General features: G+C 51.8%; 1 protein-coding gene across 4 annotated transcripts; it reads left to right on the top strand.

The window, feature by feature from the left end:
* The first annotated feature begins 48,015 nt into the window (after positions 1 to 48,015).
* On the top strand, positions 48,016 to 137,192 carry UNC5B (unc-5 netrin receptor B). 4 transcript variants are annotated; one of them, XM_038009095.2, is made up of 17 exons: positions 48,017 to 48,554; positions 116,071 to 116,295; positions 120,761 to 120,904; positions 121,367 to 121,470; positions 122,745 to 122,925; positions 123,663 to 123,830; positions 124,643 to 124,807; positions 125,033 to 125,065; positions 127,006 to 127,200; positions 127,509 to 127,898; positions 128,542 to 128,629; positions 129,483 to 129,651; positions 129,778 to 130,011; positions 131,830 to 131,979; positions 132,594 to 132,758; positions 133,828 to 134,009; positions 135,004 to 137,192. In XM_038009095.2, exons 1-17 carry the CDS (start codon positions 48,476 to 48,478, stop codon positions 135,167 to 135,169), a joined length of 2,838 nt encoding a protein of 945 aa, XP_037865023.2. In that variant the 5' UTR covers positions 48,017 to 48,475; the 3' UTR covers positions 135,170 to 137,192. The 4 variants fall into 4 exon arrangements, with proteins under 4 accessions (XP_007961334.3, XP_037865023.2, XP_037865024.2 ...); XM_007963143.3 differs by lacking the exon at positions 132,594 to 132,758 and having other exon boundaries at positions 48,016 to 48,554; XM_038009096.2 differs by lacking the exon at positions 125,033 to 125,065.
* The last annotated feature ends 5,007 nt before the right edge of the window (positions 137,193 to 142,199 follow it).

Here is a 142,199-nt window from a genome sequence, read left to right as displayed (position 1 = left end):
AGAATCAATATCATTAAAATGGCCATATCACCCAAAGCAGTTCATAGATTCAGTACTATTCCTATTAGACTACCACTGAGATTTCACAGAACTAGAAAAAACTATTTTAAAATTCACATGGAACCAAGAGAGCCTGAATAGCCAAGGCAATTCTAAGCAAAAAGAAAGCTGGTGGCATCACGCTACCCAATTTCAAACTGTACTACAGGGCTACAGTAACCAAAACAGCATGGTACTGGTATAAAAGACACATACAGCAGTGGAACAGAACAGAGAACCCAGAAATAAGGCTTCACACCTACAACTATCTGATCTTTAACCGGACAAAACAAGCAGCAGGGAAAGGATTCCCTATTCAATAAATGGTGCTGGGATAATTGGTGGCTAGCCATATATAGAAGATTGAAACTGGACCCCTTCCTTGTACCATATACAAAAATCAACTCAACATAGAGAATTAAGTGTAAAACCAGGAACTATGAGAACCCTGGAAGACAACCTAGGCAATGCCATTCTGGACATAGGAACAGGCACATGTCTCATAATAAAGATGCCAAAAGCAACTACAACAAAAACAAAAACTGGTAAGTGGGATCTAACTAAAGAGCTTCTGCATGGCAAAAATCTGTCAGAGTAAACAGACAACCTACAGAATTGGAGAAGATATTTGCAAACTATGCATCTGACAAAGATCTAATATCCAGCATCTATAAGGAACTTACACTTACATGAAAAACCCCATTAAAAAGTGGGCAAAGGGCTGGGTGCAGGGGCTCACACCTGTGATCCCAGCACTTTGGGAGGCTGAGGTGGGTGAATCACCTGAGGTCAGGAGTTCAAGACTAGCCTGGCCAACATGGTGAAACCCCGTCTCTACTAAAAATACAAAAAATTAGCCTGGTGTGGCAGCAGGCACCTGTAATCCCAGCTACTCGGGAGGCTGAGGCAGGAGAATTGCTTGAACTCGGGTGGCAGAGGTTGTAGTGAGCCAAGATCGCACCATTGCACCCCAGCCTGGGTGACAAGAGCAGGACTCCACCTCAAAAAAGAAAAAAAAAGTAGGCAAAGGACAAGAACAGATACCTTTCAAAAGTAGATGTACATGTGGCCAACAAGCATATGAAAAAGCTCAACATCACTGATCATTAGAGAAATGCAAATCAAAACCACAATGAGATGCTATCTCATACCAGTCAGAATAGCTATTAAAAAGTTAAAAAGATAGCAGATGCTGGTGAGGTTGTGGAGAAAAAGAATGCTTATACACTGTTGGAAGTGTGAATTAGTTCAGCCATTGTGGAAGACAGTGGTGATTCCTCAAAGGTCTAAAGACAAATGCTATTCAACCCAGCAATCCCATTACCAGGTAGAGACCCAGAGACATACAAGTAATTCTATCAAAGACACATGCACACATATGTTCACTGCTGCACTCTTCACAACAGCAAAGACATGAAATCCACTTAAATGACCAATGATAGACTGGATAAAGAATATGGTACATATACACCATGGAATACTAGGCAGCCACAAAAGAATGAGACCATGCCCTTTGCAGTAACATGGATGAGCTGGAGGCCATTATTCTTAGAAAACTAATTCAGCAATAGAAGACCAAATACTGCATATTCACTTACAGTGGGAGCTAAATGAGGACACATGGACACAGGTGAACACCACATACTGGAGCCTAATAGAGGGTGGGAGGTAGGAGAGGATCAGATAAAAATAACTAATGGGTAGTAGAGTTAATGCCTGGGTGACAAAATCTATATAAACCCCCATGACCCAAGTTTACCTATGTAACAAACCTGCACGTGTACCCCTGAACTTAAAGTGTTAATAAGTTGTCTATACTCCGTTTCATTACTTTAGTCAAGTTTGCTTTTACTATTAAAAGCTAAGGACACCAATTTACCAGTTATTTGGTTCCTGAAAATGGGACAGATGCTTCCATTCTATGTTTGCCTTACTAAGCCCTTCAAGGATTGACTCTTGAAGCTCCTCTTTGATTGCTTTATCATCGCAATCTCTTGCTTCTCAGTCCCCCTTTGCCTATGTTTCTGCCCAGTCATTAAGTGTTAGGGCACTTCAGGGTACCCCATTGTCACACAGGCAGTTACTGAAGTTATTTGATAGCTATATCTTTCCTAGCCAGTGGATTCCAAGTCTATTTTCCTGGCACTGGTCTTGTTCTTGGGAGCCCAAGTTTATTCTCCTAATTACCTGTTTGATGCTTATATCAGAGGCGGTGCAGACCAAGCTTACCCAAGTCCGGATAATTTTTCCCATGAATCCCAACTGATACTCTTCTAATGTTCTCTAACTCATATAACAATGCATTTGTATACTTAGTTGTGACTGCCAGATACTTAGGCTTATTTGTTCCTTTTCTCCGTGACCTGGTTACCAAGTCCTGTCATTTCTACCAAAGTCTTAAACTCATGTACGGTCTAGTCTCCATTGTTAATCACCATTTTTGGTTAACTGGCTTAACTTGTGTTTACTCCTACAGTGGTTTTTTGTTCGTTTTTGTTTTTGCCACTAGAGTGACCTTCAAGAAGTCTGACATCTACTTGTTTAAATAGCTATGTATTTCTAACATGGCCTTAAGACTTAGGATCCCTAGATCCTAACACCTAGATCTCCTAAGAACAGGCAATTACAAGTTTATCTGGCTTCCAAGAATGATTGCCAGAGTAGCACCATAGAACTTGCCCACCAGAGGAGCTGATACCTTTGTTATGACTTAGGATATGGGGAAGCAGGAAGCCTTGCCACAACTTTGATTCCAAAGCTAGTGCTGAATAGTAGAACACCTGAAAACAAGAGACCATCCCCATTACTGGCTTGCCATTAGATGGTAGCTTCAAGCACATCTAGTTTGGCAGAATCTAATTGCATCTAATCTTAGCTATAAGAATGTAGGAAGGTAAGTCTGGAAAATAAGTCTTCCATCAGTAGGGGAAGGCGGCATGGTCAACAAGGAAGGTGATCTCCCATACTTACTACATGGTCTGACATTGTCCCTATCTGCATTTTAGCTTTACTTGTGCTTCTTGTAAGATTCTACTTTCTAGAGCTACTACCACTACTCCCAACATAGGCACTCCTAGTGTCTTTATACCTGAGACAAAAGTTAAATTGGCTTTTGAACTCTCAAAGTCAGTGACTGGACTGGAAGATTGGAAGTAGGGGTGTCTGAGACGTCCCAAATATCCTTAATATTTATCAGCAAGGCTAGGTCAAAGACCAGAGTGTCCTATTATATCTATACTGGTCTTTTAGATCCTAGCAGTCCAATAGTTGTTCCATGGCCCAGCATAGTTATGGTTTTGCTACTCTTTGGGGTACAAGATCTAAAGATCTCACCCTGATGGTCAGAGATACCCAGATGCTTTCTAATTATAGCAGTTTTGTTTCTAATTATAACAGTACCTAAGATAGTAACTATCTGGCTCTTTGTAGTCAAGGCTTGCTGACCTCTATTTTAAGAGGCAGGGAAAGACCTATAAAACTCCCAGCCTGTTTTATTATAGCAGTGTATTTCTTTAAATTTATGTTATCTAATTTTACTTTCTCCAAATGAAAGTAGTATAAGATCTCACCCAACCTCAGGCAGGCAGGATGTTGTGTAGAGTCATATCTTCAAATGCAAATCTAGATAGTCTGCCTTTCAGTTTAACTGCTAAGAAGCAAAAACTGGATGAAAGCTAATTTAGGCTGGAAGGAGTTACATGCCCAGACATCACACTTAACTGATTCAGTGGCCTTCATTTGCTTTTCAAGTGGTCTCTTGTGACTTCTCTAAACTGTTCCTCAAGCACTTCCAAAGTGAAAGAAGGATTCAGTCATTAAACAGGTTATGGATTATTGCATGTGAACAAGCAGACAGGCAGGGGAGGTACCACATCATAGCCCCTGACTGTATCTTAAGTTTATGTGCTTATTTCAAAGGCTCACTACTACTGGCTACTTACAGGGTTAGCTCACTTGAGCTGGCAGAACAGGCCAAGTGGTGGGAGATATAGGACAGTTTAGTGTATTCACTTTCAATCGCTAGGTACACCTAGAAGAAAACTAAACTTTCATGGGGTTTGATATTTTGTCTTGATACTTATGGCATGGGTAGCCTGAAGATTGAGCTGTTTACCTTTCTGGTCACTCTAGACTGAAGAGGTTTATAACCTACTTCATTCATAGAAATTGATTAAAGAATAAGGACGTAAGCCTGTTTTTACTACAGGAGACCCGATTTTTTAGACCTTTGGATAGTCTAGTCTCCAACACTAAGCTTTTTGAAGAATCAGATCTGTGTGTTCTTTACTGCAGATGGAGTGCATCCAAGTCCTATATCATGTTACCTCATAGAAATCTAACTCTTACACAGGTCTAAGATGCCTAAATAAGTTCCTAAGGCTCAAAGAAAAACATAGCCCAAAGACATTTTAGATAAACTAAGTCCATGTTTCCGTGACCTATTTGAAATGGATCATACTTACAGACAGGCAAACTCTGGAAACATCTGTAAGATACTAGATACAGATCTCACTGTAAGCAAGATGAGAAGGCCAGCGTTCAGCTGGAGCGTTTGGGATGTTATAGTCAGAAACTAATAGAGGATCTTTCCATCCTAATAACTAAGTTCTAGGGAAAGCTGGAACCATAGCTAAGGCAAATAGCATGACTAAACTCCTGACTGGCCAAGCAGGAAATGCAGCCCTCTCACCAGCTGAACTGAGAAGCTGAGAAGGTACCTCAGTCACCACTGATCCAAAGGCAGAGCTGGAAGCCCTGTTTAGTTTGATTTGATTATTTCACCCAGAAGTTGCTGGCATCAAGAATCTGTTTATAATTCAAGGTAGTGTTTGGTTCAAGAACTGTCAAGTTAGATGAAAAGTGAGAGAAAATAAGGCTTCAAGCCCAAGCCTACTCAGCTAAATGCAAGCCATGGCACCCCAACATGCTGGAGGCCCTGTTCTCCCAAGGCCTTTGGATCCATAGCATACCTCTGCCTGGCTGCTCAGGAGCCCACATTGTCAGCCTAGGCTGGACTTCTCAAATGGAGGAGTCAGAACTCAAAAGGCTGGTAGCCAGTCTCTGCTTTGTCCTTAGGTCCAAGTCATAGAAGCCTACACGTGCTTTGAAAAGGAGGCAAGTTCCAATACCTTCAAATGCCTTTGTAGTCAATTGCTAGCTACTGAGCTATGTAGTCCTGCCCCTGGCCCAGTCCTGGGCTTGTCTGGTGAGGCCTATTGATGAGGGCTGTAGCACAGGAACAAGGTAGGAATTACAGAAGAGCCTTCAGACTGTTAATCCCAAGGGACTTCAAGACAATAACTCTGGGTTTCCCAGAATTTACAGAGGATCTTTTCTCTCACCCTTGTTTTCCTTTTGGGTGTGGCTTCTAAACCCAAGTTTATGGGTTACAGACATTCTGGTTCTCCCTGATGGAAAAAAGTGCTACAGATTCTGTTCAAAAAGGCTCTGGTTTGAACAGAATCTGACATTTTCCCCCAAAGGGAATAAAAACCACATGATATTCACATAGAAGCTTGGAAGCTAGCTTTTGCTCCTAAGAGTTAGGATTTCAGAAGCTAGAATGTTCTACTTTTATACGTGTTTGAAGTTTCCATATGGGGAAGTTCAGGCTACTAGTTTGACCCTGAGGTTAAGAAATTCAACACTAAAATCATGAGACGAGGGAATAAAACGATAGAACAAGGGTTTAGGTCTGTTCCCTTCCAGTCATATCAGAATTTGATTGGAAGATATGTCAGATAACACAGAAGGCAGGCAGAATCTAGAAGACATAGGGAATACCTACAGAGACATTAAAATGCCAGTAACATTAAGTATATTAACAAGTAGTTCAGAAAAGAGACAAGTGACTTACAAGTGAAGTATATGTTGTTCTACCAATCAGAACCACAGGTTTGTGGTCATGATTTAACTTATCAAGTTAGGAAGTCTAGGTTCTAGTGGAGATGTGGAAGATATATGAACACCTTCAGCTTGGAGCTGTGCTTAGTGACCTTGAGTATGCCTGTGCCCCAGCGATCCCAAAGTGCTGAGCACTTTGCCTGGTGTGAGCGCTGTGCCTGGCCCATAGGGGAAAGGATGTCAGCTCTTCACACCATAGCCAGACAAGCACATGTATCTGTACCAAATGCCACGCTCTACTGTAAGTGGTTGCCTAGACTTATGTAGCAGCAGTGTGGCTAAGTCTCAGAAGTGCTTAACTAGAAGTGATAGGAATGTGCCATTTACAAAGATGAGCACACTAACAACCAACCACTCCACAGTATAAGCATGGCAGAACACAGTGCTCAAGGGAACAGGGTGAATGGAGAAGGAAGACGTTGGGAAAAAGGCAAGGGAGTATTGGAAGGGCCCTGTTACAGTCAGTCATTTTGCTATGTGCCAGATAGATTCAAGGTTTTCACATTCTACTGCAGGGTACAGGCCAGGAAGCATATTGGACACTGATAGGCTTCTAGATCCTTCCTCAGGAGTAGGGCTTACCCCAGCCATCAGTATAAAGGTCTAGTGTCAGTCACCCTTGGGAACTGCCTTCGAGGAGAGCCACCACACCCATAATTATAGAAGGATCCACATGACATTAGAAAAGCCTAATCCTTTTGCCCCAAGTTGGAACAGGTCTGAAGATGGGTGCTCTACTTTCAGAGCACCCCAGCAAGGTGGCTGAGGCTTCCATTGAGACCACATCCCAAGTCAGCTTTCCTGCCCAATCCTGCATCACTTTTCTTCAATAGGCATTAAGTCCAAGAACATGTCCTAATAAACCTTATTCATGTTGATCTCCATCTGAGTCTGCTTGCTAGGGAACTCAACCCACAGCAGGTAGATTGGAAACCAGCCACGCCACCTCAGCCTTATAAGAGCAGGGAAAGCTCCACCTTTAGTCCAGAGAACTCTTCCCAGCAGAGATTTCATCACTCCCTACCACCCCACAACCCATGAGTTTCTAGTACCCCCCAGGAATAACAGAATGGGGCAGCAATCCCTGACTGCTCCAAGGTATTAAGGAGATATCTCAGCAGTCCTTTTGCTAGGGTAGCCTATGACCAAACCTGACCAGCCCTTTTCATTGAACCTGGAGGAAAACCCACTGAGGCTCAGAGCCCAAGCTTTATAGACCCAGGCCCAGCTTTCTAGGACCACAGTGTCTAAAATTCATTGTCTGGTATTTGAGGTTCTCATGATGGCCATACATTCCTGACATTTCTATAGGAGTCAAGAATAACTTTAGTTTTAATGAAATAGCCAGATTCATCTAGACCATACCAGTTGGACCCTAGAATCCAGAATCTCAAAAGTGAATCCACATATGGCATGAGCAAGAGATGGCCCCATACCCATTTACAAATTCACCTGCTGTCAAACAACTCACTAAGTACTTGAAGTTGGTTTGATGTCATGTTGCTTGGTGCCTCACCCAGAGCACAGGAAGAGGTGGGATCGGCAGGGAACACCAGATCCTCTGAAGACACTAAGCTGAGGAGGCCAACTCCATCCAATCTAGAAACCATTCTCGCCTTCACTGACCTGGGAGGTTCTGATCCCAGATTTAAAATCATAGATAACCTATCCAAAGGCATCTCAGGATGTTTGACAGGGACAGCAACAGCATCTGATCATCTTAGCTTAGGTTTCCTGGCATGGAACCTCTACTTCATGAATGGGCCAAGTGAGTACTGCCATGGCCCCAGTATTGTCAGCATGCTACACCCAAGACTGGGCCTGTCTTATGCCACGGGTTAGGTGGGAGGCAAGAATACCTCTTGCTGTACTAGCTTCTGCAACAGGTCTACAGATGACTAAGCTATGGCTTTGTCTCAGACTTAAAAGGAAGGCCCCCCACTCCCAAGAAGCCCAAAGTCAGCCTGGACAGCTGACAGTCCTCCTGCTATATGAGGCCTAAGCAGTTCATGGTGGGAAACACTGCAGGGATGTTCTGTGACCAGCTGAACAGAGAAAGGCTTAGATGGAAACTAGCCCCAATGTGCTGAGAGCTTTGGGGTCACTCCCTTCCCAATAAGAACACTGAACAAGAAATTTCTCTCAGGACATACTGCCACCCAGAAATAGACAGGCAAATATGTGGACTTTCAACCAAGATTAACTTCTGTAGGAGCTGCTGAAGCCAGCTTACAAAAGACACTTGAATCGTAACTGACTGGTTGTTGGAGGTGGGGTTTCTGAACCAGCTTGAGTGAGGAACTCCAGGGGCCATAATGGTAGAAGGCTTATAAATTTGTGGGTTCTACCTCCGGGAGCCCTATCAGGTTCTTATGGTGAGGGTTAGAGGAAATCCTTATTTCAGATCTTCAGGGTTGTGGGCCAGGATGGGTAGTAACCATTTTAAAATGTGTTCAGACCACTCTCCATTATGAAGACATTTTCTGAGGAAGCCGATATTACTGGAGCCTTCTGCCCTGGGAGAAGGTTACTTAGCTTCAACCCCCTCCAGCCTTCCTGTTTCACAAGGGAAAGAGGGCGTGGGCCGAGGTTTGCACAGAAGAGTACAGTGTCTTTCCTCCCCTACCCCCAACCACCTCAACAGGGCTCTAGTGTACCAGTGGATTACAAGTGAGCCCCAAGATACAGATCGTACTTCAGGGGTTCCTAGGAAGATTCAGACAGGACAGAGGAAGCTAGTCTCTTACCTCTACAGCTAACATTTAACCCAGCTCATAGAATGTTACAGCATGTGCTGAGACATGAGAAAAGCATTACAAGACTCAGGACAGACCTTGAAATTATCAGATAAGGAATTTAAAATAGGGAGGCAACATACAAGGGAAGATGGACAGTATAAACAGATGAAAGCTGTGAGAAAGGACTGAGGAAATGCTAGAAGTCAGATACTTAGACTGAAAAATGCTTTTGATGGGATCAGTAGACTGGACACCTCCAAGGGAAGAAGTAGTGAGCTTGAAACTACAGCAGTAGAAGATTCCCAAAGTAAAGGGCACAGAGAAATTAAAATCTGACCAGGGTTTCTGACAGGCGGGCTTGGCTTCCCAAGCTCTAGCAGGTGTTTTGGGTTAGTCTTTCACCCACCCCCCCCACCATGTACTTAGCGTTCCTGGACCACCTGCATATTAGGTTCTTCTTCATCCGAGGCATTGCCAAGTCCTGTCCACTGCCCAGAGGCAGAATTCTAGAGCCTTCTCATTTTCCACACATCACTGTCTCTCCTGCCATACCTGGGAACCAGCTTGGTTTCCCTGCCAAGCCCTGGTCTCCCACTTTGGCCAGGGCTGGGCTATTTTATGCCAGCCTTTTCTTCCAAAGGAGGAACAGAGACCTTTGTAAGGTCTTCTACTCTGAGGCAAGTTCAGAACTGCCACCTAAGCCTTCTCAGCCCAGTGAGTCATCCTCCCCTGAGATGATATCAGGAAGGCTTAAGTGCCTTCCAAGGCCATTGAAGTTACCTCTAAGTATACCTGTTACTCTACCTCAAATCCTGCCCTGGTTCTTGCTGAGCCTGTCTCCTTGACAGGCTGAATGATGGGCAGCCTCTCTATAAGTCATGCTCCGGCTGTAATACTAGGGCCAGCTTGGGGCCACTGTGAAACTTGGCCTGAGGCCCAGAGACACCTCACACTATTTCCCAGAGCCCCTCTCAAAGCAAGGGAGGGCCAGATGGCCAGGAGTCACCAAGAATGGTGCCATAAGTCTCAGCTGAGACTTCAACATGGCCCCCTTCCCTAGTAGACCCTTGTGCTTTGCAACAGGAATCTGCCCTTCTTGTCAGTAAGGCAGCATCTCAGACACCTATGATCTGACTTTAAAAGTTAGAAATTCTTAAGGTGGAAGATTCAAGATAAACAAGGTAAGAATTAGGAAGTATCAGCGCCTTTGGAGATTAAGCCCAGTCTTTTTAGGTAAGAAAGTCTTCCTCTGGCTATTAAGAGCAAGAAACAGTATATCAATGGTATGAGGAGGGCTAATCCTTGACAAAACCTGAGCTAGGCGACCTTGGGGTGGGACCATCTTCTATGTCTGGTATAGATACCCCTGGGTAGGGACTAGGGACATTCATGAGTAGAGATACACCCTGAATTGATCCAGAGACTTCTGATCTCAGTCACAGATGCCATAATCTGACTCCTTCCCTAAAAATGCCCAGGAAGAAGCCCATGAGGTCTAGCTGAGCCAGTGCTAACCCTTTTTCCCTTCCTTGAAAGGCTGGGTCCCACCAGGCATACAGGACTTCTGTTCTACCCTACCTGTTCTCTAGAAAAACCAAGACAAGCAGATAAGTGAGCCACTTCCCATTGTCTCCAGAGGCACTGGACCCGGGCCTAGACCTTGTGTTCCCCTCCATGCCTTCCCAGTCAGAGGCACCTCCCGGGTCAACAGTCCCATCCAGGTGCCAGAGCAGCTCTGAGTGCAAAGCTGAGTTTTGCAGTGGCCCCAAGCTTGCCCTAGCATCACAGCCAAAGCGTGGCTCAGGGAGAGGCTAGCCATCTTTCATCCTCACGGAGACAGGCTCAGCAAGAACCAGGGTCAGAGGCTGCCTTCTCCATGCCTGCACTAACTTTTCACAAGCTACTGCTCTGCACCAGAAGGTTCATAGCAGATAGCCTAGTTAGTAGAGTCCGACTCAAAAGGAGGAAAGGGTGAGACAAAAGTTAGAAGGGAGTGACCAAGAGTTTTCCAACTAAGACACAAACCCAGAGACTCAAGAGGTTCAAATCTCAAGCCAAGTAGATTAATAAAAGATAGGCCATGTCAGCTTGGATAACCACCGAGATAAAAATCCCAGGAACAGCCAGGAAGACACTATGGATCATGTTTAATCTCAAACCCACAAGAAGCCAGAAGACAGTAACCATCTGAACAGTGCCGAGGGAGAGCTCCCAGAACTCTATATCTAACAACAAAAAATCCCCTTTAGAAGTTGATGTGAGATACAGACAGGCAAAAGCTTAGGATGTTACCAGCAGAGTCACACTTAATACTGAGGGAAATTCTTTAGTGAGAAGGCAGGTCATTCCAGATGGAATTGCAGGTCAACCGGCAGGAATCAAGGACACAGGAAAGGTGAAAGTCAGAAGAAATGAGTTGAGATTCAGAGGAAATGTTTGCACAAAACCAAGGTGGAAAGAAGCCTTGCTTGAGCACAGCAGTCCCTAGTTAAGGCTGACAAGCTGCATATTCAATAGCTGGTTACTAGAATCACTTCCCAGCCCAGGAATGGGAGCAGCTGTGACAGGTCAACAGATCTGACAGGAGACTCTAGGAGGCTTGCAACAGGAAACGCCGCTTTTAAGTACTCTGGATCTTGCAAATGTCTTGGCATCTTTCCTAAGAGGGCTGGGCCTGGTGGCACAGGTGAGTTTCTGCAGTATAGCCCTTTCTGGTCTGTACATTGGCCCAATACCCGTCAGCAAGTCTTTATATCTGGCAGATGATCCCAGGAGTGGGTCTCGATGAACTCACAGCTCTTCCAGAGAGGGTGACTTAGGAAGACATTGGAAGAGAAAGTAAACCAAGCAAGGAAAGACTGGAGGATGACCAAGAATAGACGGCCTTGGCAACAAGGCAGGGAAGGCAAGGGCTTTGAAGAACACATAGCCTGAAAGAACAGTTTTGAGAGCAGCATGGATTCAGGAGTTTCATCGTGGCCTTCCTGGGTCCATTTTTGAGTACTCTGTTTCTATTCACTATGACTACCAAAAAATGAAATCAGTCCAAAGTTGTAACCTATGAGTACTTTAAAGCTTTGGAAAGCAAGGAGATTGGATCCACTCCTAGCTCTAAGGAGATTGACCCCAGTTGCTAACTCCCTCCACCAGGATCAAGCTGAGAGTGAGGAGGACAACAAACCCGAGGAAAAAGACCAAAAGTCTCCAGCATAGGGGCAGCTTTGACCTGATGCTAGGGACTGGCTCTGTCCTGGGGCAGAAAGCAGCCTGGCATAGCTGTGGAAGATTAGGGGCCAGGGTATTTGAGTTCTGCTCCCACTTCTCCCATTACACTGGGACAGGGCCTGATACCTGCAGGAATCCACCTCTGGGCTAGGTGTCTTCAGGACTAAAATCAGGACCAGGCAAAGAGTCCTGAGCTTCATTCTCTATGCAAGTTCTCAAGAGGGGGAAAAAAACCCTGAGCTAAGAAGTCACAGATGGGGAGCTGCTTTCCAGTCCCCAGGCAAGGAAACCTCCCACCTTTGCCACTCTCTCCCCGGGGCTGGAGAGTCACAGGCTGATGCTTCCTGTCACTGCTTCTGCCCAGTAGGCAAAGCAGAGGGGGAGTCATTTTGTGGGGTAGAGAGCAGTATTAACGCTCTTGCTGGCACCCCCAGGTGCTCTACACTATGGCTCATTTTTCACCACCACACCCCCATCCCACTCATCCTCACTGTGGTCAGGAGTCCTTCAAGGACTGAGGTCTGGCCTTCCTCCATAGGCATCACTAGACAGTGGACAACACCGCCAGAAGAGGGAGTACAAGCCAGACACCAGGACTGTAACTAGTTCCCGTTATTTACCTCATCAGATTCCAGAGGCACAAATATTAAAACAGGCCAAGGGTATTAAGGATATTGGCAACACTAGATTCGGCATGAGTAGCTAGGATCCAGCTGCTGTGAGAACAGGACTGATCTAACCAAGGAACGGGGTAGCTCACCAAGATCGGGATCAAGGAAATCTCCCAGGAGAGGGCAGAGATCATGCAAGGACAGCTGAGGCAGAGGATGGGCATCCAGAGGAGAGGAGTCTCAGAAGAGACATCTGAGGGGGACATCCCAAGGCTTAGGGAGACTGAAGGTGGAGTGGAAAGACCCAGAGGGGAAAGAAGGGAAACCCCATTCCCTAGGAGAGTTGGCTCCGACCTTCTTACACTTTTTCTGTGAAGAGAAAGAAGTTGAAGGCAGGCGGACAACAGGCAAAGGAACAAAAAGACCACTGAGATCAGTGGTCCTGGGTAGAGGGCTGAGGCTCTTTGGAGAAAGTAGCCTTTCAGAGGCCAGAGCCAGGAGGTGCTGCTCTCGGGGTACACAGAGGTGCCCCTGCCTGGGGACGCTGCCTCCAGAGGGAGCAGCAGAGACAAGAACAGGATCCCAAGGCCCAGTAGAGACAGGACCCATCACAGGGACAGATTCTTATGGAGGAGGTGTCCTGGGACAGGACAGGAGTACCCCAGTCCTCCCATAATGGCTGCAGCAGTGGGGACAGTAGTTTGGGCAGAGCTATCTGGCCCACAAAGCTCAGCTGTCGGATGTGGGCGGGGAGCCAGGTCAGCCCACATAAAGGCTCCTCCATAGCCACTTAACCAGCTGCTGCCACTTAATTGGTGCCAGCCCCACTCCAGCCCCTCGTTCTCTATACCTGGCCCACCCCTCCTCCCTCCTTAGACAGCCTGGGTCCAGTCTTCATCACAGCCCCGCTTCTTTCCATGGCAAGGGAGACATTAATATCCTCACTGCTTCCCACCTGCAGCCCATGCTTCTACTACCCACCTCCCCACTGCTCAGTATGCCTTCTTTCCCCCTCAGCGCTGGGCCAGTGTCTGTTCTCTCCTCTTTCCCTCCACCCCTGCTAGACTAGAGGTCTTAAGCTGAGTAGGACCCCATCCTAGTCATCTTTGTCTTAGGAGGCCCTGCCCCAGGAAGTCACTGTGGGGTGATGAAGGATGATTAACCTGTCTCCAGCTCCTAGGTGTTCTCCCCGCAGTCTCATCCCCCCTATGACTTCCTGCACTCAGGGAGGCCTTCAAGGACTGGGCTCTGGCCTCTCCCATAGGCACCATGGGACAGTAGACAACATCCCCAAGTAGGGCAAGTTCAAGCCAAAGAGATTAGGAGCGCACCAAGCTCGTATTGTCTACACAGGCACTTGGAGCTTTTGCCTACTAGCTCCTTCCTGAGCCAGCAGCCCAAGCCAGACTCCGATCCCGAGGAGTCAGGTTCTGCAGAGGCTGCCAGGGGATTTCATAGCACCTGACCACTGGCTTGGCTGCCAGGGGATTTCATAGCACCTGGCCACTGGCTTCCCAGCCAGCCAAGCTGCTGCTTAAAGACTCTGGTCTCCTTTCCAGAACCCAGCCCTGCTCAAAGAAAGCCCTCAGTTCTGCAACCAGGCCCAAAGTACATGAGCCCAGGTCTAGCAGTGACTTCTTCTAGGATCCTGCCTGCTACACTGCCCAAACAGCGGGGGCAGCAGCCAGGGGCAGCCCTCCCAGGCGCTGGAGGCAGGGCCTAGGGGCCTCATTGCTATGAGCAAGGCCAAGACCTTGCCTCTTTTCCTAGCCAACCTCCGAACCATCCAAAATCCACCCAGCTCAGGAACCCAGACAGGCCCAGTACCCAGAGCCCAGGGTTGAACAAAGACAGTCGTGCTCACCTCTGGGGTTCCCTTTTCATCACATACTCCACAGCCAATACCAGGTTTCTTTCTAGCCCAGACCAGAGGCTCCCCAAGCACCAGCTCCCCATTCTCTCCCACTTCATCCTCTATCAAGTAATGGGGGTTCTAAGCTGCACTCTAGAACATGTCTCATCCCCAATCCTTTCTCCCTAGTGGCTACCTGGCTGAGCACCACATCCACCCCATCTTCCCCAAGCAGAGGTGCCTCAATTTCCTCCTCTCGGGGAGGCTGCCAAGACCCACAAACCCTCAGGACCTGTGGGGAACCAGCAAGCAGCCACCTCCCCCAAGACCTAGCCCCTAGATAACCCCATGCTGAGGGCAGGCTGGTCCTCAGAGCTTCCACACAGTCCTTATCCCAGGCCCAAGTCAAGAGCATTGCAGTCACTGGGCCAGCTGACTTCACCCCATCCAGAGTGAGGGTGTCACTTGGAGAAGCAGCCCTAGGCCCAGCCCCTCCTACCAGAGCACCAGGCTTGGTGGACAGAGCCTTCAGTCAGAGCTTCATCCCCATCAGCCAGCAGTACGCATGATGGTGGAACCTCACAGTTCTCCTGGAGACAGGGGTCCTCTGCAGATGCAGCAGGTATAGCCATCCTCCCAAGCCAGTTTGTTCCTGCCAGTGGGCCTCAGCCTAAGAACCTAACTGGTTTCACCCAGACACAGACCATATCAGCCCTTCCTTGGAGACTCGTCTTGACCTAGAGTTTGGACAGCTGAGGATGTATCTTGGGCAAGCAGCCCCTGCATCCATCTGCCCAGCCAGGGTACTTGCTGCATGAAGGTTTTTATAGGGCCCAGATCCTGCGCCTTCTTCTAGATCAGGTGTTTCACACCTTTGGCGTGCATCAGAATACCCTGGAGGCTTGTTAAAAAAGATTGCTGGGCCTCATCCCCAGAGTTTCTGAATCAGTAAGTATGGGCTAGACCTGGAGAATTTTCAGTTCAAACACGCTCCCAGGTGGTTCCAACATTGCTAGTCTGCAGCCCACACATTGAGAACCACTGTTCTGGAGCCTCCAGAGATGGAAAGGGCCAGTGCCGCCCCTTTAATGAAGGCACAGGTGGAGCTGGGCTCATGGGAATAGCTTTAGTACTTTAGGGTTGATTCCTTGGGATTGGCTGATGAGAGTGACCCAACTTGGTTTTGAAGGTCTTTGGGGTCCCTAGGGCCTCAGCAAATCCCAGGGAGTCCTGCTGTCTCTTCGGAATGGGAAGGCAGTGCTGGTTGTTTGATTCTTGGATTAGGGTCCAGGCAGGTGGGAGAAAGAAGGCAGAAGAGGCTGTAGGAGTGTGGAGCACATCCTGGAAATCCAGGAGCTGGGGTCTAGGCTCAGCTTTGCCACCAACACTTTGGGGACACTGTCAGTCACTTGCCTTCCTTGAATCTTGTCTTGCCTCAGACAGAGTGCTGAGACTGGACCATATTTTTTATGAGTTCAGGCAACATTTATTATTGAGTGCCATTTGAGTGTCAAGCACTGTGCTTGGTGCTGAGAGAGAGAGGTAAAAGATGGAGCCCTTTGCTCTGAAGAGTTTGCAGCCTATTGGGGACGTGACAGGGAAGCAGTGATCAGGAACCATGCGAAGGGCGGACAGTGCACTGGTGAGGGCCCTGGGGAGACTCTCCTGTGGCCCCCTGGGGTTCTTTCCAGCCCCAGACCTGGTGTGGGGCAAGGGGTCTCCCCAGCTCTGGAAAACACCCACACCAGCTTTCACAGGGACAGCGGGATATATATTTTTTTGACTTAAAAAAAAATGTTCTGTACATGAAAAAAATAAAAAATGTGATTATGAATCAAGCCCTGGAACAGATGAAGACAAAAGTGGATGAGTGAGTGATATAAACTTCCATTCTGTTTCGAATTTTAAGTTTGAGAGACTTGCTAATGAATCTCCTTTAGGTTGTTTTCCTTTTCATTGTTTTTGGTTTGTTTTATGTTTGTCCTTTTTTTTCTTAATGTGGATTTCATTGAGTTGATCTTTTGATAATCTGCAATGTAGATAATTTGTACTGCTAAAGTTTTAATAAACTTGAAATGAGAAAAAAATGTTCATGGGTACATAGCAGGTATATATATGTATGTGGCCTATGAGATATTTTGATATGGGGTAATATTTAAATGAGATACAAAATCAAGCTTTTAAAACTCTCTGCTACCCCGGGGAGGCTCAATCTAAGGCAGACTGAGCCTGTGAGAGCTGGGTCTGTTTTCATCATTTATCTGTTTATCGGCTACCAAGTGTCACGGGTCAAGATGCTGATGCCCAGGCTCCAGCCCAAGGCAATTAAAGCAGAATCAAGGGGTTCTCTGTGCAGAATCCTTGGTTGGCTGGAGAACCATTGATCTCGATTGGGAGGAAAAAGACTTCCAAAAGCCCAGAAGAGGCGGTGCAATTCCGGCAGGGGTCCGAGGAAGGTAAAGCGCCCCTTTCGACTGCTGGAGATGGGGGAGGAGTGAGAGGCGGGTGGGAAGGTGGCTTGAGCCAGTTTCCCCAAGGACCTTCTTTACAAAACTGAGGTGCTAGGCTTTTTTTCATGGTTAACAGGGAGCCATTGAAGGTCCCCAAGGAAGGACATGATGTGTTCAAAGCTGAGTACCAGCCATGGCAGCCTCTGCTTCCTCCTGCCTCTTCCCTCACTCCTCAATTCTACTTCCACCATGTGACAAAAAGAGCTTGGGCCTTGCAACCCCTTCTGTTAGAAAATGCAGGTTTTAGGTGTATATTGGTGGACCAGCGAGAAAGGAAGGGGGCCCCAGACTTCCGCCCCTTCACAACCATTGACAATTCCTGCGGGGCCTTGGGCAAGTAGGTCAGCATCTCTCAGCCCCAGTGGCCAAATTCCTGCCTGCCCAGGAATATACAATGTACAGAAGCGCGCTTTGAAAAGGTGAGAGCTGGACTCAGAAGCAAGGTCAACGTAAAAGGAAGAGGCTGAAGCACAAAATGTGATTTCAAGAGTTTACTTGAGCCAAAGTGAGGACAGCTGCCTGCAAGACAGCCCCAAGGAAGCTTGGTTACGAGCTCCATTTCGCCTTTCTTACAGGCAGGTTTTTAAAGGCAAAAAAAATAAGAGGACAGGGAATGGGCTGATACAAAGTTGTCAGGAATTCTCACTGGTTTACTTGAAATAACTTGATTAGCAATTGGCTGTACATTAAGCTGTAGGGTGTGGGACGTAGTATCCAGTGAGGCCTTTTTAGGTTAATTCATAGTTACTTGGGTCAACAGCAAGCAGTTTCAACAGATGAACACATAGCTGAAAACAGGGGAAGTAGGGCGTGGTTGCTGTCTCATTTTAGTGCCTCTCTGTGCCTAATAATTTGTTGGGTTTCTTTTTTTTTTTTTTTGAGACTGAGTCTCACTCTCGCCCAGGCTGGAGTGCAGTGGCGTGATCTCAATTCACTGCAATCTCTGCCTCCCAGGTTCAAGCAATTCCCCTGTCTCAGCCTCCAAAGTAGCTGGGACTACAGGCTCACACCACCACACCTGGCTAATTTTTGTATTTTTAGTAGAAACGGGGTTTCACCATATTGGTCAGGCTGGTCTCAAACACCTGATGTCAAGTGATCCACCTGCCACGTGAGCCACGGCGCCCGGTCCTGTGCCTAATAATTTGAAAAGGCTCACATTCCCCAGGTAATCGTTGTTTTCGTTCCTTAGCATCCTTTGATAAGCCCAGCTCGACAGGCAGGGCTAAGGGACCAAGGAATCAAGTGACTGGAAAAACATTTGAACAAGATCACTTCCTGTTGAGTCCCAAACCTGGGCAAAGTGTAAGGACAGGCAGGGTCAGCACATCTATTTTTCATGATCCCAAGCTCGAATGTGAGGAGGTAGCAGGGGTGATGTGAAATAGAAAACAGATGAAACATTGAAAAGAGCCAGATAATGATTGCAGGAGGGGCCCAGCCACAGATGTGGAGAGGGGCGGCCAGACCCTCGGGGGCCCCTCCCAGATGAGGCCTATCTGGAAAGATGCAATTGCATACGTTTTAAGGGGAATTGCCTGAGAACTGGAATGGGGGGTATGGAGTCGAGGGTTATGAGGAGTTTCTTCTGAATTCAAGTCCCAATTTTGCTGTGTGACCTGGGCACATGCTGACACCTCTCTGGGCCTCATTAGTGCTAATTCACCTGTTCCCCCTAATTAGGTAAGAACTGGACCCTTGCTAGGGTCATGAACTCATTGCTCTGATAAAATTGGTGGTGCAAAGTGGTGAGATGAACCTAAGATGAGTGATGAGAAATGAAGCAGCAATTTAACAAGCATCCTTCAAAGTGATTCCTGGCTCCCAGCCCCATCTCAGCCTCAGGCCCTGAGCCTCTGACCTGCCCTGCTCCGCCCAGGTGCTCAGCTCCAGGGCAGCCCAGCTGCTGGTCCCATCCTACCCGCCCACCTCTAGCTCCTGGTTTGGGACAAGTGCACCCTTTAAGCCCTAACTTTAGGGACCGGCTTTCCCCAGGTGAAATTATTGTCCCTAAGGATGGGCCCACTGGTGACTACGGAGTCAAGGAGTGCAGGTAAGTCTGTCAGGCCCCGGTCCCACACTCCAGCCTCCCATGCTCCACTTCCCTATGTCCACACCTTCAATTCTGCTGGTGGTCCAGAACCACAGCCTCAACTTGGCTTCTTTTCTTTTTTAAATTTGGTCACAACAACGATCTACAGTAGCATCAGGTAGTGCAGGCCATGGTAATGTAGCAACTGCAATGCCCCTGTCCCCTAACCAAGATAGCAGGGAAATGGCATGATGATTAAGATGTTTGTCTTCTATTTTCTTCACACGCATACTCACATGCTCAAGAGGAGCCAGGCGCTTCCATGATGCCCTCTGCCTACACTCACCCCATAGCCCAGCAAAAGAGGCACACCTGAGGTTCTGGGCCCGCGATCTGGAGTTGTAGAAGGGCAGAGCCAGGATCCCCACTCTGGGCTGTGCTTTTCCCCACAGTCCATGGCTTTGCCACCTGCAGGACTGACCTCCTCTCTCGCCTCAAGTTCCCCCCAGATAATGCGTGTACTTTGCACGCTCGGCCTTCATCAGGGTGGTCAGGAGGGGTGACCTGAGAACCCCACCAAGTTCCTTGTGGCGTATCCCAGCTTTGCAGACAGCAGCAGGCAAGCTTCATTCCACAGCTCCCTCCCCTCTGCAGCCATGGGAGCAAGTACCACTCCAGATTTCATGAAAGTCACATGACAGGAACCTTCTAAAACCCACTTTGGTGCCAGGCACAGTGGCTTATGCCCGCAATCCCAGCATTTTGGGAGGCCAAGGCTGATGGATCACCTGAGGTCAGGAGTTTGAGACCAGCCTTGCCAAAATGGTGAAACCCCGTCTCTACTAAAAATACAAAAATTAGCCGGGTGTGGTGGAGCATGCCTGTAATCCCAGCTACTCGGAAGCTGAGACAGGAGAATCGCTTGAATCCGGGAGGCTGAGGTTGCAGTGAGCTGGGATTGTGCCACTGCACTCCAGCCTGGACAACAGAGCCAGACTCCATCTCAAAATAATAATGCCCCCTTTGGAGCAGAGGAGTATAGTGTGGGATTGAGATTTGGAGTTTCATACACTTAAATTTGAATTATGGCTTCCACATTCATTGTCTCTGTGACCTTGGGCAAGTTGCTTAACCTCTCTGAGCCTTAGCTTTTTTTTTTTTTTTTTTTTAATCTCTTATGCAGGGATAATGCTACCTCACAGGGATGTTGTGAGGCTTCAACATGATAGTGAAATAACAAGCTCAACAGGTGGCAGTCCCTCCACTGGCATTAGTGTTGGCAGCATCAATTTGCCATAGACAAAGTCTAGCCATGGAGAGCTTGGCTTAGACGCTACCCAGGTGGCCTCACTACCAAAGACCAAAGCGGCTCTGCACCCAGGTGGTCCACTGATGAGACACTATTAAAGAGTGAGCCCGTGGGCTGTGTCCTACAGACCCTGGGGAAGCCTGTGCTTGTGGCCCTGCCCTTTAGGGGCACCCCTAAGCCTTTCCTTCCACCATCCCAACACCCCAAACTGCCCAACCTGTGATGCCTGCTGAAAGCCAAGCCCCTAGACGTCAGCCGCGTTGTCTGGAACTAGGAATAATATCAACGTATTCCCACACTAGCCCTAGAGCTGGGAAGAGCTCATGAACCATCTAGTCTAGCACTCCTATTTTACAGAGGAGGAAACGAGACACAGAAGGAAGCCACACAACTCACACAGCTGAGGCTCCCTGACTCCCCACCCAAAGCTCCTTCCATCACTCTCTGCTGCTAGGATTGTTCTTTTCCTGCAAAAGGAGAAAACAACCAGTTTGAAGGCTGGCCTGAATGATCCACTGGTAGATTTGCTTTGCCAGTAAATCAATATTTTAAATTTTCAACCCATGTTTAAAAATTAAGAGATTTTTGCATAAACATCCCCATTCTCAGTTCTCCTTGATAGGGAAGTAAATGTGGCAATACTAGACCCATGAACCCACATGGTATTGTTGTCTGCTGTTGTCTAATAGTCAGCACCTATTTTAGATAGGAGCTGCATCTCCACTTCTCCACAGTCCCCACCACTCCCTACAGCCTCACAGTAACCTGCCTGTCCCCTACAGCAAGTCCTTTGAGAGCAAAGTCTGTGTTTCTGTATCCCCACTCTGCTTCTGTCCAGTCCCCAAAATGTCTGGCGCAGGTGCTGCCCAGATGGCAATAATCGCCACCGCCAGCCATCGGTCCCGACAGTGCCGGCTTGCAAAGTGCTGCTTTCCAAGCCAGCATGAAGTCAGGAGAGGGGGTTAGCCGTCCCATTACAGATGAGGAAACTGTTAGCAAGTGAGGTGGTGGAATTAGAACTAAATAAACTGGCAGCTACTCATTGGGTGGGCTTTGGGGCACCCCCTGCCTCCTGGTTTGACTATTAGAACCAAGAGGCAGGAAAAAATGGCCCTTCCTGGGGGACCATGCAACCTGGCCTCTCCCCAGGGCTTGGAGGAGGCAGTTCCGTGAGGAGGGACACAGCTGGCCACCCCGCCTGACACTGTCCCCCTGGGCCAGCCCCGCTCTTCTCTTGAGCCACTGGGGGTCCTTCCGGGGAAGGAACGGTGAGCAGGCTTGGAGTCAGGACCCAGCCCCGCATACATTAGGAATAACATGATTGTGCAGAGAGCTGCAGAGCATTATTGTCTGTGCATTATTGATAGTGAACCCTTCAGGCAATAAATTAGCGACAGGACAGAGAGAGTGGCGAGGCTGTGGCCTGGGCTGAGGGGGCTGGGGCCAGATCCTGCACTGTGCCTGTGAGGGTGGCTGTGGTGGGTTTGGGCAGGTGGACCTGAGGTGCAGGAAGGAGTCTGCATGTGCTCGCCCCTGGGAAAGAGGGTATATGAAAGTGTTTCTCTCTTGCTGCTCGCTCTTTCCTCGACTTGCCCTTTCCTGGGTGCCAAGATCTCTTCCCCACTCTTCTCCTCTCCCTCTCTGGCTCATTTTCCTTCTTTGTCCTTCTCCTCTGCTTCCTCCCAGACCTGGAAGACTTCTGGTGGGTGGGGTTGACATCCAAAGAAGGTGTCAAGGTCAAACTTGAGTGCCCGGACATCCAGGCACTGGGGGTACCATTTTCTAAGAGAGGAGAAAGCTCAAGGGCATAATTTTGGGCAGATAATGGGTGGAGTCAAAGTCCTGTTACAGCTAGGCTGTTTGAGAACACTGGCCAGGTACAGTGGCTCACACCTGTAATCCCAGCACTTAGGGAGACCGAGGCAGGCAGATCACGAGGTCAGGATTTCTAGACCAGTTTGGCTAACCTGGTGAAACCCCGTCTCTACCAAAAATTAGCCAGGGATGGTGGCAGGTGCCTGTAATCTCAGCTACTCTGGAGGTTGAGGCAGGGGAATCCTTGAACCTGGGAGATGGAGTTTGCAGTGAAGCGAGATTGCACCACTGCACTCCAGCTTGGGTGACGGAGTGACTGTGTATCAAACAAAACAAAAAAATTTTGAGAAAACTGTCGGCCATCAGGTGGAGGTGGAGAGGGAGTTCATTATCATAATCATGGCTAACACTTGAGCCAAGAACTTCAGCTATCTCACTTAGTCCCCACAGCAATGCCAGGAGAGAGATGCTATTACTATTCTCGGAAGTACAGGAGGTTAAGGCACTTGTCCAAGGTCACACAACTAGTTAGTGGCAGAACTGGGATTCAAGCCAGTATTCAGGCCCTGAGCCTATGTTCTTAACCATCACATTGGATATATGAGTGGCTGGCCCTGAACGGGGAGATTACGAGGGGGTTTTATTTGCTTTTTGTGCTTATCTCTATTTTCCAAATTTTCTACAATGAATATGCATTGCTTTTGTAATCAGAAAAAACACATGTAACAAATTATATTTGTAATAGCATCTCCCCTCCTCCCAAGTCCCTAGATGCTTCTAACCTATCCCCTCTCCAATTCCTTGGCAACCCCAGGGCCATCCTCGCAGCAGAGGGGAGGAGGAAAAAGAAGGCCACCGACCCGATATTTACTCTCTTCCTATGGAATGGGGGGAGTGGGAGGGATGTCACCATGGTGCGATCTCCTCTGTCCACCTAGACCAAGTCCAGAGTGGTAGCTGCGGGCATTGACTGTGGGACTCCCCCCCAAGCTTCTCTGCCAGGCCTGGCATCTTCTCCTTCGGTTCCTTAGGGACTGGGGGTCAGTCCAAGTCACCCCACAAGCTCAGCTCTATCTGCCCACAGCAGCTGGGCTGGTAGTTGGGCCAGGGCCAGACTAGTACCACAGAAGGGACCATCATAAGCCATTCCCAGCACTCCCTCTGACTTCTGGAAGGCCATCTCCCTCTCTTGGTACCAGGTTTCCCTGGATTAATTCATCTTCCCAGACAGGGACCACACAAGAATGCTACTTTAATTTCATCCTCAAGCTCCAGGTAAGAGATTTCCTATGCCTGCCCACTCGTGGTTCTCTCCTAGAAAGATTAGGGTGAGGAGGGCAGGAGGGGGCCAGCACCGATGACAGGAGATAGAGTCTCAAGGGGGAAGGCTGCGGTCTACCACCACTCTGCACACTGCCTGCCACCTCCCCAGCAGTGGGAAGAAGGCATTGCCTCCTCCACAGTCTCATTATTCAGGCCTCCAACCCCCTGGGGATTTACAACAAAGCTGGTGGCAGGGGCACCAAGTGCAGCTAAGAGATGGCATTTGTCCTAAAGCCACCTGACCTAGATGGCCTTGAGGCATTGTTTATGTTCATACCCATACTCCACGCCTAAAAACAACTCAAACGCCCATTGGTAGATGACTGGCTGGGCAAATTATGGTGCCTCCAATTCTATAAACTACCATGTAGGCATTGAAAAGAGGACGGAGATTATTGCATGTTGATTTAGAATAGCATCAGTGTTACAGTAAGTGCAAAAGCAAGTCGTACACCAACGTAAAACAAATACTTCAACCTGAGAAAGCTGGTTGCAAAAAAAAAAAAAAAAAATCCATATACCTATTTATTTATTTATTTATTGAAAAACAGTCTCGCTCTGTCACCCAGGCTGGAGTGCAATTGTGGGATCTTGGCTCACTGCAACCTCCATCTCCCCGGTTCAACTGATTCTCCTGCCTCAGCCTCCCAAGTAGCTGAGACTACAAGCGCCTGCCACCACACCTGGCTAATTTTTGTATTTTTAGTAGAGACGGAGTTTCACCATGTTGGCCAAGCTGATGTCAAACTCCTGACCTCAGCTGATCTGCCTGCCTTGGCCTCCCAAAGTGCTGGGATTACAGGCGTGAGCCACTGCACCTGGCCTCATACACTTATTTTTGTTTTAAAAAATAGATATTTTCATTATGTTGACAGAAATTGACCTGTCTCTATAATCTTAGGACATGATTGAGAAACATTCCCCTGAACTGTTAACAGAGGCTACGAATTTGGTTATCTGCAGTGACTGGGTAAGAACTGGCCAGGAGGACATTAACTCATCTTGTTTTACATAATCCCAAAAGGAGGTGATGAGATTATGGGTTATTTTCCTACCCATAATAAGTAAAACTTCAAAATGTTAGCACTGTGGGAGTCTGAGGAGGGCGGATCACTTGAGTCCAGGAGTTCGAGACCAGCCTGGGCAACATGGCAAAACCCTGTCTCTACCAAAAATACAAAAATTAGCTGGGTGTGGTGGCATACGTTCGTAGTACCAACTACTCGGGGCGACAAGGTGGGAGAATTGCTTGAGCTGGGGAGGCAGAGGTTGTAGTCTCAAGGGGAAGGCTGGGGTCTACCACCAGTGGTGCTGAGACTGTGCCACTGAACTTCAGCCTGGGGAACAGAGCAAGACTCTGCCTCAAAAAAAAAAAAAAAGGAGGAAAAAAAAAAGAACTAAACATGGTGGGCACCTCCATGCTTCCAGACTTTCACAGCAACTGTGCATCAGATGTGGAACACTCCTGTGGCCCTTCCTGCCCTGGGACAGTGTCCTTCTCCTAGCAGTATCAGGCATACCCTTGGCAACTGCCGGTCAGTGGTCACCATGGACCAGTGCCCAGGGCTTCTTTGCAGAACTATCCCTGTCTTTGGGAAGATTTGATCATTCATTCAACAATTATATCAGGGCCAAGTATGTTGGTTCACGCCTGTAATCCCAGCACTTTGGGAGGCCAAGGCAGGTGGATGACCTGAGGCCAAAAGTTCGAGAACAGCCTGGCCAACATGGCGAAACCCTGTCTCTACTAAAATTACAAAAATTAGCAGGGTATGGTGGTGCATGCCTGTAATCCCAGCTACTCGGGAGGCCGCGGCACAAGAATCGCTTCAACCTGGGAGGCGGAGGTGGCAGTGAGCTCAGAGCGTGCCACTGCACCCCAGCCTGGGCAACAGAGAGAGACTCTGTCTCAAAAACAACAACAACTACAACAAACAATTATGTCAGATACCTTTAAATGCTCACCTCCCTTTCTGGATCCTTCTGTCACATTTCCACTCTGTGCGCTAAAGGACCTACACTGAAGAGAGGGCCCTCTGCCCTACTCCTCGTCCATGCCTTCTTGGACAGCTCAAGCCCCTGGTGTGTGCCAGGCACTCTGCTGGGTGTCTCTGTTTCCTCATCTTGATGCAGGTATGTAACTCTTTTCTGAGAGGAAGGAATGTGACAGACATAGGACTATACCTGGAATGGGATAGACCTGTCCAATTTGGAAATGCACATGTAACGTATCTATTGTTTTTGCAATGCAAACTGCAGAAAGATAAGTTTGAGGAGATATTGGCTGGCAGGAGCCACAGAAGATGGAGAGTGAGTTTTCTGAAAGGAGATGGAAACATCATTCCATTCAATGATTGAATTCATAGGACAGAATGGGGCAAAAAGTCTCCCAAGGGGAAGAAACCAAGGAACAGAGACAACTAGCCCTTCTTTTGTGAGGAATTGGCAGGAGAGGAGCAGGTGGTGATGTGGGGTCCTTATGAGGCTAGGACACCACAGAGCCCTGCTGGATGGAACTCGGCATCTAGAACACGTGCCAGGGCATGGCTGAGCAAGTGTTCCAGGGGTTAACAGAGGCAGTCCAGGAGTGTGTTAAATATGGCAAGCTCACCCTGCTGTCCTCTCAAAGGTCACCATCTTTGAAGAATTAGGAGATCTCATTGGGCAGATGGGAAAACTGAGACTCAGAGTGCTTGGGAGGCTCAGGGTTTGAGTCGAGGCAGGGTCTCTCCTGGAGCAGTTACCATTCCTGCTCTGGGCAAGCTCTGGTGGACTTGACCCATCCTCCTGTGACTCCCTGGCAGCTCCTTTTCTGCTCCTGAGTTCAGCTCTCTGAAGAGGAGGAACAAGGCTGTGGGCCCGTCCACCTCCCATGGCAAAGCCTGAAAAGTCCCAGAGAAGGGAGTCAGGAAGGGCAATGGCGTCAGTGCTCAGAGCATCATGACTGTATCTGCCTCCCTGAATGCCTTGGCATAGCGCCAGGAGGGTGAGGGGCAGGATGGCATGGGAAGAGATCTGGAAAAGGGAAGGGAGGGTCTTGCCCCTGCTCTGCTGCCAACTTCCCATGCGGCAACAGACTGTCCTCACAGGCTATAGGGTCAGGAAGTGACAGAGGCCCAGTGAGAGGCAGGGACTGTCAGGGTGGGGATGCCCAGCTACTCCAGCCCCCTCCTGTATGGATGAAAAGCTGGCTCAGAGATGGGAGTGGGGGTGGGAGCCCCTTCTGTGGTCCTTTAAGAGAAGGATTCCTGCAAGAGGTGGGGTCTGAGAAGGGGCGGGGCCTAGAGGTGCAGATGAGGACAGGGCATCCTGGGGAATGGTCTGTGAAGAGACAGGAAGGCGGTGACCAGGGAGCTGCAGAGAGGCAGGAGGAAAGGGGACCAGTGAGCGTGCAGCTGGAGGCAAAGTTAAGATCCTGGTGATGTCTGCACTGTCCAGTGCAGTAGCTGGGGCCAACAGTAACTAGTGGCTGTTGAGCCCTTGCCATGTGGCTAGTCACTGAGGGCCTGAAATTTTACCTTTGTTTAATTTTAATTTAAGTTTTAAAACTGATAACTGAGTCAGTTACTAGAAAACTTTTGAATATGTTTGGAACGATGTGCATGCTATTTTTTGCTATAAATTTTATGAAATCTAAACACTCATCAAGCATTTCTAATGAAAACTTAGCATCCAGCCAGACGTGGTGGCTCATGCCTGTGATTCTAGCACTTTGGGAGGCCAAGGCAGGAGGCGTGTTTGAGTCCAGGAGTTTGAGACCAGCCTAGGCAGCATAGCGAGACCTGTCTCTACAAAAATTTTTTTAAAAATTAGCTGGGCATGGTGGTGTGTGCCTGTGGTCCCAGCTACTCTAGGGGGCTGAGGTGGGAGGATCTCTTGAGCACAGGAGTTTGAGGCTGCAGTGAGCCATGATCACACCACTGCACTCCAGCCTCGGCAACAGAGAGAGATCTTAAAAAAAAAAAAAAGTTAAGAAAATTTAGCCTCCAAATTGAGATGTGCCCTAAGTGTAAAAATATACATGCAATTTCGAAGACTTAGTATAAAAAGAACATTATAATGATGAATAATGTTTATATCGATTACACATTGAAATATTAATATGTGGACCATATTGAGTTAAATATACCAAAATTATTTCCACCTTAACTCTTTTTGCTTTTTTAATGTAGCCACTAGAAAATTTAATGTTACATGTCTGATAATACCTCTTTAAATTCTAACTTTGGTGGTATGTGTTCTCTTTTTTGCTGAGTATAGTTATGTGTTTATTCAATTGATATTTCCTTTTGACTTTGTGAATTTTCTGTTTCGTTTATCTGGTTCTGATTTTGTTTGGTTCTACCCTTTATTATTTTACACCTTCTTTTTAACTTAGGTTTACTTTGTTCATCTTTTCCTAAGGCTTCACATGTATGCTTATAATTAAGATTCATCCATGAATTTTCTTTCTCCTATTGTCCTTGACAGATTTTGTGGTCAATCTCCCGCTGGCCTGATAAAATGTGTGCCGAGCGCTCATGTCTTCTTTATGCTTCAGAAGATTTGTCACGTACTGAAACTATTTCCTCATTAAAGTATGTATTAATACCTTCAGATTAAAAACATCACATATGTGACTTGCATTATGTTCCTACTGACAGTGAGGAAGGTCTTGAATGCTGGCCTGAATTTAGCATTAGAATCTGTACGAGCCCCTAAGTGACTCAGATGTAAGTGCCCTGGGAGGTCTTCCTGCTCCCCAAGAGTAAATAGGACTCCTTCTGTGTGCTCCCGGAGTACCCTAGGTTCACCTCAACGTTAGAAAAAAAGGTGCTATGATTCTAAGTCTTTAAGTCTATTTTATTCAAGATGCCTAGAGTCTGTGACTAAGATGTGTGAGCTGGAGTTCTGTTTCTAGGCTGCGGTATCCCCCACCCCTAGCCTATGGTGCCCAGAGAAGTCCTGGTCCAGCCAGGCATGAAAAGCAGACATTGCCCACCCTTCCCACCTCCCTTCCCCTGGCCTAATCTCAGCTCAGGCAGGCCCAGGGCAGGCGTCATGGGCCCAGGCCTCTATAAGCTTCCTGTGGCTGGTGCTGGCAGGGGGCACCCAGGGGAGCACAAAGCTGGGGATAGCTCCTCAAAGGTGACACCCATCAGACCTGTCAGCTCTGATGCCACAGAAGGAAGACACAGGCCAGTAAAATATGATCCTAGTTCCTGTCTCAAAATGTCTGGACTTGGCTACCTGCACGTAGAGCCCACCTCAGGCTCCCAGCTTTGCTCAAAACTCCCCAGCCCAACACAGATTTGCCCAAGGGAAGAGGAAGCTAGGGCCACATCCCCCTTCCCCAGGTCTAGGGAGGAACTAGATCAGCTTCCCTGGCCTGTTACATTTCTCTCTGTCCCCAGTTTCTGTGGATCCTTTCCATGGCACAGGATTTTAATCAGTCCTTGAAATCATCTTTGACCTGGTCCTTGTCACAAGGAGAGAATCTAAAGGGTGAAATTCTAAGCAAGGTAGTTTCTAGGGGCTGGAGAGCTGGACTGGAATTGCTGGGTGGCCTTGGGAGAGTCACTTGGCTTCTCCGTGCCTGCTTTACCAAGTAGGAAAACTCTCCTGGAATCTGCTCTCATGTCCCACACCTTTACAGAGGGAAAGCAAGCTGGAGGGCGGCGGGGCGGTGGGGGGAAGTCCTGAGTGTGCAAGCATGCAGAGGTAGGAGCTCTCAGCACCTGGCAGCTGGATCCCAGACCCAGTAAGAAAATGGCTGTCCTGGCCAGGCAATGTGGCTCATGCCTGTAATGCCAGCACTTTGGGAAGCCAAGGTGGGTAGATCACCTGAGGTCAGGAGTTTGAGACCAGCCTGTCCAACATGGTGAAACCCCATCTCCACTAAAAATACAAAAGTTAGCCAGGCATGGTGGTGCACATCTGTAGTCCCAGCTACTCAGGAGGCTGAGGCAGGAGAATTGCTTGAACCTGGGAGGTGGAGGTTGTAGTGAGCCAAGATCACGCCACTGCACTCCAGCCTGGGAAACAGAGCAAGACTCTGTCTCAAAAAAAAAAAAAAAAAGAAAAGAAAAGAAAAGGAAAGAAAATGGCTGTCCTGTGGCAAGCTGGGTTTGCAAATCAAGATGGTAAGGGAACGTTGCTAACAATCTGCTTCCCATTTCTCTTCAAAGACTCCATTCTCTTTGAACACTTGGGGCACCTTATCTGTCTCTCTATAGGAAGAGACCTATCTTGCTAATATATTCAGTCAAAAACATCTATGATGAAAAACGCAATTTTTCAAAGTTTTACAATTCCTAAAGCACATTCTCATTTTTTCTCTACACCAGATTCTGAGCATACTCTTCCTCTATAGACCAAGGTCTTCCCTGAGATGTCACCCACTAAATATTCCCTCTCTGGACCAAACCATCTCAGGGATGCTACAGCCTCACAAAGAGACCAGCCTCCTGCACCTTTCCAAAGTCCCCACCCATGCACTCCCCTTACCCAGGCTCACTGTAGTTTCCAAACATTTAGTAATGGAACCCTTTCTTTAAACGGATCCCAATGTATAAACCAGCTCTCTGAAGGAGGAAGGTGGGGTGTCTAGAATCCTCCTACTCAATACTCCTCCCCCGAGCCCTCTCTGGGCAGCACAGATTGAAAAACAACTGAGGCGCAGAAGTGACTGGGAGCCAGAAGGATTGGGCCAAATAGCATAGGCCATTGTCTTGCCATTGACTTCAGGCAAGTCACTCCCCTCTCTGGGCTTTAGGACCATTTTGGTCAAATGAGAAGGTCAGGATGGGTGGGTCTGAATGTCAGGTAGCTGTCCCCATCTGGAGTGAGTCACTGCACACCTGGAGGGCTTTGAGAACCTGCTTACACACTAATTGCCCCAAAATATGTTTCCCGTCGTGTTTCACAATGTCTGAAATCCCATTAGCACTTCCCTTTGGATCCTCAGTACTTTATGCTCCCCTTGGATCTTGTTAAACTACCGATGTGTATCTGTAAGAGGCAGAGAAAGTTAATCAGATAAGACCTTAGTGAGCAGGAGCTGCCATCTGGCAGACATGGTATTGGGATGCCACCCTAGAGAGTCAACAGCCTAAGAATCAAAGACCAACTTTACCAACTTCATAACTTTCTGCAACTGACACGGGCAAGATTCACCCAGTGCAGCCAAGCTTCCCCTACAAACTCATCTCCCACCCCTGCCCCATCCCTGCCTCCTAACCCAGCCAGCATGCTGTTCCAGTTCAACTCTAACAACAATGACTGACCAAGCACCTACTATGTGTGGGTGCTATTCTCTGGGCTGGGGATTCATCCATGAGAGGACAGAGAAAGCCTCCACCCCCAGACAAAGACACACCATCAACAAGGAGACAAGTGGGGGAGACAATTCAAGCCCTTCTGGTGCTCTTCATCATACTTTTATATAAGCTTGAGAAAAAAATGCCAGTTGTCCATATCAAGCAGTATTATTTTGGGTGATGGCTTTGGTGAAGGGCAGGTAATTATGGGGGAATTAAAGCCCCATACAGGGCCCCCTTTTGGTGTTGCCACTGGCAAGAGATGGGCCTAAGGCAGCCCCTCCATAATAGAGGAGTACTCTGACCTCAGAGGACTGGATGACCCACCATTTAATGGGAGGCTACTGCGTGTCAGTGCTGTGGTGAACCCCTGTTAGCCTCAACAGGGAAGGTACAAGGTTTGAGAGTTGGAAGAAGAGACGTGGAGCCAGCAAAGAGGCATGGGGCTTTATTAGGGGCCTATATACAGAGAGGCCAGAGGTGGTGGACTGGACAGGGGAACCACCTTACATAAACAGTTTAGCAGCGGCAGGCTGGAAAAGAGATCCACCTTCCCACAGCCCTGTGGCAGCAGGCTGGGACAACGTAGCTGCACAGCCCAGCAGCAGCTGGACAGGAAAAGTGCAACAGCTTGCACACAGCATGCAGTTTACATCACATTTTCACTTAACACCTTCCCCCTTAACAGCCTCCACCTGGTAACCTTCATTTATCCCAAAACTCAGGGCCTCAATCTCCCGTGTGGCCACGGGACAGGCCAGGGGCTCAGATGTTCCTCCTAGACAAGGAACCAATCTCCTAGTTGGCCACGTTGAGATCCCCTAGCTCGGAACACACATTCAGGTGCTTCTGCCATACAGGATCATTCTAAGGGTATGCTTGTTATTGCTGTCAGGGGTGTTTACCCTACAGCCAGGTGCTGTGCTAGTCACATCACAGTGCTTGGCTCATTTCCTCCTCACAGCAACCCCACCAGGCAGGCATCACCCTCATTTCCCACATGGGAAACTGAGGCTGGGACAAGCTGTGTCTTGTTGAAAGTCACACAACTGCCAAAGAGAGGAGTTTGGATCCCAGTCCAAGCAGTCTGACTCCACAGCCTCTTAGTTTCACCACCCTGCCTTTGAGAGAGAGACAGCGAGAATGAATGAATAAATCACAGGGTGCTAGGCATGCTTCTAGGACTTGAATTCTAAGGGAAGCCAAAAGATCATCTGAAACTGCAGCCAAACCCTTCCCCAGTTGACACAACAAGATCAAAAAGCTGCTCATGGCCCTTGAGGTTGGTTAAGCACAGGTGAACTCAGTCTAATTAAAACTGAAGCCCAGAACAAATCAACTCAACCCAAGAAGAATCTGGTTGATCTGCCCCTCAGCCTAACCACCTGATATAGTTAGGCTCTGTGTCTCCACCCAAATCTCATCTTGAATTATAATCCCCATAAATCCTCATATGTCAAGGGAGAGACCAGGTGGAGATCATTTAATCATGGGGGCGGTTCCCCCATGCTGCTCTCGTGATAGTGAGTTTGCACAAGAGCTGATGGTTTTATAAGGGGCTCTTCCTTCCCCTTCACTTGGCATTTCTCCTTCCTGCCTGCCTTGTGAAGAAGGTGTCTGTCTTCCCCTTTGCCTTCTGCCATGATTGTAAGTTTTCTGAAGCCTCCCCAGCCATTCCAAAGTGTGAGTCAGTTAAACCTCTTTCCTTTATAAATACCCAGTCTCAGGCAGTTCTTTATAGCAGTATGAAAACAGACTAAAATATCACCTAACAGAGAAAAATGCTTATGTGCTATGAAAGAAACAAGCAAATAAAGGAAAAATTATTTTTTTATAGACTATATTCAAATAAAGTTTTTAAAAGTATTCACATCTATGAGGAAGTAGGAAAATACGTAGTTGTGTGCTGGAGCCACTTCTGTTCACAAAAGCCAATTGTGCATATCTTTCTTAATTGCCTGTTCTGTCATGCTACATTGTGCTGGCAGCCTGAACTCAGCTATACTGAGAATATTTATACAATGATAATTTGCAAATGCTACAAATCAGGGCTGCTACATTGTTGCCTTGCTGCTGCTGCCTCTTCAGAGAGCTGATTGTTAAACATTTATAACATACCAATGAAAATATGACCTATAATCAAGAGAAAAAACAGTCACTAGAAGCAGATCAATAGATAGCCTAGTTATTTAAGCAGAAAGGGACTTTAAAGTAGCTATTATAAATATTTTAGGGAATATACAGAAAAATATGGGCACAAAGGGTGAAGAGATGGAGTTTTTCAGAAGAGAAATAGTAACTCTAAAGTGAACTAAGTGGATATAATAGAAATCAAAATTATCTGAAATAATTCATTTATGGTCTTAGACACTACAGAAGAAAGGATGAGTGAAACTTGAAGCTAGATCAATGCCAATTATGCAAACAAAAGCAGATAAAGAAAAATAATTGAGAAATCATAAATAGAGCATCAGCAACCTGTGGATTAATACTAAACTATCCAATGTGTACAGCCTTTGGAGTCCCAGAAGGAAAGGATAATGTGGCAGAAAAAAACATATTTGAAGAAATAATGTTGCATAAAGAGAAATATTAACTTATAGATCTAAGATGTTCAGTGAACTCTAAGCAGGATAAGTCAAAAACAGACAAAACATCCTAGGCATATCATAGTCAACATGATAAAAAAAAAAAAAATGAAGAGCATGGTGGTTTTATAACATATCTACAAATTATTTGATACCTATCCTTTCAAGAGGTGATGCCTAATTTGTCCCCCATGAGTGTAGATCTAACTTAGTGACTTCCTTCTGGTAAAGTGGGTGGCAAAAGAGACAGTGTGTAAGTTAAGACAAGGTCACAAAAGGTGCTGTGGCTGCCTCTGTGCTCACCCTTAGATTACTCACTCTAGGGGAAGTCAGATGTCATATAGTGAGGAGACTCGAGCAGACCCATGGAGAGGTCCACATAGTAAAAGAAAACAATGAGGGTTCTTGCCAACAATTAGCAAAGAACTAATGCCGCCTCCTGCCAATGGCGTTTTGAGTGAGCCATCTAGAGGTGGATCTTTCAATCTCAATTCAACCTTTAGATGATGGTAGTTCCAGCCAACATCTTGATTACAGTCTCATGAAAGATCCTAAGCAAGTACCATGAAACTAAGCTGCTCCCAAATTCCTAACCCACAGATACTGTAAAATAGTTGTTTAATTTGTAAATCACTAAGTTTGGGGGATAATTTGTTACATAGCAATAGATACCTAATGCAAAGAGAAAACCTGAAAGCAAATAGGGGAAAATGACACATTATATTCGGAGGAACAACAGTAAGAAATAACATTACTTCCAAAAAGAAACAATGCAAACTAGAAGATAATGAAATAAGATTTTTACCATGGTTTAAAAAAAACCAAAAACCTGTCAACTTATAATTCTATATGCAGCAAAGTGATGTTATATTCTATATAATATGCAGATGTTATATTCTATATAACATCAAAATGAAGCATTTTTCTGATAAGTAGACTATGAAAGAATTTATTGCCATTATAGTCACAGTAAAAGACATGATAGAGGATGCTCTTCAGACTAATGGGAAATTATGGCTGAAGGAAACTCACATCTATGGAAAGGAATGAAGATAGCTATAACTATAAAATACTCTTCTTTTTAAATAAATTGAGAAATTTGTAAATTCTGTAACTTTGTAATTTTTTTTTTTTTTTTTTTTTGAGACGGAGTCTTGCACTATAGCCCAGGCTGGAGTACAGTGGTGCGATCTCGCTCACTGCTACCTCTGCCTCCTGGGTCCCAGTGCAAGCAATTCTCCTGCCTCAGCCTCCGGAGTAGCTGGAATTACAGGCACATGTCACCATGCCCAGCTAATTTTTGTATTTTTAGTAGAGATGGGGTTTCACCATGTTGGCCAGGCAGGTCTTGAACTCCTGACCTTGTGATCCACCCCCCACGGCCTCCCAAAATGCTGGGATTACAGGCGTGAGCCACTGCGCCTGGCCTTGTAAATTTGTAAATTTCTAATAAGAGAAAATAAATTCTGCTTTTAGACAAGATGCAGTAACAGGGGCTGCATATACCCTCCCACATGAAACAGTAACAAAAAATGACAAAATATATGAAATATGCTTTTCAAGACACTGGGCATCAAAAAGTGAAGAACAGTGATTCCTGAGATATGGGAACAAATGAGGGAGACCTATGATTGCCCCAGCATACTGTTTGAGTTTCCAGGGTACTGGGGTAAGGGGGGTTTCAGGTAGACCCTGGTAGACACCCTGAGTTGAGGAGATAGAGATGAGAGTCCAGGGAGACTGAGGCATCTAGAGTTTGCAAGACAGAGCACTAGAGAGGAGAAGATGGCACAGAGGAGAGATGAGAGATCTGCAGAGATCACCCATAGACTGCCCAGCAGGGTACTGATCAGCAAGGAACAACTCGAGACGATTCAAGGGAACAGTGCCTGCTTCCACCAGCCAGACTGGAAAATCTCACAGTTATAGGACATTGGGTAAAGCACTGAGAAAAGTCTTACCCTAGTGACAGGAAATAACTAGTTGTCAACTAAACCCTGCTGGTTCTGTCTAAAAACATCTTAAAAGCAAGACCTGAGTAACTTTCGAAGTAACTTAATTGTGTCCCAAAACAAAGTTCAAGAATATTTATAGAGGCCGGGCGCGGTGGCTCAAGCCTGTAATCCCAGCACTTTGGGAGGCCGAGATGGGCGGATCATGAGGTCAGGAGATCGAGACCATCCTGGCTAACACGGTGAAACCCCATCTCTACTAAAAAAAAAAATACAAAAAAACTAGCCGGGCGAGGTAGCGGGCGCCTGTAGTCCCAGCTACTCGGGAGGCTGAGGCAGGAGAATGGCGTGAACCCGGGAGGCGGAGCTTGCAGTGAGCTGAGATCCCACCACTGCACTCCAGCCTGGGCGACAGAGCAAGACTCCGTTTCAAAAAAAAAAAAAAAAAAAAAAAAAAAGAATATTTATAGAAATACAAAAATTTTCAGCACCCTAAAAGGATAATTCATAATGTCTGCTAGACAATCAAATTACCATGCTGAAGAGAAGTGGGTAATACGATTTATGAAGTAATCAGTTAATAAACAATTTACCATTTTTTATATTGTTAAACAGTTCTTATAAATGTATTCTGTTTGTTAAAAAGTCAGAGACAGTAAAGACGTTAAAAAGACCCTAATTGAACTTGGAAAGATGAAGATGAAAAGTACACAGTAGCCTCCACTTCACAGTTTTAATGTCCACAGTTTCAGTTACCTGGAGTCCAAAAATATTAAATGAAAAATTCCAGGCCGGGCACGATGGCTCAAGCCTGTAATCCCAGCACTTCGGGAGGCCAAGGCGGGTGGATCACGAGGTCAGGAGATAGACACCATGGTGAAAACCTGTCTCTACTAAAAATACAAAAAATTAGCTGGGTGTGGTGGTGGGTGCCTGTAATCCCAGTAATCCCAGCCACTCAGGAGGCTGAGGCAGGAGAATGGCATGAACCCGGGAGGCAGAGTTTGCAGTGAGCTGAGATCGCACAACTGCACTCCAGCCTGGGTGACAGAGCGAGACTCCGTCTCAAAAAAAAAAAAAAAAAAAAAAAATTCCAGGCTGGGCACAGTGGTTCATGCCTGTAATCTCAGAGCTTTGGGAGGCCAAGGGGGGAGGATCACTTGAGATCAGGAGATAGACCAGCCTGACCAACATTGCAAAACCTCATCTCTACTAAAAATACAAAGATTAACTGGGCATGGTGGCACACACCTGTAATCCCAGCTACTAGGAAGGCTGAGGCAGGAGAATTGCTTGAACCCAGGAGGCAGAGGTTGCAATGAGTTCATATGGCGCCACTGCACTCCAGCCTGGGAGACAGAGCAAGACTGTCTCGAAAAAGAAAAAAATTCCAGAAATAAACAACCAGCAAGTTTTAAATTGCACACATGCCTTTCCAAGTAGTGTAATGAAATCTCAGTTGTCCACTTGTCCAGCATACCCATCCTATATATGTGACAAACCCATTACTAACTTCATAGCCATATTGGTTATCAGATCCACTGTACTGCATTGAAGTGCATAGGTTCAAGCAGCCCTTCTCTGACTTAATGGCCCCAAGACACAGGAGCAGTGATGCTGGCATGTTGTTATCATTGTTCCATCTTATTATTTGTTGTTGTTAATGTCTTACTGTCCCTAGTTTATAAATTAAACTATCGTAGATATGTATCTTTAGGAAAAAACATAGTACAGTTGTCTCTTGGTATTCTCAGAGGATTGGTTCCAGGACACCCCCCTCCCCAGCCCCCATGGATACCAAAATCTATGGTTGTTCAAGTCCCTTACATAAAATGGCATAGTATTTGCATACATAGACTAAAAATAAAATCCTGAATCCCCTACCAACTGAATGGACTCCCTCTTGCCCAAGGGGACCCCAGAAAAGCCTTAAAAACAGTTCCTGGAAATGACAGGAGGTCAAACACCCCTCACTATATCTCCTCCCTTTTAGAGTTGAGACACAACAACTGACCAGCATTGATGTTAAAACAGACTGTAAGACTGACAGAACAGACTCTTTGTGGCAATAAGATAACAAATTATAAACGGGACCTCAGGCCATGCCAAGCAAGGGTTAAGTTGCATACCCCCTACACTTAAAGGAGAAGCTATGTTCTAACTGCCACAAGGCTTTTCTTTCTAGCAGCTAAACAAGCACTGGCCTGGAGATAAGCAAGATTAACACAATTTGTAGCTCCATCAGATGCTGGGTAGCTGACCCCAGCCCCTGTTCCACCAAAGCTTATAGCTTTGATTGGACAAGAGGCGATTCCAATAACCTTCTCCTGATTATGGAGACCACTCACCGTGGACTGGTTCTCGCCGAGTTACAGAGGCCATGTGTTGAGTGCCTTTGTGTCCCTGCCTCCCTTTTGACTTATAGGGCCTTATTGTAATACATTTAAATATGAAGATGCCACCCTAAGGTGAACATGGGTTGTATGTTATATGCATGTTTGTTCTATATATCTGCATTCAGGACTACCTTCATGAATATTTATAATTTCCCCTGTAACCTGTTGAATATGTATATTTAGCCAATCCTTTCGGCACAAAGTTGCTACCCCAACCCCTCCTCCTTCGAAGGACCTGGCTCTGGTCTTTGCCTGAGGCTATGCGTTCCAACCTGCAGGATGGCCGCCTTGCAGGCTGTAACTTCTACAGGAAAAAAAGTCGCCTTTTCTACATTTATAGGTCTCATGATTTTTAAAGTTAACACATATAACCTATGCATATCCTCCCATATACTTTAAACATCTCTATATTATTTATAATACCCAATACAATGTACATGCTATGTAGTTAGACTGTAGTTTTAAAATTTGTAGTTTTTGATTGTAATTTTCTATTACTTTTTAAAAGAAAATGCTTTTGATCTGCAGATGGTTGAATCCATGGATTAGGAACCCACAGATACAGGGGGCCAACTATACATAGAGGGCTTGATACTATCCAATTTCAGGTATCCACGGGGGGCCATGGAATACATCTCCAGTAGATAAGGTAGGACTACTGTACGTATTATCTGTTTCCATTTATGTGACGTTTTGGAATTAGCAAAACTCATCTATGATGTTAGAAATCAGAAGAGTGGCTGCCTCTGCAGGATGATGATTACCTGGGATGGAGCTCAAGGGAATTTTCTGAGATGATGGAAATGATCCTATCTTGGTTAGGATTGTGGTTACTAGATGTCTTTACTTGCCAAATTTCATAGAATTTTACACTTTAGGCCGGGCATGGTGGCTCACACCTGTAATCCCAGCACTTTGGGAGGCCAAGGCGGGTGGATCACAAGGTCAGGAGATCAAGACCATCCTGGCTACCACGGTGAAACCCCGTCTCTACTAAAAATACAAAAAAATTAGCCGGGCATGGTGGTGGGCGCCTGTAGTCCCAGCTACTCGGGAGGCTGAGGCAGGAGAATGGCATGAACCTGGGAGGCGGAGCTTGCAGGAACCAAGATCGCGCCACTGCACTCCAGCCTGGGCGACAGAGCAGGAAAAAAAAAAAAAAAAAAAAGAATTTTACACTTTAGACCTGTGTATTTCATTGTATATAGATCACACCTCACTCAACTTTTTAAAAAGAGAAGAGGAAGCACAGAGCAGGAACATGGATATGCTGGTTCTTTAACTTTCCTGTCCCTGACCTTCTCTACCACTGAGTTCCCCTCATTCCAACAGTCAACACTCCCCAGCCAGCATCAGCCTAGGTCCTGTTTCCTACATGTCCTTGGGTGACAATGTTCTGAGTAACAATCATAGAATTTTTCACAGCTTTCTCAATTTGGAGCAGAAGTTGTCACTTGTTTAAAAATAACTCAACATACAACTTACAAAATTAATTTAAAGAAAACAAAAATTTCTTGAAAAGTTTCACCATATTAAGAGAGAACTCGTATCTCTGCAAACACCACATGGTAGTCCTCTGACTTAACCTGGAGTCTACATTCCTAGGCCCTAGTAGATGCCTGAAACCTTGGATAGTCCCAAACCCTATTATATACTGTTGTTTCCTATACATACACACCTATAATGAAGTTTAGTTTATAAATTAGGCACAGTAAGAGATGAATAATAATAATGAATAATAGAGCAATTATACCAATTAGCCAGCATTGCTACTCTTGTATTTTGGGGCTATTATTATGTCAAATAACAGTTACTTGAACACAAGCATTAAGATACCACCACAGTGGATCTGATAACAGAGATGGCTACAAGTTACTAACAGGCAGGTAAGGTAGGCAATGTCCATATACTAGGCAAATGGATGATTCACGTCCCAGGTGGGACAGAGTGGGATGGCGTGAAATTTCATCACTCTACTCAGAAAGTCATAGTTTAAGACTCTGAAAGCCAGGTGCGGTGGCTCATGCCTGTAATCCCAGCACTGTGGGAGGTTGAGGCAGGAGCATTGCTTGAGTCTAGGAGCTCCAGACCAGCTTGGGCAACATGGTGAAACCATGTCACTACAAAAAAATGTGAAAATTGCCAGGTGTGGTGGCATATGCCTTGGTCTCAGCTACTCAGGAGGCCTGGCTGAGATGGGAGGATCACTTGAGCCCAGGAGGTCGAAGCTGCAGTGAGCCTTGTTCATGCAACTGCATTCCAGCCTGGGTGACACAGCGAGACGCTATCTCAAAAACAAAAGACATGAATTGTTTGTTTCTGGAATTTTCCATTTAATATTTTTGGACTTCAGCTGACTGTGGGTACGTGAAACCTTGGATAAGAGGGGACTTCTGCACATAGTGACAGCTTTGAGTCCTGCTTACACGATGCCAGCAATGATGAAGAGTCATCAGGAACAGAAGATCTAGAAGAAACTAATAAAAAGCTAACCAGATCCAACTTTTAGTTCAGAAGAAATCGATTTGATAACAAAAGAGTTGAACAAAGAGAAATCTAAATATTCCAAACCAGAGGTTGGGTGCTGAAATTTCAAGAAGGATGGGATATCTGACAAGCGGCACTCCCCATACGGCCATTCATCAAGGAGTCAGAAGTCAACAGAAAAGAGTTTTTCACCTATCTCTCCTCCCATACAGGCACACACTCCACTTTGCTATAGGGTTTCTTTCCTCTGCCTCTTCCTTCAATAAAGATCTTTATAGCCAGTGTATCCAGGAGGGCAGTTCACAGCACAGGGACCTCCTCTTCCTCCTGGTCTTTCAGAAAGCCTCTGTGAATCACCTTCAGCGTACTTGCCACTGGAAGATATCTTTGGCACTTATCCTGAAAATACTAGTGAATTATCTTCAATGCTGACTCAGCTTTCAAAAGAGCCTGCTACTGAAAATCCAGAACCACAACAAGAAACGTGGGAATTTTGTCTGTCTTCCAAATTTATTTTTAATTATCTCTCATTTTTAGTTTAAGGAAGTGCTGTACCTTCAGTGATTACACTTCTGCCTAAATGAAAGCTTCACAGTATTATAATTCTTGAGCTAGTGTTTTGTAAATAAAGCTGATTTGCATATTAATCCCATTGAGTGAATTATTTACTTTATCTTGTACTCTCTGGATAGTATAAATATTGTGTTTAATTTGATTAATGGTCCATGACACATGAACAATACTGGAAGTATCACATGCACAGTGCTGAAATTGAACATATTTGAAATGGCAAAAGACATTTTTATACGTCAAAAGGTATATCACTGTAGTTTTAAGACAAATGTGAAGTGGCCTGATGTTTTTATTAGACAAAGTAACTTGATGTTTACCTGAATATATTTAAATTGGAATGTTTAAAACAATAGAGAGTGAGAAAGTTTAATAGGACTATCTCGTTATTTTAAGCCCTGTTAGACTATATGTAGCCTCTCCCCTTCTTTATTCCCCTACACAGATAACTCCCTATCCATAAGTCCAGGCAGAACCTAGAGAAGGTTGGTAATGTGGACTAATCATAAGAATGTGTGTTTAAAAGCTCAGGGCCAGTACTTAGCAGCTGACCTTAGACAAGTCATTTTCCCTTTTGGAGCTGTGGTTTCCTTTGTCATGGGCCATGATTAACACCAACCTCTAGGAACAATTGAGATGATCAGTGGGAAATCACATCATTAAAAGAACTACACACAGGATTTAGAGAGGCAGCATCTTGTGTTTAACATACAGGCTTAGAAGCCACTGCCTAGGTTTGACTCTAGCCTCAGTTTCTAGTTAAGCAGGGAAACCAAGTCTATTCTCACATTTTTAAAAGGGATGGACAAAGGGATGATTTCATCACTCAGAAAGTCACAGAATTTAAGACTTATGAATTGTTTTGTTTTTGGAATTTTTCATTTAACATTTTTGGACTTCAGTTGACTGTGGATAACTGAAACCATGGAAAGCGAAACCACAGAAAAGGGTGGGGAACTTCTGTACATACTAACGGCTTCAAGTCCTGCCTAAAAGATACCAGCAATAATAACTATTTTTTAAAGGAGACAATCATAACATCTCCTCATAGGTAATCATGGAGAACGAAAGAGCTAACTCAGACGGAGCTCTTGGCGGGTATCTGACTTGCTACAGTTGCCCAGTGTGATGGTTAATATTAGGTGCCAACTTGATTGGATTGAGGGATGCCTAGAAGACTGACATAGCATTGTTTCTGGGGGTGTCTGTGAGGGTGCTGCCAGAAGAGATTAACATTTAATACAGTGGACTGGGAGAGGAAGACCCACTCTCAATGTGGGTGAGCACCATCCAATCAGCTGCCAGTGCGGCCAAAACAAAGCAGGAGGAAGGGGAGGTGGGTTAACCTTGTTTGCTGGGTCTTCTAGCTTCCTTCTTTTTCCCCTGTGCTGGATGCTCACCTCTGTTCCTGGTGCCCTTGGACATCAGACTCCAGATTCTTCAGTCTTTGGACTGTGGGACTTGTACCAGTGGCTTGCCGGGGCCTCTCAGGCCTTTGACCACAGACTGAAGGCTGCACCATCTGCTTCCCTGGTTTTGAGGCTTTCGGACTCAGACTGAGCCACTACCAGCTTCTCCCTTCCCCAGCTTGCAGACAGCCTATCGTGGGAATTCGTCTTGTGAGCATGTGAGCCTATTCTCCCTATATACACACATATATCCTACAGGTTCCATCCATCCAGAGAACCCTGACTAATATACCCAGCATAGATTAGCATGCTTATTTCTTGAGATACTGACCACTCCTGTAGCATCAGTCAGTCCTGTGTTCACTGCTACGTGCTGGGAAGTCCACAGGGAACTTTAACTCACCAAATGCAAACCCAAATCCACCATCCTTTCCCCAGCCCAGCCATCCTCCTCCTTTCGTCACATCTCCCCTTGCAACCTCTGCCACTCTACCCAGCACCCCTCCCTTCCTCCATCCCTAAGTCCCCACCCTCCCTCAGACACCAAATCTGGGGAACTCTTTCTCCCTCTGCAGAGTCCACAGTTTCTGCCACCTGAATCCCTGGGCCAAGGCCCCATTGTTCCAGGACCATGCAGTGGCCACCTTGCTGACACCTGCTCAGTCTGCCCTGACACCCAGCCGCAAGGAGGCTCCCATGGCACAGCTCCAGTGTGGCCTCTCTCCAGCTCAGTCAGCACCCATGACTCCTGTTTCTTACAGAACAAATCTCATCTCTAGCACAGCAAGTCTTGCCCTTGTGGAGAGATTTTTCCCTTCTTGGCCCTGTGGTGTGCTGTTTGAGGGGCAGGATGAGGATGTGGCCACCTCCTGACCATACCATCACATACCTGACTCTAGGCCTTTGCTCACGTGGTTTGCTCTCCCATGTTTAAGGTCTCCTCCTCACTCCTAGGTCTAGCTTCCAGCATCCCCCATTCAGGGCACTGAGCCCCCCCCAACCCCCATTGCCACCCTACCGCCCGGCAATGCCAGGGCATGCTAGCCACAGCCTGCTGCATGTGCCAGCTCCAGCTCAACCTGCTTTTTCTCTGCCCCATAAAGCATAAGCAGGACTGGATACATAATCTCCAGGGCCCAGTGTAAAGTGGAAATCAGGGTCCCTTGTTCCAAATTATTAAGAATTATGAAATACATAAATCCTAATTGAAGGACATTCTACAAAATACCCAACGAATAATCCTCAAAACTGTCAAGGTCATCAAAAACAAGGAAAGACTGAGAAACTGGCACAGCCAAGAGGAGCCTGAGGAGTCACAATGACTGTATGCCATGTGGGATCCTGAATGGGATCCTGGAACAGAAAACAGAAGGACATTAGGTAAAAACTAAGGAGATCTGAATGAACTTTAGCACATAATAATGTATCAATGGTTCATTAATTGTAGTAAAGGTACCATGCTAATATAAGATGTTAATAATTAAGGAGACTGGTTGACGGGCATATGGGAACTTTCTCTACTATATTTGCAATTTTTCTGTAAAACTAAAACTTCTAAAATGAAAAGATGGCCTTTTAAAAATTCACAATAAAAGAATTTTGAGAAGGTGACAGCAGAGGCAATAAATATAACTTATGTATTCATTAATGTCCAAGACAGAATCGAGATTTGAATCCGGATCTGCCTGAGCCCAAGGCTTTTGTGGCTAACTGCTTACACTGCCTGAAGAGCGGTGAGAAGACCTAGGAGGGGTTGGCGGAGAAGACTGGGGAAGCTGGATGGAAGAAGAAGGTTGTCACAGTACTTAGTAGAGGTTAAGAGTCCAAGTTTAAGGACCCAGGCCACATACAGTATGATTCCACTTATATGAAATGTCCAGAAAAGGCAAATTCATGCAGAAAGTAGATTAGTGGGTGCCAGGGGCTGGGGGAGGGGAGAATGGGGTTAATGGTATGGGGTTTCTTTTGGAGGTGATAAAAATGGTCTCCAATTAGGTAGGGGTGATGGCTGCAAAATATTGGGAATATACTAAAAACCACTGGATTGTGCACTTTAAAATGTTTAAAATGGTACTTTTTAAAAATTTTTTTGAGACAGCATCACTCTGTCGCCCAGGCTGGAGTGCAGTGGCACAATCTCGGCTCACTGCAACCTCCGCCTTCTGGGTTCAAGTGATTCTCGTGCCTCAGCCTCCCAAGTAGCTGGGATTACACAGTGCGACACCATGCCCGGTTAATTATTGTATTGCTAGTAGAGATGGGGTTTCCCCATGTTGGCCAGGTTGGTCTTGAACTCCTGACCTCAAGTGACCCGCCCGCCTCCGCCTCCCAAAATTCTGGGATTACAGGCGTGAGCCACCGCACCCAGCCTAAGAGATTTAGAATCCTACCTGGCACATAGTAAGCACTCAACCTTAGCTCTGATAATATTATTACAAAGAGATGGTAAAGCATTAAGGACTTCAGGCTTAGGCGCTTCCCTTCTCCAGGGTCCAGGTTTTTGGGGTCCGTTCTGGACCGAACGTCTCAGGGAAGACATGGTGAACTCATTCCCAAGCCTTCCCACTCAAGATCCTGCAAACGGAGTCGTCTGAGAGCCCTCTACCCTGATGACCCGGGGCAAGGACCCTGTCGGGGCGGCCCCAGGTGGGATGGGGCCAAGGCAATTCTCCCACTGCCGGAGGAGGAAGACTGGCGGCCGCCGGGAAGCGTAAGCGGCAGCGCGCCGCCTGGTGGCACCTTCGCGCACACGGTCCCGGAGGAGCGGGAGGCGTCCACCCCAAGCCGCCAGCTACTCCTGCCAGGAGCCCCTACAGCTGCTTTTAAATCGTAATTGTTATCAAATAGTGAGTTTTTATACAGTCAGATTATTGGCCTTATTATTCTTAATCCTGTGAGGTAGTCATTATTCCTGTTTTACAATTGAGGAAACTGATGCTTGGAAAGTTTCAGTAACTGGCTTAAGATCCCCCAGCAGGTAAGAACAGCCCCCAGGTCTAGGGCCACAGCTGTCCAGATCCAGAACTCTTTCCTACACACTCCTGTGGTTTTAGAGAAGTGAGGGTAGCCAGTGGAAGCATCTGCAGTCCCCACTAAGGGTCAGAACTGGCTCTGGGACTGATTTCAAAGCAGATCTATGCCACAAAGCCTGCTCCACTTCCAGCCTCAGAACCCCCAGACCCAGGAAAGGTGGGTCTCACATAGCAACTCTGTAGGCCCTTTGACCATCAACCCCTTTCTCCCCAGCCTTATTAATGTACCCACTCAACCAACATTGCTTGCATCCCTGCTATGTCAGAAACTGTCTTCAGTGCTAGATATATCGTGGGGAACAGGGAACACAGGGTCCCTGACTTCAAGCAACTCACTACCTCGTCCTCATGCTTAACCCTAGCAGGACGCCTTTGCTGTGAGGCCCACGGCACTGGGTTTGGGAACACCCTAGCAAATCTTAATCCTGCCATCTTAATGTGTCATCCCATGGGCAGGGACCCTGCACATTCTTCACCCATCCCAGGGAAAGTTATGGCTCAGGGGGAGTCTGACTCCGTCTGAAGCCCCCACCCTGGCCTCAGCTGAGAGCCTGCATTCTCGAGATGCCAGGGCTGGAGAGGAACCACATCTGCAACCGCTCAGCTGCAGGTGGCTGGAGAAGGGTCAGAGACTTGGTACAGGAGCAGGGGCACAGAGCAGTTACAGAGAGATTCCCAACATGCAAAGTCCCCTACCCTGATGCTGGAGTCCTGGAGGGAGAGCAGGGCCCAGGACCTCCCATGAGTGTATTTCAAGAATTGAGAGAGTGGTTAGGCTGAGAAGGGAAGTGGGGCAGGGACTGGCAGGAGAGGGGGTAATGCCCTCCTTTTGCTTGCCCCCTATCCTCAGTCTCCCTTCTCTGCAGCCAGGAATTAAACAAAGACATGAAACCTGATACTTGGACTGGAAAGGCCTGCTGGGTACACTTTACCACCTAAACAGCAAAGTTCCAAAGACTGGAACTTTTTAGAAAAATCTCCAATACCCCACAGGCCTGAAGGAGAGAGAGAGAGAACATGCTGTGGTCTCTGCATGCCGCCCCTCTCTGCTGAGGTCCCTGCTGAGCTCTCCAGCATAGGCACAACCTTGACCATGTGCCCGCATCCAGGGGATGACAGATGTGGGTCTTGGTACAGGCGTGTCTGTATGTTCCTGGCAGTAGTTAAGTATCTAAATATCTATTTGTCTTGGCAGTCATCTGCCTATTCATGTTTTTAGCTGTGTGCGCCTGTGTGTTTGCTTTTTTAGGCATACATCTTTGGTATGTGGGTATCTTTGGAGTGGGGTGCCTATTTGTAGGTGTGATGTTTCTGGAAGGTGAAACATCGCACCTGTGTCTTTGTCGTATGTTTTCGTGTGTGTACCTTTGCAGGTGTGTATGGGTGGGTAGGTGTGTGTGTGCATGTGTATTTGCAAGGTGGAGTTGTTTGGCTGTGCTGAGCTGTTGACTCTCATCCACTGCCCTTGCTTGGGCTGTCAGAGGCCAAGCTAAGCAACCTACCTTTGCCCCACAGCAGCCTTTCTCAATTGATGGAAGTCCTTCCCCCAGGGAGTCCAGGTCCACCTGTTGCCACCCTCCTGATGCTGGGTGCCCAGTTAGGGAGATGTGCTGATGGCATGCACGACCTCCCCCAGATACTCCAGACCCGGAATTGTGAGGGGAGTGTGTGTGGAGAGGGTACTGGGTAGCCCTGCCTTCACCTCACCTCTGAGGAAACAGCTAGGACAGTCCCCTTCGCACAGCCCAATCCATCCCCAGGGAAGGTGTTCGAGGGAGGCTCCCCCGTTTAAAGGGTTTCTTTCCAATCCCATCTCCCCTGTCCCCTTTGCTCAGTCACTCATTCACTCCAAGCAGTGTGATCTCTGGCAGGTGGCTTTACACCTCTGTGCGAAGTCCTCATCTGTAAAATGGGATGTAAATGGTGCTTACTTCAGAGGATTGTGAGAATTAACTGACATGATGCATACAGAGTGCTTAGCCCTGTGCCTGGCACAGGGAAGGTCTTTGCCTATGTTAGCTGATCCCCTTATTCTGACCTCTCTGGGTTTCAATCACAAGACACTGCCCATCCTTCAAACCTCACCTGTCCCCACGTGCTCCTCGGACCACCCTTGGCTGGTTAGGACTTTCCCCCTGGAATCAGACTGGCTGGGAGGGGAGAATCTTGGAAAGAGATTATTGATATTGCACTGCAATTTCCACACAATTTAAAAAATTTAATTATATACCCCCTTATGAAATAGTTATCCTTTTCCTCCATTTTACAGATGGATGAAGGCAGCATCCGAATTGTTAAGAAACTTGTTCAAGGTCACACAGTAAGAAAGGGGCAGAGTCCAAGTTTACACTGAGGCAAAAATGGCTGTCCCACTATCACGTAGGAGGCTGGTTTACAGCAACCCAGGATCAGAGTGCTGGAGAGTTTCCAGGAGTCTGGTTAACAGTTCTGCCGAAGATCATACAGACAAGCAGAGCCAGCCAGGAAAATCCTAATCTATACCCAGCTTCACATTGCTGTAAGCCCCAGCGTAACCAGGACTTGGGTGTTCTCATCTTGGGAGCTTTTTTTGGAAAGATCCCCACATGTGGAAGGCAGAGCGCATACTACAGACAGGAGAGTCAAAAGTGAGAGTCCTACATTCAATCAGAGGAGAAAGCTGACATGGCCAAGCCAAATGAAGGCTCAAAGCCAGATTTCCTTAATTTGGGCAAGCGAAAATTGGGCCGCCTCCACGTCCAGTCATTCTCCAGCGGCCGGGTTTTTCAAAGCTCTGCGCCCGCCCAGTGTCTCGAGAGGAACCTCCCCCGGGGTACCCCAGCTCTGTCGCGGCCGCGCCCAGATGGCCGTCGGGTCTCCCCTCAAGGCCCCCCTACCGACTCCGCCCTCTGCCGGCCAGGCCCCGCCCGGCCGCTCGCGGTCCCCTCGGCTGGCGAACTCACTCCTGCGAGCGAGCGGCGGCGCTCAGCATTGTGGCGGGCGGCTGGGGCCGGCTGGGGCGCCGGAGCCGCAGGCATCCGCGGGGCTCCGAGAGGCGCGCACAAGGGCTGGGACTGCGCGGCGCCGCCGCTGCGAGCGCCACTGAGCGGTCGCGCAACTTCGGAGCCACAGCGCCGGAGCTAGGCGAGCGCTCGGAGACCCGGAGCCAGAGGGGCGCGCCGGAGCCTGGTTCGAGAGCCGGCGCCAGGCACCCACCGCGCTCCGAGTGCCAGGGGGCCCTCCGCGCAGCGTGGCTGCCGCTGCCCCCACGGAAGGCACGGGCTGGCGCGGCCGGGCGCCGGGGAGGACGGCGAGGAGGAGGCGGCGGCGGCGAAGACGGCGGCGGCGAGGCTGGGGCCAGGGAGACAGCCCCGGGGGAGAAGCGCCCGAACCGGGCCGCGGGAGCATGTGGACCCGGAGCGGAGCTCGGGGCGCGCTGCTGCTGGCACTGCTGCTCTGCTGGGACCCGAGGCTGAGTCAAGCAGGTAGGAAGCGATCGGGCCTGGGGGCACGGGGCTAGGGGACCCTTGCGCCTCACTCTACCCTGAAGTTGAGGTGGTCTTTCGTCGCATCGATGCGCGCAGGGAAAGCGGCAAGGGCGCCCAAGTTAGAATGTAGATTTTACTGCCTCCCAAAGTGGGCAATGGCGCATCCACATAGCGGGAGGGGGGCGCAGGGAAGGGGGTTCACAGTAAACTGAAAGCTCCCTGCTCGCTCCTGAAAGGGATCCCTTCTTCTCCCTGGAAGGGGTGTCGGAGTCAGGGTCTGAGTCTCCGGGAGGATCCGCCTCTTGGGGACCTCCGGCTCTCCGCGCGCCTGGCGTCCGCCCTGAAAAAAATCTGTGGCTACATAAGCAAGGTGTGCGCTCGCTGCCTTACGCCGGTAACTTACTAGTCTGGTCCCGGCTCGCCTAGGCTCTTACACGCTATAGGGACACGAATCCGCAGACCAGAGGGAGAGAGCGAAAGACCTGCTGAACACGGGAAGGGCTCCGGCAGCCGGGGGAGGCTGGCTTGCAGGGCTCCTGACGCGGGGAGGGCTAAGTCCTGCACACATAGCTTTCCCCGAGATCGCTGGGCCCGCAGGTCTGGATTTTTTTTTTTTTTTTTTTTCTGAATGTTGGGGTGTGTGTGTGTGTGTGTGTGTGTGTGTGTGTGTGTGTGTTGGATGCGGGCGGGGGTTCCTAGGGATCCTGCGGAGTTTCCTTTTAAATGGGTCACTGACATTCTCGCTGTCCAGGGAACAGACTAGGTGCGCTCTCCTTGGTACAGCGCCCGCTCTGGACCCACAAAGATGACTTCAGCGGACTGGTGGGCTCCTGAAATAAAGTCCCTAATCCGCCTCTCTCGCCGTGGATGAATACGTTTCTCGCTCGTCCTGTAACTGGACCCGGCGTCGCTGGCTGGGCTGCGTTTTCCCGGGTAGGCTGTGGACTGACTGGAGCCAGCCTCTGTCTGGTACCTGAACCCAAGCAAGTGGGCTAGCCACGGCCGCCGGGCGCCTCGGCTCCGGAGCCGGGTAGGGACGGGGACTCCTGCACGAAGTCCTCTCTGAGTTGAGGCTGAGAATGGAGCAGGAAAACTGGAGCAGAAAGTGGACGAGATGACGCAGCCCTCCCCACCTCCTACCTCCTGCTGCGATGTTGACATCCGCCCTTCCCCCCTCCATAGCCAAAGATTCCTCATTCTGGAATTAGTGATTCCCACGGCCAGGAGTGAGAGCTTGGCTTTAGCACATTCCCCACTTTTTTTTTTTTTTTTTCCTGGTGCAAGTCCTGTGCAGTAGAGTTACAACACTCAACCATTTGATCCAACTTAATTATGATTTGGGCAGACTCTGGTATTTAAAGCAGTGTTTTGAAGTTGGAAGGTAATGATGGGGATGGGGGAAGGCAGGCTGCTGAATGTCCAACCTTGTTTTAAAGGGTGCAGTTAGACGTGGGAGGTGCTTGGTTGGGTTGTTGGTTTCTGGTTGGAGGGGGGTTGAGCAGATGATTGAAGGGTAGGGTGAAGTCTCTGTAAATGGCACATGGGTAGGGTTGTGTCTTGGGAAGCTGCTTTTGTACCAGCAGGACAGTGGGATCAGGAATAAATACTTAGGTTACCAGGAATGAGGGGCTGCAGTAGGAGAAAGACAAGACTGGTTGGCCTCTAGTTCTCTGGGTGGGTGGGCTTGGCCAGGAAGGCTGGGGGTGGCCTGCATTTCCTGCTTAACAAAGCATCCAGCCCCCACCTTCCCCAGAAGAAACCCCAGGCCCAGGGCTTTGATGGATTTGGGCACGAATGGTGCCCAGTCAGAAATGGCCTCTAATACCCGGCTTTGATTTCTCACCAGCGAGCAGAAGCGGTGCTGGAATTGTGCTCATTACTTAGCGCGGCAGGAGCTGCCTGCCCACCAGCCTGGAGAGGGGCCAGCTGGTGGGGTCTGCCTGCAGCCTTCTCATTGCCCAGAATGTGTGGCCCTTAGAAACCTGCCTTCAGGAGGGAGAACATGTCCCTTCCTCCCACACAATCTTTTTTCTCTAATGCCACAGGCACAGAGCATCATTCTTTCAGAATGTTCTTTGGGTTTTTCCAGTGGATCTTTCACAAGCCCCATTTCACTGATGGGGAAAATCAAGGCCAGAGCGTTGGCTTTCTCCAAATCTTGCCTTCACTTGGCCACAGATTGAAGACTTGTGTGAAGGGCTCTTGTCCAACAGCCAGGCTGATTCAAGCCCAGCAGACCCTCCCTCCCATTCTTATCCACCCACCCCTCTGCCGTGAGCCTCATAACAAACTGAGGCAGGTGAGGCTCTCCCTGCAGAGATGGATCTTTACTAGGGGTGTCCAAGCTCCCCTCAAGTGGCAGGCACCTCTCTCTCCTTTTCCCCACCCTGACCCCATCTCTGGTGAATATGGGAATGAGCTCCCTTTACAGCACTGAGAATTTTTTTAAACTGTAAAGTCTGATGGTGGAGAAATCAAAACTGGAACCATAAAACCCCAGACCCTTAGAAGGTGATTCAGCAAGTGACTAGCCAGAAAAAAGGCCACTTCAAAAGCTCTGGTTGGCCCTGGAAATCTCCTCCCACCCCACCTTTCAGTCCTTCCTGGAGCTTTTAATAAGCCTTTCCATGGCCTCTGGCTGGGATGGTTGAGAAGGAGTTGAGGTGTCAAGATAATACTTCTTTTTAACGTGCAATTAAAATCAAGAGTTTTTGTAGTGTCTCTGCTTGGTGTGTGTGTGTGCATGTGTGTGCTCGCGTGCACCCACTTGAGCACACACAATGGTAGCCTGTCCTCGTCTCCCTCTGCACTCAGTGTAGCAAACACCCATCTCACTTAAACAAATGGAAAATCAAGTGTCTTAATGGGTTTTCTCATTAAAGTGAAAGTACCACTGCAGGGGAGCAATTTCTCCTGTAATCTCTCTCCTCCACCTCTCTCCCCTCCCCTGCAAACAGGGAATTCTGTAGGATAAAACAGTTCCCCTCTTTTCCAATCCACTTATTTAACTGTTGACACTTTGGTACAGGCCAACTTGCCCAAGGTCACATTGGGACTCACCGGTAGCACCCGGACTTGAACTGAGGCCTCACAACCTCAGTCTAGTGCTTCTAGCTCCTTCATCCCACCTGGACTGCCGACCCACCATCATGGGTGTGGGCTTGAGACTCTGAAATTGAGGCACCACTTAAGGCAGGCAGCTAAAGATAATATTGCTTCGATGGCTGTTTTAGACTGGAACTCATGGCAGGATGGAGGAAAGAGGTTGAGAGTTGGGAGGGTGGAGAGGTGTTCCAGGAGAGGGGAACAGGGCAGAGCCGAAGGTCTGCCACCAGGCAGGTGCCCAGAGGTGGCTGTCACGACCCCCAGCATTGGCCTCCTGAGCAACTGCCCTGACCTGGGGAAGGGAGACAGGTCCCAAGTCAAGCTCCCTTGGGCTGCATGGCCAAATAAACATTAGCATTTTAGAGCTCTGCACCCATTTGTAGAGTTGGGGACAGAATATGTTTTTACCTTTTACTTATATTCAAAGCTTTGGGAGCCAGTGTCCTGTCCTCCCCCACCTCTCTTTGTTGTTGAGTTTCTCCCTGACCAAAGGTCTTGTGACCCTTTTCCTGGGTGTCAGGCTTAAGATGAGGCCTGCCTCCTACTCCTGATTCCTTGAGCCACGGAGGTTTTCTAAGGAGGTTTGTGGACTGCCTAAGACTTTGGGGATGGGCTGGGGGGAGGTGGATCCTTTCCATTCCAAGAGCTCTCAGACAAGGTGAGTGATTCTGAATAGACAGTGCTGGGAACCTCCCTCCCCCAGGGCCCACAGGCAGCAGGTCTTTTGACCCTCAGAGTTGGGGTTGGGTGGAAAGGAGACAGCTTGGAGGCCACTGCTGCCTTCAAGAAAGGGCAGAGGGGGCTGGGTCATAGGCTGGGACTTGGGGGTGGGAGCCTGGGCCCATGGAAACTGCTGCCTGGGCAGATGGCCCCCAGAGGGTAGGGAAGAGAAAGCCGGCGCTCAGGCCAGAGCTGGCGCTTCTCTGGCGTCCTCCTCCTTCTCCTCCTCACCAGTTTCCTAAACAGCTTCCACAAATAGAGTCATTAAAGCTGTGAAGGCAAAATGAAACCAAACAAGTGCGTTCTGTGCTTTTCTGTTTCTTATTTTTTTAAAGAAATTAAAAATACCGTAATTAGAATAATACAAGGAGAGAGCATTTTCCGGAAGGCCTAGGGTGTGGGCACTTCCCACCCACTGGGTTGGCTACAGAGGTTGGGGCTGGGGCGCCACCTCCCGCCCCGTTAGGGTCTGTGATCCGCCGGGGGCGCCGCGGGCTTTTCCCCCGGCTCCATGCATCCCGGCGCTGGCCTCGGCCCCCGACTGGGAGTTGGGTGGCGCTGGATTGTAACTCCGGCCCGGAACCGCCGCAGCCGCTGCGCCCCCGCGGGCAGACAAGCCCGGGCGGAGCGCGCTAAGCCACAGGTCCCCGTGGCGTTCCTCCTGGTCTTCGGGGATGCTAATGGCAGCGAAAATATTTGCTGAAGTGCCGGCATAAATCAGCCGCCTCCCGGCTTCCCCACCCCCACCCCTTTTGTTTCCTCTTCCTTCTCTCCAAAAAGCGCTGGGCTGCTGCGAGCGCCCGAATTTACCTTTTCCAACTAAGCGGCCTGATTAGCATCTCCGCCGCTTGGGGGGCTGGATTCTACCTTCTCCTGCGCCCCCCACCCCCAGTCCCCATCTCCACCTCCCTCCCCAGCCGAGCTAAATCGGTCCGCTGGAGCCCCGGGAGCTCTACCACCACCGCCTAGCGAGTGAGTGCGCGGAGCCGCCCTCCTTCTCACCTCCTAGAACAGGCTGCCCCCAGCGCTTGCAACTTACCCCTTCGCGGCGCCGCACGGCTTGGCTCGCTTCTCCAAGAAGGCAGGCTTGTGGGTGTGAGAGTATGTATTAAGGAGTGTGTGGGGGGGTGAGAATGTGTATTAAGCAGGTGGGCGGAGGTGGGAGTTTGCAGTTGGAGGGGAGGGTGGGTGTGGTGTTGCATTGGGGTGTCAGGTGTGTGTGGGGGCGAGCCATGCACTGGGTGTGTGCCAGAGGATGGATGCGTGTTTGAGGAGGGTTGTGCCTTTTGTAACTCAGGATGTGTGGTGTATAGGCTGTGTGTGTGTGTTTGGGTATGTGGGGGGTGGCAATGTCACATGGGCACACTTGTGGTGTGTTTGTGTATAAATAGGTATATGTAATGTGGAGACAGTGAGTCACCGCCAGGCATGGGAAGCTCCATCCATTGTATTCTGTTGGGGATTCCACTTCAGGATGGGACACAGGCCATTTGCCCGTCAGCACTTAAGAGACCTCATTTTGCCCCGCACCTGCACTGTGAGCAGGGTTTGGCCTGGCTCTGCTGTTGGAAGGGCAGAGGACAGCTTCCCCTGCTGAGTGTGGATGGGACAGGCCTGCATGAAGGTGGGTCGTAGTGCTCCAGGGGGAGGAAAGTTGGCAGAGATGGACCCTAAGCCAGCCCAGCAGCTTGGGCTACTGCCCCCAGGAAGACCAGGGTCCCAGACCTGGAGTCTCCTGCAGTCGACTCCCAGCTTCCCCAGAGCATGGGAGCAGCTGCGGTTTGGAGATCTGCTGTCTGACCTGGGTCAGCTTATGCTTCAGCCTGTCTCCCCCAAGGAGAGTGAGTTCGCCTCTAGAGTTTGCTGGAGAAGGGGCCAGCAGAGCTTGAGTGGGTGGGATCCCCAGTGGAGGACCCCATCTCAGGCTGACGTGGCTGGGGCCTGGAACTCTCAGTGGTGGCAATTGAAAGAGGACAGACACACCCACACACATGCTGGACTCCACTGTCCTTACCACTTTCTTGGTCACAGAAGCGCTTCCCTGCTTTCCCAGGGCTGTCTACAGGAAGGACTTCCATCACTTCAACTCTAGGATAAGATGGACTGTTCTGGAGCAGGGAAGCCTACAGGAAAATCACAGTCCCTCCCCCGACCCTGGTGTGCATGTTGCTTTACAGTTTACAAAACTCTTTTATATGTGCAATCTCACTTTGTCCTTACAAGAACCCACCGAGGAGGTGGAGGCTTTCACTTAGGAGGCTGAAGAGGCAGGACTGGGACCCAGGTTTGTATTAGTCAGGGTTCTCTAGAGGGACAGAACTAATATATATTTAAAGGAGAGTTTATTAAGTATTAACTCACAAGATCGCAACATCCCACAATAGGCCGTCTGCTGGCTGAGGAGCAAGGAGAGCCAGACTGAGTTCCAAAACCGAAGAACTTCGAGTCTGCTGTTCAAGGGCAGGAAGCATCCGGCACAGGAGAAAGATGTAGGCTGGAAGGCTAAGCCAGTCTCTCTTTTCACATTTTTCTACCTGCTTATATTCTAGCCCTGCTGGCAGCAGATTAGATGGTGCCCACCCAGATTAAGGGTGGGTCTGCCTTCTCCAGCCCACTGACTCAAATGCTAATCTCCTTTGGCAGCACCCTCACAGACACACCCAGGATCAATATTCTATATCCTTCCATCCAGTCAAGTTGACACACAGTATGAACCATCACAAGGTCAGAACTCCTAAGCAGCCCTGGTCACAGCCCTCGAGGAGGTGCTGTCTGTAAGGAATGCTGACGTCCACTCTAGAAATGTTAAGTGGCATTCAGAGCATTGCGGATGCCATGTGAGAGTGACAGATGATATGCAAGGGAGAGCATAGCAGAGCCAAAGTTTTAAGGCATGGGGCTTCCTGGGGTGGATGATGACTGCCAGACCTTTACTCTGTCCTTTTCCGGTCCTTCTGAGAGCATGTCCTGAAGAGAGGATGGGATGGGGGGCTAGCCAGCTGGGCATGTGGGCAGGGGTGCCAGCCGACCTCTCCCTACTCTTGGGAAATTTGCCCCTGTTAGCATCTGTGGTGTTTACCATCTTGGGGTGAACACCAGTCTTGGGGAACAGACCTTCTGGCCCATTCCACCTCCCAGCATCCCAGGTTCAACTGAACGTGTGTGCTTGGGTCACGAGTCCTCTCAACTGCTTCTGATTCTATGGGCTAGGACTGTGGCAGGGCCTGGAGGCAAAAGGCTGCCTTCTTCTTGGATCTCTCTGTGTGGCTCCCAAAGGTGGAACGAGCCCAGAAAATGCTTTCTAAGCACTGGCAGGGATCATATTGGGGGTGGAGACTTGGGGAGGTATTTTCCTACCTTTGCCCTTCCCCCACCAGAGAACACAAAGTGGGTAGGAAGGGGAACGGTGGAATCCTCTGCCTAGCACTTCTGTGAGCCATTTGCCAGGGGTAGGGGTGGGGAGATCCTTTGTCATCACCACCTCTGGAACCCCCAGCTGCTCTGTTTCCATACACACCTCTCCCGGGGCCTTAGCTACAGGTGCAGAAGAGTGCATGGCATTGCCAATTGGAATTCTGAGAGGTTAACATGGCCTCCCAGCATTGTCATTGACTACGTGGTGACGTTGGGCAGCTCACCTAACTGGACTGTACCTCCATTTTCTCATCTGTAAAATGGGGGTAATAATAACATCATCCTCAGAATTGCCTTGAGAGTCTCATGAGCTGATGTATGAAAAAGCCCTTAGCACAGTGCCCGGCACACAGCAAGCACTTAGAGCCTCTTGGCACACAGCCTGCCCCAGAGAGAGCCCAGCGATGCATCATCATCTTCCTCAACGGGAGTGAAAGCTGGGAGGTCAGGGCCAGGAGTCTCAGCCGCTCCTGGTCGAGGAGTTAGGAGACTCTGGCTCTTGATCTTCATTTGCTGTGAGACCTTGGGCAAATGCCTTTCCCTCTCTGGGTTCTGATTGTTTGGTTTCCCTTCCTATCTCTAAGTCTGGAGTGGGGCAGAGGTAGAAGGATGATCCATACAGGATGTGGGGTTTTTGTCTGGTTCTATCTGAAGAGGCCCCAGCAGTCAGAAAGAAACAGAGGTAGCCGAGGCACAGAACCACTTGTGTTTACAGAGGCCTCTCCGGAAAGTCAATATATTGACTGGAATGCCCTTGCACGCATTATGCGGCCCTGGGTGTCTCTCTCACCGAAGCCGTAAATCAGCCTCTGGGAACTTGGTCCCTTTTTCCTGCTCCATAAGCGTCTCCTGCCTCAGACACTGAGAACCCCAGATGCCAAGCAGGGCCCAGGAGGTAGAGAAGGGCCCCACTGGCAGAGGCAGCCTGGGCATGTGCGAGTAAGGGCCCGTGGTCCCCCACCCTTGTCACCCACTCCAAAGCTCAAGTGCACCCTGCTGAGGGTGTGTTAGGGACAGACTTTGCAGACGTGGCCCCCGTGTCATGCATGGCTTCATTTCTCAGAGGCCGGGGGAGGCCAATCTTGAGGGTTGGGGAATGAGGACTCCTGTCTCCACGTAGGATATCGGAACACCAGCCCACCCTAAAACCTGATGCACTTGCCCATTCATTCAGCCTGGGCAAGTGCTGAGCTCTGTGGTCAGAAGCTAAAAGACCATGGGCCTGACTCTTGAAGAACTGATGGGCTTTGTGCTGCTTCTTGAAGCATGGGCCAAGTGCCTGGCCTGTGATGCTGGGGTACAAGGGGGGTTAGGGTGATGCAAGAGAGCAACCATTCAAGATGAGCCAAGATGTATGTGTCTTGGGAGGGGTCTTGCATGATGTTTAGAGGGCAGGCTGTGCAGTCACATTACTTGGGTTCAAATCCTGGCAGTGCCACCATCTGGCTGTGTGTCTTAGAGCAAGTTGCCTACCCTCTCTGAGCTTAGTTCTGAGCTTAGTTCATTTGGAAAAGGGGAGTAGTAACACCAATCTCATTAGATTTGGGGATAGATGAGATCATGCGTAAAAGTGCTCTGCATATTCTGAAGTGCTCAGTGACATTCACTGTCATCACCATCATCATCGTCATCATTATCATCATCATGTGGGCACCGTGTATTGGGTGGAATGAAGGGAAATGTCTCAATGTTGAGAGGAAGAAGCTCTTGTGGCCTGGGTGGTCAGAAAAGGCTTCCTGGAAGGGGGAAGGTTTGCCCTTAACTGGCCCTTGAAAGATGAGAGACTTTGGGTAAATGGAGAGTGTGACCCTGGTAGGGGATGTGTACGTGAAGGTATGGGTGGGACTGTCTGGCACATCTACCCAGGAGACAAATTCTACATTCGGGTTCTGACTCGTGTCTGATCATCTAGCAACTCAAGACTTCCAGGGCCAGAGGTCTCTTAGTACAGTAGAAAAAGGCCCAGGCTTTAGGATTTGAATCTTCCAGAGGTGGCTCACCCTCTGTGCCTCAGCTTCCCAATTCATGAGATAGGCATGATTCTACCTTCATCAGGTGCTGATGTGACGTGAACTAACACATATGCAGTCTTGGCAGAGTGGGTGTTCTGTGCATTTCCATTGCCTTCCCTTCTCTTCCTGCCCCTCGTCCACCCCCCACCACCCTCAATCTGGCTGACCCCTGGATAGGACTAGGGCTGGGCCTGGGCCCTGATTCTCTCCCTGTGCATCTCTGGGCAGAACAGGGGGACAGAGGGTCCCAAAGTGGCAGTTTCCAGGTTGGCTAGAGAGCCAGGGAGAGCGGCAGGAAGAGAGAGGCTGCTTTTTCTGGTCCCTGGTGCTCACCTGGGCCTGCCCTGACCCAGGAGGCATCCCCAGGGGGTCTTCTGCTGAGATCACCCAGGAGCCTGCAACCCCCAGAGGCCCCAAGCGGTGTCAGGAGGCATCACTGCCTTCAGGAGACAACACCCAAGGAAAGCAGTTCTGTAATGCGATCAGAGGCGTCTGCCTGCCTGGCTGGGGACCTGGACACCCATGCAGGATGCAGAGCTTACCAGAAATTGAGTCAGGAATTCCAGGAAAGTTGTCCGTGGCCCCCTCCCCCATCCCTGTCCCACCTTTGGTCATTCTGTGACACAGCAGGGCAGAGTGAGATTGGGAGTGAGCAGTGACCTCTGGTGGGTGGGAGTCTGTCGGATGGGGCAGCCTGCATTCTTTCCTTGTCACCAAGCCAGGGCTCCAGGGTTGGGGAGACAGGTTCAGCAGGGGCAGGCAAGATGGATTGAAACGACTAGGTGATGGCAGAGCAGTCATGGCACTAGGTGACTAGGGAGGCTGGGTCTGATTTTGCTTACTCGTGTGTGTTGCTGGCACCCGGAAGGTACTGGGTAAATCTCTGTAGAATGGATGAATGAGAACTCATGGTCAGACCTTACTCACCCAAGAGGTAGCTGTGATTTTGTCCCAGCTGTTCATGGACCTGCTGCTGTGGATGAGTAACCAAAGAATTAGAAGATTTTTCATTCCCTTGCTTCCAGCCTTCCCCTCCTGCCTGCCTGCCTCCCTCCCTTCATTATCTGCTGCTTGCTTTCTTTGAACACTTACTGTGTACCCCGCACGGTGGAAGCCAGAGCCAAGTCTTCAGTGATCAGAGCCCCTAGTTTGGAAGGAATTTATTCACTAAATTCAATGGAGCCACGGAGAATTAACCAAGTTTTGCAGTCAAGTGCCCTTGGCCCCTTTACATAGAGAAAGCAGACTGGCAGAACACCTGCTGGGCTGGTAAACTTTGTACTTATGTGCAAGGTGGCCCATGTAAGGCACAGCTGGTCCAGGGCACTTTAAATGTTTGTTTCCTACTTGTAGCCACAAGCCCATTATCACTTTTCTCCACCTTGCCTTCCTGTGGTTCAAGGGAATGCCCACTTCATGGACAACAGACTCTGAGGCCTGAGAGCAAGTGTGGGCTGAGCAGGTATATCTAAAGGCCATGGCCAGATCTGACTCCAGGCCTCAGCCGTCTATAGCGACTGCTACCAGCTTCTTATCAGGAGCTGGGCTAGGTGCAAGAGAGCAGTTCTGGCCATGGGGTCTGGCTGATCCAGACTCTCGGTGGCACCATGTCCAGTACTGACATCTTTGGGAGTAAACATCCCCAGGCAGCAGCAAGCCTGGCCCAGTGACCATCCTCAGCTGGTGGCTTACTGGTCCTTGTCAGGGACCCCTGCCAGAGGCTGATCTGGAATTCCTCCCTGGCAGCCCAGGAAAGCCAGGGCTGCTGGGCACAGTGACCCATGCTGCAAATTTGATGCAGCCCCACATTTTCCTCCCGGTCCATCCCACTTCTGACTTCTGTATAGGCGCGCGCGCGCGCACACACACACACACACACACACACACACGAAATGACAGCAGAAAAAGCCCCAAGTTGAGAATTGGGAAAACTGGATTCTTTTTTTTCTTTGGAAATAAAATACTAGATTCTAATCCTAGCCATGTAGCTAGCTAATTTGCTTTGTGACATTGGACTAGTCCTTTCCCCTCTCTGAGCTTCCTCTGTCCAAATGAAGAGGTTCTGCCCTGGAATCAGAAAACCTGAGTTCAAGTCCTGGCCCCATCACGAACTACAATTTCATGAGCCAGGATCTCCACACTATAAAGTGTGCCCCCTGACTGGTTGTGGGGACATTAGAGGAAATGGGCATGGTCAGTAAAGGTCGCTTCTCTTTCCTTTCCACCCAGAGGGAAATCCACAAATTGCTGGATCCTGCCTTCTAGCAGGATTTTGGATTGCTGGATCCCAAATCCACAGAACCTGCCTTCTTTCTTTCTGGTATTCCCTTCTTGACATGGCATATTAGACATAAGGTAGAGTGGGGTTATCCTAGGGACTTCTGAGATGCCTTCCAGCCGTCAAAGCCCATTGCTGTAAAGGACCGTGGGTACAGTTCAGGAAGGCCTGTGGAGTGACTTGGTAATCATCTGGGGGTCATCAGCAAGGGGAGAGCCTGCCTCGTTGTACACATTTGGAAAGAGCACTGGACTAGGAGTCTGGAATCTTCAGCTGAAAGGCCAAATCTGTCTCTGTGTGATAGGCAAATCTCACCCACCTTCTTTGAGCCTCAGTTTACCCATCACCAAAAGGAACAAAAGAAGCTGAATGCCAGGTAGGGCCAAGTGAGAAAACACCCAGAGAGGTGCTTCAGAAACTGTTCTCCAAACCCCCAGGGGTCGCTGATCTGAGGCAGCAGGAGGCCTGCAGAACAGCCCCTGGACTGTGTGGTGCATCCTGGGAACTGCTGCCTGTGTGGCAGGGATGGGAGGGCCCACATGCCCATTTCGCCGGCTTCTCCCATGCCGGGCTGACCACGGCTATTGAGCTAAGTGACAAGAGTTTTGGCCACTTCTCATCCATCTTTGTGTCCCCATACCCTGACCCCATCGCACACCCCACATCCCAGAGCAGAGGAGGCCCGGGTGCCACGTCAGAGATGGTTAGTGTCAGTGCCGGGTTTGATGCTGTCTGAGCCAGCACACCATCTGCCATGCCCACCAGAAGTTACATAATCCCTCGGCCGGCTGCCCATTCTTAGAAAACGGGGCAGGCAGGACCAGCAGGGAGTAGAGAGTTAGAGTTTTCTTGTCTGCATTTTGTTCCCTCCCAGCCCACCATATCCCTGGACGAGTCTTCGCTCTCTGAGTTGCTCCCACACTGTTCAGAGCCTGAGACGTAAATGCCAAGGCAGAGAGAGGCTCACGTTGGAAGGGGACATGGGTCGTGAGGACTGCTTGCCACCGTGCCACACAGACTCCAGGACACCCTGCAGATATGCCTGCTGGCAGCACACCTGGCTGGCCACGTCTTGCCAGTTCCTCACACCGCTCCTTTGCTGAGCCTGTGGTGGGTTGAGGAGGACCACTCAAGCTTCTAGGACAAACAGAGTCTCCCCTCCACCCCCTAGTTCCTGCAGAGATATTCCCTTTCCACAATCTTATCAGATCATAAGCATTTTTATTTATTTTTATTTTATTTTATTTTATCTTTTATTTTTGAGACTGAGTCTCGCTCTATCACCCAGGCTGGAGTGCAGTGGCGCCATATCGGCTCACTGCAATCTCTGCCTCCCAGGTTCAAGCAATTCGCATGCCTCAGCCTCCCAAGTAGCTGAGATTACAGGCGCCCACCACCACTGGACCTGGCTAATTTTTGTATTTTTAGTAGTGATGGGGTTTCACCAAGTTGGCCAGGCTGGTCTCAAACTCCTGACCTCAAGTGATCCACCTGCCTCGGCCTCCTAAAAGTGCTGGGATTACGGGCATGAGCCACCTCGCCCAGCCCATAAGCATTTTTAATAACTGAATAACAGCCAGATAACACCACCCATATATCATTAGGGTCTTTGGAATCCCCGAGACCTAAGATCCCATCCTGTCTGCTTCATTTGCTGGCTGCATGATGTTTGCCAGGCAACTTTACTCTTGTTTGGGTCAGTTTCCTCGTCAGTGAAATGGGAATTATGAAGCCTGCTTCCCAGAGCTGCCTTAAGGATGGAATCAGATAATACTTGGAGAGGACAGAGAAAGTATTTAGTGATGGTAGCTCTGATCAGCGGCATCCAATTCCATTCTCTCTATTTTTTTTGAGACGGAGTCTCGCTCTGTCGCCCAGGCTGGAGTACAGTGGCACAATCTCGGCTCACTGCAAGCTCCGCCTCCCGGGTTCACACCATTCTCCTGCTTCAGCCTCCCAAGTGGCTGGGACTACAGGCACCTGCCACCACACCCAGCTAACTTTTTGTATTTTTAAAAGTAGAGACGGGGTTTCACCGTGTTAGCCAGGATGGTCTCGATCTCCTGACCTCGTGATCCACCTGCCTCAGCCTCCCAAAGTGCTGGGATTACAGGTGTGAGCCACTGCACCCAGCCTTCCATTCTCTCTTTTTAACATCGTGACCAGATCTGATTTATTGCAGGAATGCAAGAGTGGTTCCAAATGTTATTTGATAACATGCCAAATTAATATCATGTTCCATATTAATGAATCTGAGGAAACAAAATCATATTATTATCTTCATAGATGCTGAACAAAGCTTGGATAAAATACTACACTAAAAGAAATAGGAATTAAGGGATACTTTTTAAATGAGACAGATAGAGAGAGAGAAAGAGAGAGAGATACCATGGAATACTACTCAGTCATAAAAAGGAATGAAATAATGGCATTCACAGCAACCTGGATGGAGTTGGAGACCATTATTCTTTTTTTTTTTTTTCTTTGAGACAGAGTCTTGCTCTGTTGCCCAGGCTGGAGTGCAATGGCACGATATCAGCTCACTACAACCTCCGCCTCCCGGGTTCAAGCAATTGTCCTGCCTCAGCCTCCTGAGTAGCTGGAATTACAGGTGTTTGCCACCATGCCTGGCTAATTTTTGTATTTTTAGTAGAGAAGGGGTTTCACCATGTTTGCCAGGCTGGTCTCGAACTCCTGACCTCAGGTGATCTGCCCACCTCAACCTCTCAAAGTGCTGGGATTACAGGTGTGAGCCATCACGCCCGGCCAGAGACCATTATTCTAAGTGAAGTAACTCAGGAATGGAAAACCAAAAATCATATGTTCTCACTTATAAGTGAGAGCTAAGCTATGGGGATGCAAAAGCGTAAGAATGATATAATGGATTTTAGGGAGATAGGGGAAGTGTGGGAGGGGGTGAGGAATAAAAGACTACACATTGGGTACAGTGTGCACTGCTTACGTGATGGGTGCATCAAAATCTCAGAAATCACCACTGAAGAACTTATTATCCATGTAACCAAATACCACCTGTTCCCCAAAAACTATTGAAATAAAATAAAAATAATATATTTATATACACACATACCCGAGTCCTAAAGTTAGTATCTTAATTAATGGGGAAACACTAAAGGTACTTTCAGTAAGATCAGTAATAGATACCCTGCTAGTATTCACCTCTGCTAGTATTTACCTCTGCTAGTATTCACCTCTGCTAGTATTCACCGCTAGAGGCATTAGAGAATGTGATTAAATGAGAGAAGTCTATTAGAAGCATTAGAAAGGGATAAAGAAGAAATAAAACTATTCCTACCAGATAGCAAAACATACTGTAAAGCCTCTGTAATTAAAACAGTGTGCTTACTGGTGTGTGAATTAGCAAATAGACCAAAGAGAATAGTAAGTTCAGAATTAGACTCAAATGTCTATGGAAATACAGTATATAACAAAGGTGGTATCACAGGTCACTGCAGTTAAGATAGACTTTTTAATAGATGGTGCTCGTACTCCTGGGTAGGTATGTGGGGAAAGGTGAAATTTGATTCAAGTCTCACACCATACAGAGAGATGAGCTCCAAGTGGATTTGGGATCTAGATGTAAACAATGATACAACTACTAAATGAAAACATGGGCAAATTCCTTTTTAAACTTGGGAGTGGGAAAGGCTTTCTAACTATGACTTAAGATCTAGAGGCAATAAAAAAACTGATCAGTTTTATTACATGAACATTTTTAAATTTTTGACCAAAAAAAAAAAAATCACAGAACACCTTAAACAAAGTCAAAAGACAAAGTACTTGACAAACTGAGAGAAATATTCAAAACATATGCCACAGACGAAGGGCTGATATTTATAGTATATAAAGGGCTTTTAAATACCAAGGAACAAAGGATCAAGCCCTAACAGAAAGGTGGAAAAAAAGACACGAGCAGACAATTCACAAAATAAGATAGAACAATGACCCTGAAACACTCACTCGGAATTACAGAAACACATATTGTAAAACTCCGAGATACCATTTCTCACTTACCAGACGGGGAAACGTTAAACACTGTGGCCTCGCATTCAGTTGTGGAGGGGGGCTTGAGCCCGCGAGGGCACCCACAGGGCCTGCTCTGTGCCCACCTTGGCCATTGTGTATGCATTGTCTCATTCAGTCCTTGTGATGACTCTGGGAGGAAGGTCTTAGCAGAAGAGCAAAATGGGGCTCGGGGAAGTGAAGTGACCCACCCTAATCTAGCTTTTAGTGTCAGGGCCTCATCTGGATTCAGCCCTAGCCTTTGGACTCCAGATTCAGTGCTCCTTCCATGAGCCCACCCTACACCCACTTCCCGAGGCAGGGACTGGGCCTTATCCCCCACGCACCTCCCTCAATGCCCAGGGAGTGCTGGATGCTCTGGAGTTACTTGTGGAGTGACTGGGTGGTGAGGGAATCGCACTTGTAGCCGCTTTATAAAATGCAGACTCCTCCACCGACGTGATTGTTGTCTCCCTCAAGAGCTGTTGATTGATGGACAGAACTGGGCTTTTCCCACAGGCCAGTCAGCCAGCCCTAGTCAGCCCCTTTGCCATTTTAAGGATTGGTCAGGGAGAGTGGGTGTTTGTGGGTACATGGGGAGCAACAAGCCCCAGGGGCAGATCAGCTGGTCTGCTGGAAAAGAGGCTGAGCCAGACCTCACCGCCTATAGACAGTGGAGGGGACCCTGCGAGGATGGTGGGGGCATGATTGCCGGAAGGTCCTGCTCCAAGCCTGAGAATTCTGCTTACCAGTCAGTAAGTTGTTTATTACACCCTTGACAGTGTCCTCCTCCGCCCCTGCCCCCGGATCCTGAGGAGCCTGCAGAGGGCGAGGCAGGGCCCACTGAGGGTCTGACCCCTCCAGGGAAAGGGGCTGCCGGAAGTGTGGATCAAGCCATCCACCCTCCTTCCCATCACAGCCCACTGGACCAGAGCGCTTGCCCGAACCCTCAGAGGCCCTGATCTCTGCTGGAAGAGCAGGCTAAACAGAAATTCCCTGGGACCCTGGGGCATCTCCCTCTCACCTCCCTGGACTTCCTTTCCAAGGCTCCTTCTAGGGAGTTGTGCTTCTGGGGCAGGGTGTGTAGTTCTCAGAGCTTCTTAGGAACGGCAGTCTGGTAGACCCTATAAAGGGGTGCATGAGGGCCCCGTGTCCCCTTGGCTTGAGTAAGAGCTAGTGGTGAGAATCAGCCCCATGCCATCTCTGGCTGTCCCACCATTGCTGGTCAAGGTGATTCCTGTTGCTCCCAGGCACAGAGCGCTCATGCAAAAACACCCTCTTATTGACTGTGAGCTTCTCAAGAGCCCCACAAAGTCATCAGGGGGCGTGTTTTCACTGCCCTTTTATGGCTGGGGAAACTGAGACAGAGCTACCTCCTAACCTACACTGTTACCATCTGACTTTTCACTCTACTGCCTCCTCTCTGCTCTTGCCTTGGTTTGGTGGCTCAGAAAGATGAAGAAAAGAAGCATTGTAGACCATTCTAGATTGTCCTTCAAGGACACCCTGTCTTACCTCCATGCTTTCCCTAGGGGAACTCAGCTGTGATTAGGAGGAACCTGAGGGCCCTCACTCTGATTGGTCAGAGCGAGGAGGGGTGCAGGCCTGTTCAGGAGCCAGGATCTTACCTCCACTCCATGGCTCAGCGAGGGAAGCTGTTGACCCCTGAACACACAGCAAAGCCAAGGCCAAGCAGGTTGAAGACTGGCAGCCCCTAGCCTCTAGCCCTCCTGGCTACACCACAAACGTGGACATCAGACTGAGCAGAGCAGGCCGGTGGCCAAGGTCGAAATTGCTTTCAATGGCCTGTCCACCAAGTGACCTGGGGACCTAGCCTGCCTCTCTGGGGAGGGGCTTTCCAAAGACAACCAGCCACCTTCTTTTATGCCCTCCCCACCTCATCAGGCCTCCGGCCCTGGGTATGTGGGCCTCCCCCCACATCCCTGGAGCCTGGCACAGCCTCCCTTTGGATGCTTACCATGGGTGGACAGCTGGGACCAGCCTTCCCCATAAGGGAAATTCCAGATCCCACCAAATTCCGAATTCCATAGCCTTATCTGGCACCATTCTGTCTGACCTTTCATGGGCTTCCTTGTGTGGGACGAAGGACCTCCCGCCCACAGAAAGATTACGGGGCAGGGAAGCAGGGAAGTGGGGGTTCCCCACCTTCCTACCACTCAAGCTCCCTGGGTGTGTCACAGACTTGTACCATGGCTGGAACACACAGGTTGTTTATATGGAGAGCAGCCGGGAACAGGGATTTGGGGTGTGGCTGGGGGTGAAGACAATGGGCTTGACAGTAGCAAGCGACCTCCATGGTGAAGTCATTGTCCCATTTAACCCTGTCAGAGCAGAGATGCTACATCAAGGCAAATCACTTCCTCTCTCTGAGCCTCAGTTTCCTTGTCTGTTAAATGAGGGGTTTGGACTAGTGAACCATAGGATTCCTTATAGCTTTCAGCTGTGCATTGTAAAGTCCCCTTAGCCCAGCAGCCTATAGAATTTCCTAAGGCCGGGCGCGGTGGCTCACGCCTGTAATCCCAGCACTCTGGGAGGCCGAGGCAGGTGGATCACGAGGTCAGGAGACCGAGACCACAGTGAAACCCCGTCTCTACTAAAAATACAAAAAATTAGCTGGGCGCAGTGGCGGGCACCTGTAGTCCCAGCTACTCAGGAGGCTGAGGCAGGAGAATGGCATGAACCTGGGAGGCGGAGCTTGCAGTGAGCTGAGATTGTGCCACTGCACTCCAGCCTGGGCGACAGAGCTAGACTCTGTCTCAAAAAAAAAAAAGAATTTCCTAAGGGGCAGGAGGTGCCATTGTGACACCCGCTGGCCTCTTCCAAGCATTTCCTGCCCGGCACCCTAAAAACACAGTGGGGGTGAGGTGGGGGTTGGCGAGAGTGTGGGCTCGGCCGCTGATAGAGTTGTCATTTCACACATCAGCAAACGTGCCTCTGGATGGAGTGCTCTCGCACTGAGCTTGGCGTGGCTAGCTCCTTGTCGTCCAGGTCTTGGTGCCAATGGCCCCTCCCCAGAGAGTCCTTTCCTGGTCCCCTGCCTCTTTTACTCTTCTTCCAGCACTTCTTGCCATCTGGAATGGTTGTTTGAATACAGACTTATGCGTTGACTCCCCAGCCCAGGAACACAGGGCTGTGTACACTCAGCAATGTACCCTTGATTCTCAGAACAGTCCCCAGCACACAGTGGGTCCTTGTGAACAGGTTCTCAGCAAATGAAAAACCACAATTGTACATAAAAATCTTACGAGTTTTTTTTTTTAAATGCACATGCCTGGCCTCTACCCTAAAGGTTCTGGTTTAGGGACTGTGGGCCAGGGTTGGGCATACGAGTTTTCACAAAACACCCCCGGTGATTCTGCTGCACACTTATGTTAAAAAAGAGACTAGCTTGGTCATTCTCAACCTTAGCTGGACAGTGGGATCACCTGGCACCTAGGTCCCACCCAGAGATCCTGACTTAATTGATCTTGGGTTCTAGCCTGGGCATTAGGATCTTTAAAAGTCCCCCAGGTGGTCCTCTTGTGCAGCTAAGGTAGAGGACCCTGGGACCTGAGGATCTCCAAGACCTCTCTGATCCAAAATTCTGCATTCTTGGAAATGCATTCTTGGAAAGCCCTGCGAGGTTAAGCCACTCTGTTCCACACAGCAAACTGAATTCTCAAATGGGGGAACCTCCTTGTTGAACCCTCCTGCAAAGATGAAGAAAGGGATACCCCTTTTGACCCTCGTAGATGAGTTTAAAGCATTGCCAGGAGCCTTGTGGCCCATCTCCGACGACTGCTCAGGAACTCCCAGGAATGGCCTGTGGCTCTGTGCACAGCCCCCAGCACCTCCTTTCCCTGGCAAGCCAGCTGAGCTGTGTTGAAACCTGTCTTATTTCCTCCTCTGATAGCACACAGTTTTAAATAAGATCTTCATTTACCAGAAGTTCACACCACCACGTATGTGTTATATGAGAAGCAGCAATCTTGTGTTCATGAGGGAAATGCAGTCAGGGAGGGTGGAGGAGAGCCGATTGCAGAGGGAATGCACAAGGAGGGAGGAACTCGTGGAACCCGAGCTGGTGGCCCGGCCCCGGCCCCAGCCCCAGCCCTGGCAGTGCCATGCTCCTCTTGGCTCAGCATGGGGCTGGAGGGGGAGGGGCCCCTGCTCTGCAAGCTGACCTCAGCTGCTGGAAGGCTTGGAGCGAATGGGCATGTGATGTCACTGTGAGCTCCGCCAGTTGGCAGCCTTGGCCTTGCTTTGGGCCATTTACATGTCTTCAGTTGGCTAAGAAGGAACTCTTACTGCCAATTTATTAGTTGCCTCCTGCCTAGCCTTGGAAGCTGTGATAAGGAAGGGGTTTGGGGGCCATGGATGGATACCAGTCCCCCATGGCCATCCTGCCTCACTTCCCAGCACTGCCTGCCATGCAGCATGTCAGTGAATAAACCAATTCCGGTGGGATGGGACTTGACAGTTTCCAGGGTGTCCTCATGCAGTCTTCCCAACCACTCTGTGAGATGGGCATGATTACCTTGGTCGTGGAGAGGGAGAAAGTGAGGCTAAGGGAGCTTGAGTGCCTTGTACACAAAGCTGCGACCTTACTCCAAGATTTCTATCAGCTCTGTCTGCACCTGATGGTGGACTGGTGGGCAGGTCACTGTCCCTCTGAATGTGATCTGGGGTATTTCTACTTCCACAGCATTTGTCCATTCTGATGGCCTAAATGCCAAGAGAACAGGGATCAAGGACCAGTGTGCCCTGTGACCTTGAGCAAGGCTGTTTCTGCATCACACCTCAATTTCCCCAAAGGTAAAGCGAGAGTTGAACTGGGTGGTCTTTCAGGAAGGTAGGACCCCTTGGCTCTTCCTTGCAGGTTTTCAAGTGTGTCCTGGCACCGAGGAGATGAGGAAGAGGGTCCTGAGGCGGCCCCATCACGGGGTCCACAGTACAAGGTCAATGCATTTGTAATAAATATTGAGCCAACCAATGCTGAGCCGCATCCCTAGCCTCTGAATAAATAAATCGTTGCTCAGAATAACAGTCCGGAAGATGCTGGTGGCTCCAGCCAGCTCTCACCTTTGCCTCTCCCACTGGCCAAGCCTGTCACCCATCCCTATACTCCCTTGTCTCCCCCTTCCCTCCCCCTCCCCACTCCATAGTCCATTACTCTAGCTCCAGAGGTAGCCACCGTCACAGCCTGGCTTTAGTTGCTAGCTCTGCAACCTGTGTCTCCCTCTCCCAGCCCCTCAGCTGCCACAGCAGCTAATGAGGACCAGCCCCTACAGATGGCAGCTGCGAGACAGGCTAGCCAGGTTCTGGTGGGGCTGGGGTGGGGCACAGGGACCTGGAGGTGGGGCACAGGGGGGTATGCCTTTAATCCCCAGCCCCAGACAGAAGTCTTTCCTTCTGTGTCAGGACCCTTGCTGGCATTTCGTCCTGTAGCCCATCCCTGGGAGATGAACTGGTCCAACTCCTGCAGGAGGCCAGCCCACTCCAACTGCTCTTGGCTGAGGCCACCAGGAGATTAGAAACAGGGTCCACAAAGGAACCTGGCCCCAGGGTGCTCTGGGCCACACGAGCACACTTGGTTTGATGCTTCTCTGCCTGATGGGTGTGCGAGTACAGTTCTATGTGTTACATGGCTCCCTTCTTTTTACGGTTCGAGTTTCTCAGGGGCAGAGCCTGTTAGGTCAAGTGTGAAGTTACAAAATGTTAGCACTGAAGAGACATCTTCCTCATTTTATAGATGAGGAGATTAACCCCGGGGGTGGGGGGCGGAGATAAGGCCACTTGCCCAGGGTCACACAGCCAGGAAGCAGCAAAAGAGCCTGGATTTGGAGCCTGATTAGGGCCTTGGCCGGCACTTGACACGGCCTCCTCCAGGGGCTTTTGCTGGGGCCCTCATGGAAATGAGGCTTCATTCTTGGGATTCAGGCCTGGCCCAGAGAAGTCCAAGCCAGGGAATCAAAGCTTCTTGGTCCCAAGGTTTATGGACTGCCCTGGGGAAACAGTGCCCCATCAGAAAACCTGCTCTCCACTCTCTGAAAAGGACCTTCACCATGTCGTGGGGTTTCACTGAAAGTGTCCTGGGGGCCAGCGTAAGAAGCAAAGCCCCTTGTATGACCTTCCTTTGGTCTTTCAAGCTGTGTGAGAACCAGCAGGGAGCCCCTGGGGTGAGAGGCCCAAAGCCCCAGGCAGAACACACCTTCCCTTTGCAAGGCACTTTCTAGATGGAATCTCTGGGGAGAAGACTAATACCTCAGTGCAAAAGGCCTGTGGGGTTTCATCCCCATTCTGCAGGTGAGAGCACCTAGATGCAGCTAGAGTCTTGTGGCCAGAGTCTTGTAACTAAGACACTCCCCCAGCCAGTTCCAGGCTGCTGGGTCTGGGGGCCCGGCTGCCTTGTTAGGAACTTGGGAGACTCGGAAACCTGGGCCTCTCTTTCTCTGTTCTGTTTGCAGAGGTCCCAGGGTCATTCTGAACACATCAGGGAGACCTATCCTAAGAGCTGGATTGAGGGGACAGGATTTGGCATCCAGATCCCCTCCCCAGCAGGCCAGATAGATTCCCACTGGTCTGGCCCAAAAGGAGAGACCAGCCCTCCCCACCACCAGCGCCCGGGGTGGCCCCTCCTCCCCCAGCCTGGCTGCAAGTGCCGGGCCTCTATTGCAGGACTCCCTACCCTGCTGCCGCTGCCTCTGACAGATATCCCGCCCCAGAAGATAAGGATCCTGTCTGGCGCCGGAGTGCTTTTTTTCCTCCTTCTTTCCAAATCTGTTCCCTGATTATCTGCAGACAGCCCCTCACTAGGGGAGCCCCCAGGGAAGGGGTCCAGACCACAGAGAAAGACAGGAGGGGTGGGACTAAGAGGCCTGCAGCCACCAGACCTCCCTCTAGCACCAGTCCCCCCGAACCCCTCTGGGGGCTTGATGGTCATTTGCTGAGCCCCCACCGTAGCCAGAACCCTGAACTCAGCAGAGAGCTGAGGACTGGTTTCCCTGGGTGGGACAGACCCACTTCAGCGGGAAGAAGAGGGTATGTGGACTGGAGGCTGTGCCAGCGTGGGCTGGGATGGGGACAGAGGGTGGGGTTCCTTCCGTGGTCAGCGTTCCTCAGCCTTGGGCCTGGAGAGCACCCAGAGGGGATGTGGTAGAGGCTTCAGCCAGCCAGACGGCCACATCCTGTGGGAGACGCTGGCCCTTCCCAGGCCAGACAGTGGGAGGACACTTAGGGACCGGTAGGGGGGTCCTAGGGGGCTCCCAGAGCCCAGCCTCCAGCTCTGAGGACTGAGCTTAGAGAATGACCAAGGCTGGTGTGGCCTCTTGGCCTCAGCCTGAAAAGGAAGGGCAGCTCCCCACCAATTGGGCCTCAGACCAGGCACCATTGTGGAATTCCAGCCTTACAGTGCCCGAGCTGTTGAGAGCCCTAGGGAGCACCTGGTGGCATCTGGGCTGTCTATAGACAGAGGGACCCATGTGGAAGGCAAAGGGATCATCCCAATCTCGCCCACTGGCATGTCAGGAGCCTGCATCATGGGTCTACTGCCCTGGGAGCTGGGAGCCCCAGTTCAGGTCCACACTCTGCCACTAATATGCTGTGTGACTTTAGGCAAGTTCCTTTCCCTCTCTGGGTCACACTCTTCAACTGTAAACTGAAGAGGCCTTCTGGTGGGGCAGGAGGGAACAGTAGAGATCTGAGTCCAAAAACCTTTCCAAACCTTGTCAAACTCCTCAGGGTTTTTGTAAGATTCAATGAGATATTGAAGGTGACACCTTGGTTTGGAGTAGGTGCCCAATAAGTATGAGTATGTCCAGCCCTTGACAGCTCAGACTAGGGACCCCCAGGACTGGGCAAAGCCTGCTGCCCAGAGCCTGGGCAGTTGAGTTCCCCTCTGTGAGAATGTGCTTGTGTAGCCTTAAAGACCCTACACCTTCCCTGCCCCCAGCATCCCTTGTCATGCCCGCCCCGCCCCACCTAAAACACCATGGGGGAAGGGAAGCAATGCAAGATCATTTTTTATGGCTTCCTGACCCCGGAGCCAGAGGGCTGAGGATCGGGTGGTGTGGGCCGGATTCCTGAGCCCCCCTTCAGAGCCAGCTCGTAAATATGAAGCCGGGGCAGGGAGGAGCTGGCTGTTAAGCTGTCAGCAGAGGTCCACTTAGGAAGTCGTAAAGCGTTTCTCAGAGCTCCTCAGAGCTGGGACCCAGGGCCCTCCCACCCCACCCTGACTGGCAGTGGCCTCCTCACTCGTGGGTGCTGGGCTTCCCTGCCTGAGCCCCCAGTGGAGACTCCTTGGCTCTTGCCATTGGCTGTGCCTTGGTTTCCTCTCTGTGCAAAGGAAGTCTGCTCTGCTTCTCTTCTGGGAGAATGGATGGGGAAGCCCAGCGAAGGCCTCAAGAGGCCAGAGGGACCCTGGTCCTGAGAGCAGTGAACCCCCATATTTATCATTCCCTTCTCTGTGCCTCGCTTCAAGGGGACCCAGAACCTACCTGCAAGGAGCTCACCAAATTCCACTTAGGAATGAGAGAAGATGCATGCCCCTGAAGAGAACACCACATTTTCTCCAGCTCAGAGGAGTGAGCTCCACAGCGGGGATGTGGAAGGCTTCCTGGAGGAGGTGGGGGTGTAGATGGGGCTCCAGGGGATTCAGAGGTTTGGAGAAGAGGCAGGAAGTGCAGGTGGGTGGGCAAACAGGCCTGCCTGGGTGGAGGGTAGCTAGGATCCCAGGCTGGGTGTGGAGTAGCAGAGGCCACGGAGCCTGTGAGCAGAGGCCCAGTCTGGGGACCAAGTGCACGTTCCCTAATGACCCCTGTTTGCCTGGTCACCAAGACTCGTGCTTATGTGGAAAAGCTCTGGCAACAGCATGGGTTCAAACACTACCCTCCCTACTTCCAAACCATGTGTTCCTGAACAGTTTAGCCCATCTGAGCCTCATCTTCAACCACAAAATGGAATTAATAGCAATCTACCCTATAACATCTCCATGAGGTTTAAATGAGATTTTTGAGATAGAGCAGTCTCACTCAGTGCTTGGGCATTTTTGGAGTTGGATAGCCTGGGTCTGAAACTCGGTTCCGCCTCTTACTGACCATGTGTCCTTGGGGTCACCTCTTAAGACCTCAGTTCTCTCATCTGTAAAGTGGGGGTAAGAGCAGTGAGACGTCAATGAGTAAATACACGGAAAGTCCTGAGCACAAAGCTGGCAATCCTGAGTGCATTAACTATTATTATGCGAGGTGTTCCTGCAGCACCTGGTGCGAAGGAGGTGCGGTGAAGTTATTGGAAGCCTCCTGCCTCCATCTTCAGCCTGTGGCTCCTATAGGGTCGGGAAGGAGGTGGCATTACTGGGAGCAGGAGTGGTCTTTACTAGGACTTCGTAAGTCCTTTATTCTGTCTTAAGAAATATTTGATGTTCACCTTAAGGCAAGTAGAAACAACAGTAAAAGCTTGGCCAGTCCATTTCCCTCACTGGTGATGAGCCAGGTGAGCCTGGGGGCAGAGGCGTGGTACCTGGAGCTGGGGAAGATGAGGAAGGTGGGGAGAGGCTCCTGTCAGGCAGGTCATTGGGGATCAACGGGCTTCCTGTGTCTTCCCACGGAAGCGGGCGGGAGACAAGGCAGCTTCCACTGAGTTGCCTCATTAACTTCACCACAAATAGCCCAGCAGCCTGTAACTCCCTCAGGCAGAAATCTGGGGCTGTTCAGAAACTAAATAAATAGGAGTGTGATCATTAAAAACTAGAGGTGCTGGGGGTCCCCCCCGCCCTGGGTGGAAATCCTGTTTCCTGTTGGAAACACCAGCCTCTTTACCATTTGGAGCCACAGGAAGGGGTTGCTCAAAGACCTCAGGGGTAAACTGTTCTGGAGGGTGCCAAGGGTCATGAAAGTCGGGCAAACTCCCCACAGCGCCCACCCTGCCCATGGCTCGCTTCTCCAGAGTGGTTCTTTTCTTCCCAGAGTTTCCAGTGACCCCAAGCTTTGCTGCTTACACTCACTCCTGTCCTCGATCCCTTCACTCAGAATGTCTTGTGGTTTCTGATTGGCGATAGGTCCTGCTGGAAGTCTGAGGCCTCCACTCCATGCTTGCATTTGCATTTATTTATTTATTTTTGCGTCTCACTCTGTAACCCAGGCTGGAGTGCAGAGTCGTGATCTCGGCTCATTGCCACCTCCACCTCCTGGGTTCTGCTTCCCAAGTAGCTGGGATTACAGGCATGAGCCACCAGGCCCAACTACTTTTTGTATTTTTAGTAGAGATGGGGTTTCACCATGTTGGCCAGGCTGGTCTGGAACTCCTGACCTCAGGTGATCTGTCTGCCTCAGGCCTCCCAAAGTGCTGGGATTACACACCTGGACAGCATTTTCACTCTCTTGTACATATCCTCAGAAGCTTAGTAATTATTATTACTATTTTAAAGACAGGGTCTTGTTCTGTTATCCAGGCTTGAGTGCAGTGGTGCAATCATAGCTCACTGCAGCCTCAACCTCCTAGGCTCAAATGATTTCCCACCCCAACCTCCCTAGTAGCTAGGACTACAGGAGTGCACCACCATGCCTGGCTAATCCCTAGAGGCTTTAGATGAGGGAGTTTAGGCTTCTGCCTCCTCAGACTTAGAAATGGAGGCCAGGTAGCATCCTGTTCATTCCCCTGCCCTTGAGCTCTCCTGGGATGGTGGAAGAAAGGGTGGGTTCAGGTTTGAGTGGCCTGTCCCCCAGCCACCCTAAGCCAACCTCTGACCCACGGTGCCTGTGACCCAGGAAAGACTGACTTATCATCTCTCTCAATGTGCCAGAAAACATCTCAGCTAGTAGCTACTTCAGTGCCTGGGGCTTACTGGCGCTGGGATGGCATTGGGGGTCGTGGGGTGGGTTTTAGCAGCGGCCCTGGGAAGGGGAAACGTTTTCTATAAAGGAACATCAACAGAGGTGACGCCCCGCCCCCAGGAGAATCTCATTATGAAGAGGGGGTGCCTGAGGCGGCCGGAGGCCCCGGGCACAGGGAGGGAATGGGCCTGAGGGTGGCCATGGAGTTCGGGTGGGTGGGATGAGGGTCGCCCGTCCTGACTGAGCAGTTAGGGGCTCCTCATGTGTGTCACTGGCAGATCACTTAACTGCTTGGGCCCTGTTTCCTCATCACTAATAGTCCCAGCCTTATGGGAGGCTGTGCATGTCAGTCAGAAGGTCCATGCCAGGCCCTGCCCAGCGCTGAGGTTAGCTTCTGGGGCTTAGCTGCAGTGGCCCAGTCTGGAGAGGCCACTCCCTGCCCAGTCCGCTGTTCAGCAGTGCAAGAGCAGGGCGTCTGCGGGGGCGGGCAGTGGGCAACACCCCTGCTGGATGGGTGGGAGCCCCAGCGATTACAAGCCGAGTATATGGTGGCTGGTGCCGGAGGGCCCCTGGGTGACCCTGAAGCCCAGATTCCTCCGGTCAGCTTCACAGGGTTCCCTCCTGTTATCCTGTTGTCTGCATGTGAGCACACAGACATCTGGATTTGGCGGACCCTGTATATATACTAAACCACCGGGCCTGCCCTCAGGGAGCTGCTCATTCTGTGAGAGGACTGGCCCTGGGCTCATGGAGAAATAAACAGGCGCCCAATGTGGGGTGCCTGGAGGCAGGAAAGACTGGGCTGGGGATCCAGGCAGGTGAGAGAGGGTGGCATGTTAGCTGCTGTTCCTGCTGAGCCTTCCTTCCCTCCCCACCTACCCCACCTACCCTCACGGTCTCTTGGTTCTCCACCTCAGAAGCCCTGCTGCAGGAGGGAGCCCCAGAGGTTATGAGTCACGCTTCTCATGTGCCAACCTGTGCCCCCTCCCCTGTGGGCATGCTCACTCTTCTGCCATGCAGCCTACTGCATGTGTTTGGATGACTTGGGCAGCTATTGGTGTCCGGCCCAAATCTGCATCCTCTGGCTTCTGCCCACTGGCCCAGGCCAGCCACTCACCACCAAGGATACTTCAATTCCTTTTCTCATGTAACCTCCGGAGCCTGATTGCCCTTCTCCAAGTAGGGGAGACCCCAGTAACCCCAAGAAGGAAGGAGGGCTCTCAGGGTGGACTAGCCATGGTGGTGATGCCTGTGGCCTGCCTCTGATAGGCGCAGGCCGTGGGCACAGGGCCAGCAGGGTGGACACGGGTGGTGAGGCCTAGAAGGTCCAAACCCCATCCCTCGCCCTATCTTCAGACTCCAGCCTCCCAAGGGGCCCTCACGATCGCTTCCTGTTAGGGTCACGGCTGAGCAGAGGCTACCAGCAATGATTTCCTCCCGGCCCAGCAGCTGTCTGCCGCCTGCTCCTCCTCCCCTACTGTCGCTCCACTACTCAGGCTCATTTCTGAAAGACCTGAGGGGAGGATGGGGGCAGGAACAGCAGAGGCGTAGCTGATATTTCTGGCTGTCCATCTGTCTAGCCTGAGAATGCCTGTGGCTGAGAAGCCAGAAGATTCCTTTGACGACCCTTAGAAGAAGATGGGGCAGGCCCCTTGGTACCAGTCTCCAAGGGCCAAGAAGAAGACTTTAATAGGAATTCCTGCCTGAAGGGCAAGTTTAGGATGGCCTGCTGAGCTTCTTATAATTAACAGCCTGGGAATCCAAGATTCTATAATTTTATTGTTGTTGTTGGACTTGATGTGTCTGAGAGTCCATCATCATGGTAGCCTACATGTATGCCAGGAACTGGTCAGATTACTCTACTTGTATTGATCCCATTCATCTTCAAAGCCTCTTTAGGCAAGAACTAGGCCCCATTTTACAGAGGAGAAAACTGAGGCTTAGAGAAGTCAAGCAACCAGCTGGGTTTCATATCCTGGCTCCAGACCTCTCAAGGCTCCTGTCTTGAGACTCAGCTGTGATTCACTGTAGCTAGAGGAGAGGTTGCCTAAGCAGCCCTGAGAAGCTTGGTGGGTTGCCACTGCCAAAGCTCCCTCCCCTCCCCCACCAGAGAGCCTGTAACTGAGCAGCTTCAGCAAGAGCCCTGCAGAAACATCTTACAGGCACCTGGCTTGTAAAGACACATAAAGGCCTCCTCAAATGCCCCATATCCCCACTGCCACGCAACCCTCTCCAGTCAGAGAACTAGCTTGTGTCCTGGGTTTGTGCTGTCTCCACGGCTCTGGTCTGCTCCGGGAGTGAGCCAGAGGCCCTGGTGAACACAGGTATTATCTGAGCAGGGGGAGGCTGCAGAGAGAGGGGAAATGTGCTTATCGGGCACATCTAGCTCTGTCCCTGGGAGGATGGGCCGGACTTGAACAATAACAGTAGTAACTGGCACCACGACAGAAGGCCTGTCTTCTCTTTGGCCTGGCACCTCCCCAGGAGATCTCTATCTTTAAATCACAGGCTGTCGGAACTGGAAAGAGCCTCCCATTACCATTGCCCAAGTGGAGGCCCAGTGCTTCCAAGTGCCGCCCAGGGACGCATGATCATCATGGTGCGCCTGGGCCATTAGAGTGGGTAAAGGCCAGGCTAATAGTAATAATAAACTTCTAACAATAGAGATAATAGCAGTTAGTTATCTTGTATATCACCTCCTATGTGATTCCAGCCTGGAGGGAATGTGGGGCTGGCCTAGAGTCACTGCAGGAGGAGGTGAGACTTGCCCAGCAGTCCCTGGCTGCTAATGAGATGCTCACACATGGCCTGGTGCTCAGAGAGGCTGCACAGAGGCCCAGCTTGCTGGTCAGCTTTGTGGAGGTCTGAGGCCATTCTTCCTAGGCCAACCCCAGCCCCCTGGAGTGGAGTGGGGAGGGGACATGGGGGGGCGTGACATTCCCTCGCAGTCTGTCTCAGGCCCTCCCTGTGACTCCCTTCCTGCGTGGTGTGCTTCGGTGTGTCCAAACCCTGTGTCTGTTACTATGACATGTGACCTCGCCCCACCTCCCCCTGGGCGAGATGATCTCCTTTGTAGGGATGAGGAAGCTGAGGCCCACCGTGCCCAAAACGACATGGCCCGAAAGTGGTAGTGCTCATTGTGAGGTACTTTGAGGTCCCCCGAGCTAGTTCAGCAGAGAGGAAAGACCACTGAGGGAGAGGAGAGCCTGGCATGGGCTTCTTTCCAGCAGCTGAGTGGGCAGCTTCCTCTTCATCTGGGCCCTGCACCAATACAGTCATGTCTGCCCCCCTCTCCCTGGGCGGGGCCTATCCACCCTCTAGAGACATCAACACAGTCTGTGGACACCAAGATTCCAGGGGGATCCACTTTGTAGCTGCAATGTGGTCACCCTACAGTTCAGGCCCTTGTATAGCCATTGTCCCTGTGAGACCCTGGCTGTCCCTGCAGAGGGTTGGCACTGTGGCATGGCAGGCCAGGAGTGCCCAGTGCCCTCTCCTGCCACATCCGTTCCTGCAGACCATTGGGTCTGGACTTTTGGTCAGTGGCCCACAGAATCTCACACACACGTGTTGGAGGTGTCTTTATGGTGCCTAGGTGAGGGAGACTGGGCCATGGTGTCACTCTGTCTGTCCTGGGTTTGGCCCTGCCAGCAGCAGAGCACTGGGTGTGTCCCAGCCTTCCAGCAGGTGGGACCATGGAACACCCAATGAGGACCTCAGCCCACCCACTCAACAGTCTGGGGAGCCAGGCACGGTGGCTCATGCCTGTAATCCCAGCACTTTGGGAGGCTGAAGCGGGTGGATCACCTGAGGTCAGGAGTTCAAGACCAGCCTGGCCAACATGATGAAACCCCGTCTCTATTAAAAATACAAAATTGGCCAGACGTGGTGGCTCAAGCCTGTAATCCCAGCACTTTGGGAGGCCAAGACGGGCAGATCACGAGTTCAGGAGATCGAGACCATCCTGGCTAACATGGTGAAACCCCGTCTCTACTAAACAATACAAAAAAAAAACTAGCCGGGTGAAGTGGCGAGCACCTGTAGTCCCAGCTACTCGGGAGGCTGAGGCAGGAGAATGGCGTAAACCCGGGAGGCGGAGCTTGCAGTGAGCTGAGATCCGGCCACTGCACTCCAGCCTGGGCAACAGAACAAGACTCCATCTCAAAAAAAAAAAAAAAAAAAAAAAAAAAAAATTAGCCAGGCATGGTGGCCTGCGCCTATAATCCTAGTTACTCAGGAGGCTGAGGCAGGAGAATTGCTTGAACTCAGGAGGCGGGGGCTGCAGTGAGCTCAGATTACACCACTGCACTCCGGCCTGGGCGACAGAGGGAGACTCAGTCTCAGAAAAAAAAAAAAAAAAAGAAAGAAAAAGAGTCTGGGGGCTGCTTTAGAGCTGAGCAGAAAGAGAGCCTGGGCTTCAGGATCAGTTTCCCCATCTGTGCAGCGGAGGCTGTCACACCTTCCCTGAGAGCAGCACTGTGCAGTGGAACTTCTCGCAGGGCTGGGGACGTCTGCTGCCTGCACTGCCCAGTCTGGTAGCCACTAGCCACACGTGGCTATTGAGCACTGGAAATATGGCCAGGGTGATGAAGGAACTGAACTTTTCATTTTAATTAAAGTTTAAACAGCCACATATGGCTAGTGGCCACCGTGTTGGATGGCACAGCTCTGAAGGCTTCTGGGAAGATGCCATCCATCAAGTGCCCAACACCAAGGTTCTTAACCAGGGTGAGTTCTCTTCCCTGTTCCCCAGGGGGCTTGGGAAGCCTTCACCATCCCCTCCTCAGAGGCCACCCCACCTGAATGGCCAAGGTTCGAGGGACTAGACAGTACAGGGTGGGCTGGAAGGAACATGGAGGAAAATCAGAGCCACAGCTACAGGATCACCTAAGGTCACTGGTGAATACTACCTTTTTTTTTTTTTTTTTTTTTTTTTGAGACAGAGTCTCACTCTGTCATCCAGGCTGGAGTGCAGTGGCATAATCTCGGCTCACTGCAAGCTCCGCCTCCCGGGTTCACGCCATTCTCATGCCTCAGCCTCCCGAGTAGCTGGGACTACAGGCACCCGCCACCACGCCTGGCTAATTTTTTGCATTTTTTAGTAGAGACGGGATTTCACTGTGTTAGCCAGAATGGTCTCAATCTCCTGACCTTGTGATCTGCCTACCTCGGCCTCCCAAAGTGCTGGGATTAGGTGAATACTACTTTTAAAATCTCTTCTGTGCCTTGTAATAATAACATTGCTTGAGTTTTAACCAAATACCACACACTGTGTGAAGGACCTTACGTATCAGGCTGCTTAACCCTTGGGGCTAACCATTGTTCTCCATACTTTATAATTGAGTGCACCGAGACCCAGAGAGGTGAAGCAACTTGCCCAAGGTCACACAGCTGGTGTGTGGTAGTGCCAGGATCTGCACCTGGGTGTGTCTGTCTCCAGAGACTGTGCCCTTTGTATAAGCCCAGGTCTCTCCGTTTATTTAGCCACCACCTATTCTGCTGTATCTAGTACTGGGCCAGGCATCTTCAGGGACAGAGAATTGTGCAACACAAGGTTCCTTCTCTCTTAGAGTCCTTGGAGGAACTCCCTGCACAACACGCCCACAACAGAAATGATGCAGGGTGCCCCCAGGCCTAATCAGCGTGAGACTCTGAGCTCTGGCCTTCATAGGGTGGTGGCAGCTTCGTCCCTACATCCTGGGCCAGTGCCTGTTGGGTAAGGGTGGCCCCCCACCCCGGGGCCACTCAGACATTATGACGACACCCTAAACTTGGGTGTCAAGGTTTGGTTATAATCTCCTAAGATGACATCCAGCCCCTGGGATGTTGCCTGGCACTGCAGAAGGTTTACAGTAAATATCAGTTGGGTGAATGGCCTCTAATGTTGCAGTGAGCCAGGCAGAAGAGTCATATCCTACTTACAGAGGGCACAGATCTGGAGAAGCCTGGACACTTGCCCTAAGTTTGCCCCTACTCAGGCCCCCGCTCCTTTCCGAGGCTAGCCAGGGAGCAGGTGGAAGGAAAACACTCAGCTTCCATACGTAGAGAGGCAAGTCATAAATATCACAACCTCCAAGAGGAGAAGAGGGAGGAGGGAAGGCGGATCCTGAGAGCAAGGATGTCCGCTTCCGAGAACCTGCGATCTGCCACTGCCACCAGCAAGGTCCTGCGGGTCCCGGGGACACCCTGTGTGCATGTATGCATGCCTGCGTGCTCCGAGCTGGCTGGCGGCGGGGGCGTGCTGGCATACTTGTGTGACTGTGGGCCACCACGGCACGCAGACGGTCTCCAGCTCCCGCTGGCCCTCCCCAACCCACTTCTCAGTTCTCCAGCAGCCAGATGTCTCCCAGATGTTCCTCACTTCCTGCCTGGCTCCGTGCAGTGCATGTGTGTGTTTATTTTGGACAGGCCACTAAATAATAACCATTTTAAGAAAAGCTTTTCATAACCTCGTTCCCACGAGGAGTCAGAGTTCAGGAAATAATCCCAACTCTATTCACTATTGTCCCCGGGCTCCCTTCTCTGACCTCCTCTCCCCCAACCCTGGGGACCACTTTTGAAAAGATTTCTTTTTATCCTACATGACGTGTGCTCTCTCCATAACACTGTCTCTCTGGGAGCTGGGGCTTAGAGCCAGGAGCCCCTTAGAGCTCTGCCACCAGCATCACCTGGAAGCTTGTTAGGAATTTGAGGCCTCAGCACTGTCCCAGACCACAATCAGTCTGCGTTTTGACAAGATCCCAGGGTATTTGCACCTACATTCGCATTTACCATGAGCCCAGCTCTGTCTTGTTGATGGGGTAATAAGGGCTGAGTCTGGCAGGGGGGATCCTTCTGTCAGGTCTTCCTTAGCAGAATCCAGGTAGGGCCTGGGGGTGCAGACTGAGAGGCCCCGAGCCCTCGGAGCTTGGGGTCTGAACCGCCCTTCTGGGTGGGCTGGCAGGGAGAGACGGCCCAGCTAGTCTCTGATGTAGGGAGGCAAAGGGGTGGATTCATCCAGAGAATATACCACCTCATCCCTGGTAGCCAGCAGGGCCACAGACTGGGTGCCATGCCAGCCTCGCCATGCCACGTGGCCACTAGGTTTGGGCCAGTCCTAGATCTGCTCTGTGGGCTCCTGTGAGTCCCTGCTCCACCCGCAGCTGCCCTTGGAGATGGGTCTGGCCCTCCCTGTCTATTCTGTAGGCACTCTGGGTGCTCAGGTGGGGTGCCAAAGCTGGTGTCCTCCCGTTCCTATGTGACCCGGCTTGTCATCCTGCGTCCTGTGAAAATAGAGCAAATCGTGTCAGCTCTGTTGGTCTCAGGGCAGTCCCAAGGAGCCCGGGGCTGCGACTGCTCCATACACCGCCAGCACCCTCCTCATGTCTGGGCTTCATGGCTCCTTCCTCTCCGTGTCTCAGTGAGGGTGTGCAGAAGGCCTGGCACACCTGACTGGAGGTGGAGGTGGGGGCGGCCCCAGAGGACTGAGGCTCAGGCTGTCCTCAGGCAGCTGGTAGCTTAGCTGGACAATAAGACTCTCGCCTGTGGAAGCCTAAGGAGAAACCAGCCCCCAGTTCAGGAGCCCTGCAGTTGGTGAAGGCTGCCCTCAGTAAGGGAGACCTGGTAGGAAATCATTCATCAACAAGACTGGCGTGGCTTGGGGAGCTGTATACTGTAGGCTGGGAGAGGTGTGACACTGAGGGGGCATGGAGGTCCCAGCAAGGTGGAGGACCCCAAGGGGAGAGGATCCGAGAGCTTCCTTCCAGAAGGATGGCTTTGTGGCTCTCCACGCCCAGGGGCAGGTGAGATCACGGTTGGGTGGGGGGCCAGGATGGTAGGGGAGCCCACCTGAGGGAGGTAGGGCTGAATCAGGGAAGCACCTTGTGGGCTCTCTGAGCTCCCTCTCTGCACAGGGACCAAGCTGTGGGTCAGAGTCCTACATATTCAATATCCATTCACCAATAATCATTGGGGACAGCATTGGTGAGTGACTGGGTTGAGTGAAGGGAGGGAGGGACAAACTTGACAGTTGGATGGGTGGCTGGATAAGTAGATGGAAGGATGAACAATGAATATAATCACCCCAGCGCCCCACATCTGTCAAAACCCTTTCAGAGCCAGCCACATTCTTTTGATCCCACACCCATCCTTTGAAGGAGATAAAGCTGAGACTATATCCATAGTGTCAATAAGACTTAGACCCAGGCCAGAGAGGGGAGCAGAGGGCGGCTGAGCAGCCGGCAGGCTCCCTCTGGGGCGATCGCTTCCTTAAACACTCTGGGTTCACGGTGCTCCCTGAAACAGGGAGGGCTTGGCACTGAGTCATTCACACTCCCTTGCCCACTCCCTGTGTGACCAGAGCCCCACCCTGCAGCCGTCCAGGACCTGTCTGATCACGCCCCTGCTACCTGGAGAATGTCAGCGCCAGGAGCTCTCTGCCTCCAGCCTTTGCCCAGATTCCAGTGCAAGCCAAATGAGGAAGTGCATGGCCCGGGTTTTTCACTGGGGCCGTGTTCAGGCCCAGCAGCATTGTCCAGGAAGCTCGGCCACTGAGCAATAATAGACCACCAGCTTATTCACAGAGGTTCCTTGAGACAATAGGTAGTAAAGGCCTATCCCTGCCCTGAACGTGCCTACAGAGTCAGAACAGAGAGGTCACTCAGAGGTGACAGCATCTTGGGCTGCAGAGTGAACATCCAGAATATCAGGGAAGGCTCCCTGGAGCAGGTGCCATTGGCACTGAGTGTACAGAGAGGGCCATGGCTATAGGGAAGGCACTGTTTCATCTACCCAGCCTTCCAGCAGTCCCCTCCACCCTTGCCGCTACCTGGCTAACGTGTGGAAAGGAGAGGTGAATCAGCAGGCCTGGCTTGTTTCTTTCTTGCCCACTGAGGCCGTTGGACAGGCTCCCAGATGTTGCAGTCAGCTGGAGGCCTCACCTTCTGAGCTCCCAGACCTGACCCTCTGCACTTTAACCTGGCATCCTGGTCCCAGCTGAGTTGGGCTGTTTCAGGAACCTGAGTCTGGGCCTTCCTCAGCTGTACACCCCCAGTCCCCAGGCCCCAGCATGGATGTGAGCGAGCCACAGCACCCACACTGGGACCTCTGCATGGTTGGGAGTTCTGTGCCATAGAACAAAGAGAAACCAGGCAGCAAGTTCTATAGAAATCAGACCGGGGGCTAAAGAAAGACATGCTTCCTTATTTGCTTTGCCCTGGGATGTAGGACCCAGGTGAAGTAAGGCTCCCTAGTGATTTGGGGGTCTTACTTGTGTCCTTGAGACCTGGAAAACCCCTCTCGAGGCCACAGGGAAAAGGAGAAAGGACGGGAACACCCCATCTGCCTTTGGCAAGCTGCTGATTCACCTCCTCCTATGTGGCCTTTACTTTCCTACTCTGTATAATGGGGAGGGGTGGACTCAGTTGCCCCCTTCTCTCTCCCCTCTGCCAAAGCCTGTCTTCTAGCACTGCCTTTCCAGGCTTGTGGTATCTCAGGGAAGGAGATGCTGCACCCAGGTCCCTGGTAGCAGCTCTCAGCTCTTGATAGCAGTCTTGGGGACTCCCTGAGTCCTGGCTCTGAGGAGCAGAAGAGGAGTTGAGCTCCCCCCACTTGCCCCCACCTCTCAGGTAGACAGCCTTGCCTCTGGCCTTGGCAGCACTTTCCCAAGCAGGGACGCCCTGGGAGCCTATATGGCCAGGAGGGAGGCAATACACACAGCGCCCTGGAGAAAAGCCACCCGCACCTCCAGAAGGGGATGAGCTAGCGGGAGGCAGGGAGAAGGGGGGCCCACTTTCCCCTTCTTCCCTTGAGTTGGCACTTTTCTCTTTGGGTGTTAAACTCAGCTCTTCCTTTTTCTCCTATTCCTGACTGCCTGATAAATAATTTAAATATTTGGGCCTAAAGGGCTTCAATTATCCTTTAATTTACATTAGTAATTTATGTATTAGGCAGAATGGACACACGGTTAGTGTAACAACCCCCAGTAGACTGGCTAATATCTGCCGCACTCCCTCTTCTTAAGAATCTCATCATTTTTCTTTGCAGCCCAAGGTCTTTGTTTTCAAAGTGGCTCCTAGGCATGCACTTTTACACAGACCTGGGTATATGCTCAGGGGTACACAGCAGAGGATGCCTGAACTCATAGAGAACATTGACATGCACCCACTTACAGGCAGGCACACTGAAACAGTGGGTTACAGGCTCCTCTCTCTCTCTCTCTCTCTCTCTCTCTCTCTCTCTCTCTCAACAGTGGGTACAGGCTCCTCTCTCTCTCTCTCTCTCTCTCTCTCTCTCTCTCTCACACACACACACACACACACACACAGATATAAAACACACACCCTATCAGACCTGCCATCTCCACTGCCACCTGACCCCATTCCTTCCTGTGGGATGTATGTATGCATATGCTTGTATTTGCATCTGTTGGCCAGGTGATCCCAAACATAGCTCTCTCTGGCAAAGAGGCTACTGGGCCCCAGCATGGCATTCATATGTCACATTCTGTGTCCAAACTTTCAGTCCTTTTTTGCACAGCCCCACACAGGCACCTGACCCCAGGGTTGAACGCACTCATGAGAACGTGACCATGGCCACAGCTCCAGCGTGCTCACATGCCGCGAGCTGGCACCAGCTACAAAGTCCTTCTGGGCTTCTCAGAGCCTGCAGCCTGGGCACTAGTAACCTGGCATGGCCTAAGCTCTTGCCCTGACATAGCTAGGCTGCCAAAGGGACCCCATTTGGGATTGCCAGTTCCTGGCTGCCCCTCAAAACTTGGCCCAGCTGCCCCAGCACCAGCTTGCAAGGGCTGAGGGCTCCCTAGGGGGTGGGGACAAAAGTGACAGAGAGTGATATCCCTGTGTGTGAGTGTATATTGCAAGCTTGTTAAGTTGGGATGGGCCCCTGGCCCTGTGGAATGCACCTTGCACCTCTGTGCTGAGACCATGCTATACTGGCAAGGCCCTTGGGATCCAGAGCCATCTCTGAGCATGTGGCTTTCCAGCTGTCATTTCTAACTCCAGGAGAGTACCCTGGCATGGTCTCTGGCTCCTCCTACCACACTCATCTCTCTCCCACAGCCACAAAGCACAGAGCAAGTAGAAGGCAGGTAACACAGTGGGCAGTGCAGATATCTGATTGGTGGGGTAGTCCATTATACAGAAGGAAAAACCAAGGCTGCAGGAGGTTAGGGCATGGAACAGATAGATTACTTATAGAATCTTCTGGAAAAGTCCCTCTTAGGGGCTTTGGCCATGTATCCCAGTGCCATGAGGGCTTTTGGAGCCCAGATTTTCCTCTTCCCACTCTGGTGCTCAGGCTGTGGTTCTGGCTGGGATGGGGTGGGGACGTGGTTCCTCTCCCCAAGCATATGTTTAGGCTCAGGAGAATAGCCCAGAGTTGCTGAGTGGAAAGTGCGTAGCCACAGGTGCCCATCTCTGTGCCTCTTCAGGAGACTGCCATGACACCAGCCATCTCATCACTCTTGAGCCAGGCAGGGGTGCTGGGAGCCCATGGCAAACCCCGCTGGGCCTGAGCCACCTGCCTGCTCTCGGCCTTTTACCATGTGGTGCCCCAGGCCCTGCTCCCCAGGATGCCTTGAATGAAGGGGCAGTGCTGGTCGGGGAGACATCAGAACCCCTTTGCCCCAGCCTAGGGATGACCCTGACCCCCCGGCCATTCTGCTGGGTCCAAATGGGATACTCCCTACTGGGTTGCATGAGCTAGGCCCCTCCTGGAAGTCCCCATCATTGCCCTTCTCCCAGCCTCGACCTCTCCTCCTCTTCATCTGTCTGGCCTGGCTTGGGTGTGTGGATGCTTCCTCAAGTCCCAGCTTAATTCCTGACTTTCCCAGGAACCCTTTCCTGATAGTCCCAAACTCCCCAGACCTGTATAGCCTGTACCTCAAAATCTAGGGCAGCACTGCAAACAGTTTGTCTCAGGTGGCTATTTTGAAAGTTTGAGGGTGACTGCCCAGGGTGTCATGTTGAGAAATCTAGGGCCACATCTGGACTCATTTGCAGAAGTCAGCATTAATTAGTGATGTCTGCTGTGGTATGGGATGGGGAGGTGGTGGCTTTCAGGCTGGGCACATGCCAAAACAGATCCAGGGCTAAATTCTGAAGTGCTGTTGCTGCGCTGCAGTGATTTCCTGAAGGGTTATCCCCCTCCTAGCTCCCAGCACCCCAAAATAGATTATAACTTTTCTAATTTGTAATATATGGGAGTATACTTCTGTCTCCTATAGATTCTAATATAGATCTAGATACATAGTAGACGCTGAAGAGGGGAATACTTACAGCATGCTAGAGATGGAAGGATTTCTAGAGATCACTGAGTTCAGGGATGGCAAATAGGTTTCCTCTTGCTGCCAACCCTGAACAGACCATAATGACTTTCAGGAGTTGTGCTGATTCAGAGACTCAGATCAGGCTCAGTTGGGTCGATTAGTGATGTCTGTCATAGGCTCAGTCATGGCAGTAGTTGTACCAAGGTATTGCTATCCGTATTTTATTTCAGTCTTCCAAATATATTCTTATGGAAACTAGGACTCAGAGTGGGTAATCTGTCAGAGGTTACCCCACTGCTTGCTTGGATGATTAGAGAATCCTCACTCCTGCCAAAGGAGTTTCCCTGTCAGAGGTCAAGGTAAGGAAGGTAGAATCCTCAAAGCCTGGGTAGACAAACTGGTGATGTGTCTTTCTGAGACTGGTTCCTACAGCTGTAGTCTTCATATGTCTTCATGCAGTTTTTAAACTTTTAAACTTTCACCTTTTGATATAGTAGGTGGTAGGTACAATGGAAACACTGTACATGACATTTAAAGGCAAATTGGATTTTCTTCTGGCAGCCACCCTGGACTTCAGACTTGCAGGCCCCAGAGCATGGTTTATCTCCCCATCTGCTAGAGCGATTTTCCATTTGCTCCGCAATGGGAAATAAGAGTCCATCATGTGCCATTGTGTCAGGAAGGTGGTGTCTACTTTAATAAATTTGCTTTTAAATGCTGGCTGTCTCTGGAGATTGTTTCACTCATGCCTGCAGACAAAGTGATTAAAGTTGCAGAGTGTACACGGTTCCTGCAAAGACCCTGAGCGCCGTTCATATCTGAAACCCTTGCCACATAGGGGAATGAATGAACCGAGATAATTCCTCTCCTGTGAGAGTCTCGGTGCCACAGGCTGAAGCACACACAGGGAAGAATTGAGGATATTTATTTTTCTTTAAGTTGTTTTCCCTCAGGGAAAAAACCCACAGGCTGGGGATGTATACCTCAAGCCATTCATTTTCTTTCCTCTCAAATTGACCTTGCTTTTCTAGGACTTTGCCTCTTTAAGTGTACCAGATGTGACAGCTTTGTAAGTAAATGAAGTACTATGTAATGTTCCACTTCATGTCCTCCAACAAAAAAGTGATTTGAAATCTGGGTTAAAAATAAGTGTCACATATATATTACAATATTTTTCCAAATGCCCATGCTTTAAAGGGGGGTGAAGGGACAGTTAACACACTCTTCAGTGGTATCTGAATCTTAAGTTTTATCTTTCCAGGTCTATTCCCTACATAGCTGATCATTCATGGTGACTGTAGGCTGATCTCTTGCCCTCTCTGGGCCTGTTCTGCCGTATATCAAATGGGCTGACTTTGGGCCTGAGCAGCAGGAAGTGTGATAGAGCACCAGGCTGTGAGGGTGGCTCCCTTTTGTGTCTTTGTATTGGGCAGGATAGAGTTTGACCTGCTGCCTACCAAGTGTCCTGCCATGAGTCCCAGAGCCCTGCAGATTATAGCAGCCACGCCCTCCGCCTCAGTGCCCGCTTCTGTGAGAGCGCCTTCAAATCTCTCATTCCTCTCATCTCACAATTACCCTGCGAAGGCGGGACTGGTATTGCATTGTACAAAAGAGGAAAGAAACCTGAGCTTGGAGAGGTTGCTAATAATGACAGCCACTAGCAGTTTTTCAGGTTTTATTATGTGCCAGGCACTGCGCGAGCTTGTCGTATGCATTGCCTCATTTATTCTTCAGAACGACCCTAACCCTGTGAGGTAGGCATCATTTCTCTCATCTTATTGTGAAGGAAACAGACTCAGAGAGGTGAAGTGATTTGCCCAAGGCCAGACCCCTTCACGGGGATCTGCCTTCCAAGAGGGCACCTTCAAGAAGAGGGAAGGTATTGGTAGCAGTGAAGTCCATTCCAGAGAGCAGGCAGGAAGTGACAGCAGGATCCCCAGAGACCCCCAGGACCTGACTCAGCCTGGCAGTCTGTTCAGGTCTCCCCAGGAGAGTAGACGGTGGATGGGGAGGTGAGGCTTGGGGGTTAGGGCAGAGAAGAGGGAGTTTTCCTAGAGAACTCAAGGGACAGGAGGAGAGAAGATACAGCACAAGCCCCAGGACCCATGTCCAGGACACTGGGCATTTCCCAGGACCCCAGGCATTTCCCCCTGTCCCTCTTAGCTCTTTGCTTCCTTGCAGCTCAGACCTCTAAAATCCTCCCCTCATTTCCACACTTCACCTCCTCACCTGTGGACTCTGGGTCTGCACCTTCTGCTTCTCACACTTCCTTGCTGCAGACTCCAACCTCAGGGGGAACCCCAAAGGCCCAGCCCTCCCCAGCACTGAGTATCAGAAGTGCCACAGCCCTGCCATTAACAGGGCCCACCACCTCCTTTCCCCACAGCTTGGTCTTAGTGATGCTGGCCACCCTACTGCAAGGCCCAGGCCCAGGGGTAGACAGTAACTGAGTTTGGATGTCCTTCCCTTCACCCAACACCATGCCCAAGGAGGAGCAGCAGCAGTGCAGCTTCCTGGGAATGAGGCTTTCTCTCCACCTTCTCGTCCATTGCCCTGGAAATACCTGTAGCAGGGGGGCAGGCTGGCAGGGAAGGCCAAGGGCATCTGATGTCACTGCTCCCCAGCATTGTTTTGGTTCTGGCCACAGTGGGGGTGGGGTGTATGTCTGTGTGCTGAGTCCACTCAGTCCCAGGGCAACCTGGAGCTTTGTCTCCCTGTCCCCTGCCAAGCTCCCTGGTTCCTGGCTGAAAGCATTTCCAGGGTGTCAGATGCTATTGGCTTCCCCAGGGCTGCCAAGGGGAGAAGGGGCAGGAGAGCTGGGTGGGGGTGTGAGGGTCCCCCTCACCAGTGATCCCCATAGCCTGAGAGTGAGAGGTGGACACTGTACCCGTGGTCAGTAGGGGAGCAGGTGTCCCCAGGACACTAGGAAAGCTGGTTCACGCATGTCTCCCAGGAGGTATTCAGGGAGCATTTGCTAAGGTGGGGATTGCTGCAAGGTGGAGGGTCCCAGGGTCCCCCTTCTGGTTCTAGACGTGTCCTTCCTGCTCACTATATCATGTCAACTCCATCAACCTTTAGCCAGGTCCGCGCTCGACAACCAGCAGTCCAGTTTCCCAACTCAGCACAGAGGGAAACTGATGCCTAGTAGAGAGGATAAAAATGAGCTCAAGGTCACATCCAGTCAGCAGTATTGTTGGGACTGGACTCCGAGGTCTGACTCTTGGTTCAGTGCTCTTTCCCCTATAGCCGGTGGTTATGTAAAGTCATGTAAAGTATATGCAAATATCTGTGGCTTCCTACCTACACCTAGCAGAGGGGGTTGTGTGTCCCACTGGGGCTGGCAGGAGTCTTCTGCCATCACAGACCGTCAGTTCTGAAAGGGCTCATGGTCATTGTTTTACCCACTGTCTGACTCAGGGCCTGGGCCCCAGCCTTCTGTGGAGATCAGGAGGAGCACAAATGGCTCTGGGACCATGGGTACCTGGCATCCTGCTGGCGTGGGGGGCATAGGCCTGACAATGCCAGGAAATGGCCAGAGGAAGCCTCTGGATAGGCCCCTAGAGTCCACAAGACAGTGTGGGCCTGGTGCGGGGAGGTTTTCTCACGAGTCCTGGGAAGTCGGCTCACTGTCTCCGGGCCCCCTGGGTCCCCATCAATAAGCTGGCCTGAATGGAGAGGCTGGGTTGGGGGAAGGAGATTTATTTCCTGGCTTAGGAACCAGCCATTCTCCCTGCCTCCCATCTTCCTCCTGGCCGGAGAACAATGAGACGTCCCCAGAGAGGCCTTCCTGTGGCAACAGGTGCACTGAGCAGGGTGGATGACCACCACCCAGGCCCCCATAGGCTCCAGCTGTGCACGTGGCGAGCCTCCACCATTGGCCCTCCTTCCAGAACAGCAGCCTGGCGCCCTTAGAAACAACACCAGGCACTGACCCTTTCCCCACTATTTCTGGGTCCAGGAAGTGGCTTGTTTGTTTATACAGTTCAGATAATGTTGCCATATTTCCCCAAACGGTGGGAATTAAGGTCTGAAAAATAATCACCCTTAATCCCACCCAGATGCAACCACTACTTGCATATTAGTGAGTTTCCTTTCAGGCTCATGCCCAGGTTTGTTTTATGATGTCATCATGTACTTACATGTTTCATTTCATGCTCAGGCCCCTACACTTAACATTATTCCATGAACCTTTCTTGTATAATTACATAGACTTCATAATTAGCCATTAATACCTGAGAAGAACCCACATTGGGGATATGCTTTAATTTATTCAACCAGTTATCCCTTTGTTGGGTATCTTACTGTGGTAAATAACACTGCATTGAACATCTCCATGCTCATAGCTTGGTTGGGTTCCTTGGGAGAGATTCCCAAAAGTAGAATTCTAGGTAAAAAGACGCGCCCTCATTCGTACGTGCTGCTAGATTGCTTTGTGGGTTTGATGCAAGTGTCATCACCAAGTTGTCATTCTCAGAAGTCCTAGCAGTTGTTCATGGACCCACAGGGTGGTAAGACGTATTTCCTAGACAGCCCAGACATCCAAATGTCGCCAGGCCCACTGATGATGGGGGAAGGGAATGTGAATTGACACAAAAGGAGCTTGGGGCTCTCACTTCCAGGGTCCCTAACTTAGAAACACCCCGGGGCTTTAGGGACAGGATTGACTGAGAGGCCACTCCTCGTTCATAATTAGCACCATCCATCCGCAGTCAGATCTGGAACGAGCGGAAGCCCTTTAAAGTAATTTGCTCTTTTAATATCACCCCTGTGATCTCATTTAATTTTCTCAACCAAACTTCATTCACGGAGGAAGCCAAAAGCACTCCACCAGCCCGGACTGAATTCTCACTCTTTCCAAACAGTGGCTCTGGACTTCTGCAAGCTCTGCTGAGATTTGTCTGGCCTCCAGCAGCTTGCATCCAAAGCCAAAGGGCTGTCTCTGTCCAAAAACAAAAGGCAAGAGCATAGTGTAAAAGCTGTGGCTTTAAACATAGGCAAGCAGCTCCCACTGCCTGCCTGAGCCCCCACGGTGGGGAGGAAATCGACTATATATTGAGTCATACTCCCTGGCAGGCTCCGTACTGGACATTTTTTTGGTTGGGCGGGGGCATGGTCTCAGTGATCCTTCCGTGAACCCTGTGAGATTGGTATGATCACCCATTTTACAGATAGGGAAACTTATCTGTAAGCTCTGAGTCGCAATGGCTTGTCAAGGTCCCTACCATAGCCCCTTCTTTGGGAGACCTCCAGGTGACACTGCACATGGAGCTGGGGCACTGCTGTCACAATGTCATACCCCAGAGGTGACCAGGTGATTGGCCGAGTACCCGCCACACCCCTACGCTGCTGCCACTCACACAGCCACTCCCAGCCCTGGCCCCAGCTCCTCCAGGAAGGGAGCCTCCCTCCGCTGAGCCAGCAGAGCTCTCAGGCCATTGGCAACTGGGCTCAGGAGAGCCATGGTGATTTATGGCTGCCGCGTCTCCCCAGCACCCCGCCTGGGCCCAGTGTACTTATCGACTAATGGAAGCTGGAATGGAGGGAGATAAGTTAATTCTGCTAGGAGCTGGTTCCAGTGACAGGGGCAACCACCATTGCCTCAGGGCAAGGAGAGGTTCAGAAACAGAGAGGACTTGGGCAGAGGCCAGAGACAGAGGCGCTGAAGGCTCTTGAGAGCAGATGGAGCCCAGGTGGGGGCTCAGGCATGCAGAGGGTGGCACTTCCTGGCAGCCCAGTCCCCAGACCAGTTTCTCCAGGCCCCCCAGAAATGAGCCAAGAGGTGAGCCAGGAGCCCACGGCCCCAGGTGCCCAGCAGCACACCCGCCCATGCATTTGGTGTGTGGGTTTTGATATTCTTAGAACCTCCAAGCTTCTCACCTAACCCTTCAATGACAGATGGGGAAGTAGGGGCCCAGAGAGGGTCAGGGACTTGTCCAGGGTCACACAGCATGTTGGTTACTGAGCTGAGAGAAGAGCCCTGGGATGTCACAAGAACACAGCAGGTGGTGTGGAGTGAAGAGGAAGACCTTGGACAGGGCAGGTGGGAGGCTGAGCACAGAGCAGGGAAGGTGCAGGGGGACGACAGTCAGGGTCAGGGATTAAGGAGGAGGCTTGGGACAGCCCCAACAGTGGAGCCCAGAGGAAGGGGTGCAGCAGCTGGCATCGACCCTCCTGGCAAGGGAGGGTTAAGGGGTACCTGGAAACCCACAGCCCCATTGGGTTCCCTCTGTGAGCCAGCAGGTGCTTCCTGGGGCTCTGCCGGGCACTGAGGGGTGAGCACCCCTGGATCCCACCTTGCTCCTTTCCACTGATGTCCTCCAGCCAGCATGGCGCACCACTCAGCTCTCCTGAGCCTCTCTCTGTGTCCTCTTAAATGGGACTATTATGCCTTCTTCAAAGGGTAAGTGGGAGGCATCAAAAAGACAGTAAATAGGGAAGTTCAGGTTGAGAGAAAGCCAAAGTGAAGAAGAGACGCCCACCTCAGTTCAGATGTCTCAGCACCCCTGGCACCTCTCTTGCCCCCTTCCCCCTCCAGGCCCACACAGACTAGTCACATAGGTTGCTAGTGCCTCAGTGTATCCCATCTGTGAAATGGGCTCCCCTCACAGCCCCTGGCAAGAAGGCATATCCCTGGCTGGGTGGTGAGCTCCCTCCTGCATGCCAAGCCCACACAGCATCTCCGAGGAGCACCTCAGTGGTGAGCTGCCCCAGCTGGGAATGAATTCTCACCGTGGAGAGACGTACATGCCCGGTGCTCCTTGGAGGTGCTGTGTGGGCTTGGAAGATGTTGTCCATGGCTGGGGGCCCAGCAGCCATCTGGGGCCTGACAACAAGGAGTGAGGAAACAACTGCGCCTGTTGTAGGGCAAAGAGGAGCCTCTATCCCCTCCTGGAACCAGTGCAGGATGTGGCCAGGTGTGCAGGGAACTCTTCCAGGTCATCTGGCTCAGCGGCTTCCACAAACACCTAGAATCCATGCTATGCATAGGCACCTGCCTGTGCTAAAGTCCTTTGATATATGTGAGCTCTTGGAGGTAGGTGATGTTCTGATACCCTCTATAGATGGGAAAACAGGCCAGTGGCTTCAAGTGCCGTGTCCAAGAAACACGTGCTTTCACTGGCATCTGTTTTTGAGAGTTTACCTGATGCCAGGTGCACAGGAGCTAGGGCATTACTTATCCTCTTATCCTCTAGGCGAGGGACTGTTAGCCCATTTTACAGGTGGACAAACCAAGGCCAGGGAGACAAAATCGCCTGCCTGAAGCCCCCACAGTTATTGATGCTGAGACTATCCTGCGGATGTTGGGCTCTTTCCACCGAGTAAGGTTCCCTCACTCTCTAGTGACACATGGGGTGCCCTCAGCCTGGGCCAGGGCAGGGCAGATGCAGAGACCCCCACTTCCCTCCTAGGATAGAGGAATCTGTATTGCTTCATGCTTGTCTCTGCCCACCTGCTGGCCAAGCCCAGGACAGGAAAAGAGGGCTCACAAATTGGGAGACTCTGGGCCGAAGACCCGGTGGTCTCAGCCATTTTTGTTTCTTGTGGGTCCCAAAACCACCCATTCCTCCTCCAAGCCCAGCCCTGTAGCTCCTCCAGGAAGCCTGGCCCCTTCCTGAGCTGTGTGGCCAACTCTCTGTGCTTCTCCTGGAACCCCCACTCCAGAGCACCTGAGAGCAGCAGGACAAGCCGTGGCCTTGGGCAGCATCCTTTCAGAGGAGGAAGGTCCAGAGGGAAGGGACTTGCCCAAGGTCACACAGCTAGTGACATCCCAAGCAACCCTGCTGAAGCTCTTCAGAGAAAGAACAGGAGGAACCAAGGGTGAGCTTGGCCAAGCTGGCACCCACTTGCCCCCAGAGTCACCAAGGTCCCCACCCTTCCCCAACATTGCCTTTTCCTGAGGAGTTGATTCCTAGCCCAGCAGAGGAGCCGGCAGATGGGTAAAGACCCTCCCGCTGAAGAACTGAGCATCCCAAGCCCCTCTCGTCCTCCCCACCCAGTGGCCGGCCAGGTACTGCCCTGTCCAGGAGGCAGCTGACAGACAACAAGGGAAGAGCCGAGCCTCAGGGCAGGCAGCCCATGTGGGGCCATGTGAGCCCAATGTCACCAGAGTCCCATGGGGTGAACTGGGATAGAATGGCCCAGCCTTTCCTCATGGGCAGGCTGGAGGGAGGTGAAGTATGGCCATTCATTAGACAAATAATGACTGGGCCGGGTGCTGTGGCTCACACCTATAATCCCAGCACTTTGGGAGGCCAAGGCAGTAGGATCACCTGAGGTCAGGAGTTCAAGACCAGCCTGGCCAACATGGCAAAACCCTGTCTCTACTAAAAATACAAAAACTAGCTGGGCATGGTGGTGCGTGCCTGTAATCCCAGCTACTCGGGGTGCTGAGGCAGGAGAATCGTTTGAACCCAGGAGGCAGAGGTTGTAGTGAGCCGAGATGGTGCCACTGCACTCCAGCCTGGGTGATACAGTGAGACTCCATCTCAAAAGAAAAAAAAAAAGGAAAGAGAAAAAGAATAATGACTAATCTTGGACTTGGGCAGCCCTTCATAGTTTATGAAGCACTTCTGCATCCATAAGAGAATGTGTTCTGTTCATTCAAAGACTGAGAAACCAAGGCTCAGAGAGGCGAAGTGGCTAGCCCAGTCACACAGCCAGGCAGACTGTGGGGAGGACTTCATCCTACACAAGGTGCATGTGAGTTTACTGAACGCTGCAGTCAGGCCCTGTGCTTGGTACATTCACATACGTGACTCTGTTTGCCATAACGACAGGCCTGGGAGATTCCTGTGGATTGTCCCATTTTATAGAGGAGGAAATATAGACCCGTGACTTGCCCAGGCCCCACAGGGACGGAGGGTGGAGCTCGGTAGTTCAGCCATAGCTAGGCTCAGCCCAGTCAGTGGGCATGGGTCCCTGCCCAACTTGCTGAGGGTCTCCAGCGTGCGTTCTGCCCACCTCCTGAGTTTGGGGTAGATAGCCGGGGGGGCTGGATAGGGGCAGCTCCGAGTGCCAGTAACAACACAGTTTGGGTTTGAGCTGGAGCCTTTAAGGGACAAACAAGCCAGCTGCCAGGCAGGAGCTTCATCACGGTAGCTCCTGATGGAGAGAGGTGGGGGGCATGAAGCATCAGGAGCAGAGGCACTGATGCCCTCTCCTTCCTGTGGCCCAGCATGGGGGTTGGCCACTGCTCCAGCCACTGCCCAGGGGCTGGCTTCTCTGCTTTTGCCAGCTGCCTCCAGCGCCCCTGTTTCCATGCCTGACATCCAAAACTCAGCTGGAGAAACCACACCTGAGAAATCCGGCATTCCATTCCTTGCCAGGGGCCTCAGGATAGGGGAGGCAAGCAGGAGTGCTCGGGACCGCCTTTCCCCGCAACCCCAGGGAGGGGGTGGAGTGGGTGGAGGCGACAGAGGCAGGCTGGGCCTGGGAGCACAGAGGCCTCTAATGGCACTGGGTGTGGCCCATAGTCCCGCTGGCTGGCTGTCTTGTTTCCTAATTAAAGTGCCCTTCTGAAAATGCCCTCCAGTCCAGGCCCAGCACTGCTGGGTGAGGCAGGCACCTCCCAAAAAATCTCAGCAGCTTTCCTGCCTTCCCTGCAGGGCCTCTGGGCTCAGGACCTTTGGTCATCTGGGGGAGGCTGGGGGGCGTCAGGGTTGTGTTCACCCTGTTATCATCACTGGGCTCCCAGAAGCTGCTCTCTGCCATCCCTTTGCTGAGGGCAGCAGGCCGTCCTCATTAAAGAGCCTCGGCAGCCAGGATCAAAGGCACTATTGAAGAGGCTCCTAAGAGCTGGGGGACGCCAGGGCCAGAAGACGGGAGGAGGAGGTAGCAAGGAGACTGAGTCACTGCAGGCCAATTGTGGTGAGTGGGCAGTGGGTGGCTGGAGCCAGGTTTTCGGGCTGGAAGGGAAGCCCAGCCAAGAGGCCCAGGAAGGGGCGGGCAGGCAGCTGGGAGCCGTGCAGAGAGGTTGCTGCTGTTGTGCTGGGACACCTCCGCCACTGAGCAAGTCGGCACCCCCGCAGCCCTTACAAAAACCACCTTCTGGTGAGGGCAGCAGAGCAGCCGGCTGGTTCGCTATTAGGGGCCAGCGTGGGAATAGGGAAAGGATGGGACCTTGAGTCCAAATCTTTCCATTCGGGAAGCCCATAATTGACAGGGCTGCACCGAGGGTGGCACGCTGGCAGTACTTAGAGTCTGTCATTATGGAATAAGGGCCCCTCAGTTCTTTAGGCAAGTCACCCCAACTCTCTGGACCCTGTTTTTCCCTTGGGTTAAGTGAGGATGAATAGAATAATCAGATGGGGAGGGGGTGGAATATCTTTATCACTTGATTGGTTGTGTCTGAGTATAGTCCTGTGCTGAGAAGGAAGCCTTGTCCAGATGTGCCACACTTGATTAGTGACGCCTGCCAAAGCCTCAGGATTGGCCAGGTGGCCGTGCATTTGCCGCTAGACTAGATTTACTCTATAGCCCTTGCACATTCTAATATACTGAGATTCTGAGGCTGACAAGGCCCGGGCTGGCATGGAAAAGACCTCCCAAATGCTGACCCTGACTTCCCCAAAGGACATCCTTCCCTGAGACGTCAGTGGAAATCTGAGCCTCAATTTCTTCATCTTTCAAAGGGAGAGAAGGACCTCTGACCTGCTTCAACCTGCAAACCACATCATTCTTAGTATTAACCAAGTCCTTCCTTGTGCCCCTCCTTGTGCACAGTGCAGTGAGGGGTGCAAGATGGAGTGTACCTACACTCTGATTTGAGGATTTGAGGAGTCCTACACTCTGGAGTCTTGCCCTGTGCAGGCCTGGCTGGAGCCCTGCATCTGCCTCTTACTGGCTGTGTGACTGGGGACAAGTTACTTTAAGTGCTGAACCTTGGTTAGTAAAATAGGGGTAATGGTACCTGTCCACAGGGTTGCTGTGCCCATTGAATACAACTACGTAAAGCCTGTGACCCCAGGCCTGGCACAGAACACCCAGCCCTTAGATTGGAGAAGGGTTAGAAGAGAGGCCTCAGTTGACTTCTTTGCCTATTCTGACCGTGGCTTTGGATGGGAATTTGGACGGGGGTGGGGCGGGGTAGGGGGGAGGTGGGAAGATAGTTTCAAAGCAACACAGGCCCAGACTGTTTGCTCTCAACTCTCCAGAGACCGCAGCCCCAGCCTGAGCTGGCTTCTCCATAAACTCCCGGTCCCTTCCTTTAACCAGCCCCATAAAAAGGGAGTGGGGCAGGAGGGAGTCCGGCTGTAGACTTTGTAATTTGGCTTGGAGGTGGCTCCTGTTCGTTTTAACCAGGCTGTAATTACGGCTGGCACGCAACACCCCCTCATTACCGGAGCCTGGAAGGAGGACTCTAATTATAGCATACTGGGTCCCGGCTGGAGTGGGCTGGGGGAGGGAGACCACAGTGGAGGCCTGTGTAGGCAGAGAGGGACTCTGAGCTGGCTGGGGGGATGGGGCAGGGCCGGGGTTGGGCAGGGGGCTGTCCTGGGCTCCTCGTTTCTCTTGCTTTCAGAGTCATCGTTGGGAGGGATGGGGCATAGATCCAATCCAGGCCATTTCCTTGGGGAGAACAGGACCTAGAGGAGCCCACCAAGGAGATTCATTCATTCATGCACGAAGGATTTATTAAGCATCTACTGTGTGCCAGGCTGGCACTGGGTTACAGCAGTGGGTAAAAACGTGCCATCCAGCCAGAAATGGTGTTCAGGAAGAAAGCACAGTAAAGCCGTCTTGCTGCTGGGAATGTCTGAAGAAGTCCACATTGATGGCAAATGGCCACCGCTGTGAGCCTTGATTACCCTCTAGTCACCCCAGTCACTCCCCTGAACCCCCTGGGCCTCACTTGGCACAGCAGGGCTCCAGGACCCTCCCCCAGAACCCTGTCAGATTGTTGGCTGCCCATGCAGGTTAAATGTTGTGTGGCTGTCACTGAGCCTCTTTCCTGGGACCACAGAGTCGATGGGGGCACAAACCTTAAAGGAAATACACAAATAAGTATATAACTTGAAAAGGTAATGAGGGCAATAAGGAAAAGAGATGCCAGAAGAAGAGCCAGGGCGCTGGTTTAGGTGGGAGGGGTGCAGTCAGGGCTCTCTGGGGAAGTGACCTTTAAGGTGAGACCTGGAGAAGGAACAGGGTTTAGCCAGGTAGGAGTGGGAAGGCAGTATTCCAGGTGTCTCCACGGAGGCTTGCAGCCTGGGCATCCTACGTTCTGAGGTGTCCCCACGCCGGGGTGGAGGCAGTGGGGTTTCTCCTGCTTGTCATACAAAGAGCACGGGACTAAGTCTGTAGACTTGGTGCTCAGGCCCAGCTCTGCCAGAGAACTGTGTGGCCTCAGGCTAGTCACACCCTTTGTGGGCCTCAGTTTTCCCATCTGTCCAAAGGGAGGCCCCTTCAGGCCACTGGCCCTCCCTCTCCAAGCCTGAGGATTTGAGGAGTCCAGCAAGTCCTGTTCAAATGCCACTTTTCCGGATGCCCCTGATGACTGAAAGGCAGCCAGGGCAGTAGGGAGGGGGCCAGAGAGCTCGAACTGAGAGCTCCAGACATCCCATCCCCTTCTCTGAGTTATTAAGAGCCACCCGGAAGCAGACACAAAGGGAATTGTCCTGAGCTAGAGTCAGCCCCCAGCCCCCAGCTGAGAACAATCAGAGAGGAAAACCAAGGCCATTTGTCCAACACGGAGTGCGGCAGTGACGGCGGCTGGGAAAATGCCGAGTATTTCTCAGCTAAAATTAGCCACCTACTAAACCTTTACATCAAGGGCAACCTGAAGCCTCTATTGTTTTGAACTTGGAATCCCAGAGGACTTGGGGGCAGGGCTTCTCAGGAGAAGCAAATGACCATCCCCTCTCCCAAGGGCTGGGCCAGCCAACACCAAGCCAACCCTTGAGCCACAGGGGTGCCCAGTAGGGTACCAGGGGACAAATGGACAGACAGGGAGGGAGTCTAGCTGCCCAAGGTCACCAAGCGTTGGTGGCTGACACAGCTTCTGGTCGCCCCATTTGAGACATTCTTCCTTCACCAGTGATAGTGAGGTACTCTGAGCTAAATGGGTGGCAGGCAATGGGGAATGTGGAACTAGAAGGAATTGCTGGAAATATAAGAAAATAATTCTTTATCCTTTCCAGAGGAAGCAGTCAGTGTGGGCATCCCTATTTGCTAATGGTGGACAGTTCCTGCCATTGGGGTGGCAAACCTGCCTTAGAATCTTTCCTCTGCCACTTAGTAACTGTCTGACTTTGCACAACTTTAGATAAACAATAGAGATGGCTATTGATACCAACCTCATAGGATTGCTGCAACAATTAAATGAGATAATATAGAAGATATAGGTATTAGCAATGGTAATTATAAAACAAGAATGCCGCTTTTATTCATTAAGTCTTTTTAACATGCCCAGCACTCCTCTAAGCTCATTGTGTGTATTAACGTGTCTAATCCATGCTAGAAATACTATGACCCCATTCTGCAGAGAAGGAAATGGAGGCCCGGAGAGGCAATTTTGCAGGAACACAGGTGATGGCCATCATTTATTGTTATTGCCACACAGCAGGTCCTGATTCAGGCTCAGATAGCTAAAGCCTGGCACCATGCTGCTGTGTAATTCCTTCAGCTCCTTTTGAAAAGTCTCCAGCTGAATCATAGAAGTGTTAAGGAAAAGGAAGCTGACATATGTTAAGCACCATTATGTGCACTAAGCGTTTGATGTTTCTGTCGGGAGGCAAGAGAGCACAGAACCGTGTGTGGACTGGCAGCAGCACCTAGACATTTCTTAGAAATGCACATTCTCAAGGCGCACCCCACACCGACTGAATCAGAACCTTGGGGTAGGAGCCTGGGTTCTACCAAGCACTCCAGGTGGTCCTCGTGCAGGCCATGGTTTGAGTACCACTGGCGCCAAGGTTAAAGAGGCGGCTTGGCCAGCTGCCATGGCTCATACCTTTAATCCCAGCACTTTGGGAAACCGAAATGGTAGGATTGCTGGAACCCAGGAGTTTGAGACCAGCTTGGGCAACATAGTGAGACCCCTGTCTCTATAAAAAAATAAATAAAGTGTATGGGACTTAGAGTCAAGGAGACCCAGATTCAAATGCTGACAACCCTGCTCTGTGACATTAGGCAAGTAACTTAACCTCCCTGTGCCTGCAAACTGGGGCTAATTATAAGAATACCTACCAGAAAGAGTTGTTGGGAGGATTCAGTTAGATAATTATGCCAAGTACTTGGCGCAGTACCTGAGAGCTAGTTAGCACTGTAAATGGTAGCTGTTAACTCATTACCTGAATTACCTGCTAGTGCTGAAGAGGTACTAAAGGGAAAGGTGAATCTTTGTGGCCAGGGAAGCCGTTTAATCCCAGCCGGAATGAAGCTTCCCCTCTAAGGCAACCTGGCAGGAGTGGGGGCCCGGGTAACAAAAGTAACCCTTGCAGACTGAGGACATCGGGGGTGGCTGGGACGGACATTTGCTCCCCACCTGGCCTGCCCTGTCTAGCAGGGGCTCTCCCTGTCTTCCCTGAGCTTATGATGCCAACCAAAGAGACGCATGAACTAAGAACTTTTCTCCCCCACTGTCTCAGGGAAACCAGCTCTGAGAATGACAGTGTGGTGATGCGGCGTTCCCCAGACCCTGGGCTCATGGGGGCCTCGGCTGCATGCTGTGACCTGGCGGCTTCTGGGAGCATGTCTTTGCTCTCTTCCCCTCCACCCATGTGTTTTCAACGGCTGCTTGGAGGCCTCAGGGGAGCCGTGCGCTCCTCTTCCATGCTTTCCTCCCTAAGGAGAGGCTCCTGGCCAGCTGGGCAGCGAGCACAGCGGACAGGCCCCACCTTCCCTTTGCTTCCACTGCTTGGTGAGGGCCTGCCCAGCCTCTGGGAGCCCCAGGCTCTTGGTGAGGCCCCCCACCTCGACTGCTGGTTGTCCCCAGGTCCCCTATGCTGACCACACGCCTTAGTGGGATGCCACACTTTCTTTCACACCTCTGGCCTCTAACTGTCTCTGTGAGGTGGGAATGGTGATGGTGCACCCATTCTACAGAGAAAGAAACCAAGGCCCCAGGAGCTAAGGCTAGGGCCCAGAGTCACCCACTGAACGGGTGGCCCAAAAGTGTTCTGGTATTTCCTGTCACTGGGTCGTGCTTCTGTCCTTTCTTTTTTTACCCCTACCTCATACTTTCTTATCCTCCTCAAGAAATCCCTAGAAAGGAACTGACAAACTGAGTGCCTGTCATGTACCAGGCTCATTTCATGAGATCCTGCAGCTGTGAGGGGACCAGGCTCAGAGACAGGGGGTGGCTCCCCCAGCGAATAGCGGCAGGATGGGATGGAAGCAGATCCCACACACTCCAGAGCGCCTTCTCCTTGGCTAACCTCCTGCAGGTTTTGGGCTTTTTGCTCCGCTTCATCCTCCCGGCGTCCTGGTGCCCCTCCCAGAGGAGCCCTCTCATGGTGTCCTCGGCTGGATGCCCGCCCTCTGACCCTTGCACCCTTCCTCTGCTGCTCACTGAGAGGACATGGGGAGCAGGCCGAGCCCTGAGCCAAGGCGGCCCGGCGATTACATCAGCAGGTGCAAACAAACAGGCAGGAGCAGGGACGGGTGTCCCTCAGGGCTGGAGATGGCACTCCATCCGCCCCACGCGAGTCTGTTTCATTCCCTCCTTCTAGCTTGCATCAGCCTTTGGCAGCTCTGTGTCATCACAGAGTGGGCCAAGGCAGCGGCTGGGAGGCTGGGGCAGGGGTGGAGGCGAGATGTGGGGCTCGCAGGGCCCCGGCAACCTGGAAGGTCCACTCACTGTTTCTTCCCGAGAATGGAGTACAATAGTCCCCACTTACTCAAGGTCTCCCTGTCCACAGTTCAGTTACCCATGGCCAACTACAACACCAATATATTAAACAGAACATTCCAGAAATCAGCAGTTCACACATTTTAAATTGTGTGCGATTCTGAGTAGCATGATGGAATCTCCCACCACCAGGATGGGAACCATCCCTTTGTCCAGGGTGTCCACACTGTATACACCACCCGCCCCTTAGTCACTCAGCGGCTGTCTCCGTTATCAGATCAAAAAAAAAAAATAGTCTATCTACAGCTTGGTACTATTCAAGTTTTCAGGCATCCATGGGGGTCTTGGAATGTATCCCCCACAGATACGGGGACTCCTGTAATAGAAGTTGGCTAGTGCCTAGGGCTTCCCAGTGGCAAAATATTTTTGTACTTCTGACTTTGGTGTTTCCAACAGCCCTGTCAGTCAAAGCAAGTAAAAGTGGTCTCATTTCTCACAAAGGAAAATTGAGGCCCAGAGGGAAGTGGCTGCCCCGGGGCTGTCTCGTGAGTCACTGACAGCACCAACTCATTTCACCTCAAGAAACGCATGGGATTATAAGAGCCTGGAGATTGAAAAATCCCTATAGTCGTCAAGGTGGAAGTAGTTAAAGCCTGCTTCCTAGAGGGAGTGAGCTGGTTCCTTGGCCGAGGAGGAGAGAGCTACCGGAAGAGCTATGGATTGATTTTTGCACTGATGCTGGGTGCGCAGGCAAAGGGACCATGACATGGCTATGGGGGTAGGCTGCAGGCAGACTGGGCGCTGGTCTAAGAGTCTCGATGTCTGGATTCTTAACCTTGAAACGTTGCTGTGAGCTTTCCACTGGTGGAACTGAAGCTTGATCATTGCTCTCTGAGCCTCACCACAGGAATGGTCAAGAGGAGGCCCCCAGGAAGTATTTGATGAATGAGTGAGTGAATGAATGAATGAATGGGAGTAAGTGCTTTCTCACCATCTGCCTCCCTCGAAGTGCACCTGCGCAGCCACACAAGTCTTCCCCTTGGCCAGTGCCACCTGTCTCCCCACATCTCACCCGCTGACAACTCAGCTGCTCACCCACACCCAGGGCCGGGGTCCTTCCCAGAACTGGGACCAGAGAGGCAAACACAGGAACCATGGCCTACATGCCAGGATGCCCACATTCCAGTCCTGGCTCGGCCTCCTAGCTGCTGTGTGACCTCAGGCAAGTTGCCACCCCTCTGAGGTCCCCAGGATGTTCCCGGGACTCTGAGTCTACAAGGCCTGCCCTCCCCAGGGCCCATGGAACCTGAGCCCCAGTCCTGCCTTGGGAATAGAGGCCAGAGATGGCTGCCTTCCTCCCTCACCCCTGGGGACTGAGCAGGAATCCAAGTGGCTTCCAGATTCAGAAAACGCCAAGGGGAAGCCCCTACCCAGTTCCAAGGACCCCTTCTACTCACCCCCCACTGCCAGGCACTCTCAGGGGCTATTTCTCCCTCTCCCCATGGCACCATCTCTACCTCTGTTTCTCTCTCCCATTTGCCCTCCCCTTCTCATGCCCATTTCACAGATCGGCAAAGGCCAGGGTCTGGCCACCCCTTGTTCTCTGTCCCTTCTGTGACTTCCTTTATGCCAGTGTGATGCCGAGATAGGAGTGGCGCTGCAGCCACAGACTGGTTGTTTGCCCTTGCACAAGTCATTGCCCCTCTCTGGCCTCAGGGTCCCCAACTGGAGGTGAAGGACTTGGATGCAGTTTTGAGGGCCCCATAGCCCAGGGTCTGAACTGCCTCCTGGTGGTGGTGCTGACAGCAGGCAGCAGGCAGCAGGCAAGGACTGCAGCAGTTTTTCCCCTTGGAAATGTGTTTGGCCGTTGCCTCCCCTTTGCAAGGAAGAGTTGTTCGGTTCTAGAGTGTGGCGCTGAGGGAGGCAGGGGAGATTTGTGTGCCCTGGGTGCTCTAAGAACAGCCTTAACCGTGGACTTTCAGGGCAGCATGGGGGTGTAGGCACCCTGTCTGGCCTAGTCCGGGCAGCCCCCAGACCCAAGACTGTACCAAGGCATTTTGGGCTTTTCTGGGAGAAAGTGACGGGACACTGGGCATCTTCCTGCCCAGAACCCAAACACGCGGCCAACTTGATGGCGTTGCCAGGCTCACTCCCCATGCCAGCTCTGCGTCCTTCAGCTCCTCCAGCAACCTGAAACGCGTGGCAGGAGCAGGCAGCCCAGCTGGCCCTCGCCCGTCTGACACGTGTGACTGTGCGGGGGTGGAGGTGGGGAGACGGAGAGAGATGCCCAGCATGTTCTGCTTATGATTCAAAAGTCCTCAGTCAACAGCCTTTACGGGAAAGCACAGGATATGCAACTTACATGGTGAGACCAGATTTAGGTAACTAAATATTCGTGCGTCTAAAAAAGTCAGAGAGGATCAACATCCAGTGTAACTCAGCTGGGGTGGGAATGGGGTGGCTTTTATTTTCATCTTTTTTTTTTTCTAGATTGTTTACAATGAGGCTACTTACCTTTGTAATCAGAATAAACCCAAAAATCTGTTTTCACTTAAAAAAAAAAAAAAAGGAGTTTAGAAAAATGAAGTCCCCCGAGCCCCTTTCCTGGGAGTCTGCTGCACAGTTTTTCTTTCTGGCTCTGCTGCTCAGGTGCTGTGTGATCTGAAGCCAGACCACACCCTCTCTGGTCTCCATCCTCGAGGGCAGTGATTAGATGGTCTCTGAAGTTCCATCAGTTAGTGGAGTCTTGCAGCATGGAATTTCCCAAGGGATGGGCTTCTGTAGCCCAGGTCAGCCCTCTTACCCGCCCTCCACTGCCCAAACCCCCTCTGACTGCTCCCTCCCCACTCCACCTGCCACCCCAGTGCTTGTCCTGTGTCCCCAGTGGACCCATCTACACCACAAACAAGATTCCCAGGCCCTCGAGGAACTTGCCTTCCAGAAAGCAGACTTGTCCAGAAACAGACAGCAAGCTAACAAATGCATACACAAAGAAGGTGATTCCAGAGGGAGGTGAGCCTGCCAAGGGGAAAAAAGGCATTGGGGAGATAGCACGGGAAGGGTGGAGGATAGTGCATTTTCACTGGGTGGTCAGGGAAGGCCTCGCTGGAGAGGAAGCATTTGAGTTGGGATCTCAATGACAAAGAGCCAGCCAAGAGAATATGTGTGTGTGGGCAGGGTTGGGGGAGGCGCTCCAAAAGAAGAGACCAGCAGAGGTGCTGAGGCTGGAACAAGCAAGGCATGTCCCAGGGAAACACGCCTGGTGGGGCTTGGAGCACAGTGAAAGATAGGTGAGTTGGCCAGGTGCAGTGGCTCACTCCTGTAATCCCAGCACTTTGGGAGGCCAAGGCAGGTGGATCACCTGAGGTCAGGAGTTCAAGACCAGCCTGGGCAACATGGTGAAATCCCCTCTCTACTAAAAACACAAAAATTAGGTGGGCGTGGTGGCATGTGCCTGTAATCTCAGATACTTGGGAGGCTGAGGCAGGAGAACCCAGGAGGTAGAGGTTGCAGTGAGCTGAGATCATACCACTGCACTCCAGCCTGGGTGACAGAGTGAGACGGAAGGCAGGAAGGCAGGAAGGCAGGAAGGCAGGAAGGCAAGAAGGCAGGAAGGCAGGCAGGCAGGAAAGAAGGAAGGGAGGGAGGGAGGGAGGGAAGGAAGGAGGGAGGGAGGGAGGAAGATTGATTGGTGAGTCCATGAGGTTGGAGGGTTCTGGGTAGCTTAGGACTTTCTCCAGGGGCACAGAGAAGCTGCAGGAGGCTGTACACCACTAGAGGGCGGGGTTTCTCTCTTATGAGATCACTCTAGTGTTAAGAGGAAAGTGGGTTTTAGGAGCAAAGGAAAGATAGGGAGCCCAGGGAGAGGAAGGGTCCAGGCGAGAAGACCTGGGCTTGGAGACCTCAGCAGGTGGTGGGGGCGGTCGTGCAGTGTGAGGCATATCTTCCAGGTTCATCTGGCAGCACCAGGTCCCTCCAGCAGCACGAACTGGAAGTGGGGTGAAGGAAAGGGAGCCACCAGGCACCCTCCCCAGATGGGACCTGAACAACTGGGCGCTTGGCAGAGTGTAAGATTGCAGCTCAAACTCACCCCGTGCCAACCCTGGGTCAGGGAGAGGTGACCTTTAAAATAGCAGGTCTGAGTCACAGGTGGGGAGCCTGCCATTGCCTTAGGGGGACAGCAGCATTGACACAGGCCCACCCTGAGAAAGGTGCCACGGTCCCAGCCTGGGCGGGCCTCTCAGGGTGTCCCTGGAGATAGCTGTGGATGTAACCTGGCTGGGCATGTGTGGGCCTGTTGGTGTGAGCGTGTGTGTCTGAGGGGGCTTGCCACCTGTCACTGAGTGGGGGGCCAGGGTGGCCCCAGGCCTTACCCCTGGATCTCGGTTTAGGAGGGGCAGGTCCACAGAGCAAGGGAAGCCAAGTGCTGGAGTCAGGAAACTGAGACCCCGTCCCCTCCAGCAAACTAGTGAGCTCCTGAGAGGACGGAACAATAACTGCCCCTGCTGGGCCCTCAGGGCCATTGTGGGTTTTGGTGGCTGTGACCTTGAACACGTCCTTTCACTCCTCTGCCTCAGTTTCGCGTCTGTAAAATGGAACAGCTTTGCAGGGTCGTTGTGCTGCTGATGATGTGCACTGTCTCATTGGAACACACAGGATTTTAAGTGTCAGGTGCAGGAATATGCTTATTACCCGCAGGAGCATGGATGAGAGGGCTTTGAGCTCCTTGTCTGGAAAAAGAAGGGGAAACAGAATATCCCCGTCTCAGGGCCCAGGCCTCTATCACAGTGACCCCATCAGACCTGAAACTTGGAAAAGGAACCAAAAATTAGCCCCAAGCCTGAGCCAAAGAACCCAAAGCCAGAGGAAGGGTCTGGAGGGAGGGCCTGGGGGTGGGAGTCGGGGTGGCCAGTGACCCAGTGACCGTAGTGCCCTTTCCAGCTCTGTAAGCAGTGTGGTCCCCACAGCCGGGTCCGGGCTCATCCCAGCACTGCACCTGCCCTGGGGCCTCGACCCCAGCCTCCCATCCACTCCTTCACCTGCCCCACAGTCCTTCAAGGGAGACGTTTCAGAGGAGCAGCTGGACACACTCTTCGGGATGCAGGCCCCTGCCCCAGCTGGCCACCTTGGCGAAGCTGCTTCCTGTGGCAGCAGAGGAAGTGATGTCAGGGCACAGATGGGTGCAGAGGGTATGGGAAAAGGGCTGCATGAGGAGCCGCCTTTGTTAGGAATGACTCGGCATCCCTCGAGCCCGCCAGCCCCCATTTGTCATCGGTAACGGCCATTGTGACCGCCTCCGAGGGGGCCCCAGCCTGAACCCCACAGCCGCAAGGAGCCAGGGCCAAATGGAGGAAGGGCTTTGTGTCCAGGGAGGGGTCCTTCCATGTGGGGTTGTGTGTTTTTAAAACATAATAATAAATGGGCTTCTCTCCCCCAACTCTCCCCGCTCCCCACTGAGCACATCAGCCACACAGTGAATGGGAGAGATTTTCCATGCAGTGGGAGGTCAAGTCTGGGGAGAATCAGCCAGTGTCCAGGGGCTAGAGAAAGACTGTGATTACTGATGATAAATGTGCCCAGCGTGGGGCATTTCTCTGTCCTCACCTCCCGCCTGACTCCTTCTGCCCTCCCTGTCCTGAGCCAGTCAGCCCTGGAGACACACAACCCTGCATATGGCTACAGATGCCCACCCCTGGTGGTAAGCCTGGGGGTCCCAGGCCTGCAGACAAAAGCCAGCGGTGGGGGTTTCAAGGCCTTCCCTACCAGACCACAGCAGCTTCCCTCTGAGGTCTCCACCCTGGGCAACAGGTCTGACCGGAAGTGGACCCGGCTGAGATGGATGGCAGGAATTTCCATCCCAGGCATGGGAATCACAGAGCCCAAGCCTTCACCCACAACCCTGCCATGGCTGTGCTGTCTTTCTGGGCCCGCTCTCCTGCCTCAGTCCTGAATCAGCAACTGGGCTCTAGTCCAGCTTGGCTGTTAATTTGCTGTGTGGTGTTGCGTTAGTCACTTCCCCTCTCTGAGCCGGTAGAACGCAGGACTCCAGGGGCTCCAGGCTCTCTGAACATTGACTTTCTATGTGTCTCACCTACTCGGGCTCAGGTGGTGCTAGGCCAAGGAAACGGCCTGTGGGGTGTCTGACCTCCCACACACAGTTCAGCTAGAGAACAGCTCCTGCCTGCTGCCGCTCCCGGGCACTTGCACTGCCTGTTTGTTTGTTTGTTTGTTTGTTTGGAGATGGAGTCTTTCTCCATCGCCCAGGCTGGAGTGCAGTGGTGAGATCTCGCAACTTCTGCCTCCCAGGTTTAAGCAATTCTTGTGCCTCAGCCCCCCGTGTAGCTGGGATTACAGGCACCCGCCACCACACCCAGCTAATTTTTGTATTTTTAGTAGAAACAGGGTTTCGCCATGTTGTCCAGGCTTGTCTCGAACTCCTGACCTCAGGTGATCCACCGGCCTTGGCCTTCCAAAGTGCTGGGATTATAGGCGTCAGCCACCGCGCCTGGCCCACAGTGCTTGTTAAGAAAGATATTTGCATCTGTTTTCTCAGTTGACTTTTCACAGCAATACCCGAAAGTTGACAGAGCAGGAACTGCTAGTCACTTCTTTATAATTGGGGAAACTGAGGCCCTGAGAGGTCAAACAACCTCCCAAGGTCTCAGTGCAGGGTGGGGCTTGGAACCAGGACTGCTGGCTCTTGGGTCAGCCTGGGCCCAGGCTCAGAGGCGTGGTAGGGGCCTTAGCACTCCCTGGCTTCCCCTGGGAATAGTGACAGTCTCTCGCTTAGGAATGTTGGAGCCACCCCCTCCTCTCAGAAGACCCTCTGAGAAGTACAGTGTCTTTACATTTGTCCTGAACCCACCCCTTCGCCTCCTGGGCCCTCACTCCTGCTCATCCAGGTGGGTCAGAGTCTGACACCTCTTCCACAAGCCTGTGTCTCCACAGCAGGCGCTGCACAGGCCCAACCCCTGGGAAGAAGCCTACAGATGGGCACAGGGCCTGCTGTCCAGCCAGCTCCACTCCACTCCCAGAAGGCGCCCTGTTGCCCATGGGGGACACCAGGAAGAGCACAGTGTGTTCCCTGCCCTCCAGGAGCAGCCGCCAAAACTGCGAAGGAGCCTTTGAGCTGTCTGACTCCAAACAGACTTTCCAGAAGCAGGAAGGTGCCCGCTAGACCCTAGCCTGGTCACCTCACCCTCCTGCATTTTAAATGGGTGGTGACATGAGGAACTTGTCCATAAGGAAGCCAGCATGGAGGTGAGGGGTGCAAAATGTGTCTTCTAGAGAATATTTGGATAAGATGGCCTGGGAGACCAGGCTGCAAGCTCCAGACTGGGAAGTGCACTGTTTAGTTAGTTTAGAAGTTAGAATTCTAGGCCGGGTGCGGTGGCTCATGCCTGTAATCCCAGCACTTTGGGAGGCCAAGGCAGCTGGATCACGAGATCAGGAGTTCAAGACCAGCCTGGCCAAGATAGTGAAACCCCGTCTCTACTAAAAATACAAAAATTACCTGGGTGTGGTGGCAGTGACTGTAATCCCAGCTACTCGGGAGGCTGAGGCAGAGAACTGCTTGAACCTGGGAGGCAGAGGTTGTAGTGAGCCGAGATTGTGCCACTGCACTCCAGCCTGGGCCACAGAGCAAGACTCTGTCTCAAAAAAAAAAAGTTAGAATTCTAGCAATGGCTGGAATCTCAAATTGCAGCTGAGAGTAAGGAAGGCTTTTCTAACTATTAGGTCTGTCCAAAGGAGAACCTTGCTGAGAAAAGCAGTGATGAGTTCCCCGTCCCCACAGGTATGTGAGTCAAGGTTGGCTGAGGAGTTGATGGGAGACGTTGGATAAGATGGCCCTTTAAGTAACTTCCATAGAGACCTCATATGTGCAGGTAAAGGCAAATTAGAGGTGAGAGTTTGAATGGCGCCCCTCGGAGGTCCCATCCACAGGTGCTGGTGGTCATTTTGATCTAAGGCCTGGGGTGGGTGGGCTGGAGCATGGTTAGGAGAGCCCAAGGGTAAATGTTTTCTCCTCCTCCTTCCCCGGGTTCTACCCACGCTCTGCTTTAAGACCACCCTATAGCAAAGGCAAGGAAAGGGACCCTAACTTAAGCAAATATGCTTTCTGAAGAAAAACATTTACTCAACTGGACATTTTCACACATGAACAGATTCCCCTTAAGGGATCTTTAAACCTCCAAGTGTTAGAAGCAGAGGAGGGCTTAAGAGACTGACTTGGCCAACCTCCTCATTTGACAGATGGAAACTCCAGGGCCTGGGAGAGAACAGCCACACAGCAGTGCCAGTCCCCAGCTGGGATGCAAACCCAGGGCCTCTGCCTCCAGCGATTTTTCCTGTCCTTCATTTGACTGTCTTGTCGTTACATCTGTGCAGGGATGTGTCCTCTTTCACAGCTTCTTGGCGGGATATCTGGACCATTCTTGGATGCAGCTTTAAAGGCAGGCTGCACTTTTGCAACTTAGGCCCAAACGAGTTCTACTATTAGGAAAAAACACTTTCTGTGGGAATTTTCCTGCCAGCAGGAAACCCAGACCCGGCCTGGCTGAGGCAAAGACTTCTAGGGGAGCCTATCTTAGATGCAGTTCCTCTGTAGAGACAGAGCAGCAGGAAGTCCTGCAGAGAGGCCAGGGAGGCGGGGCTAAGAGACGCGGCTCAAGTCTTGCTTCCTGCCATCGACCAGGTGACCCTTTATGTCCCTTGTTGCCCCACGTTTTCATCTGTAAAATGGGAAGAGTTGTGAGGAGTAGCACCTAGTAGACTTAAATGCCCATTTCCAGTTCAGCAGAGCTCGGAAGACAGATTCTGGTATCAGATTACCTGAATTTGCCCCCTAGCGATGCCACTTACTAGCTTTATAGCTCTATACCAGTCACTTAAACACTTTTGGTCTCAGTTTTCTCATCTGCACTGTGGGGATAATAATCATATCCAACTCATAGGCCTGTGGTTCCCAAACTGTGTGCCAAATTATCCCAGGGTTCCTCAACACCCTCACAGAGGAGCCGTGGGATATTTTCAATGTGGGAAACTCAGTAATGCTAGATAGCTGTCAGACACTGCACCAACAAGTAGCTCACAGTTTCAATGTCCTATCACTCTGCTTTCCTTTATTTGGCACCATATCTTTGCACAGCTAGGATTGTGGCATTTGGGAGTAGCCCACGACAAATAATAAGAGTAGTGGTGTCCACTCGGATTCCAAAGTTTGAGAAGTTGTTCAGCACCCAACGGGTGCACACATCCCCATTCATAATTCTTTGTGGCTATTTAGGAATGGGATAAAAATGTATTTTTTCTTTCAATTTATCCTAAGATTTTAGAATATAAATATTTACAAAGCTGTTGCGATCTAATACATTCCTGTTAGGGACTTCTTTTTGGCCTTGGGATAGCTTAAAAAAATTACTGATATGCTAAAAATCAAAACGTTTCTGCATCTCTGCCTAGGTTTATTGTGGAGCTCATTGAGTTTATATGAACCACCCTCTGAGCAGCGCTTGGCAGGGTAAGCATCCAGGAACCCCAAGACCCCATTATTCTCCCACCCAGCTGGTACCTATGCAGCCTGGCCATGGGTCGCTCTCATCTAGCCCACCTTTCAAGCCTTCCTCAGTCACTGGGGCCCAAGCCAGGGCCAGGGAGAAGTGAGGGCTCTGCACAGGCCCTGGCATGCCCCACACTTACTCCCTTACTGTTTTTTGTCGTTGTCGTTTTGGAAACAGAGTCTCACTCTGTCACCCAGGCTGGAGTGCAGTGGTGCAATATCCACTCACTGCAACCTCTGCATCCCGGGTTCAAGCAGTTCTCCCACCTCAGCCTCCCGTGTAGCTAGGATTACAGGTGCACACCACCATGCCCGGCTAATTTTTGTATTTTTAGTAGAGATGGGGTTCCGCCACGTTGGCCTGGCTGGTCTCGAGCTCCTGAGCTCAGGCAGTCCACCCACCTCAGCCTCCCAAAATGCTGGGATTACAGGCATGAACCACCATGCCCGGCCTACTCCCTTACTCAAGTTGCATTCACTGTGCACCTGCAGTGTGCTGGCCAGCAGAGTCCACTCATGGTCCCTCCAGGCAGGAACCTCAGGTGGGCCTTTCATTCTTTCATATCTCCTGGCAGTCTCTGCCTCCAGGACACCTAGGGTACAGGGACACAGCAAGAGGGCAACAGCTACATCAAGAGCCATCCAGTGCTGCTGCAACAGAGAGGCACAGAGGGGACACTTGGCCTGCGTCCCTGCCAAGGCCAGAGCTGAATCTTTGCACCAGGGCTGAGAGGAGGGGCAGGGTGGGAAGAGTGGGGCGGTAGGGCTGCCAGACGCAGGGCTTGCTGCACTAATGGATGTCTAATGTTTGCTTTCCTCAGTCCTGTCTGTACCCACTTTATAAATGGTCTGCATTAGAGTTATAAAACAAAGTCATAATACAGCCTGCAGTGCTGCAAAGCACAGAGGCAGCTGTCACCCCGGGGCTGGGAGCGGTACGGTTAGAGATGGGTGTAGGCACGTGACATGCACCCATGGGCCCCCATGCCCCTTCTCCTGTGGCCATGACCCACCCCCAGAGGGAGGCTCAATCCCACCATTTGAAAGACAAGCTGCCTGAGGCCAGCAAGGGGCTGGTTCAGACCCAGGGGTCTCTGAGTCTGAAGGCAGAGCTCTGTCCCACAGCCCTCAGGGCTGAGATGGAGACAAGATGCTGGTGGTCAGTGGTGGGCATGGAGTCTGGCAGGTTCTCTGCTGCCCAGATGCCCTCCTGGCTCCATCCTGCTCTCCCAGAGCTGCCTGACCTGGCAGGGAAGCCTCAGTGGCCATCTCAGGGTGTGCACAGCAGCCAGCTCTCAGGCCACTGGAAGCCAGTGTTCAGCTCCCTGGGCTGTGATCAAGTCACTGTGTCATCTCATCAAATCCCCAAGCAGCCCTAGGGGGCTGCCAGTTTGCCTACAGTGAACGTGTCCCTGTACCTGGCAGTGGGAAGCAGGTGTCAGAGAGCCCTGGCCTGGCCTCAGGAATCTGCCTTGCTGTTCCCACATTAGCTGCCCGCTCACTGGGTGGCCTCAGGCAAGTCATGCGAACCATTTGAATGGTCTTCAGTTTCCTCTGCTTTGAAATGAGGACAGTTCCAGCCTTGCTGGCCCCTTGATGAGAGAGCCCTGTGGACTATGGAGTTCTGGTCACTGTCAGGGTGCTATTAGGATTCCCGGGTGTGGAGACACCCACACTGTTACAGAGCTACATCAATGATAGGTGGTGTGGAGTCTGAGACAACAGCCCAAACGGTGAAGTCTTTTCTCAGGTTCAAACTTTTGATCTGCCTCTTGTTAGCTGTGTGAACTTGGACAAGTTGCTTAACCTCCCTGAGCCTCCATTTACCCATCTCTAAACTGGGGACTAATAGAACACACCTTACAGGTTTGGTGCCAGAATTCAATAAGTTAACAATTTAAATTCCTGCAAACATAGCACCTAATGCTGAGTAAGCATTAGTTGTTCTTTCAATGCAGCAACATGTACCTACTGTGCGCCAGGCCCCACCTAGGCGTTCATGCATGTTTATCTCATGTGATCCTCAGAGCAGCCCAGAGACAGGGGAAGGGTGTCCACCTCTTGTGCTCATTAGGCATAACGAGGTAGGAATTAAGGTTCTCTCCCTGGGCCCTACAAAACATGCTGGATGGAGCTGGAGTCATGTGTCATCTTGTTAGCTCCCCCGCCCCCACCCCCCATACACACTGGCCAGGGCCTAGGCCCCAAGCCAGTGACAGTTTATGCATTTTCTCCCAAGCTCCCCAGTCTCAGCAGGCTCTCCTGGTCCACAAAGAGAAAGCATAGTCAGACTTTCTGTTCTTGGGAAACCAGGTGTCCCCTTGCCCCCTCTGCCTATAGGGGGACTCCCTAGGGCCAAATATGGCCTTCTAGACCAGAGAACAAGTGCATGATCCCAGTGGCCACACAGGCCTCCCGGGACACCACCCTCCCCACTCCCTCGGCTGTAGGTGGGGCCTCTGGCTGGAGGGGCTGGGAAGCCATGTGCCACCCCACAGCTTCATTCACTGTGTCCTCTGGGCAGTCAGCAGAGGAGGACAGGCCCCCGACAGCTTGTGCCCAGCCACCTGATCATTTGGCATTTGGCGCTGGAAAATTCGTTTTCCGAGTGGATTGTAAACCAGCAGCTCGGCGGCCTGGTTTCCCGACTTCTGGGCACTGGCGGTGGCCACACCCCTCTTCCTGTTTGTCTCACCTCCTGAGGTACAGTTCTTTCCAGGGAGACCGGGTGGGCCGGGATTTCCATTTGGCCCCCTTCGTGGGAGGAGATTGCCACAGGCACAGCCTCGTCTGCTCTGAAGTCTCTTCATCCATTGTGCTGAGGGCTGGGGTGGGGGTTGGAAGAAGAGGCCAAGGGATGGGTGACAGCCACAGACCATGGGAGGTGAGCTCTGTGGGGAGGCTTCTGGGAAGGAGGGCTTCCCCTGGGGTAGGAGACCTGCAAGGGGCCGAGCACCGTGGAGTCCAGGCCTGGTTCAGCCGGCTCACCCCACCCCTGCCCCGCAGCCCTGACTCCTGTCCTGCTTGCCAGCCTGGCAGGGGCTGCAAAGGGCAGCTGTGACTCCAGGGCAGAGCTGGCCTGGTTTGAGCTCCAGCCCCAGCCCCGTTTCCAGCCCATTGCGTCTGGTGGCATCACCATGAGGAACTGGATAGAGGCCGGGCAGGGACAATGGAGCAGACGCTGGGGGGTGCCCAAGGGGTATCCTCACCCAGACAGATTGCCTTCCCTCCCGGGACCTCCCTGGCCTCTCCATCTGTAATGAAGTACAATCACACAGCATCTCAGAGCGGGAACTGGCTCTTTATAAAGCCTAGCCTCTTAAAAGCAGGGCAAGATGGGAAACTGAGGCCGCAGGAGTGCCAGACTTGACCCTGGTTGCAGATTGCGTCCCCAGCAGGGCTCTGGTTGCCCCACCTCTGCCTCCCCTGCCCTCTTCATCTGTGGTGGGCCCCCGGGGTGGGCGAGGGGTGCCACAGGGCCCTCCCAGCACACAGCCTCATGAAAGTCTCCACTCACTCTGCAGGCACTGATTCCGGCAGCGAGGTGCTCCCTGACTCCTTCCCGTCGGCGCCGGCAGAGCCGCTGCCCTACTTCCTGCAGGAGCCACAGGACGCCTACATTGTGAAGAACAAGCCTGTGGAGCTCCGCTGCCGCGCCTTCCCTGCCACGCAGATCTACTTCAAGTGCAACGGCGAGTGGGTCAGCCAGAACGACCATGTCACACAGGAAGGCCTGGATGAGGCCACCGGTAAGCCCACCCCACATGTCTGGACCCCCCAGGACCCCCCAGGCCCAGAGGCACAGGCCTGGCTCCATGTGAGACTTCACACAGCCATGGTGCCCCCTGGTCCTCAGTTCCCCACCACCCACCCCGGGCTTCACCTTGGATTAGCATTTCCCCAAATGCTGGCCACGTGTCCCAGCCTGACTTTGGGACCATCCCCACTGCATTCGATAGCACCGAGTGCCCCGTGAGCCCTCACTCCCTTTCCATTTTCTCTCCATCCTTCTGCTTCTGTCAGGGAGCAAGTTCCCATCAGGTGGGGGCTCTTGAGCCCTCCCAAACACCTGCCAATCTCCCTGTTTAACAAAGAGGGCAGGTTTCTGCCTCACGGCCCTGGCACCCCACAGCACCGACCCAGAATTCAATGCAATCGTTATTTTTACAGTTCCTTCTGTTTGTGGAAAGTGATACTGGTTTCCATTCACAATAATGATACGGCATTTCCTGTGTCGAAATAAATTGTTTTAGGTTAAAAAGAAAAAGTTGATAGTATTAAGTAAATAACCGTTCAAGTGGTGCTGGGATGTAGCCCAAATCTGGAGGGAGAGAGGAGAGCAGCCAAAACTGGGAAATGAGAGGAAGTGTGGGGTCCCTTCCTTCTCAGATGTGTGGGGGACCCTCGGTACTCCCAGAGGAGGAGGCAGAGCCCTGGGGTTCCCCATATCTCCCAGAACTGAGCCTGCCCCCAGGGTGCCCTCGAGTATAAGTGAGGAGCTCTTGCTCACTTGCCACCAGGTCCCTGTTGATAGTGCAGAGCCCTCAGGGTGAAAAGCCCTCCCTGGGGCTTAAGACAGGCAGGTGGGACCCCGCTTCAGTCACCGGACAGAGCCCACCCACCCCAGACTCGGGGCTCCCGGGCAGCCTTCCTGGCTTTTTGTTTTTCCCGTCTCTGTCTGGATCCTTTGCTTTCTCTTTCTTCGGCTCTCTTGATTTCCCTGCCTCTCCCTGCTCATTTCTCCCTCTCTCTTTTCCTTATGTGCCTGCTTTCCTTCTTTCTTTTTCTCTCCCTCCCCCTCTCTCTGTCTCACTCTCTGTCTCCCTGACGTACTGTGTCACTGTCCTTCTTTCCCCCTTCTTTAGTTTCTGTTTTGTCATGTAAAGCTCACAGATTTCAGAACCAGTCAGGCTTAAAACCATACTCCAGAATGTACTCAAGGTCACTGAACCGTATTTTACAAATGGTTAAAATGCTAAGTTTTATAGAATGTGTATTTTACCACAATTTAAACATAATTTTAAACAATAGATTTGGAGTCCCATGCTCACCCAAAATATAAAAATGGAAAAGGAAATTTTTTTTTTTGAGACAGAGTCTCACTCTGTCACCTAGGCTTGAGTACAGTGGCATGATCTCGGCTCACTGCAACCTCCACCCCCCAGGTTCAAGCAATTCTCCTGCCTCAGCCTCCCGAGTAACTGGGACTACAGGTGCCCACCACCACACCTGGTTAATTTTTTGTATTTTTAGTAGAGACAGGATTTCACCACGTTAGCCAGGATGGTCTCGATCTCCTGACCTCATGATCCTCCTGCCTCGGCCTCCCAAAGTGCTGGGATTACAGGTGTGAGTCACTGCACCCAGCCAGAAAAAGGAATTTTTAAGGGGAAACTAAACAACACATATTTGCCAGCTGCCCCCACTCTTTGACTGAGTGACCCTGGGGAAGTCACTCGACCTCTCTGAGCCCCAGTTCTTCTCTTTGTAGACTGGGAAGTTGACTGAAGGTCCTGGTGAGGGTAGAGCCAGGTGGCACACATAGCACAGAGCAGCATGCCAGGGCCCAGCAGGCAGTCAATAACACCTGCTTCCTCTGTCCTCTTTCTGGGCTTTCCTTGGCCTCTTTCTCTCAAACGGTCCTGACCTCTCTGCCCACTGAGCTCCTCTGGCCTGTGTCAGAGGTCAGCCATCGGGGTCTGGACAAGGCAAGGGAGCAGTGTGCCTGCTGGGGCCCCTCACGGGCCGTTAGTATGGTAATAATAACCCTGTGATTATTACTAATAATAACAGCATGGCTCTGACTTCCCTGCCACCAGGCACACAGGCCCTGCCAGCCCTAGAAATTGGGGCACTGTTGTCCCCATTAGCTGCAAATAATGGGCAGAGCTTCCTTGGCAGTGGTGGGGCCTGATTCCACTTCAGCCTCCTACTCTCTAGCTCTGGCTTTCCCTAGCACTCTCTGAGGCCTGAAAACAGAAGAGGACGACTGGAGGCCAGGAGAGGCAGAACAGCCCCCCACCAACTTGTGCCAGATCAGGGCAGGCAGCCCAACCCTGGGTGTCCTGGTCCAGACATTGCTATGCTTGGGAGGGCAGTCTGGTGCTAGGCCTCAAGCCTGGGACACCGGAGGTCCCCGTCCTATGCTCCCTGCATCTCTGCTTGCTGGTGATCATGGACGAGGTGTCGCGCCTCCTCCCTGGTGGTGGTTTCCTTCTGTCCAGCTATTGGTGCTGCTGAAACCTTGCATGGATGACCCCCTTAAAAGGGCCCACTCTTCCAGGTTCACAGTCTGGTAAGCAAGGGGCAGGGCTCTGCTCCCTGGGCCATGCAACATTGACTGTGGAGCCAGCCCCCGGGCAGCCATGGCAGGTAGGCAGTGCCACCCACCCCTGAAGCAGCCTCTTCCCTGGATGGCAAACCCCTAGCCGCCTCCCATTTAGATCCTTGGCCATCAGGACGGGGCTGTTCCCCCTGTCTGGACTCCCTGCACAAGGACCACACCCTCCTCAACAATAGGAGAGTTACAGCAGTGGCTTCATCAGGAGAGGTCCCGAGAGGAGTTGTGGGTGAGCGGACCAAGCTGTAACCTGGGAAAGACGCCAGGGAGCTGACCGCTCTGCAGCAGCTTGCTGGGGGACTTGGTGCCTGCCACCTACCCTCTCTGGGCCTCAGTTTCTTCAAAGGTAACAGAAGAAGCTGGTTGAGATCCAGATGACCTGCCAGAGTATATTTGTGTCTGGCCCGGGCTGGGCACTGTGGCGGAGTAGTCACCATAATTTGTTTAGAGTTTGCCTTGAGAGTTTACTATGATGAGGGATCTGAGGCTCAGAGAGACTGAGTAACTTCGCAAAGGTCACCCAGCTGGGGTTTGAGGGTGGGGCCAGGACACAAACCTGTCCAGCCATCCAACCCTGTCCTTACCCACCATGCCACCGGCGGTGTGTACCTTAACAATCCATGGTGCAATGAGAGGATAAGATAGGACACATTGTGGCAGGGAGGAGCAGCTTTAGCAATTCTGAGACACAAGGCAGTCAGGGAGGCTTCCTGGAGGAAGAGGCCTCTATAACCTTTGGGGAGGAACTTCAGATGAATGTCCCCATTCCTGGCAGGTTCCCCGCTTTCTTGAGCATGGAGGGCTTCGTTGAGGGATGGTTGACTGAAATCCTACTGACCCCCTTGTGTAGGCTGCTAGGTCCTGTTATGTAGGAAGTTTCCCAGGCCCTGACCAGGGAGCCATTGAGAGATCAGGGGCTCCCTGGAAGAGGGACCTCCTCAGCTCCACGCCCACATGGCCTGAGTAGTGATCAGGGAGAGCAGGTGTCCCACCTCTGCACGTGCTGAGCCCCCTTTCTATGCCAAGCCCTGGGCCACAGCAGTGAGCAGGACAAAGCCCCATCTTGTTCTCCTGCAGGAGACAGACATTTAACACATGAATGCGTCCATAAATAATCTGAGTCCAGCTAATGGTGGGTGCTGGGAGGCGACGAGGCTGGGTAGGGGAGTGATTGCTGCATAGACAAAGTTCGGGTGCAGTGAGGGGAGTGCCGAGCAGTGCTGGGAGAGCTGTGGGGGAGGCGCAGGGTGGAGGGGGCTTTCCTCGGGAAGTGAGGCTGATCCGAAATCTGGCAGGGACTGAGAGGCCACTGGGCCCAGAGGAGACAGAAGAGTTCCAGGCAGGGGACTGATGTGCAAGGGCCCCGTGGCTCTGTAGCCACACAGCCAGGGAACATGAGAGCCTGGAAGACACCGGGTGAGGCTGCAGGGGGGTGGGGACGGTGGATGCACAGTGCAGCTCAGAGCCGCTCCTGGGGATGACCCTACAGGCCTGCAGGCCACTGAGAGCCCGCATGAAGGGTGTCATATCAGGGAGGAATGACACACCGCTTTTGCATTTTGGAGATGACACTAGCTGCCAGGTAGAAGATGCACTGGAAGGGCAGAGGGCTTGTGTTAGCCACTGCAATGTGCAGGTGAGTGGCCATGAAGCTTGGGCCAGGGTGGAGACAGGAGACAGGAGGAATGGATGGAAAAGGGCACTTGGGTGAGAGAAGCTTGGGTGAGGGTAGAGACAGGAGACAGGAGGAATGGATGGAAAGGGGCACGTGGGTGAGAGAGCCAGCAGGACCCGAGGTGGAAGGTCTGGGGTGTCCTGTGCCTCACATCCTTGCTTCGCCCCTGCCCCCTGACGGCACTCTCTTCTCCTCCCAGGCCTGCGGGTGCGCGAGGTGCAGATCGAGGTGTCGCGGCAGCAGGTGGAGGAGCTCTTTGGGCTGGAGGATTACTGGTGCCAGTGCGTGGCCTGGAGCTCTGCAGGCACCACCAAGAGTCGCCGAGCCTACGTCCGCATCGCCTGTACGCCACCCTGACCCCCACCCTGTCCCTGCAGGACCCTTCCCCATCCCCGAGGATGCTGGAGAGGGAGCTTCACATCTGTGGGGCCTCCCCCAGCATCCCTGGCTGAGGATGCCCACGGCAGAGACATCCCAGCACATGGATGCCAGCTCAGAGAGGGCTCCTAGACCCAGAACCTGGGCCTCTTTTCATCTACTTCTGTATAAAAGAAGCGGGCAGCTTCCTCCCCCATTCTGAGCCACTGTGTGCTTAGGATCCCAGAGTCAGGGAGGGAACCCTGTTCCCCTAAGTCTCCCTGGTGAGGCCCCTCCTTTGGAGAAGAGGAAATTTCCCAGGCAAAGGACAGGTGGGCCCATGAACAGTTCCCTGGGTCTGCACTGCCACCCAGTGGCCACAGTGTAGCACATCAGGTTCCAGTTCTCCCCACACCTGACTGCCTTGGGACCCTCTCGCTTCTCCTAGACCTGCGCAAGAACTTCGATCAGGAGCCTCTGGGCAAGGAGGTGCCCCTGGACCATGAGGTTCTCCTGCAGTGCCGCCCACCGGAGGGGGTGCCCGTGGCCGAGGTGAGCGGGGACGTAGAGACCACTGAGCGCAGCCCTGTGGCCATGCCTGCGGAGGCCAGGCAGGCACGGTATTTACCATCAGCCATGGTGCTAGTCTCCCAGAGCCCTACCCCTTTCACAGATGAGATCGAGGCTTGGGAAAGAGAAGAGAACTGCCGCCTCTGCAGAACACAGCAATGCCAGATCCCAGCTGGTTCTGCCACAGGCATAACCCCACAGGATGGGGTGGCTAGGGCAGAAATCCCCAGAACTCAGGAGCTCTTTAGGTGGACCTAAGGAGTCTCGATCTCCTGCCCCACCTGGAACCCAAGGCCCCAGCTTTCTGGATGCCAAAGGGTCCTATCCTGCATGTGTATGAGTGTGTTCTCCCCCACAAGCTGGTCACCCCTTCCTGAACGAGCTGGTCACCCCTTCCTGAAACCACACAGTCTTTGGATTGCCTGTCCTCTCTCGCCATCCTTACCTCTGTTCCAGACATACTCCCTGCACTGGTGGTCCAGGGAGTAGAGCTGCATCTCAGCTTTGCCCAGTGGAGTGGACGGTTGGGGTAGTCAGGACCCTGACTTCCAGCCTGGGATCAGCCCTGTCTGATCCCAAAACTGTGCACTCATTGCTCAGCCTATCCCAGCCCAAACCCTCCTCTGCACAGTGGGCTCAGACAAACACCCCTGGCCCATATATGCTAGGCACTTGGCATGCTGGTCTCTGAAACAGCTCTGCAAAGTGGATGTTACCATTCCATCCTACAGCAGGGAAGCAGGGCTGGGAGGGACCCAGTGGCCGCCTAGGGTGAGGTAGCTGGTGAATGGCAGAGCTGGGATTTGTACCCAGGTCTGCCAGACCCGGGGACCTTCTTCCTATCACCTTCCAGGCTTTTCATCCTGGCTAGTAGAGCCGGGAGGAGTTAATGATAAAGACAGATACTCCTGGCTAGCGCTTATTTAGTTAGCTTAACTCAACTTACTCTGAGTACTGTTCTCGGCACCTTACACATTCTAACTCGTGTAATCCTCACGATGGATCCCTGTGGGGTAGGTGCTATTCAGTTCCATCTTGCAGTCCATGAAATTGAGGCCCTGAGTGGTAAGTCCCCTCCCAAGGCCACCCAGCTGGCAAATGGCGCTCTTAACCCTGGAGCTGTACAGTGTCCAGTCCCACCGAGGCCCTGCCTCACTGCCATGACCATGGTGTGGACCCAGGTAGAACTGCCCTTCTTCTGTTTATGGTCAGACCTGCCCTGGGCCCTCACTGCCCCCTCACTCCCACTCTTACAGGTAGAATGGCTCAAGAATGAGGATGTCATCGACCCTACCCAGGACACCAACTTCCTGCTCACCATCGACCACAACCTCATCATCCGCCAGGCCCGGTTGTCAGACACTGCCAACTATACTTGCGTGGCCAAGAACATCGTGGCCAAACGCCGGAGCACCACTGCCACTGTCATCGTCTACGGTGCGGGCCTCTCAGAGTGGGAGGGGCAGACACGGCCAAGGGAGGGAGGAGAGCCTGGGGCTAGGTGGGACCCTGGCTTGGTAGGGAGGATGCAGCCCAGAGAGGGGAAGTGAATTGACCAAGGTCACAACAAAGCAAAATTCATGGCCAAGTTGGGCATTCCTGGGTTCCCAGCCAGGAGCACTCCCCAGTTCTCAGGATGCCTTGCCTAACTCTGAAGGAGAAGAACCAACTCTCTCCAAGTCTGGGGGCTGAGGCAGGACCCAGTCAGTATGCCCAGAGGCCTGTTGTCCTTGTAGAGTTAGGGACCAATGCCCAGGCTTGTGAGCTGTTCTCTGCTTCTCCCTTGGGCCCTGTGGTTGGGAGGAGTGGAGCCACAGCTGAGGCGACTTTACAGAGTTCTAGAAAGAGCCCTGTACTAGGTTCCAGCTCCAGGCACAGTCCCAGGCCCCCATTACTCCCGGGATGACCCTAGGCAACTGGCAGCCCTTTCTAGACCTTCCTTGCCATCTTACAACAAGGTGGGGCATAGACAGTGACTTCCTGGGTCTCCTCTGGTGCTGATGGTTGCAGCCCAGCTCTGCCTGCCACTTCTGAGTCCCTCACACTGTAGGCAGATGGGGGCTCACCAGAGGCCAGGCTTCAGCAGAGGGGCCTCGTCAGGGTGAGGGATGGGTTTGGGGGAGGGCAGAGGCTTCCAGAGCCAGGCCAACCAGGTGACAGCTACCACCTTGCAGTGAATGGTGGCTGGTCCAGCTGGGCAGAGTGGTCGCCCTGCTCCAACCGCTGTGGCCGAGGCTGGCAGAAGCGCACCCGGACCTGCACCAACCCCACCCCCCTCAACGGAGGGGCCTTCTGCGAGGGCCAGGCCTTCCAGAAGACCGCCTGTACCACCATCTGCCCAGGTAAGGTGCCTTGCCCATGCCCAGCCCCACCCTGAACCCTGCCCCACCTTCTGTATTGTGCGCCAGAGCCAGGACAGCCATGCTGTCCCTAGCATGGAGAGCAGAAGGTGCTTGTCCCAAGCCCACAGCTGGCTGCCCAGGCTGACGAGATGCTCTGATCTCTGACTTATTCTGCCCTGGGCTGCTGGTGAGATAGAGGCAGAGGGTCTGAGTGGTGGCCCCTTCTCCCTGACCCTCTAGCCTGGGCTCTTCTGTCCTCCAAGCTGAGGGTTCTCAGTGTCAGTGTGTCAGCCCCAGGCCAAGGTTTCAGAGGGACAGCCTTAGGGACAGCCTCTTGCCCCTAACTGTTAAGACACACCGTGGCCACAGACCCTATTCACACTGACAGCCATCCTCCTATTCCCCTCTCTGTGCAGCCCGTCTGCTCCCCTACCCCCACACATGTGCTGTGTTCTCTCCCTTGGGTTGTATGTTTGTGCCTACACTGTTTTTCTTTACCCTGGGTTTGTGTCTGTGTGTGTAAAATGTGCACTGAGCTGTATCGTGTTGATGACCTTATGCATCTATCTGTACCCTCTTTGTCCACCTGCCAGGTGTATCTGGCTGTTCATTGGCATGGGGCTATGTGGATATCATGTGGATTTCTCTGTGTGGCACACATGTGTCCTGGGTTCCTCATTTCCTTCCACAGTGTGTACGCATGCATGTGTGTTGGCGCATTGCTGTGTTCTGCACACGTAATTATGTGTGCACATTTCCCTGCGTGCACATGTCTGTGTGTGCACATACTCCTGTATGCCCTGCTCTTACAGTCGATGGGGCGTGGACGGAGTGGAGCAAGTGGTCAGCCTGCAGCACTGAGTGTGCCCACTGGCGTAGCCGCGAGTGCATGGCGCCCCCACCCCAGAACGGAGGCCGTGACTGCAGCGGGACACTGCTCGACTCTAAGAACTGCACAGATGGGCTGTGTATGCAAAGTGAGTCACAGGGAAGGTGGGGCCCTGGGGGTGGGGACTCTGGAGCCATGTAAGGGTCCCCCAAACCCAGCCCCATGCCTCAGTGCCCAGCCTGCAGCGTGGCAGTCCTCAGGGCCTCTGTCCCCCCACCACATCCATCATCTCATCTCATCCTTCCCATTGCCTTCTCTGCCACCGTTTCCCTGTCACCTATGTCATTGTCTTTCCGTTTATTTCCCTTGACAGATAAGAAAACTCTAAGCGACCCCAACAGCCACCGTAAGTCCCCTTTCATGGCTGTCCTCTTTCCTCTGGGGGATCCCTGGTTCTCTTTGGCTGGCTTTTCCCGGGATCAGGGTGCAGGGCAGGGAAAGCTGAAGGTGCCGCCCTACCCACCCTCCATGGGACCATCTACACCTGACACTGCATGTGTCTGCATCTCCATCACCGGCAGACAGGCAAACCCTTGGCTGACAGAAAAGAAAGGCCCTAGGACACCCTACTGAGCTTCCTCTCATAGGAGGGGAAACTGAGTCTCAGAGAGAAGGGACTTGGCCAGAGACACAGGCAAGAAGTAGCAGAGTGAAGATTTGAACCCAAATATTTTTGTAGCCAAAGCTGGTGTTCTTAACCATACGCCCTTGGCCCTCCTCTCTGGACCAGGGCCGGGGCATCACCACTGCAGTTGCCCCTCATGCCCCTTGCTGTACCTCCGCCCCAGCAGCTGGGCCAAGCCTCCCAAATGGTCTGTGATGCCCGCTGCCCTGCGTCAGCTCCGGGGGGCGCACCCTCCAGCCCCAGAGGCTGCACCGCCACTGCAGTCATACCAGAGCAGCAAAGCCACTTGAGCAGATTGGCCCATGGTAATTAAACCACAATTTCCAGATAGTTCTGGAATCATAAAATCAGTGAGGCCCTTGGCCGAGCTCACTGGGGCTCAGGCTGGGGATGATTCGAGTGTAAATCACCAAGCAAGTGGCCCCAGTGTTAGTGAGGGCAACAGGAGGCAGAGCCAAGCTGGGGGAGCCATTTCTTTGCTGAGACAGGAGCCCAGCCCTGAGGGATCCTCTGGGGAGCCCAAGAGTGAGGGCTGCTGAGGAGAGATACTGGGGGACAGAAGTTGGAAGTGGGCAGACATCCGGGGCTGGGAGCCATGCTCTGCCTTGCTGAAAGCCTCAGGCTGACCCCAAGTGCAGGGTGTGGAGGACTCCAGGCAGAGGAAGCAGGCCTACTTCTCTGAGGGCCCCCCAGGGAGGGAGCGCGTGGACAGGTGCTTCCTGGAGCTCCCGAAGGAAGCAAGGGGAAGAGCAGCAATCTTGGCCGCCAATTTTGCTCTCCCTGAACTGTCCAGTGTGGAAGCCACCAGCCACGTTTGGCCGTTTAAACTTTTATTTAGCTTAATTAAAATTAAATAATTTTTAAAAATGCAGTTCCTCAGTGGTACTGGCCACATTTGAGTTATTCAGGAGCCATACGTGACTAGTGGCTGCATACCGGACACTGCAGACACAGGATATTCCACCACTGTAGAAAGCTCCACCAGAGAGCCCTACTTCAGACCCTGCCACTTTGACCTTGAGGCTTCCTGCCTGGCCATATTTGCCTGGGGGAGGAAAGTGTAGCCATGGGTTACCTCCCCAGGCCCATCCTTCTCCCCACATGCCCACCTCTTCTCCACTGCATTGCTGTGCATCTCATTCCACTCCTTCAGCTCCCATCCCTCCACCTCCCACCCTCAGAGCATGGAATGGAAGAAGAGTTCAGAACAGCTACTTACAAAGATAACAGAGCCAGAAGAGCTTATCCACCTACCACGCTAACAGAGCCAGGGCCTTTGGTGCTATGGAAATTGCTGCAGACTCAGAGGTTTCAACCCCAGCGCCCACAGGGCAAATTATGTTGCCGCATGGCCCCGAGCCACAGACCCTGTCTCCTCAGCAGCGAGCAACGAGTTAACACATGGCGTGAACGTGATTTTTCTTTTCTTCTCATGCCACAACTAGAAGGGCAGTAAGGCAGGGAGTTCGAGCCCATTTTACCTATAGAGAGGTTCAAGGCTAGCCTGAGGTTGCCAGCCTGTGTAGGTGGGGCTCAGACTGGAACTCAGCACCGTGCTGGTTGGCCCTGGGCCCTGCCCTTTCCAGGGACCCAGCGCCTCCCTGACTCCCCCAGGGCCTGGTGTCTGTGCTGCCCCTTATGTGGTCCTCCTGTCCCCGCAGTGCTGGAGGCCTCAGGGGACACGGCGCTGTACGCGGGGCTTGTGGTGGCTGTCTTCGTGGTCGTGGCAATCCTCATGGCAGTAGGGGTGGTGGTGTACCGCCGCAACTGCCGTGACTTCGACACAGACATCACTGACTCATCTGCCGCCCTGACTGGTGGTTTCCACCCTGTCAACTTCAAGACGGCCAGGCCCAGTAAGAACCTGAGGATGTCTGGGGTGGTTGGCAGAGGCAGGATACCCAGAGGGCTCTGGTGGTACCCAGACCAGAGCCAGGCTCCTGACTCCCTCCCGGGGTTTTTCCGTAGAGATAACTATGTGGATGGGTATGGATTAGAGAGCTACAGAGAAGGGAGTGACCCAGGCTGCAGGATTCCCAAAGCTTCCCGCAGCTGGCAGCAATTGAGCCTTTCACAGCTGGACATTTGGGTGGGATTTTGCAGTGGGAGCTGGGCCAGTGAGATGAGGCACAGCTGGGTCTGACTATAGCCCCCACTCCTGCAGACAACCCACAGCTCCTACACCCCTCTGTGCCTCCTGACCTGACAGCCAGTGCCGGCATCTACCGCGGACCCGTGTATGCCTTGCAGGACTCCACCGACAAGATCCCCATGACCAACTCTCCTCTGCTGGACCCCTTACCCAGCCTTAAGGTCAAGGTCTACAGCTCCAGCACCATGGGCTCTGGGCCAGGCCTGGCAGACGGGGCTGACCTGCTGGGGGTCCTGCCGCCGGGCACATACCCTAGTGATTTCGCCCGGGACACCCACCTCCTGCACCTGCGCAGCGCCAGCCTTGGTTCCCAGCAGCTCTTGGGCCTGCCCCGAGACCCGGGGAGCAGCATCAGCGGCACCTTTGGCTGCCTGGGTGGGAGGCTCAGCATCCCTGGCACAGGTGAGCCCCCGCTCTGCTTGTGTGTCAGCCTGGCCTCAGCACCTCCTCTGCGGACTGCCCCCACACCCATCCAACAGAAGATAGGGCTGCCCTAATTCCATCTCACAGATGGGGAAAGGGAGACCTGGTGGCAGGAAGTGAGTATAAAATAGAGAGGTCTGACTAGAAAAGCTAGGCTTCAGGCCTGCCTGTGCCCTCACTAGGGCAGAGGAACCTTGGGCCAGCCACCTTCTAAGCTTCAGTGTCTCTGTTGTGTGAGAGAGAATAGTACTATGTAGTTCAGCAGACCTACAAAGCACTGTCCTAGAACTAGCAGCAGAGGGGCAGGGGCGCCCATCTTAGTTTGCAAAGCCAGCAATTAACAGCTTCCCAGCACCATACACTAAGCTAGGAGTAGAGCTGGCACTTGGACCTCCAGACCCCATAGCAATGTCAGAGACCCCTGACTTCCTAGACAAGCCAGCACTGGTCAGTGGCCTGGCCTCTGCTTGCATCCAGTCCCCAGACCCCCTCCCACCCCTGGCTGGTGACCACCTGGAGCTCAGGAGATATCTTTCTCTCCTAGCCCCAAACTGGGGCCAATTTCCCAAACCCTTATTCTCCTGAGCTCCTGGACTCCCTGCTGACCTCCCTCTCCCCCTAGGGGTCAGCCTACTGGTGCCCAATGGAGCCATTCCCCAGGGCAAGTTCTACGAGATGTATCTACTCATCAACAAGGCAGAAAGCACCCTGTGAGTACAGCCCCGGCCCCTGCTCCTTTTTCTTCCTCCCATCCCTTGCTGCATGCCCCCACTTGGCGCCCCTTCTAAGCTTGATGCTAAGACCAAACAGTCCTCCAAGGAAAGCATTAATCTTACTGGGTCCATATTTAAAACTTGCAGAACCAATACCATAAATCGCAAAACTCAGGCAATTGACAAGCTGGCTACAAGTATGACAAAGGGCTGAATATCCTTACTATGTAAAGAGATTTTGTAGATCAATAAGAAAAAGTAAACATCTCACTGTGAAAATGGGCAAAGGATATGAACAAGGGATTCACACACACACTCTCACACAAACACACTGGCCAGTAGGTTATGAGAAACTGTTCAGTCTAATTTGCGGTCAGAGAAAACTAATGAAAAAAAAACACAAGGTATATTGGGATTTTATTATTATTATTATTATGGAATTTGCAAGGACCTTTTTCCAAATGATAATACACTCTTGCTGGCAAGAGGGTGGGAACATGGCCTTCTGTGGCACGTGGGCTGGAGTAGAGATTGGAACCAGCTCTCTGGAGGGCACTTTAGCGTAACCTATTGAAAACCTTCCAAGATTACACAACCTTGGAAAATGTAAGCAATGAATTTTGAGCTATGATAATGTTGCAGTGAAACAGCAAAAATCTGGAAACAACCTCAAGGTTCGTGCCATTTTCTTTGCCTCCTTTGCCCCTATGACCTCTGGGAATGCAGAGTCCTGAGTGGCAAAGAGCTGCCCTCCACCTCCCGGGCCCTGGGAAGACTTGGGAGCCCAGCAGGAGCCTGCACCTTTGCCGAGCTCTTCACTGCCTCCCTCCTACCCTGTGTCCTCCCCCAGCCCGCTTTCAGAAGGGACCCAGACAGTATTGAGCCCCTCGGTGACCTGCGGACCCACAGGCCTCCTGCTGTGCCGCCCCGTCGTCCTCACCATGCCCCACTGTGCCGAAGTCAGTGCCGGTGACTGGATCTTTCAGCTCAAGACCCAGGCCCACCAGGGCCACTGGGAGGTGAGGAGCCAGGGTGAAGGTTGGCCCAGCTCTCCCAACCTGCCTAGGGAGGCAAAAGAAAGCCCTTTTCCTCTGGCCCGGCCTCAATAACTGTGACCGCTACCCCACCCTTGCTGTCCCCTACAGGAGGTGGTGACCCTGGATGAGGAGACCCTGAACACACCCTGCTACTGCCAGCTGGAGCCCAGGGCCTGCCATATCCTGCTGGACCAGCTGGGCACTTACGTGTTCACGGGCGAGTCCTATTCCCGCTCAGCAGTCAAGCGACTCCAGCTGGCCGTCTTCGCCCCCGCCCTCTGCACCTCCCTGGAGTACAGCCTCCGGGTCTACTGCCTGGAGGACACACCTGTAGCACTGAAGGTAGGGCCAGCTGCAGGTGCCCACACAGCCCTGGCCGGCCAGCTGCATGATCCCTGCCAGCATCCCCCTCCCCAGGCTCATGGGCCCTCCCAGGAACCCTTCCCCACCACCAGCCTTATTAGGTCACGCATGCGGCCCTCACACACTGAAACAGCCTTGGGCACAGGGCCTGTCTCACGAAGATCCAGGTTAGAGGTGGGAGGCAGACCAGGGATCCCTGAAGGCTCTGATGGGGTCTGCCCCAGGACCGAGGGAGCATGAGACCAGGAGCGGCTTGGGCTGGTGGGGAGGGTCTCTGGGAAGGCTGACATGTAGGAGTTTCAGCAGAGAGGAGTGAAGGGCATTCCAGACTGATGGAAATGACTGCGTTTCATATGCGTTTCAGCTGAAAGGCATAGGGAATGTGTGAATGTGAGGGCAGGAGAAAGGGGCAGGGCTCAGCCTCCCAGGAGCCTGTGCCAAGGAATTTGGAATCCACGCGGCAGGAAGGGGAATGGACCTGGTAGACACCGGTTCACAGGTGCTCTTTAGAAAGCCCCTGTGGCTATACTTGGGGTGGGTAGATGAGAGGGGCTGGACCCTGGGCCACAGGGAGTGACAGCAGCCAGAAGGGGGCTGGATGCTGCGTTTGCTCAGTGGAAGGGACAGACTGATGGGATGGGCAGTGGGAGGGGAAGTTAAGGCTGACAGCCAGGCTCCTAGCATGTGTAGAAGGATGGAGAGCCATGTCCCAAGTGAAGGAAGGGTCGTGCAGATGAGGGGTGGTCAGGACAGGAGGGAGGGAAGCAGAGGGGAGGGTCTTAGAGCACTGAGAGCCTGATGATGGCAGGTATGGAGCCCTGTGTTAGCACCACTATTCCCTGCCAGCCTTAGCGCCCTTGTGCATTCCCCCGTTCTCAGGAGCTCAGGCTCATCCTGATGTAACCCTGGAAGCATATAGATACTTGGCTGTGGGTGAGCCCGTTCCCTCCCACCTCCCATCTGCCCTCCTCAGTGCCTCATGGTCCTTTCCCATGGCTCCATGCACCTCCCATTTCTGCTCCCTGGCCCCATCCAGCTCCTTCATCTCCCAGACTCATGGGACTTGTCCCAAAGCCCACACTGCAGACAGCAAAGGTGAAAGAGGCCCATGGGAGAAGGAGTGTCCCTTGCTGGGAGGACACTGGCTTGAGATGCCAGTGGTCCTGCGATGGGTGGGAGGTGCCTGGGAAGTGCTCCTGCAGCTGGATCTCTTGGTCCTGGGGCATTGGCTAATGGCCAGCTTTGGCCAGAGAGTGCTATAGAAATCAAGAGGGAAGTTACCAGGTTTTGGCCTGATGGTATTCTTTGTTTATTCAACCCTCCATCCATTATCTATCCATCTGTCCATCTGTTCATCCATCCATCCGTCTTTCTGTTCATCTGACCATATACCCATTCAGTCAGCAGCCCATCTGTTTACCTATTCATTACTCTTCTATCCATTCATTTATCTTTTCTTCCATCTTTCTATTCATACACCCATCCTTGTACATCCATCTGTATATTCATCTGTCTATCTTTCTAGCCATCGATCTGTTTATCCATCAATCTGTCCATTTATTAGTCCCTCTAGCCATACGATCATCTATGGATTCATTCATCTAGTCATCTTTCCCACTGTCTGTCCATCCATCCATCATCCATTCATCTTCTCACACCATAAGCCCTCTGTGAGCTCTTGCAAATGCCCAGCCACACACTCAGATGGGCCCCTACCTCCTGCCCTGCAGAGTGCAGCAGAAGAGACCCATTGACCAAGTGTGATGGGTTCCCCTTCCCCATGCCCCTGGCCCACAGGAGGTGCTGGAGCTGGAGCGGACTCTGGGTGGCTACCTGGTGGAGGAGCCGAAACCCCTGATGTTCAAAGACAGTTACCACAACCTGCGCCTCTCCCTCCATGACCTCCCCCACGCCCATTGGAGGAGCAAGCTGCTGGCCAAATACCAGGTGAGGGCTGGGTTGATGGGTGGGGAGGGCCAACACTTAAGGGCTGCCCGGGAAGACCAGCTCCCTCCCGGGCTCTGCCTCCTGGCTCTGCCCTGCGGCCTCCCTGGGTCTCTCACTGTCTCTGTCTTCTCCCAGCCCAGTCTCCAGGCTCCCAGCCATCCCCAAGCACATCCCCAAATTCAGGGCAGTGGGTAACCACATGTACACTCTGCCCTGTCACATCCCTACACGCACAGACGCCTGTGCCCTTCATCCTCACAGAGGCTCCCCACCCTTCAGGGCATGCCCTCCTGGCAGACTGTCCATCTCATCTGTGACAGCCACAGCCTGCTGCTGCCCACGCAGCAGCACCTGAGACCATGAGGCCCCCCAGCCCCCAACACACACACACCTGTGCCTTTCCTTCCCTCACGTACCCCACCTCAGCTCCCTTCTGGAACTGAGGGTCTGACACCAACTCAGCTGGCTAGCTTAGGGCACTTGACCTCTCCCCATCTGGGTGGAGAGACCTGAACTGCCCACTGAAGCTCCCTGAGCTCTCCCTGAGTCTCCATTTCCATGAGGACAGGGCAGGCTGGCCTTGCCTGCCTGGTCCTGACCCCCTCCTCCTGCAGGAGATCCCCTTCTGTCACATCTGGAGCGGCAGCCAGAAGGCCCTCCACTGCACTTTCAGCCTGGAGAGGCACAGCTTGGCCTCTACAGAGCTCACCTGCAAGATCTGCGTTCGGCAAGTGGAAGGGGAGGGCCAGATATTCCAGCTGCACACCACACTGGCGGAGGTGAGGGAAGGGGGCCAGATATTCCAGCTGCACACCACTCTGGCAGCGGTGAGGGAAGGGGGCCAGATATTCCAGCTGCACACCACTCTGGCAGAGGTGAGGGAAGGGGGCCAGATATTCCAGCTGCACACCACTCTGGCAGAGGTGAGGGAAGGGGGGCCAGATATTCCAGCTGCACACCACTCTGGCAGAGGTGAGGGAAGGATGGCCAGATATTCCAGCTGCACACCATGCTGATGGAGGTGAGGGCCAGAGGACACCTCTAGGGTTTGGGGCGGGGCTGCAGCACGCAGACCCCTGTAGTTCCCTCTCACCTCCCAAGTCTGAGCAGACATTTGGTCATGTTTTGCTAACAAGCATCATGTATTGATTGAGTGCCATTCACATGCTTGGCATATACCAGAAAACTTACATGATCTCACTAAATCTTCACAAGCACCGGGAGATGCATGACAGATATGATCCCCACCTGGGAGGTGAGAATGTAGGTTTTAGGAAGGGCAAGGATTTGCACACTATGCACCAATGGCAAGACTGGATTTGAACCCAGGTTGATGCAAGGACCAGGCCTATGGTTCTCAACCGTTATAAACCTGGATTGAGATTAAAACCCAGGCCACCCAGGGTGACAGCACTAGATCCTCCTCGTGGGGCATTGTAAAGAGCACTGGATACAGGTCTGGACCCAGGTCTGCCACTAACTTGGCATGTGGCCATGAGCAGGCCACTCCCCTTTTCTAGACTTCACTTTCCACCTGTACAAATGGGTGCATGTGGATTAGCCTGTGGCTGGGGCTCCTTGGGGCTTCCTAACTATGAGGCTGCATCTGCATTTGCCTGGGGCCTTAGGTAAGCATGGTGCACCCCCTGAGGCCTGGAGGATGTCCATGCAGGCCTTGCCCTTGGGAACCGACCATTCAAGGGAGAAGCCCCTGCCTGAACAGTGGGAGTCTGTCCAGAGGAGGTGGGAGTGACTCAAGGCTCAATGAGCTCACAGTCCAAGGGGAGGGAGACTGGAGAGCAGTGCCCAGCGCTGTGCCCCTCTCACTCTTGGTCCCCACCCTTGCAGACACCTGCTGGCTCCCTGGACACTCTCTGCTCTGCCCCTGGCAGCACCGTCACCACCCAGCTGGGACCTTACGCCTTCAAGATCCCGCTGTCCATCCGCCAGAAGATATGCAACAGCCTAGATGCCCCCAACTCACGGGGCAATGACTGGCGAATGTTGGCGCAGAAGCTTTCTATGGACCGGTGAGTATCCCAAACCACAGCCCACCCCCATCTGCCTTCGTCCTCAAGGTCTCACAGGGGCAGGCAGGGTAGGCAGCCTGACAGCCAAGACCAGCTCCCAGACCAGCCGCCCTTTTGCCACCATTTGTGGCAAATCAGGAACTCGGGATTGGATATGCAAAGTTCAAGAGTACTGCTCCCTCAAGGAGCATCATGCTCAGAGCACTGGTCCTCGAGCCGGGCAGACTCTCAGGCCCCACTCTTTTCCCATTGTGCGGGGATAACGCTCCACCTGCCCATCTCACAGAACAGCAGGAGACTCAAAGCCAGGGCATCAGCTTGGTGCCATCATTGTTAGCACCTGGTGTCTAGGACAGAGAAGGTGCTCCGGAGATGCTTGCTGACTGACTGAGATACACTTTGGTGTCAAAACTCCTTTGGAGAACTTCAAGTGCTGGATACATGAATATAAAGCCAATGATAATAAGTATTATATGTATTGAAAGATGTGTAATAAACCTGCATTGAGCAGATGCTTTAGATAAGACATTTTACTAGAAATGAGTAGGACTTAAAAAGATGGCTAAGGCTTTGTTCCTCCTATCAGGGGAGTTCATGGGAGCAGGAGGAAACACAGGTGGGAGGAATGAGCACATGCTACACGTGGTCATTCTCTCTTGGGGCCAGTGTCTTTCAATGATAATAACGATGATGACAGACAAGATGGTTACATGCTAGAGACAATGCTAGACCCTTACTTTATATGATCTTGGATCTTGTTGAGAGGTAACTGGCATTGTTCCCATTTTAGAGGCAAGGAGACTAAGATTCTGAGCCTTAGGTTCTGACTTGCCCAGAGCCACACAGACTGCAACACAGTAGCTGGAATTCAGACCCAGGACAGTAGGACACCAAAGCCCACAGCCTTCCCACTTCCCCTTGTGCCCCTTCACCCCCAGGCTCCAGGAAGGAGCTAAGTGCTTGGGGACCTCAGTGCCCTCCTTCTCTCTGCCAGGTACCTGAATTACTTTGCCACCAAAGCAAGCCCCACGGGTGTGATCCTGGACCTCTGGGAAGCTCTGCAGCAGGACGATGGGGACCTCAACAGCCTGGCGAGTGCCTTGGAAGAGATGGGCAAGAGTGAGATGCTGGTGGCTGTGGCCACTGACGGGGACTGCTGAGCCTCCTGGGACGACAGGCTGGCAGGGACTGACAGGAGGCAGGTGCAGGGAGACCTGGGGGAGCCTCCTGATGAGGATGTTTGGCCTCTGCTTCCTCCCAGTTCACAGCCAGAGTTGCCTCTCCTCCTCCTCTTCCCCAACCCCCAGACCACAACCAGCCTTAGAAAATCCATGTACTCTGTTGTTAGAGGGCCCAGAGTTCCTTCTCCATCCCCGCTCTCTGTGTCTTGGCCTGAGATCTCTGTACGGGAACCAAGATGGGGCTGAAGCCTCTGGAGGCGGTTGGGGCAGGCAGGAGGCCCTCCCTCCACCCCTCTACCCTCAGCCTGGCAACTTCTGAGTTCCATGGGTTTTAGTTCCGTTCTTCGTTTTCTTCCTCCATTATTGATTTATCCTTTCTCCCTAAGCCCCCTTCTGCTTCCACGCCCTTTTCCTCTTTGAAGAGTCAAGTACAATTCAGACAAACTGCTTTCTCCTGTCCAAAAGCAAAAAGGTAAAGGAAAGAAAGAAAGCTTCAGACCGCTAGTAAGGCTCAAAGAAGAAGAAAAACACCAAAACCACAAGGGAAAAGAAAAACCCAGTTTCTTAGGAAACGCTAATGATCTATTATCCAGATTATTTGGATAAGTCCTTTTTAAGAAAAAAAAAAAAAGAAAATGAAAAACAACACAAAAAAATAGAAAACTCTTTTGTTGAGTGTGGATGAGAATGGGCACACTCACACTTCTGGCCAGGAGTGAATGTGCCTCTGTGTGCGTGTGTGTGTGTGTGTGTGTTTGTGTGTGTGTGTACATGTATGCCTGTGCATTGGGGAGAGAGAGACTGAACAGAGAGTACTTTGCTGCTAACAAATCCATCTTGGACTGAATTCTGAATTCTGACAAGGCCTCAGTTTCCCCAGTTGTGCAGGGAGTAGATCAGACAGGGTTTTCACTGTCTAGATTTAGCTGGTTAGATTTCCCTCTAAAATCTTAAGCAGATGCTGAATCCATAAAGCCAAGGAGTGCTAAGGGCTGCAGTGGGTGGGCCCTCCCTCCCACAGCCTCAGGGAGATACCTCTGGGCTCCTGGGAATCTGGATTAAGAAAGTTGGGATGAAAGAGGAGGCCAGCTGTGAGCCAGGGAGAATGTTCCAGTCTGGTTTTGGTCTGGTGGCTCCTAGAAAGGGATGTGGCTCAGAAGTGGGACTCAAACAGAGAGACGAGTGGGGGAGGAGAGTCCTCTACAGACATCTCTCTCCTGGGGGCTGGATAGCTTTACCCTAAGGTGGGGCCAGCCCTGACACCCTCATCCCATCCTCAGCCCAGCAGCCTCTGGAGCAGGGTGACGCTCTCTTGATGGCCAGGAATCCAGAATCTGCCCTTCCCCAGCCTTGGTTTCTCCTTCTGTAAAGCAGAGTGATGGCTGAGTGGTCCTTTCTAGCTCCAAAAGCCGGAGCTTCCCAGTGTCAGTCAGCCCTGCAGTGTGGGAGGCTGGGAGGCGGGTGGCCTGGCTGTGTTTTGCATGCCCAGGAGTGGAGGAGGAGACTGAGAAGCTGGTTTCCCAGCTCTGATCTCCACAGGCACCTCCTATAACCTTCCTATAGACCCCACTACGGTCTGGGAGATCTGAAATAACCTTTCCCAGTGGGTGGGGTTGCCAAGGTAGAGGGGACGACATACACCACCCCCACCCAACCTGTTCCAGGGGCCCTGCATGGTGCAGGATGAGTCTGCCCTGTGCAACTGCCTGACAGTGGCTGGGACAAGGATCTTGCAGCCAGCACAGAGGCCTCATCAAAGGCCTCTCCCTCTTGGCACTCCAGGCAGGGCAAGTGTCAGCTTCCCCAACACTTCCAGGCAGTGACCCTAGGGCGTGCCCCAGCAGGCCTCTGAGCAGCCACTGGGATCCGTCTCAGCACATCCTGGCCTTTGAAAGTCTGATATCCTGAGAGGAGGGCAGGTTTTAGGGCCGCAGTTCCAGCCAGCATCCCCAGCTTGGCTTCCCTGCCAAGGACTCGGCAGCTCGCGGGGCTTCTTACCACCCACCAGTCCCCTGGGGTGTGGCCTAGCTGTGGGCAGAGGAGGACTTGCCTGGAGATTTGAGAGAGGATTCCTTCTACCAGGGCTGCTGAGGGCCAGGTCTGCATCAGGGGCTGGACCTTGACTGGGTCCGGAGGCTGAGACTAAGGCTCTCAACCCTGGTGCCTCCAGGCACCAGGATGCTGCCTCAGATGAAGGAAAGTGCCGGATGACGGGCACTTTCCCTGCCAAAGTGCCCGTCCCATGGGCTCAGCCTCACTGGTCACTGTTAGCCCAGGCACACATGTGGGCCTCGGTCACGTGGCTTTGAGGGCAATCTGACCAGGCTAGACCACACGTGCCGTGACAGGGGGTGCCATTCCCCTTGCAGGCTCTGACATGTCCACATGCAGCCTGGCAGTCCAAAGACCAGGAATCGAGTTGCAAATCTGCCATTAAACTGCTGTGCGACTTCTGGCATATCACTGCCTTCTCTGGGCTTCAGTGTCCTTTTCATACCTAGAAGGCTGCAGTCTGAGGTTCTTTGGGTTCAGACACACCGTTCTAGGCTTCTGTAGGGGACCCTGTCATCTGCCGTGCCCCTCCTCCCTGCTCTTTTCTGTCCTCCCTGCCCCACCCTCAGAAGCTGCTTGCGCTGCCCCCAGGACAGGAGCTTGACGGATGAGGTGCAGCCAGCCACCCAGGTGCCATTTCCAGTCTGACTTCTGGAAATGTGCACCCATGTCCTAGAGCACAGACCCATTGACTGGAGCCTCCTGGGAGGGTTCAAACCGTCCAGCTCTACGAGAAATGCCCAGAAAGAATTTGCCGACTCCATCCGTCTGTGGAGGCTGTGTGCCTCCAGGGTGGGATCGGTGGTTTCTCCTCTAATTCAGACCTGAGAGGTAGCCCCAGAGGGCGTGTACCGTGTACCTGGTGGACAGCAGCTCAGGTAACGTTGGGGTTTGCAGGGCCCTTATGCAGGTGTTTCTCTCTCTCCTCTCTGGGGTGCGCATGTGCGTGCGCGTGTGTGTGCCTGTGCTGTTCTCTGTGAGCACATCAGGGTGCCCTTCCGAGAACACGTGCACGTGTCCCCACTTGAGCAAGCGTGTGTGTGTGCTCCTCTGCGTCCCAGGTTTGGACGTCTGGAGGTTGGTGTGCCTGTCTTCTGCCCTCCCTGAGCCCACAGGGTCAGTCAGTGTATCTTCTACGTGCCTCTCCCTCTGCCTTCTCTCACAGTCCCCCCGGCTCCAGAGCTCAGGGGTAGGGGTTCTCCTGAAGGTGCAGGGGACCCTCCTCATCTCCTGGACCCTCCAGGGCACTCTGGTCCCTATTCCCCAGCTCCCAGGCAGCTGAGCCGGGTCTCTTAGGGGAGGTGACCAGCAGCTTCGGTGCAGGGAGCTCTTGGTGGGGCAAAGGGCTGGACCCCTGCCAGGTCCGTGGACATGGTTATATGCCCGGGAGGGGCCGGTGCAGGGCCCCAGGGATGGCCCCCAACCCCACCTCTGTTTATTCTGTAAACTACAACCTATAAATAACCTTTAGCATTCCTATTGTAACAAAATTAATTTTTATGAAATAAATTATATTTCCTAGTCTAATAAAATCTGGGTTGCATTTGGCTGTCTTCCTGTTGGTAATTGGGAATGGCTGTGTTGCTCTTCTCAAAATTCCATGGAAGGTGGAGGTGTCATTGTCAGTTCAGAGCTATCTGACCCCCAGGAGATGAGCAAGCCCAACTGCCTCATTTTATAGAAGGGAAAACTGACTCAGAGAGGGGTGAGGACTTCCCTAGAGTCACACAGCAAGGAGGAGCCCATGGTGCATCTGGATCCCGGTCCCTGTGCGTCTGGATCTGTTCAGGAGTTCGTCGTGTGAGTCTGCCAGGGGCTAGGTAATGGGTAAGAGGGATGACACAGAGATGAAGCCCCAGCATCCCTGACCGTCTCTGAGGAGTTCAGAAGGGAGTATCCCCAAGGGTGCTGAGGCTGCGGGGTCAGTTCAGAAACCTCACCTAGGATATATGACTATTGTGCAGGCTGAAAGGGAGTGATGGGCAGGTTGGGATCATATGACTCCACCCCAGGCTGCCAGGCATGGTTGGGCAGGTAACGCACTGGGCAAGAGTACCATATCTAAAGGGGAGGGTGGCTCCATTCCCATGTATGTTGTAGATTTGTGTATTTGCTGAGATGTTTCCAGCAGATGGCAGTAAAGGGGTCTTGTGCTAATAAAAGGAGTACCTTGCTATCGAGGAGAGGTTGTTCTAATGTGCACAGAAGTGTTGTAAGAAGACTAGCAGCGGCCCCATTTCAAGCTGGTCCCCTCCAGCCTGTGGACCTCAAGTCTTTCCTTTTGTGAGTTGAGTCTGGCCTGAGCATTTCCCAGCATGGATTGCCTGCTCCATGAGTAGGTTCTTTAAATTTGGGGTGAGAGCACCCTCTGGCCCCATCTTGGACAGTCATGTTGCCCATCAGCATGTTAAAGGCTCTGAAAGGCCCTGCAAGAAGAAGCGGGTCTCCTCATATTAATGGAGATCCCAGATATATTTGACCTTGGAACTTGTTTTCACAACCTGAGTATGTGGTGCCTATAGGCCCTGCCAGCCCTGACTTTCTGGGACCTGTGGCTCTGGGTTCTATGTGGCTGTATCACCTAGCTGTCCCCTTGGGAATGGGGAACACCTGTGGGCTCGGTCTGAGACTGAAAGTTACCAAGACGAGAAAACCCACGTCCTCTGGCAGAGGAGGTGGGGCAGGCAGGGCACAGTGGCACCCACCTGCATGCAGACCCCCAGGCTCAGATCATCATCTTTCCCTGGGGACCCAGAGGACCTGGAACGGTCACATTCAGCATGACCTTCCTAGCAGAGATGATTTGGGGGTAAGGATTTATAAGGGAGAAGAAGAGGAAAGGGACAGCTTCATGAGGATGGGGGGTGAAGAGAGGGATACAAGGGGCGGGCAGCAGCCCAGCTAAGGAGTGGGCAGAGCCAGGCGTGGGGCAGCTATTTCATGCAAGTAGCCCCTACAAGCAGGCAGACAGTCTGGGGTCCCCCAGGAGTCAAGGGGATCCATTTAAATTCCTTCATTCTCTACCTGCCACTGTCCCTTGGAAGCTCACCTAAAATCAGGTTGGGCAGCAGGTGGGGTGCAAAGAGTTCTGGTCCTGAAGGTTGGGGACCTGGGTCCCAGCCCTGATGCTGTGGAGTCACTATCCTTCCCTGAGCCTCAGTTTCCGCATCTGCGAAATGTGGGGTATAGACCTGCTACCCTGTGAGAGCCCTCTGGCTGGCGTAATTCTGTAATTGGCGGGGCAGGGGTCAGGGTCCTGGCTCCAGGCAGGAGTGTGACAGCCGCATCCCTTGAAACCTCCTTTCTGTGCCAAGCCCAGGGGATGGTTGAGGGACAACCAGGAGAAGGCAGCAAAGGGGCTGGTTGCAGCCTGGGGCTGTGTGGGTGCCCAGTGAGGGGCCAGAGCCAGTGGCACAAGAACCCTCCCAACCTGCCAGCCTGTCACAGCCAGCACACTGCAGGCCTGTCACTCGTGAAGGTGTGCCCCCTTCTCCACTAGGGACCCTAAGAAGAGGAAATCCACTCCAACTCCAGCTGACAGCTTCAGGTCAGACACAGGAAAACCTCATCTAGTACTGCCCAGCAAAGTTTCAAAACCTTTGTCCATTTTAATTGAAAATGATACAGCCTACCATTTTAAAACAAGAAATCAAGAGGTACAACAGAATCGGTGAAAAGTAGATTTCCCTCCTTCCTCTGTCTCCACTTTGTTTCCCTCTCCGCCCCGTCCCTAGTCCCCACCCCACTCCCATAGAGGCAATTGCTACAATTCTTCTGTAGCCTCCTAGGAAGATCTGTGCATATACAAACACATATTTGTAGGTGTAATTATTTAAATATAATGGGTTTGATCCAGAAGCCTCAAACCCTTGAGGTATAAACATGAAACAGTTTTATTTTTCCAGTAACTGCTTGGAAATTGATTTTGTCGACGCCGTCCATCCCACTAGCTAGAAGGCTCCCTTAACGGCACGTGGAGGTCCCTGGCTTTTCCCTTGCTTGCTGTTACTAAGACGGTCTCATTTTGTTGCTAAGGCTCAACCAGACTATCCTGGAACTCCATCATCACCTTTAACTAAAGCTCTCCGAGAGCCCCAGTGCAGGCCACTGAAGGCTGAGGCTGCCTGCCTCCCCCTCTCTCAACAGCGATGTCTCCCTCCTTCATCATTTGATAGGAAAAGCTGCCATCAAAACGCTTCTGTCTCCTGCACCAGCACGGGCATCTCTCCTGCACCAGCATGGGCATCTCACACCAAGACCTGGGCCTCCCTAGAACTGGGCCTGGAGAATCCAGTGACTGTTTGTTATCGACAAGACACTGTCTCTTTTCTTTTTTTTTTTTTTTCTTCTTTTTTTTTTTTGTTTTTTTTTTTGTTGTTGTTGTTGTTGTTGATACGGAGTCTTGCTCTGTTGCTCAGGCTGGAGTACAGTGCCATGATCTCAGCTCACTGCAACCTCTGCCTCTCAGGGTTCAAGCGATTCTCCAGCCTCAGCCTCCTGAGTAGCTGGGATTACAGGTCCCCGCTGCCACACCCAGCCAATTTTTGTATTTTTAGTAGAAACAGGGTTTCACTATGTTGGTCAGGCTGGTCTTGAACTCCTGACCTCAGATGATCCACCAGCCTTGGCTTCCCAAAGTGCTGGGATTACAGGTGTGAGCCACCATGCCCGGCCAACAAGACGCTATTTCTACCATAACACCTGCCCTGCATAGAACATTCCAGAGACAGACGGACCTGGAGATGAGGACTTCTCAAGTCCTGATTTTTCTTTTCTCTTTCTCTTTTTTTTTTTTTTTTCTGAGATGGAGTCTTGCCCTGTCGTCCAGGCTGGAGTGCAATGGTGCGATCTTGGCTCACTGCAACCTCCGCCTCCCAGGTTCAAACAATTCTCCTGCCTCCGCCTCCTGAGTAGCTGGGATTACAGGTGCCTGCCCAGCTAAGTTTTGTATTTTTAG

Source organism: Chlorocebus sabaeus, chromosome 9, assembly GCF_047675955.1.
Source record: "Chlorocebus sabaeus isolate Y175 chromosome 9, mChlSab1.0.hap1, whole genome shotgun sequence".
Lineage (NCBI taxonomy): Eukaryota > Metazoa > Chordata > Mammalia > Primates > Cercopithecidae > Chlorocebus > Chlorocebus sabaeus.
This window is presented reverse-complemented; position numbering and strand designations above follow the sequence as displayed.

What these genes read in the sequence shown, in the direction of transcription:
- UNC5B (XM_038009095.2), top strand. Translation starts at nt 48,476, where the DNA reads ATGTGGACCCGGAGCGGAGCTCGGGGCGCGCTGCTGCTGGCACTGCTG. An exon ending in AAGCGACCCCAACAGCCACC is followed by an intron (nt 125,066 to 127,005) that starts GTAAGTCCCCTT and finishes CTGTCCCCGCAG; the next exon opens with TGCTGGAGGCCTCAGGGGAC. An exon ending in CAGAAGCTTTCTATGGACCG is followed by an intron (nt 134,010 to 135,003) that starts GTGAGTATCCCA and finishes TCTCTCTGCCAG; the next exon opens with GTACCTGAATTACTTTGCCA.